Below are 144,179 nucleotides of genomic sequence, written 5' to 3'. Positions count from 1 at the left end.
TTGAGCTTTCACTCAGAAAAAGTTGGTGTACACAGACTCGCCAGATTATTAGCAAACCGATTAGATAAGAAGAGCAGGGAGTTCTGGCTTCACTCGCTCATTATCTTTGAATAGGTCATATGCTACCTTACTGGAGGTGGCTGACACAAAAAATATGAGGGAAAATTGTAATTAACAGTGATCTGTCAGCTATAACACATCTTATAGAAACAGATTAAGTGACTTCTAATAGGACACATCTGTCCCTTTCAGCACGTAGGAAGCCCCGAGAGCATCGGTTTGTCAGATGCAGTGTGGAGCAGTCCCTGCCACGTATTCCTCAGGCACACCATGATATTTAAGCAGAGTTGGGCTGTGATAAAAGACTGAAGCCATGCTGTGTTTTCTGGACTTGGTTGAATCTGTATTTTCCACCAACCATAGTCATATCTCGTCCCTCATTTCAACAGGGCCACAAGCCTCAACACTAGAGCTTTTCTGAGACAAACTCTGCTGACAAACATAGCCAGGAAAATTCAGATGGGGCCAAATTATGGGATCTTCACTCAACCTTAGCAATGACCGACACTGCTTATAGATTCACTGTTCTCAGAGGGAATACTGGTCAGCTGAGATATTGTCCAGCTGTTGCAATCTGTCCCACAGCAGAGGATTTACTTCAGTTTTACAGGATGGGCAACAGCTTTAGTCTTGCTCCCTCTTTTGCAAAGCAGGATGACATTGCTTTTATCAAGCCACGTGCTGCAGAAAGTTACTTGCACTCTACCTAGGACTCGGTGCTGCTGCTGCACGGTGTGTCTTACGCTCCCTCCCCACTCGCCCTTGGGCTGCAAGGGTGCAGACAGCGCTCACCACCCTGCCAGGGGCTTGGGGCTTCACATACCCCCGACAAAATGAGGATGGAAGAGCAGCGAGATGCCATGGGTCGGTGCTGGGCTACAGGGGATTTGTGCTAAAACTGCCTTAAGAAAAGAAGGCTAAAACTGCCTTAAGAAACGGTACCTGTGCTAAAAACTGCCTTAAGAAACGAAGGCACTGAGCACCGTTGATGGGTTGAGGTGTTGATGAGAGCAGTCGTGCTGCGGTCCACAGCCGGAGCATTGGCTTCAGCACGCCCAGACTCACAGAGTCTGGCTCCTAACTCAGTATAACACAGCAACCTGAGCACCAGTGCGAGAAAAAAAAGGAGCCAGATTTTATAGGCGTATGTTTAACTCTCTTTTTCCAGAAGGAGCAGAGGTCCAGCCCTTGCTTTCATCCCATCTCCCAGCCACGCAGCCTTCCCACCCCAGCACAGCATTGCCACCCTGGCTTTTCCTGCTGCTGCCCAACCTGGCAGACACCTCCACATGGTGACACCCCGCACCTCTCTGCTGGGGCCACGCAGCAGGGTCAGGCAGCAAACTCCCCCATTGCAGGTGAGTTGGGGCAGACCTTCCCCCTTGCTGCCGTTAAGCAAGAAACATCACCAGATGGGTAGCTTTTACATTTTAAGGTCAGGCTTAATTCAAAGCAGATGTAGCCAATTTTCTTTTACGAGCACATTATGTTCAAAGCTTCCAATGCATCTGCATAAAAAGCCCATGAAAACAACCTGATACTGAAATAGCAACTGTTTTGATGCGACATCATCCACAATAATAAAAATCTGTTAAAGTTCTTACCATTCAGTCCCTACATACTGTTCTCCCTAAAAACTGATTTAAGTCGTGGCAGTGAAACAATTAAAGGGAGGCATCATTAGTTACCGTACCAAAAAACAACAACAATGACACAATAAGCAGAGGTTTTAGCGCTCTGGTCCTGGTTTTGCTATCACAAGTTAAATTAAGGAAGGCAGTGATTGTGTTAGCTATAATTTAAACATGCTGAGCACTGGAGTTATGTGCGGGAGTGGCTGCTTGTTAAGATGGAAAAACAGATGGAAGGACATGTTTTGCACTCAGATCAGTGAAAATACTACTACAATAATATAAAATACTGCACAGTCACCTGAATAATGTTCATCTTTTAAAAAAGGGAAGACATATTTAAGAAACACTTCCTATCTCCTTCAAGATTAAAGAGATGAAGGACCTTCTCCAGTTCTTATTTGAGTCAGTAGAAGCTTTGCCACAGCACAACTGGGGCCTCGAACAGAGATTGTCACATCTTCTCGGCATTTTCTAGCTTTGGGGCCATAGCTGGATGAGCTTCTATTTCAGAGCATTGCTTGCACGTGATGTTACAGTAGGCAAAGCAATCTTCTTCTTTTAGCCACTGCTACAAGAAACCTTTCAGCCTAGCCGTTTAAACTCTGAAGTACATAACCTTTTCCTCTCCCCACGACAACTTTGGTTCCACTTATTTAAATATATATGGAAAGGAAAAAGAAAAGTAGGTCTTAACACAAATAAAAGCTCAGCACAGTCTCTGTGGGCTTTTCCCACAAGAGTGACCTGCTTCCCTGTTAGATTTGCTAGATGGTCCACAACAGGAAAGCGGAGGGATATATTCCACTTTATGCAAAATATCACTCAACATCCTCACCTACATGTATGAAATCACACAGCAGAGATCTCAGTTTTAAATATCTTTGCAGCTTGTTCTGAAGGTGAATTAATTTTTTCCAGACTAAGAAGTAGGAGCAAAGCCCCTTTGAATAACACACTGGCAGCAGCTCCTCTCTTCTAGCGCTGGAGGGCTAGATCAAAAAATCTCGGTTTCCCAAGCTACTGCAGTATGGCTGAGAGGGAACGAGAAACACAGAGGAAAAAAAGAAGTATTCCCAGGCAATAGTACTCAGTTTTGGATGGAGAAGCCCTCTAAGGCAGGAAGAGCTTTAACAACCTGCTTTTGCAGGAATAAAGACCCCTGGGATGTGGCTTGAGTGGTTATAGCTCTTACTCCTTTGCATATGGCAAGTTCTTCCATTTCTCTCTATAAGAAATGGACCTTGGAAACACCAAATCAATGCTGACCGTTCCTAGCTGAGATGCTCACAGGGAAGACAACATGAGCTAACGATGGGCTAAAAAATTCCTGTGAGTCAGATTAAAAATAAACTGTTCCCTGAACACAAACAGCAAAACAGATTCAGATACATCCTGCTCACAGTAAACAGCACATGGACTCATGACAAGGGAATCCCATCATCCTATCGCTCCCATTCCCCAGTCAAGTGAGGAAGTGAGGGGTGTTCAGTGGGGACCAGTCCCAGGCTGCTGAAGGCAACTGACAGTGTATTCTCAGCATTAAATCTCAGAAGAGTCAGTTGTTGTGCAATTCTGCCTGGACACGTGGGGTTATGTCATCATAATGAAAACATAAACAAAGCAAAAACAACAACAAAGAAGGAAAAGCCAAAATAAAATAAAATAAAAACCTCCAGAACCTGTCACGTGTAAACTCTGCCAAGACTCATTTCTGCAGCATCTTTCAGGCGGTGTCAATTTGTTTTTCCAAGATAGAAGCCTCAGCCTTTCCTATCAATAACTATGAAAATACATTTTCAGGCCACCTTGCTTAGAGGTCCCCATTATAGCTGTTAGATAACCATCTGCCTTGTAAGTGGCTATTGTTATTGTGAACTGTCTCTTTCATACCATTATCTTGGTGAAAAGCCTTTTCTGAAAGGAGTCCATTAGAGCAGGGGAAAAAAAAAACCTCTGAACACAGCCATGTAGCAGAATCAATGGCTCCCTTTGATCTGCAAGCTCAGTCAGTATTACAAATGTAAAAAGCAATTAGATTTTCCTTTGCTAAGCCAAGCCCGATAATTTGGCTCTTCTGCACTTACAGCATCTTACTGAAAACGCCATCCGTATCAGACATTTTGAAGACTTTGGTGCAACATTCGCTTAGCTTAGATAAATAATTCAGTAAGATTCATTAAAAAATCATCAGTGAATTAATTTTCATAGTGTCCATCTATGCATGTAGTTTTAAAAATTCTGTCCTCTACTGCCCTGAATGGCAGTGAGGATATTCACAGTGGATGAAGAAAATGCTGGTGATTGATGGAATAAGACTGAACATAGATTTTTCTTATTCTAGTCATGGAATTTCTTCTGAAATCTATTACATGTGTTTGAGTCTATTACTGGCAAGAGCAAAATGCGTACACACTAGAGGGAAAATAAGACCCTTTATGTCTATTGCAGGCCACACATATAGTACAGAAAACTTAACTCCTGTCATGACAGAAGAAGCCCGCAAAAACACCATTTCATGCTACCAAAAGGAAATCTTTTGTGCTGATATATAGGACAGGAATGTATACCACTGAAATCACTGTAGCTAGCTATAAAAATGCTACACAATATATAGAAATATCCTAAGAACTTACAAAATTTACCAGTAGTGACCTGAAAGTGCAAAGAGTACATATAACTAAATGCCAAGTCCTGATCTATAAAATCCTTTGTGAATGACATACAAGCTGATAATTACATAGCATTATTCAGACCACAAAATAACAAATAAAGAAAAGTATTCTTTAAGAAAATCAAAACGATGACAGCACTGGGAATGTTGTCTTTGGGACTCAGAACACCATTTCTACCTTGATATCTACCAAAGCCAAGGAAAATACATGCTCGAACAGGGTAACATAAATAAGAATGCAAACCATGACAGAATGCCTCAGGACTATTACCTCTGTATATCTCAGCCTTTAAATCCAGCAAGCCATTAACTGTTTGTTCTTAGGCATCTCACAGTATTTTACAGGGATCTTTCAGGAATTAAATATAGGTCTAAAGAAAGCCTCTGAACCTCCTTCCAATGATTGTTTTAGGCATTGTGTGGAGTTATACAAATATATGTCTATGAAAATCGAAAGCGCTAGTAAATATTAAATTTTCTATTACCTTCAGAAATAAAAAACATAGATGGCTTAAAGACAAAAGCAAGTTTTATAAATACAAAGTTAATTTGAGCATTAAATTGTATTTTTACTCTCACACACCCATTACCCTGAATCAACGTCAGTATGTCGCAATGATTCGAAATACTGACACCCTACTACAAGCTACTTTCCCATTTTCCTTTTAAGGATATGATTGTCCTTAAAATATGTACATAGCAAGCAGCCAAACGAACCGCCAAGAGATTTGCAAACCGTACTTACACTGGGTACGCGACAGAGAGCTCGAGAGCGCGACTGGGGAGCACCTGGCCTGGGCAGGCAGCGCGGCCGCCCTGCCACCCCGTGCCCGGCTGCCAGCCCAGGGCTCCCCGCTCCGCGCCCGGGGTTAGCACCGGGGAGGAAGCCGTCCGCCAGCATGCAGAGGACAGAGGAAAAATGGGGCAGAAAACAAAGGAGAGCGAGAAAAATGAAGGGAAGCCAAAGCACTTTAATGATGATTCATGTTAGTCGTTATGTGAGAGGGAGCTAGTCTAGTGTTCACTCTATTGGTCTCTAGATACAGACATGCCACAATGCAAACAAAACGCATATGATGAATAATTTGTCACACATAAGTCCTTTAGAGATGGCAGCTGATAATCTTCTAGTCGTTTTAAAGATGCACCACTCCTACTGTCTGTACTCAGTGCTTCCAATTTTTATGGTACTACCCCAAGCTCACCACATCCTCCCTCCCTCTCAACTTCCAGTACCCTATAGAATCTCTCTGCCCAATTTGTCTTTAAATCAAAATGGGGAATTACGATTTTTCTGCAGAGCTGTCATGCAAGGAAAGATGTGTCCCTTACAGTGAGAAGAAAACAGTGAGAAGAAAACAAAAGAACGGGAAAAGGAATGTTAGGTTTAGGGCCGAGGACCAGGATAATATTCCGTGTTCTGTACATTCATCCTTTTGAGGGTGTTTCAGCTTGAGCTTTCTAAAATGCACAAGCACAGTCAGGCCAAATGCAAATCCCTTTCTCACGCAAAGGAAATCACCGCCAGCGTGTCTGGAGACAGACCTACAGCACATCCCCTCAGCCTGCGCGCGGGAGCGTGCACGCGTGGCTGTGTTCACATGCGTGTGAGTGTGCACGCGTGCGAGCACGGGGAGGAGGTGCGTTCTGACTACACATGCATATGTACAACACATCTGTGTGAGTCGGCATGTAGAAAACCACACACATATACGTTAGAAAGAAAACATATAAAATAATCTTCTTTGAAGTGTATTAAGGTTCTTAGTCAAACCATGAAAACAGGGACTGACCAGGAAAACTTAACACTTTCTCCCTATTCACTGGGGTGTTGCAGTTTGGTATTAAATCCTGCAGTAATTTCAGAACTAGATGCCAATTTCACTCTTGTGACTATAAGGTCATTTCCCCAGTGAACTAGACATATACAGTTATATACAGTTCTTATTATTGTGTTTCCTGGCTTTTTATGGTTTATCTGTAACCTTAATATCCTTCAAATGTATATTCTGTATATTTATTTTCCTTTTTTTCTTTCCATTTAAGAGACAATAAAACCAACTGCTATGTAAGATCAGACCCATTCGCTTCAGTGATGTGAATTTAGGATTCTCTGCATAATATAGACATGTATCTTTTTAAAATGTATATTATTCTTCAGATACACTGGAGCATATATTTTATATTAACTGTGGTCTGGTGATTAAATATTTATATCAAAATATTTTGTAAATACATAACATTTACCTTTAGACTACAGTGATTTTTGGAGCTTTTTCAGTGTATCATAAAAATAGGTCCTCAGGCACATTAAAACCCTATTAAATTTCTTTGAAATGTTGTCAATGCCCATGTACAGTAGCCACTATTCAAAAATGTCCTGGCCATTAATACATTTCTCATAAGATCCAAGCTCATCAGACCATTTTATGTACCACTAGCTTACCATATTTCTTTTTCTCTCTTAAAGTAAAATTATTCTGACATTATTAAGAATGAAAATAAAAAGCAACGAGAACCCAAACTTTCTTTAAATAGTCAAAAACTAATTTTATATATTTTAAAAAATAATAATTAAAAAACAAGTTTCTTTCCTGGGTTCCTTCTCTGTAAGGTTTAAGCCCAGAGCAACTTTGTCTAAACCCCTGAAAATAGAGGTTTGCAGTGGCAGTGCTGTCAGAACCTCAGCTCTGACACACGGAATGTGCCACCGGAATAAAATCAGCACTTCAGACTTAATTATCTGGGGATGCGTGAGCCCATACAAAACAGAGTTTTGCTCTAATTTAGACAAAGTTCTATCATTTTAGAACTGTAAAATTATCTACCTATAAAAACTAACTCTTGCTTAAACTCTAGATAATACAGACGGGAGTTTTTTTTTAATAAAAAATCTGTAGCATTGAGTAAATCTGCTAAAATATGTATATATTTACACATGGCGAGCAAGTTATTGTATAAATGTGAACAGTGTGTATATATTGGCATTTAGTAAAACGTTTCCCTGAACCTGATTGTATGCATTATTGGACAAGTATTGATGTAAACATCTGAACCTACATCAGGTGTCTCTGTAACCCATTTATGTTAGACCAGATCAAAACCAACGAGACAGACAAAGAAAAAATACGATTTCCTGTTAGGCAAGTCCACCTAACTCCTTAGCTACTGCACACAAGTCAATCAAATCTGCTGCTGAGCAGTGCTCTCATTCCTACAGCAGGTAAAATACCTGTTAGGTTGGTTCTTTTTGCTTGGCATTTTTTCCAATACCTTGTAGAGCAAACACCTCCACTCCTTCCCCAGAAATGACTAAAAGATAAGTGTATTGGAGAACCTCTCGTGTCGCTCCTTTTGTAAGTCTGTTCCCTTGAAGAACTCATGGCACTGCTTCGCATGAGGAATGATGCTCATTTAGGTTCATAATCCAAGTCCTGCTTCCAAAAAGGCATGTAAAAATGAACCTCCCCAGTGCTTAGTGCTGCAGAAAAAAGATACAAATGTAAAAAAAAGTGCTCGAAAAGAAGTCGACTTTTTATATTCAGCCGTACAGTCTAGTAAGAAGGGATTCAGAAGTGCAGGCCCAGGGAGTACAGTGAAGTAAGCCGTTTAGGTGCCTTTCTTCAGGTGATGCAAAACTAATTCATTATCTGTGGTGTCTTACGCGGACCTTCACACACCGACCTTGCTGTCTGTCTTTCTCCACCTCTTAATCGACTACTTTTTGGCACTGTCCTGGTACGTGGCAGCTTTCACTGCTGTCCCTGCTAAGCCTCTGTTACTGACCCGGCGTACCAGTACTTTAGAGACAGGGATTTTTGTTCTGTGCATCTCGCTTTTGGCCAGGTGATGGTGTGCGACGTGATGGCTGTTACTGGCGTCTGCTCCATGGCTGGCAGGATGCGACGAAAGGTGTTTAATGCTGATGGGTATCTTGGAGTCCTTCACTGTGCTTGAGGGTGTTTTCAGTGAGCACGTGGTTGTTATTGGAGACACGGGCTTGGAGCGTGGCACACAGGTGACCTCTTCGTCCACAGGCCCCGCTGGTGGGTTCTCATCTGGCTCAGCATAGAGGTCATAGAGAGCATCCCCACTGTAGCTGTCCCTGGGAATGGTCTCCTTCTGGATGCTTGTGGAACCATCCTCCTCAGGACCAGGGGTGGTGGAATCCCAGTAGCCCTCGTCGCTGTTTGGGATGCATTCAGGTTGCTCCTTCTCCCTGCCCTTCTGTTCCTCTTTGTGGTTGAGGTGAATGGGGATCTGGTGGAGGCCACCACGTTTCACTGCCACCCTGTTCTGGGCCCCCTCGGTGCCTCGGCTCTCCTTCAACCCTTCAGGCTTCTTTGTCCCTCCTCCACCTCCTCCTCTTTCTGTCTGGGTCTCCTCTGTCTGCGACAGCATATCCCAGAACTCCTGCAGGTAGGTGTCATCCACCTGGTCCGGGCTGGCCATCTCCTCCCCTCCTCCCTGGTAGGCCACCATGGTGGGGTGCTTCTTGGAGGCACCCAGCTTGCCGGCCCCGGGGGTGCTCTTCTCGCAGCCGCCACTCCCGCCGCCCACATCCTCCTCATGGTCCGCAATAATATCTCCGCAGCCTGTAAGAGAGTCAAAGCTTTTCAGTGAAGTCACGTCAGCAAACATCAAACAAATACGATCAATCGATTGCTCTGAGGGTGGATCAACAGAGGAAGGGTCAGGGGCGGCTGCCGTCTCTTGACCGCTATCACAGTGAGGTTCAACAGGGGGGGTAGTCGTTATTGGAATGTCACCTGTTATGGCCGCATCCTTCGCAGTCCCAACCTCTGCAGCGCCCGGGTCCGGTGGCTCCTGGCAGAGCTCCTCGGGTCGACTTCCAGCGGCGGCGGGGCCCTGCCCGGGGCGGGGGCTGCCCTCCCGCGACTCCCCACCGCCCGCCCCGGGCTCCCGGGCCGCGGCGGGCGCCGGGTCACCGCGCCTCTCCCGCGGCGCTTCCAGCCCCGCGTCCCCTGCGCCGCTCGGAGCTTCAGACAAAGGTTTTGGCGTCTCCTCTTTGATGCACTCCAGGCTGGCAGTCAGGGACCCCGGCAAAATAAGACCGGCCTGGATCTCCGAGGTTTCCCCCCTCTCCTCCTTGCCGTTTTTGTCCTTTTTATGCCACCGCATGCTGCTGAAGATCCCTTTCAGCCCCTTCTTTTGTCTGCCGCCAGCCCGCTGATCGGCGCCCTCCGCCTTGCCGCTCTCCGGCCTGCCGTTCTTCCTCAGCAGGGAGAAGAAGCTGTGCGACTTGGCCACCGAGCTGCCGGGGGAGACGCCGAGGCTGCCGGCCGGCCGGCCCCGCGGCTCCTTGCTCCGCGGGTCGTCGCCTCCCGCTTCCTCCTTCTTGCTGCTCTCCAGCACGGCGTCGGCCAAGCCGTCGTGCGTCCGGCTCCGCACCATGCCCGCTTTGCCGGCGCCCTTCCCCTCCCCGCCTTTGCCCCTCACCCCGAAGATGCTCGGCACAGTGCCCCCGGATTTCCTCCTCTTGAACAGTTTGAAGGCGGTTTTGTTAATCTTCCCCGACGGCTGCTCGGCGGCCGGAGGCTCGGCACAGTCGCAGTGCGAGTCCATGTCTGCCGCCGCCGCCGCCGCCGCGGCCTCCCCTCCGCCGCCGCCCCGGTGCCCGGTGCGATCTCTCACTGACAGCCCCGCCGCCGCCGCCGCCCGCCCGTCTCCATGGCAACCCGGAGGCGGGGGGGGATAAGCCGCTTTTCCTCCGCCGCGGGCCTGCGCCAGGCCGCCGTCGCCCACTCCGAGCCAACCTGTGCCGCCGCAGCCCCGCCGGCAGCGCCCCAGCCTCCACCCTCCCCAAAAGGCCTTACATAACTTAACCCCTTTTCTCCTGCGGCTGCTCCCCGCGCGGCAGGGCGGCGGGTGGGCGCGCTGCCTGCTGCACGGCGCCGGGGGAGGCACCCCGCGTGGGGGGCGAAGGCGACGCCGTCCCGGGGCGGGGGCCGGTGGTGGCGGCAGCGAGCGAGCCCGCTCTCCTGGCCGGGCTGCCGCCCAGCCCAGAGCTGCCGCTTCGCGCCGCTTCTTCTTCCCCTCTCCCACCCAAAACCGGGCCCTCAGGTGCCCTGGGAGGGTGGCGCAGCTCCACACGCAGGCACCCAGGCAGGCAGAGCTCTGCTTTTATTTACAGGAGCCTTTTGCAGGGCTTCTGTGTCCTCCCGGCACGGTCACGCAGCGCTTTAGACCACGGACACTGCGTGACTAAAACCACGCGCTGTGAAGCGCAGCGAAGCACCAGCAGCGCCGAGAGACAGCGGGGGGCGGGACACGCATACACACACACCCCCCCCCCGTCTGCAGGTGACAACGCAGCGCACGGCAGGGACGGGCATGTGTAAACATGGGACACCCAGACCGAACCTGGGAGGTACGGACCGCCGGGGGCTGAGGCGCAGGACGCCGACGCTGCTCCCCTCCTTTGCTTCCCCCTCTCCCACCGCACCGGGACGACCTGCACCGTCCCCATGTCCCTGTATCTCCCCAGTGCCCGAGGCCCTATGTCCCCCTGCTGCTGGAGGGGTGCCGTGGCACAAACTGGGGCACGGCCCAGCCCTCACTCTGCTCGCATCCCCTGCCAGGGAGGGGGAGTGTGGCGGCAGACCCCCACTCAAGCCTTTTCCCAGACCTTGCATCCACGGGAGGCAGTCACGGCCCCCAGAATCATGCCCATGGCACACTGCCACCAGGGATGATGGCCAGCAGCACAGCCACGTTGGGGTGGCCAGTGGCACCCTATCCACAAACCCGCTCACTGTCTGCAGATCTGTCCTAGAGATAGGATAGGATAGGATAGGATAGAGTAGAGTAGAGTAGAATAGAATAGATAGACTATTTCAGTTGGAAAGGACCTACAATGATCATCGGGTCCAACTGCCTGACCACTTCAGGGCTGACCAAAACTTAAAGCATGTTATTAAGGGCATTATCCAAATGCCTCTTAAACACTGACAGCCTTGGGGCATCAATGACCTCTCTAGGAAGCCTGTTCCAGTGTCTGACCACCTCCTCAGTAAAGAAATGCTTCCTAATGTCCAGCCTGAACCTCCCCTGGCGCAGCTTTGAACCATTCCCATGCCTCCTATCACTGGATCCCTGGGAGAAGAGCTCAGCACCTCCCGCTCCACTTCCCCTCCTCAGGCAGCTGTAGAGAGCAATGAGGTCATCCCACAGCCTCCTTTTCTCCAAACTAGACAAACCTGGCCAAATTAACGTGCCCTGAGCTCCAACTCCTGACAACACCTTTACTTTGGCTCTCTCGAGGCTGGATTATTTCGGCTTGGGGCCAGTCCTCTGCACCACAGCTGCAAAGCAATCCTACTTTCGACCAGAGCTGTAATAATGCATGTGCCCTGGCAGCCTGACTCTGCTATAGAATCATAGAATCACAGAATAGTTTGGGTTGGAAGGGACCTTTAGAGGTCGATGACCAGGGACATCTTCAACAAGGGCAGGTTGCTCACAGCCTCGTCCAACCTGACCTTGAATGTTGCCAGGGATGGGGTATCTACCACCTCTCGGGGCAACCTGTGCCTGTGTTTCACCACCCTCATTGTAAAGAATTTCTTCCTTATATCCAGTCTAAATCTACCCTCATTTTGTTTAAAACCATTACCCCTTGTCCTATGGCAACAGGCTCTGATAAAAATTCTGTCCCCATCTTCCTTATAAGACCCCTTTAAGTACTGGCAGGCTGCAATAAGGTCTCCCTGGAATCTTCTCCAGGCTGAACAACCCCAACTCTCTCAGCCTGTCCTCATAGAAGAGGTGTTCCATCCCTCTGATTATTTTTGTGGCCTCCTCTGGACTCGCTCCAACAGGTCCAGGTCTTTCCTGAAGACATAATGCTATATGCAGCATTAGTCTGGGCTCCTTAAAGCAGAAACACTTGTCTGGCTTTTAGGTCTAAATGCAAGTGAGAATCACTGTAGAGAAGTCGTATGTGGGCCCTATGGCTTGGGGCTAGGCTCTGCTCCCTTTGAAGTCAGTAAAAGGTTTTGCCATTGACTTCACTGGTTGGAGGAATTAGTTGTGGGGATTTTTTTAACATAATCAGACATTCATTGCACTCTCCCACGAGAGCAGGTTGAATTATCTGTTGTGAATAATTTATCCAGTGAATTTAGTCTTTTTTCTGTTCATGTATAAAAAGTGCCATTTGCATTCCCAATTACAAGCGTTCAATAAGAGCAATATGAGCACATCATTCAACTTACAGGTCTCTCCTGCCTTCTGTAAGAGACAGAGGAAAGGACAGATGAGAGAGAAGACAAGATTTTGGCTGGAGGAGTGAGTTACATTTTACAGAACGCACTTCATAAACATGCCCAGCACCCAGAAGCCATGGAGCCAGGGAGTCAAACCAGGACCAGAACCTCAACCCATAGGCATAAGTTGTTCACCTTGACTGTGCCTCCATCAATTGTGCCATGTCATGAGTTCCCCCATCATTTGGTAATATTTCTGCTCTCTAGATAGATGAAGGAAACTTGATAAAAAAGAGAAAATACTAAATGCTCTTGTGCAAATGCAAATACACAGAGCCAGGCATCCTTTGGAAACTTGAAAGAACAAAACCTGTTCATGTATCTTGGGAAAAAATGGGCAAAAATGCTAATAAGTAAGACTTGGCCACATGGCTGGACTTACCGGTTTTTGCACTTTCATACTGGTGCTTTGCTACATTTCATCAATCTTTTATATTTCATCAATATTTCTTACAAGCATTGAGTCGAAAGGAAGGAGATACAGAGATACAAAAGGCAGAGGACACATGACAATGCTTCACAGCTCTATGGAACAGACAAGTTATTTTCTTGTATATATTCTTTCTTTTTGTGTGATTATCTGCAGTCATGACAGAAAGGGTGGACTTTCATCTTGTTTTTTTGTCAACTTAAAATCCAAGTGTTAATGGAGGAAAGTGACTTGAGGTCAACCTGAAATTACTGCTTTAGAAATGTTTTGATGGATTGAATTTTTTTTCTACACATTTGGCTTCAATCCTTTTTGCACGTTTTAAAATAGGATTTAAATAACCTTGAAGTACCTCTGGAAATGGATGGTCACTCTAAAATGAAAAATTAAAGCATTGAAGTTTGAAAGTGACAAATGAAATGTTCCCATTTTTCCTTTTTTTATTTTATTATTTTGTTTTAACCTGAGGACATCTATAGATTCAACATGAACTCATGACATGCTTTGGTCAACCTGCCCTTGCAGATCTCAACAGGAAAAGCTTTAGACAAAATGTTCACCAACTTCTAACTGAAGAAGAGTAATGCTGAAAGGTGGTTATATTGATGCAAAATAGCTCTTACATCTAGGGATGTTTGGACACCTGAGTACTGTATGATCAAGGAGGTTGGGAGAAAATGTTTTCTGTCACAACTGTTGTGCCCATGTCCTCATGTGCAACGGGAATTTCACACAGAGAGTTGAGTGGCGTTCTCTTGCCCTTTTGGTTCCCCCTGCTTTCGGCTGGGATTTCCCCTGGAAGCAAATGTCATGGTGTCATTTTTTGCAAAATTGTAAAGGGGTATGGGATCGGCTGTGTGAACGGCCTTCCAAGGTGACCAGGGGTGCTTTCTGGAAAAGGATGGTGAGGAGCTGGATGAAATGGAGCCAGATTTCATTCCAGGAAGCTTGCACAAAGCCCATGTAAGCAATACCTGTTACTTGCTTCTTTTCGCAGAGATTTAAAAGCCAATCCCCTGAAGTGCAGTAGGGATTTCTTTATGGCTTCTTTTCGCCTCTGAAATGGAAGTCTGCATCTGCCAGTGAAAAATGTCGTAACTCTTTCTTCCTGGCAAGGGGAAGGAAAGACTGACGGACACCTTGCAAAGTGAAAACAAATGAGGAGCTCTAATTTAAAAGCACAGAGAGACTCCACAGTCATCTGGGAGCTCCTGATGACCTGCAGACGAGGGTCAGCCGAGCAGCCGTGGTGGGAGAGCTGTTTCTAGCACATCCCCCCGACCTGGCTCAGCCCAAGGGGCATTTGCCACGGTGGGAGACATCCCATGCTGGCCTGCATGGCACAGCCACACCAGCGGGTTTATTCCAGCTGAAGGGGATATTGAAAGGGGTCTGTGGAAGAAATGTTTTTCAAGGTGGATTTCTTCCATCTTTACAATGAATATGAGTGAAAAAAACCAGACATGAGACACTATATAACAACATTATTCAGAAAAGGTACTTTAAAAAACATGTAGCATCTATAGGTATACATTCCTTCCCAGAAATTAAGGACTTTGAGATGAGGGCTATCCTCTGCTTTTTCCCTGAACATACCCTACAGCTTTTTTTGGCTGCTTGCTGAGAGTTAACAGCCACAGACTGCTGGGCCAGCTCCCACCCTTGGCTCCACCACTGACCAGTGCTGTGATCCTCAGGAAGCCGCTGCTTTGCTTCATTTCAGCCGAGGGTGCCTTCCCCAGGGACTCACAGGCACCACAGTCCTGTCCCAGCCTCAGTCCCTACAGAGTGCTGGAGCCACTGGGACACCGCTGCAGCTGGAGCCCTCAGGTGAAGCAGCAGCAGCAGCAAAAATTACAAAGCAGCAGGCAGAGCTTTGCCCTGCTTTCCCCCAGAGATCACACCAGGCAGACACTTTCGATTCCGTCGGAGACGGCAGTATATGGCACAGAATGAATACTGAATAAAATCCTAGGATTCGCTGAGTATGAATTAGTGATGCTAGTAAGGCATCTTGCCCCTTGTTTTGACAGAAAAAGTTTTGTGGTGTTTCGTGGTGTTTCGAGGCTGCCTTGTGCTGAGCGGGAGCACCGAGTGCAGGGTGACAGGACAGAGGTGTCTGAAAATCTTTGCAGGAATTTTTCACTTCATTCGTCATTTCTAAGTAGCTTCAGTGACTCCAGAGAGTCAGGGGCAGCCCCCTCAACATAGCACCCATGATATGCTCAGTTTCAAGCTCGAGTCTACGCATTTTCTGCTGAAGTTCTTCACCTTTTTTCTTTTTTTTTTTTTCCCTTTTGGTTAGCTTTCTGTACAGCTGTGTTTCTACCCTCACATATACTACAGTGTATCTATAATTCATGGGGCTCAAAGATGCTACATCAATTTAAAACTAGTAGGTCTTTCTAATGATAAGAAGTGAATCTAAATTGCGGGAAGTGGATTGTAAGTCTTCGCCCGGCACAGTGCCTGCACAGAGACCCAGGCTGGTGATGGGAGAAAGTCAGCAGGCTTTTATAAAGCCATAGATAATTATCACGCCAGGGTCTAGAATTTTAAGGATGAGTACCAGGAGGCCCAGAGCAATAACAGGTTCACAGGGAAAACGGGCCCACTGCTTGAAAAGTTACTCCAAACACTAAAGTTTCTTCTTACAGGTTTAGGTATGCTGCTGCGCAGATAAACTCTTCAATTCATTGCAGTATCAGGAAATGGAAGAGATACTGTTTGCTGGATTACAAAATCAATGGGCTCATTAAGGTAGACATAAGTAATGTCAAATCTCTGCTGATACCTTAAGATCTGCTTAGGGAACCACTGGGACTGAAAAAAGCAAACAGCTAAAAACATTTTAAAAAATCAGAAAAATAAATGGGGGATTAAAGAATCCCTCTTATTTTCCATATGAACCTTCTCGCTGTAATGTATCAGTGGGAAGTGTCTGCTCATACAGGTACAGGGGAAAAGCATCTGCATTTCTAACATTTGCCACTTGTCTGCATTCGCCTTCCAACAGATCCATGTCCTCTAATAGTGCATATTTCCTTCTTCTCTCTCCAGCCCAGGCCGCAGCACCCAGGACCTCCCAGGGCCACCACGTTGTTACGCCACCCTCCATTTTCCCCGATCAGATATCCTTTTCTGCAAACCAAACTCCCTCCAGCTGCAGAAGCATAAAGAGCATAAATGCACAGTTTGGCATGACCGGAGCCCGGCTGACCCTCACTCGCAGGCAGCTCGAGCTCGGGGATGTCTCAGGGAAAAGGTTCTTAAAGGAATCTAAAAAATGCGATATATGGAAGGAAGAATAAGGAGTGGCAAGTAGAAGATGAGGGATAAAGTGAGTTTCCTATACTCCCATCAGACTGTCATCTCTGCACAGGCTTCATGGTCACCTCCACCAGAAACTGCCTGATTAACACACGAAAAGCTGTCTCTGGGAAAATCTGTTATCAGTGCAATGTACAGATAGCAAAGATCGTCACGAAGGGGAGATGCACATGTCTCTGTAAAGTATATTTCCAATCTCCTGGGAGATAATAAACTGTCATTGCTTTGTTTTATTGACTGGGGAGCTGCAGTACTGGGAAGTGTATGCTGAGCAGAACAAGACCTGTTTCTCAAAATAGAGACCTAGATTCTATTTTCAGAAAGTTATGTCTGAAGCCCCCAAACTTACAGAATTTGGAAGTGCTGCAGAACCGTGCAATTTAAGTAACCAAAATGTCCTCTAAATCTCCAAGAAATCGCACCAAACAAGAGCTGAGATACAGATTCTTGAACAGGTGAATGATCATGTCCTTCTGCAGCATAAATGTGGAGGAAAGAAAAAACAGCCACTGACTTTTCATGTATTTAAACACTGGTCCAGTCTAACCAAAATGGGGAAAAGTCCCATTTCATGAACCTGGAAGACTGTGTACTAGACCAGAGACCTGCTACTGAGGACTTCACAAGGAGGAATACTTCTTGTTCTCACTGATAATATCCTTGCAGCAAAGGTCAACAACACCTTTGCACGTGAAAGGAATCCTGTGGCCGCTGTGAGGTTTTCTTTTATTACTGTCACTCAGTCCCAGCATTCCTTCCAGGTGCAGTTTTATGGGAAAAAAAAAGTTCAGCAAGAAATGGATGTTCAGGTTGAGCAAAACAATTGTGGGGTTTCTGAAATCAAGCAAAGAATCTGAGCTGAGAAAGAATGAAGTTATACTATTTTGTTCAAGATTTTTGTAGGGTTTTGTTGTTGTTGAAACAACTTTTCTGTATAAGGGGCTTATGTTTTGCTGCTTTTAAAGAGCAAAATATGAAAATAATGGTAACCCTCCCAAAATGAAGCAAAACACAAGTTCAACCCAAAATGAAATTATTGAATGTTTTCCAGTTCAGCCCACAGACTGAAAAAATTGATTGTCTGCATACGATCTCTGTGCTACCCAGCTGTTCTTCCCAGTGCAAAACAAAAGGATTACAGAGAAATAAGGAAGCAACTGAGAAACTGAAAGGGGGAAAATATCCATCATTTGTCTTAAAGCTAAATATGAATTTAAAATGCAGGCAGTGCCTGTAGTCCCCCAAGGGACAGATTTACTTCTAATTAATGATATGTTAGTGCCCTAGCTCTCTGCATTAAACAAAACAAAGCTCTAGATTAATCCTGCTGTAACATTGTAGCTAGAACCTCTAAGAATTAAACCAGCCCAATCCCAGATTTACTTGCACTGTAATTACTGGAAATGTGGAGAGTTTATTTTCTTCCATCTACTGAACGGAAAAGAGAAATGCTAAAAAAAAAAATCCCCTAAATATGTTTTTTTTTACATGGATATACAGCCATTCACCTTCTTCTCTGGATGTTTGCAATATCACAGACATAATAAAAACTTTTTCTAATTGTGCTTGTTAACTTTTTCTACTTCAAAAATAAATGAAAATAAAATCCTGGCTGTGCAGTCCCAGCAGACCTGACAGTACCACAGGAGGGATGGGTCTTGTCCATTACCTTTAATTAAAAGCCCAAACAAGGGTGTAAGCAGATTAGGGGCGCAGTGGGAAATAGTGGGTCAGAACGTGTTTTTTAAACAGATGCGAATGATTTTTGGAGGATGAGAACATTTTTAGTGAGAGGTAAGCATACAAAAAACTTTTCATCTCATTGGGGATGCCTGAGATTTTTCCACACCCTTGTACTATTTCAGACCTTTCCATTGACCTCAGCAGAAATACTTCTGATTAGTGTTAGCAGATGTAAAAGTCAGAGTGGGGCCCTTAAAGAGTCAACCTCCCTACATAGGATGCTTAGATAGATGTGATCATACTTCTTGTACTTTCTTTTAAGTAAGAAATACTTCTCAAATTCACCATCAGGGCTTTTGCTAGATTCAGCTGCTGCAGATTAAAAAAAAAAAAATCCTTTCGTTACAATCACTGATAGATACATGATGAGTTTGATTGCAGGAGTGCTTTCTCTCGCTTTCCTTCTTTCCCTTCATTTCACTGGGTTTAAAGTGACCAGCTCCCTGGGCAGAACATCAGGTGGAGCAGTTGGGTACCAGCACCATGGCTGCAGGGGGAAACCTTCGGGCAAAGGTAAAGGGACTCAGAGGCCAAATGTGAAAGAGGGAAGAGAAACCTGAGCACATGTGAAACACACAGGCTGAGAGGGAATTACTGAAAAGATTTGGAAGTAAATCTGGGCCTTGAAACATGGTGGAAGAGGAGAGAAATAATTATGATTTTCATTAGGACAAGTTTCAAAAACTAATGACAGAATTCACTGTACGGATTTTTTTTCAGGAGCCCTAAAACTGCAACTACTCTTACATGAGCCGCTCTTAAGCAGATAGATACTATATATTTTATAATTGGAATAGGGTACATCTCAGTAGCCCCCAAAAGGGTTGAATGTAAGATGCTATACAAAACCAGGCTATGCCTCGCAAACCTGTAGGAACCACTGGTTTCCATCTGTTTCAGACCAAAGGGTAGGTTTCATTTCCCTGTGCTTTAACCAGCAGCAGGATAAACAGCTACATCTCAGCTAGTTAGCTTAAATCCTCTTTCTCTAATGTGGCAAAAGACAGGTATTCTTAGGGTGGAGTTTATTTGCTCTGTTTTACATGTCAGCATGAGAGTGGATGCAGTAAATCTTATCCTAAAAGCTCCAAGCCCAAGTTCAGAGAAAACCACATAAATTTGCTCAGGTCAGCCCCTCTCCAAGTGTTTTAGCATTCATGGATTTTAAGTTATTTCCTCCTTTTCTCCAAAAATATCAGCCAACATTTTTCAGCTTTCAGTTTTTCCATTTGGAGAAAACATTGCTAAACAGAAATAAAACATTTTCCATCATCTCTAATGCAAGCATGTGCATTGCTGTTATGTTTGCACACGTGGCGATGCCTATTTCTTGCACCAGGGGAGCTACAAAGACGGTCAGGAGTTTGCAGGACAGGGACAGTTACACCATGGGAAAGGCTTGGTGCAGCGTGGATTTTGGCTCTATCAGTCCCTCAGAGCTGTGAGAGTTTCTAAAGAAATCTGACCTTGTTCTTTCTAAAAATGATGCCTTGATACACATCAGTGAACTTGTTAGTTGGAGACAGGCATAGGGATGCTGGTAGCTTGTAGAGAAGCACACGATTCATATCCCACACGGCACTTTCACTGATCTTTTTTTAATATCGGTCTCTGACACCCTGCTCTCACTAAAGAGCATTGTGTGATACACGCGATACGGATAACACCAGAGGTTTTTTTCCAGAGGGCTATTTCTGACAAGAGCCGTTGCTCTGACAGCAGATCGCTCAATCAATTCAAACAGAATGTCAGCTAAAGGACAGTTTTTCAGCTGTATCTTTTTCCTTTTTTTTTTTTTTTAATCACTAAGAAAAACGAAGCAGTCGGTGTTGATTTATGGCAGTTTTCCTAAAATATCTAGCGAGTACAGTTCAGTTTAAGAATAGATTAGTACAAAGAGGAATAACCACTGGGGCTTCCGCTCCTGGTCTTCTTGCTCGGACAAAACAGGTTTCTGGAGAAGCACCATTTGCTCAAGGAGCATGTAAGAAACATAGGATTAGGCCCTTTGAGTTGGCTGGTAGGATACTCAGGATGCAGAGCGAGCATCCCCCAGCCCCTTGGGAGCTGGAGGGCTCTCCTCAGTGGTCTCTCCACACACAATAGGTGGATTCGGCATCTACCAAGGACAACTGCAAAACTCCTGCCAACCTCCACGGTGCTGGACTGGGGCCAAGGGCGAGCAAACTGGAAACCAGCAGCACAGGTTTGCCTGGTGTCACCGGCTGGTTGGGGAAAGCCCATTTCGGTTGACTTCTGGCCAAGGTATATCATCCCCCGCTTCCAGCAAAACCCAATGGGAAAACCATGCACCAGTTCAAAAGATGTCATATTTATCAAATTGGGCAGTGAATATCATCCAGTCCTTTTTGTGGAGTTTTTCCGTAGAGCTTCACAAAAATAAGCTGACAGGTGGTTGCAGAGCTTTGCCTGAACTCATGGATTACCAGGCCAGAAGGAAGCATCCTGTGACTGTCAGATCTGCGGCTTTGGAAGACACAAGCTGGAGAAAATGACCTGTTTTTTTTTCAAAAACACCTATGCCTATGGCTGGCCTCTCTTTTCACTTTCACACTTCGTGACACACATGCACACACACCCCTACATATCTAAACACACAGGAGTCCTAAAGTATTTTTTTCAGAGAGATTCTTCTTCTTTTCACACTCTGGTCTTACTTAAACATGCCTAAGAGTAAACTCTCTCTCTCTCAAAATAACTTTCTATATTAGTTACTTGAAGTGCAATTGTATCTATGAAATAGTAGAGGGGATAAACGGACAACACTTCTCTCAGATCAATTGATAATCCCTTGTCAGGCTGATTGCTGTCAAAACCAGGACAAGCAAAGGCATTTTTCATTCCCACCATTGCAGCTGTTGTCTTTTTCTGTTAGCCCAATTAAGCAAAGCAAAAAGGAGTAGCACCATATCAGAGCCAGTTTGCCTTAGGATATAAATTGTCGTCTTGTATTTGTCCATAGCCAACACTGCAAGAATAACAAAGCGATGCCATAAAACCCAACCACTGTGCTGAAAACACAAAGAAACCATTTTTTTCCCTCCAACTCAACATGGCACCCAGCCATGATGCCCCATGACAGGCGCCGGCCCTCCCTCAGCCTGGTGGCTAGCAGGGCTGTGCACAGGCACCCTGTGCTGCCCGCGGCCAGCCCCATGCCTGCAGCACGGGGGTACAGGGCTCAGCCTGAGCCCAGCAGAATTGGACTCCTTCCCCCACCACCCTGGGGCTGAGAGATTTTGCTGGGTGCCGTCACGACGGCCATTTTCCCTCCTCCACCTCTCCTCCACAGATGGCAGGGGAGAGCCCTACACCTTTCAGCTTGGAAAACACGAGGGAATCGGCAATTTTCTCTGGCGCCGTTAGCCAAAGCCCTCCTGGAAATGAGCTGGTGCTATTATTGTAGAACTCTAGCTGACTTCTGGCAATAAACGCCAAAGAAGTGCATCGCCCTTGTGAATTGATGTCTACATGGCAGGACACCCCGTTGTGTGTTGGAGTGTCACATGTAATCTATGCAAATGCAGTCATTAGCTTTAGCAGATGTTTTTTATCGTGCTGCTTCAAAACTGAAAGGGGATCAGCAGGGATTTTTGTTTTCTTACTCAGATTTTGAGGAACGGAATAAATTGCAACACGCTCTCGTTAATGTGAACGCACCCTTCCTGGTACATACGGCTGTGCGCCTACTTCCACTCTATTTAAGGACGTCTTACTTACCACTTTTCAGCTTCTTGGTCTAAATTTTAACAAAAATCCTCGTAACAGCCTTAGGAAAGTAAGTTTGTGTTTTTTTGTCTGCCTGTGACACAGGGAGGCAAACAGGTAACTTCCTGAGGTATCAAAGAGGATAATCAACGTTAGGAGCAGTTTTAAGTTCTTCATGTCTGGTCTTTGCTACCAGGCAGTGCCCCTCATTACGGAATGCCCTTTTTGCTCTCCTTAGGCTAGCTGGCCTAGTTAGGTGGCTATGACAGATAGCAGAGCACCGGGCAAGGTAGTTTGGGTGCAGCCACTTGGCTTGGAGGGTGAGAGGATTTAATGCCATGGAGGTGGGCCATTTTGTGCCCGTTGGCTCACCACCAGGCACGACCCTGTGCAGAGGTCAGATGTAGCTGCAATGTCCCATACTTGAGCCGTGGTCGGGCCCACGAGAGCTCCGGGGGCACAACCACCGTCTGACCGTGAGAGCTCGCGATGGGAATTGAGACTGAAGCAGGGACCAAGGCAAGACCGACATCAAAGAGGCCAGAAAGAGGGTGAAGCTGAACTAAGAGGATTTGCTGGGGGCTGTGCCAGGAGCCCTGGGAGCAGCCATATGGCTGCAGGCGGTGCCGGCACCACCGGCCTCCGCTGCCCCTGTGACCGTACGAGCAGCTTCTTCTCAGCAGCATGGCCGCGGCCCCGCGGGGTGGCGGCGGGCTCCCCGCCTGCCTTCCCCACGCTCTGCAGCTGCTCGCCCGGGTCCGCTGAGCCTCAGCAAGGCGTGGGGAGCGGGCAGGGAGGGCTCGGGAGCGGCAGGCAAGGGGAGAAGGGAGCGGAGGGCTCGAGCAGCCCGGCAGAGCTCTGCACCCCACAGCCGGCCCCGCCGGCCCCTGAGCCAAGCCCACCAGCCGTGGGCGTGGAAGAGGCCATTAAGCTGCGCTACGGTAATTAAGTGGGGATCGTGCATGTGTCTCCTGGATGTTTAAATCTGAATCAGTTTAATTGAGTTTTAATTAAAGCTGCTCTGAATCAGCTTAAATCTGTGCTCCTTCAGTTCTCTAGGAAGATTTTAACTGCAGACGTAGGATGCTATCTCATGGAGGCAGGAGGATTTGAGCTGGTAAGTGAAAACGTAAATATGCTGACCCAAATGCAGCCCTTGAGAGGGCTCGATTCAGTGTCCTTGGAAATTAGAGAGCCCAGTTGCTCCGGGAGTGGAGTCCTGCAGGGACTGGAGATGTTCAGCCACACAACTCTCTCTCCCAAGTGCAAGGTACACTGTCTCTCCCCGTTTTCTCCAATGTAAATAGTTTTGTGTATCCTAAAGAAAACCAACCCTACCAAAATATTCCATGGCACAAATAAAAGGAAAAGGCTAAGAAAAAGACCAAACCACGTCAATTAGCCCCCTGTTGAACAATGGGAAAGCACCTGGACAGTGATCGGAATGCGTGTAACAACACAGAGCAGAACACAGCAGCACAGAGCGCTAACGTAAACGTGGTGTGGCTCCAGCATCTGACTTGCCTTTTGCACTGCAAATACGGTGAAGCGTTTTAAGGGAATGATGGTTTCCTATTAATCATGTATAGTATTGATAGGGTATTTCTTCTAAGAGTCTTTTTTTTGTGTGTGTGTGTACACTGAAGATTATGGATGCCCAATTATAATAAAGCATTGCAAAGTATCTGCTTCTAGCTAGGGAGAAAGATTTCCAGTGAAGTTTCTCTTAACATCAGAAGTCATTTACCCTAAGGAAATCCATTAACTTGCTACCAGTTAAGAGAATATAATATTCTTGAGAGGTTTCTGAAAATTTTAAGAATCTTAGCATCAGATGGTAAATAATTATCTTGTAATAAGGTGTTTGTGCATAGTTTGTTATGTTTCTTTTATACTTAATAAGAATTAGCGAGAACAGGAATGACACAGGATACTCTCAAAATGGCAGGAAACAATAATCACACACTTCCATCTGCCTTCATTTCGCACCGGTAACATGTTTTTCACTCTCCTTGTTTGAAGGAGAGAAGACTAGAGCGTGCCACTATGGTTCTGTTGCTCTTTACTGATGGTTTCCCGCTATAAGCCATAGCTGGACAATCACGCTAGTGGGCTAAATTACAAAAGCAGGGCTTTAAAATGTAATTGTTTTTATACCACATGTGTAACCCCAGGCTCGGGCAGAACCCTGGGGATCTGGTTGTGTAAGACAGTGGTATCAAAGATGTAGAAAGCTGCACTTGCCAGTAATTTACATTAACACATCTTCAAGTGAGAAGTACAGATCCAGACAATGTATAAACCATAACTTGAGTGCCTACATTTGCATTTAAGCATCTTAATAAGCAGCCTAGTGAAAGCACCAAAAATTAAAGCCACAATAAAAAAAAGTACCAGCTGATTTAACTTGGAGCTCAGCCAGGACCTCCAAAGCCTTGAGCCAAAGACCGGGCAGAGCAGCAAATCTACACATTCTGGTCTAGGGGTGCCCCGAGGGGGCAGCTGGCTGCACTGTGGCCAGCCCTCGGTCGACTCAGGAGATGGTTCTCAAAATCCTGGTTCCCTGCCACTCCCGTTCCCTTTGGCTGGAGGCTCCTGAGGAACACCAAGGAGATTCTGCTTACACAGAGTTGGGGAAATACAGGGTTGGAGGTGCCACGCAGAGACAGGAGAGGATTTCCCTTTCCTGTAGGTCTCATGAGGAATGCAAGAGAAGACAACGCCTCTAATCCCAGCCCCTCAGCCCTCTCCAAGGGGAGATAAGCATTTCCAGGAGAAGCAGCCAAGGGAAAAGGTGGACAACATGGAGGGAGATGCCAAATGCATCCTTCCTAGGAAGGCACGTTGTGCCCAAGTCAGGCACAACGCCTCCAGGAGCCTCCTGGGCCGTGTTTGATACACCTCAAACATACCAGTTTGGGGTCTTTGCCCCAGGCTGATGCTTTCTGTCAGTAGCAAAGAGGAAGAATGGGTTTACCTCATGTAAAAAAGATTGGATATTAGTGAATTACAGAAAATACTGGCGTCATATGTATCACATCATTTTTTCCCTTAATGTGTGTGAAGATGTCACTATTAGAGATATACAGGCTCCATATAGTAAACAGTGATTGTTGAAAAGGTGTTTTTCCTGTCCCTGTGCTCATTTAAGCAGTTTTCTGTGAAAATTCAACCGGGAATTTCCTAAAGAGACTAATACTGCCAGACCAGTTTAATCCCTGCTTGCTTTATCTGCAATTCTAAGTCTCAAAATTATTTAATTAGTAACCAGTGTTACAGCACATGTAGATTACTGTCCTATTAAGACAACAATTTTTGCAAAACTAAAGTTTGCAAAACTCCTTTGCCCTGGCCGAGTCCCCGGCTATTCAGGTGGACAAATAGGGGGTTGCGTGTTTGTGAAACAGTCTTATTTCTGAGCACATTTCTTGAGTTTTTGCACCAGGGAACTGCAGAGTTTTGAACATCAAGTGTATCATGAACCACTGCCATCAAAACAGGAATGGCTGGGGTTTGTTTCTTCCATAAATATATGATTAACTTTATTGAACACCAGGACAGAAGCAGTAATCTCTCCTGACTTCTTGCAAAGCACGAGGAGCTGGTGTATGCTGGGGTTAGTTCATGTGACTGAATACAGCCCCACACTCCCAGGGGCTCTGCAGGGACCATCTTTCCATCAACATATTAACTTTTGCAAATCTTAGTCACTAATTTTATTTGCAGAAAATGACACAAGACTTGGTCAATTCTGCTCTGGGGAAAAACAACTCTCACAGACATCTCTCGTATTGAGCGTGATACCTCTTTGATTTTCTCCACGTTCTCCTTGAAACATGAACAAAGCTGTAGATTTTAGCATGAAAGATAACCACAGTAGCTGTCCTCCCCATTTCAATAGCAGAACAGTCACTAGTCACCTTGGAATGGCTACTTGTACATCAAGGGCACAGGTTTATACCAGTCTTACTGGCATCGTTGCAAAGGAACATTTGTGCCTGATTCTGCAAAACTTTGCTATTGAAATAAAAAAAAAAAAAAAATCATAAACTCTGTTTAATTTGGAGGATATCTGGTTATTGGAATCATGGAAAGTGGGACCAGAGTGGTGTTGGCTTTGTAGTCCACTGAGGATAAACTGGAAAAGAAGCTGGAGATGGCAAAGGTGGTCCTGGGGAGACAGCTCAGTCAATGTCACTCATGAGACCTCTGTGGGCTCCAGTGCCTCTGCACCAAACTGAGATGGGAGACCAAAGAAAAGGTGGACTAAGAAATGAAGAATTTTTTAAAAAGCAGCAAAGGATGAGGACAGAAAAATTATAATACAGAAAATACAGTATGCAGAAGTAACACCTCGTCTTCTGTCTCTAACACAGACTTCAGATCAGCTGGGAAATACCCTGGGCTGCTGTAGCACAAGCTGACACAGAGGCTGACACATGCGCAAGCGATGCCCAGGAGGCTGGAGGCAGACCCTGCCCAAGCCCCAGCGCCTGCGGTTTTGTGATGGTGTCAGCGTACCACTTGTACCAAAAAGCAACCTGTTGCAAAGCAAAGTTGGAAACACGGCTGGAGCGCAGGCAACACAGGCTGGCAGAGCAGCCAGCAGCCCAAAATAATATTTTGAATGCAGGAACAGCCATGGGTGCTGCATCAGAAAGTTGTCCCCAATCCTGGCTGCTCCAGAGGTGTCTCACCAGCACTAACACCGGTGTGACCTGATGGGACCGACAAGGAGTGAACCCTTCTGGCTGCAAATACTGCCCATCCTCTGCTGCTTTCCAGACAGAGGTGGCACCTTGCTGCCATGGCTGGAGCAGGAGAGCATCCCTCAGGCTACTTTGTCCCATGAGATGTGACTGAGACCCTCACTCCACACCGGTTTCCATGTGTGGCTGAAAAGCAAGGAGATGAAATGTTCCTGAACTAGCAGGTAGATAAGATATCTTCCATGAAGGTAAGAGGAAGGAAAAAACCACCTTCTTTTTTGTCCTTTCCAGGCAAGAGCAAATGAATCCAGCCAGGATAGTTGGTTTATAACTGAATTAACCTTGAAAAAAATACTTACTCCTGCATGAACTAAGACTATTTGAGCTCTTTCTGACACCCAAAGGGCTTCTGGGTTTGCCTGCTGTGAGCCAAATTCCAGCTGGTGTCCTTATTGCCATGTCTGACCGCAAAGGCATCATTACTGGTGTGAGCTAGTGCAACTCAGTTGCACTCAGCTATGGATCTTCTGGCCCTTCCATATCTTTATCTTGTTGTTTGCTCTTGCTGTGAAAAGGTGACACCATCAAGAGAGGAATCGGGCAGCACAGGAAGTGTCTGAGCTTCACAAGAAGCCCTAGGTAAAACGCCTTCATCTGATTTCTGTTTCTGATCACTTCCTTATTTATGCTCATTTCTCATCCGTGTCCTTTAAAAATTCCTTAAGGGGAAAATATACCCTGTAAAATTAGAGTTATCCTTGATACTCCGCACAGGTTGAGTGTAAGACAGGTGATTTGTTCATTTCTTTTCTTCCCGGACATGCAGATGAGAGGCATTGTGTTCAACCATATTTTCAAACACAGATGCTTCATATTCTTGTCCTCAAAAGTAATGCACAACTTTACTTCTTCATTTCTCTGAGTCAGTAAAGAAAAAACAGGAAAGGACAAGGTTTTTTGAGGACCACCTCCAGGAGCAGAGGATAAAACGCAGTATCCAAAATGGGCCAGTTCTAAAAAAGGAACAAGAGCAAGAGAGAACCAGGAGTAACAAGCGAGGAGCAGGGGAGAACAATCCGGTGTACAACGGAAGTCTGACTAAGTCTGGGCCTGACGAAAGGTGCAGACATGAAACATGGGCTGGAAAACCAAGCAAAAGGCCAAAACGGCCGCACTGCAGTGCTGCATCCCGAGACGGTCCCGCACTAGCTGGGGAGACTCAAAGGAGAGGAGCAGGGACATCTGTACCCAAAGCCAGCAGCTTCTCCAGCTCCACTGATGGAAGAGTCATCACCACCATGCCAATGCAGCAAAGGCAGCCACCCCATTCCTCTCTGGAGCTGAAAAGGGCATGAGAAACATTTTGAAATTAAATAGTTAATGTGTAACACACACACATATGTGTGGATGTCCCTTGCTTGAGGATGTGATTGATTCAATGGCCACATGTGATCTGAGTAACTGCAGAATTCAGAGAGTCAAACTGATGTGTTTGAGACAGACAATTTGATTTAAAAATTAAAAAATACTGAATGACTAGTTTTTCTAAGTGGTGAAGACTTGGAGAAGCAACAAGGAATTCACAAGAGCTCAGTGAAAAACAAAAACTCAAACCCAAGAGCTACCAAAAGCAGCCTGGAATTATTTGTCTCAATTAGTTAAATTTGTTATTTCACTTCTCCCAGGATGTTTTTTTCTAAATCCTTAAATCTTGAGAGAACAGCTGAATGTCCACACTCTTAATTTATATTACTTTTTCTTTCACTGATTTTGTGGGACAACACAGGCACATCATTTCAGTACTCAGGTTTCTGTTTCTCCAGCTATTCAACAGATTAGTAATTAGTCAATTAATGTTTTTATGGTAATTTAGGTTCCTTAAATTGATGATGCTGTGCAAGTGGAAAAATAATTACTGTGACACCTCCTGGTACCCACAAAACTTACTGCAATTGTAGCTGTAGAAGGTCATTAGTTTTTCTTTACTATAGAATTTGTAGGTTAATGTATGGAGACCTTTTTTCTTGCTGTTATTGGTTTCACCTATGTGAGAGCTGTAAGAGGCTGTGGCTGTTTCTTGCTTTCCAAGTTGCAGAAATACAGTCTGTTCCAGCACAAGTTTTTATATTTGTTAGTTGATGTAAGGCTGTGCCTCTTTGCCCTTGATTATGTGTTTAATTAGCTCTACAATATTCCATAATTAATCTCTTAAACGAGATCTGAAATGAAGATTAGTTCTTGTTAGGATTCTCAGCTTGCTTATCTCTTTTTACTACATGAAAGAGCCAATGCATTTATCTCAGATACTCCATTAACTCTTTGTGCTGTTACTCTAGTCCAAATATTCCTCCAACACTTCCAATCAATGTGTACTAAAAAAGTTTGGCAATCAACATTTAAAAAAAGCAAGCAGCTAAGGCTTTCTGAGATGGGCTGGATTTTCTCTCTAGTGAGGCTCGTACCTATAAAATTTCTTCTGCCAGCAGGTCTCCTGCATGCCCTTCACTCCCATTGAAGCAAATGAAAAAACAGCCTGCATGAGCACTCTGCTGCGAATTTTCCCTCTTTCCACCCCAGCTCCCAGCCTGAATGTGCTTTGTCTGGGCTGCTGCTTTGATGTTGCATCAGGCAGCTTTGAAACAGTAACTTGAAGACAGCCTTAAAGCCAGCCAAGGGTAAAACATCCAGCTGCTACTGTGCAATTGTGCGGGTACATGCCACGGCTTCTCAGGGGAGCTGGGGATGGCCACATAAGTCCCCAAATGCGAGACCACGGGCTGCCTGGCTGCCTCTTGCAAGGAGCTCTGTGAAAGCTGGGCAGGAGCAAAGCTGCATCCTCCCGTTTTGAACCGTTCCCTACTTTGAGTGCAAAGAGGATGGATACAGCCCTGCCAGAGACGTCGTCAGATGTTGTTTGTGAACAATGGAGGATTGAGAGGGGGAAAAAACGTTGTTTGTGTGTGTGCATCTGTCAATAAGGGAGCTTAAGTTGGGGATGAGAGACAAGTGCTGGAGAGGTACTCGGGGAGATTAAGTGCAGCAGATTTATAGGTGAAATCTGGTTCGTGTTGAGGCAAAAGGGTGTGGGGGAGATTTTCAAAAGCACACGTGGGAGGAGACTGCTTGCATACTATTGATTTTCTATTTTGGTGCCTAGCTCTCATCGCTGTACGACGGTCTTGTGAAGCACTGGAGCTCCTGGAGACACTGGAAGATGCCCACGAAGCAAGCAGGTTGATGAATCAACACTGACACCATCATCCACTGCAGAAAGGGAGGGGGAAGGAACCATCAGCAGAGACCTCCGTTTTCCCCGTATTGCAAAGTGAATGCAGTGCATTGGTCCCTACGCCCCACACCTTCCCAGTAAGCGGTAGCTCAGGTGGAGGTCAAAGAGGAGCTATGTTGTTGGAGAGCTGTTGTGCAAGCAGGAGTCATCACTGCATCAGGGAGCACTAGCAGAGGGGACTGCAGTCCCTGAGTCTACTTTCCCTGCAATTAAGCCATCCTCATCCGCAGGCAATCCCTTCTTCTCTCTTTTGTCCAGACTGGGGTGATGGCACCTAGCACCACTGGCAGAGACAGGGCTGCAGCGAGAGCCCGTATGCATGGAGGGGGAGAGGGGGCTGTAAAAGCAGGAATGGCTTTAGCAAAGCTCTGAACAGGGACACTACTGCTCTCTGCTCGCTGTCAGGAAACAGCAGCTGCTGCTCCACCACGTGCACTTTGTTTTTTTTCTGAAGGCAGAAAAATAAAGTAGGTCACTATTTTATTTGCCAGAAGCAGAGATTAAGGATATTAGGAGAGGCTCGGCACAGTACAGTGTAAGCTGCTGATGAAAACATTGGAGATATAAACCCATGCAAGTTGTATATGACATGAATGAGAAACTCAGTTGCTGACATGAAAAACAGAGATAATGTTTAGATATTGCATGAAGAAGAGAGGTCAGGTGTGCTAGTAATAGAGGAAAGGATGCATTAATTAGAGGCTATTAAATTAAAAATGTAAGGATTCTGGCTCTTGAAAAAACAGTAGACAAAGTAGAAAAATATCAGCTGTCACATAGGTTGAAGAGTGCTAATCGAGTCCTTGTTTATTTTCCTTAAGAGGTCTCGGTTTCTAAAGCACTGCACACCCACAAAGCCTCTTCAAGTTGGTGAGAGCTCTGGGTAACCAACAGCATTTAAGTAGTGCAGGGAGCAGCAGGGCATCAGCTGTAGGACCACCACTACAAATCCATTGCCATTAGGCACACCAAGCATTGTCACATGCAAAGGCCATGGGTGTTTTGCCATTAAATCTCCACATACTGAGATGATAATTGTTCATGCTCCCCCTTCAGGCACGTCCCATCCAGCGAGAAACAGGGAACATTCTATCTAAGACAAGTCCAATTACAAACAATTGGCAAATTCTAGGAAAATGAGAGAACAGAAAGAACTTTTTTTTTCTTGTTAAAAAAAAAAAAAAAGACATTCACTGAGGAACGACAGATCATACACACAAATTATACAATGCAACAAGAATTTGTACACAATTCTCATAAGAGGGCTGCAAAAATAATTAGAGGGATGGAACACCTCTCCTGTGAGGACAGGCTGAGAGAGTTGGGGTTGTTCAGCCTGGAGAAGAGAAGGCTCCGGGGAGACCTTATTGCAGCCTTCCAGTACTTAAAGGGGGCCTATAAGAAAGATGGGGACAGACTTTAAGCAGGGTCTCTAGCGATAGGACAAGGGATAATGGTTTTAAACCAAAAGAGGGCAGATTTCAACTAGATCTAAGGAAGAAATTTTTCATAATGGGGGTGCTGAACCACTGGCACAGGTTGCCCAGGGAGGTGGTAGATGCCCCATCCCTAGCAACACTGAAGGTGAGCAGCCTGGTCTAGTTGAAGATGTCCCTGCTCACTACAGGGGATTGGACTAGGTGACCTTTAAAGGTTCCTTCCAACCCAGACTATTTTATGAGTCTGTGATTTCAGTGAAGTGCATAATTTGAGACTTTGAACTTCTCTTCCTTAGACTCCCATTTTTGCAACTGTCCACACAGAATTGTCCTTACACAAGCAAGGAGACAGTAGCGCTTGTTAAAAGCAGTGAAGGTGTTCAGAAAACACCTCACCAGCATTTCATTATTGGGACCTCTCCTGAACAAGCGTGTCAAAGAACCACCAAAGCTTTTGCAAGTGGTCAGAATGCTGCAAGACCACCACACCCATTTCCATTGGTGAAAAAGTAAGGACTTTAAGATTAGGCATTATTAAAATGTGTAATGCCTTGGAAACAGACAACACCCCAAAGGAAGTTAGGACAGAGACTGGGAAGATTTATCCATACATTTTTTCAGGGCTTTGTTCTGTGTTTGTTTTTTTTTTTTTTTAATTTCTAAATCCCCTTTCTTTTACTGTTTGAAGAAGTGCTCCTGGGAAACAGCTAGCACTGCCAGCTCAGCCCCGCAACCCCGTGCACATTTCTGCCTAAACCCTCCCGCTACAGGTACAGGCTTGTTTGCCATGTAGACCCAAACCAGGGCTTTCACTTTGCCCAGGGCCCACCTACACAGCAGTGAGGATCCAGGCCCAGTTCCCCAAAAGCTGAGAGCCCCCTTGCCCTTCCCACAAACACGCAGGGAGTCCCAGGGCACGGCAGTAGGGGCAAGGTTGGGGGGGTGCCCCTACTTTCACACAGGTGGCTGCAGGAAGAGGCAAGGCAGAAGAACGCACACACGGCCTTACTGAGGGGGCCGGTAGAGGCAGGCACCCACCGAAGACCCACCCTAGACATGGGCTTTGTGCCACCCCTGTTACAGCAGAAGAGCCTGGAGCTGGTTTAGCCTCCGGCAGACCAATAGTTTCACACTTGTTCTACAGAAGGGAAGAAAAGTTGTTTCAGGCATGATTCATCCTTCACAGTCAGCCAAGAGAAATCTGAAGTGAGGTAGGGGTCTAAAATAGGTTACATGGATGGCTACCTAGAAACATCTCTTTCTCTCCATTGTCTACAAGGGAATGCAGAGGACTCAAATGCTGTCGCCTAACATCCAGACAAAAGCCCTTAGACATATATTCCGCACCCTTGTCCCAGCTACCCTGTGCCCCAGGAGAGAGATGACCAAAGCCATGCTACAGATGGGCTACGCAAGCTGGGGGAAGGCGCTGCGGCAGGAGGCCAAGCCTGAGGACATTCAACATTACAACCCAGCAGAAGGAGCCGGCAGCTCCCATGAGCAAGATAGTCAGAGTTTTGGTAGCTGCTTCACCAAAGGCAGAGAAGTCAGGCTCCTTGATGTGATTTATGTGATTCTGAACAGCTTTGTGGAAAAGTGTGGGGGTTTTTTTATTATTCTCATCCTCATTAACTACTGCTTATTTTTGTACTCTCCAGTTTCTCCAAGGTCTCAATATAACAATTTTGATTCTTCTCTTTACAAAGGAAAGCTAACCCTTTAAAACTACGTATTGACCTTCCACTCACTTCAGAATTTTGTTTTATGTAAAGTTGTTCTTATTCTTCCTCAGTTTTGCCTCACAAGCTAATGGAAGAGAAAGATTTAATATCTTGATTTTCACTGGTACTTATCTTTAGCATTTTTTCTTACCCGATAGATCTGCTGGAACTGGTAGTAAGGGGAAATGCTACTGTGTATCTTCTGCAGAATTTTTTACCCTTAACAAGCTTTAAGACATAACAAATACCAGCCATCTTAGAGTAAGAAATAGCACTTTAGCATAAAATATTCAGATTGTGCCAACATTGGGGACCTTCATCTGCCAGCTCTATGCTGTTGTTCTAATCATCTAGATATAATAGTGCCATTCTGCAATTTGAGAGAAATTTTAAGCAGTTTGGGAGGTATTGTTTTTCATTGTGATTTTAGTACTTCTTCATGGATTAATTGTAGATATTTTCCAGATAGTACTATTAGAAAATAGAATTATCTCCAGATCAAGCTTCAGGGCCCTCAGTGAAATTGGTCCATATAAATGCTGTATAAAATAAGACTAAATCTTTGACCTGAATAGATTGTGATCTAAGCAAACCAAAGGGAGGGTTGATGAAAAGAGGATATTATCTCAGTTTTCCACAGGCAAACAGGAGTAACACAGATTAAGAGACTTATCTGCGGTCAGAGAGAGCCTGCCATCCAACTCACATCTCCCCAAGTTCCAGATTTAACTATGAAGCCATCTTCCTACTCTCATACAGTCATAAGAGATAATTTTAAAAAGCTAGAGAATCAACCCTCAGTTTATTATAGTCTGGAAATTATTACAATATCACTAAGAGAAACAAAGTATCTTTCTCAAATCATATATCTGTTAGTAATTTAACAGTTTTTCCAGAGAGCTTGGGTACAATAATTTTTTTTTTTGCTTGCTCTGCCTAAAGAATCTGGCATATAGGAATATTTACGAACTACTTGAGATGCTTTGGTGAAAGCAAGTTGCATAATTCACATAATTTGTTAGATTTGCCACATCTTGTGCCATATAAAAAGGAAATACTGCTTTCTGTTCCAATTGCTACATTATTCCACACTTACCTTGAAGTGAATCTCCTTCACAGAGACCGAAATTAATAGGTATTCGGTGTGTAGCACAATTGCTGGCCATCACACAGATGGCAATTCATATCTGTCCGTTTCAATCTCTGCATTTTGAGAGGAGGATTTCCTACATGCCCAGGGGAATAAAAGCCTTACCCGTACGCAGCACATGAGGCTTCATCACCAGTGAGGAGCCTCTCAATGTAGTCAGCACTCCAGACTCTGCTCTTCCACTTCCCAGTTCAATGCATTCAACTACAGGCACTGCTTCTTGCCCTCAGACCTCGGTATACCTATGGTATCGTGACACATCTGGAACATGCCTTGGAAATAATGAGGATCCAACACTGATATCGCTGAACCCTTTGGAAACACAGGTGTATGGGGGAGCAATATGGCCTTGAGGACATCATAGTTTAAGCATACAAAGCGCATCTTTTTTTAGCGCTGCAAAGCTCAGCAGAAACCTGCTCTTCAATTCTAGCTTGGCTTTCCCAGCAACATAGCCACAGCACAGACCACTTCATAAACACTCCCCTTTTCAGAACCAACTCATGCATCCATATAGCTTAGACTCCTCTGGCCCGTTAGGCTCAAATGTCTCTACCTGGGGTAAAGACTGTGGTTCAAAGGCTTCCCATTATCCAAGCTAGTCTCACTGCAGTCCCTAAGCCCCAGGCTGTGGTCAGAGCACTTGACTGGGAAGTTGAAGACCAGGAGTTTATGGTCGTCTTAGCCTAAGTACCCCTTTTATGCCCCTTTCCCTCTCTTTACTTCATGTATCTTGACTAGTTACCTGGAGGACAGCTTTGCTTCCTTGAGGGGATGGGAAGTACCATGGTGCTCCATGGCAAGCTTTAGTCATCACAGAGAGGCTCAAGGAGAGACTGAAGATGAGAGGGGGCTGCTTTCTCGTGCTTTCTGCTCCACTGCAACCCTGCTCAGCCCAGCAGGCAGCCTGAGTGCCAGGGCAGCTCTGCCAGAGAGGTGTCTGCCCAAACCCACCCAGATCTGGGAGGAAAATGAAATGGGGGCTCCCATTTCACATGCAACTCTTAACCAGTTCATTAATCGCTAAAAGGCAGGAGAGAAGAGGCAGGATTTGGCACCTGACCTCCTTGCCTCTTTCACCAGGCACCAGCATGTCTTGCTGGCAGTCTCTGACGAGCTCCCTGTGCTCAGCACACCAGTTTTTTGAATGCTCTTCCTCAGTTTCTCTTGCCAGCCAAGGAGATGGGCAAATCCATCTGTGGGCTGCAGCCCAAGCTCTGCTACCAGCAGGCCGAGACATCAGTCTCTGGTCGTCTATTAATACGAGTCCCCCAGCTCTCCATGAACAGCACAGTGCGTCCAGGTGCCTTGCAAGGCTGCCCAGTGCTGCTTTGGAGGCCACTGCCATGAAATGCTCCATCAAATAACCACTGCAATATTGAACATGTAGGCACCTTGCTCCTTCACCAGCCCTTCCTTTCCCAGGCATGTTTTTCAGCTACTCCAAATTCTAGACTTTTAACCTGTAAAAGCAGTGGGGACGTGACTCTCGGTGCCTGACTTCACACACGACTGAGTGGGTCACCCTAGGCTCCCACGCAGTCAAATGACAGAAACGGGCATTTTCACCATGTGGTTCATACGACCCATTTCAGACATGCACCCAAGCCTGCGGGCAGCCCTGCAGCAGAAGCAGCTGTTCATCTGTGCAAGGAGCCAAGGGTGACCAGCTCAGAGGTGATTACGTGCCCACTTCTGCACAGACAAGCTGGATATGTATCCCACCAGGTGCCACTGGGACCTGGGTACATGCCAGCAGCTTGCAATTCCTCCTACAGGTTTGCTGGAAAGAGTACTCACGGGTTTTAGTAATTTACATGGATACTGGCTCAAGTGGGCAGAGTAATTTCATCTCTCTTTGCATTGCTTTTCTATGATTTGCAGCTTTGACATGTATTTCTGTATTGCCTCTGTTTTATTAAACTAGTGCTAGGATCTCTTGAGACAACTTTAAAATACTTTGCAGAACTAACCTCACATTACTTGCTTGCTCAAGTTCTCATATGAAATTCACTTGTATTTCACACACCTCTTCTAGCCAGTACAAATCTATTATTCTGGAAATGACTGAGAATTTCAGGATCGATGAGCTGTTCAGTAACCTCATTATTATTCTGCAGGTTTTTCAGTCCTCTTTGTAGTCTTACAGGACTAGATTAAAAAAAAAATAATCAGTGAGCATCTTCACTAAGAAGTTATATAGATGGCCTTCCCTGCCATATTTGTGGCTTTCAGTTTTAAGTAAATTCTGTTTTTAAGAAATCAACTTATTCAACTAAATAAAGTCTGATAAAACATAACCAACTACATATTAAAGTCTACAAAAATGGCAGAAAGAAGGTAAGAGGGCAGTTGCTATTATCTTTGTACTACAGAAAGGAAAAAAGTAATTTGATTTATTGGTACTTTAAGCATTACAGCTGAAAATGATAATGTAACAGCAGCACAACTGCATTACGTAAATAGCCTCAGGTTCTTTCCATAGTTTTAACTCAGCCTAGATGGCACATGAAAGCTCATCCAACAAGGACAATAGCGAGCACATGCCTCCAATTACACTGCCTTTTGAATGGCAGTAAAAAAATGAACTAAACACAGTGTTGAGAGCTGCCTCCCAGACGCAGACAGTAGCTACTATTTCAGTTTCTAAGTCACCATAAAGACCAGTTCCAACTATTTTATGTTCTTGTAACAAGATATACTTAGCTTTGATAGAGTTTTTCTATAGAAGCTGTCTTCTCCCCCACCCACTCCCACTCTGCTTAGCTTTATGTCCAAGAGAGCCAGGGACCCTAAAAGAAGAGTAAGCAGCTGGATAAGTATGTCATTAATGCATTTCTGTGCTGAGCCCTTCGCCCTAAATGAAGGTTTAAAAGTAAAATGAGGCTTCGTTTAGTTTGTTAATACAAACCAGAGTATAAAGGTTTGACAGCTCCCTCTCCTAACCTCAGGACATTTGAAGACTTACACTCCAGAATGGGCAATTAAAGCATTGTGGATTACATTATTCGATGGCAATTAATAAAAATATTTAACAACGTAAAAAATAATTGGAAAAAGCAGGAGATTGTGAATACGTCACTACCTTCACCCAAAACAAGTCACTGCCTCTGGAGAGCATCCAGATAAGAACATCTCCAAGACAATGGATCATTTTGAAACAATCCTTGCATGCAGGAAACCATCCCGTTCCTAAGTAAGTAGCAAAACTTGAAGTCACAGTGTTCATTATATTGTCTTCAGAGAAGCATTACTTACACATTTCAGGGAGTGTAAGTCCACTATAATGAAAAGTGTTTTAGAAATTTACATCAAGTAGCCAGTATTATTTTCAGAATTAAGCCAAAAGTTGTCTTTATTGGTGTTTTTTTCTTTCTTAAAACTATATGGATCAAAGATGTTTTACACAAAGTGCTACCAGATTTAAATTGCTATATTTAATTCAAAAACTATCCAACAGACACAAGAACATCTTGGATTTTTTTTTTCCTCCTATAAAGCATATTGTAATTTGGAAACAAATACAGAGTATTTTTTATCCAAAGTGGAAAACTCAGTTTAGCCCAACCTCTACTGGAGAGCTGGGAGGGGAGTTTTTCCTTAATTTGGAAACTGGAATTAGCATGAAAAGTTATGGAAAAGGTAAACATGATTTTATAACGGGCCCAAAAGTCTTTCTGGAGCTGGTAGAGACTCACTCAGTGGTGTAGCTGTAGTTCTGTTTAATGGTCCAAACCCAACAAAGTTCCTTTAACCTTGTAGGACCTGAGATGCCTTAGTTCTTTCTAGACTGTGATTACCAGTTTCCGAAAACCTCCCCAGGGAAAGAGCATGTCCTCAACACACATGCTGCCTGTTTAGCTAACACTAAAGGCACCCCACTATCTGTTAAACTAACAAGGCTACAAAGCAACAGACTAAGCATGAGCAGCACGATTTCTGAATGCCTTTTAATTGCAGTAAATCAGAGGAGCTCTCCCTAATCCTCACGACAACAGAGCACCACACTCTACACATCCTCAAGTGGTGCTCAGAAGCGCTGCTCTTCCAGCACTTGCTTAATGGTCCTTTTCAGAACAGGGTCAGGTCATTAGCTCTTCTGCAGACCTGCCATAATGTACCAGTTCCCAAATTACTGCACTGCTCTGCAGCTCAGATCAAGCGTGGTATGCTGTTGCTAGAAATCCCAAACGGTGGTTTTCTACCTTGCTGACTTGGATAGCTCTTACCAAGACAAGCAGCTCAGTAGTAAACCACTGTCCCTTGGCTGACCTCTGCAGCTACATATAAGCAGCTCTTCTCAGACTCAGTTGCCTGGGAGTCTGACTGAACATAGGCAGATAAGAGAGAACAAGTAAGAAAATAACAGAAATGACCAGGAACTGAATAGCCACAAGAGCACTGACCACAACAGAGCATATAGGACTCAGTGCAAATCTGCAGATAAGAGCGCCGTCTTTGCCAAATTATGCTCTTTAAATAAACTTTGGGCAGGACTTTAGGATAGCAAAGTAGAATTTTACATATGGATTCTCATCTTTAAATAGAACAAGCTGAATTGAGACCCAGGAATTTGAATTTTTAGGGCTATATATAACTCAGTTATAGGGTTATATAAATAGCTCAATTCCTCCATACATTACAATATCTCCAACACCAATAAGTTTAAGTAGTTCTTATTGCTAAAGCTAATCCTTTCCCCACTGTTGAACTGCAGCCGACCAGCCTTTCTCCTACAACAGTATAAGTAGAAATTCATTCTTTTACAACCTCGTGACTCGCTCTAGGTATATGATTTCCTCCACATGATCTCTACTTGGGAAGCAGCTCCGCTTTTCTTTTCTTGGTTCGTATCAGCAAATACCCAGAAACCACTTATCTCTCTTCTCCCAGGCTGTCCTTTGGCACTGGACGGACCTGTGTGCTATGGGATATAAGCAGCAGCAAAAGAATTAGAGCACAGTTCAGCCTCAATTTTTTTGACAGCTACCAAAACCTCAGTGCTCTCCTCTGCACCGTATTTCACAAACTTTGTAGCAAAGGCTACATCCATTTGTGCTCCCTGTCCCCCTTTTATATTTTCCTGCCCCAAAATGCATTCACCATCCAAAGTCAACTCACCACAAATTGTTAAAAAGTACTAGATTATCGTTTATAAAGCTTTGTCTCAACACACATTATCACATGGTGATAAAGCACCACACCAGGCACTAAGAGTGCTTAGGCTTCTCTCTTGAGACACTAAGATGCTACTAACCATGCACTTCTATCATTGTAGCTGCATTCACACTAGGACTTAAGTCACTTGTGAAGTAGAGTTACAAAACAAACCCCTCCTTAAATGTAGATTTAACATATGCATAAGCATTCATCCTTTTTCTTCCCCTAATCATTCTTTTTCAGTATGCTTTGTAACAGCTCTCAGCAGTCTCCTTTGAAATTTCCTGCATCTACAATGTGCATTTAAAAGCCATTCAAATAAATTATATTATAGCAATTGGAACATTCTTCTTGCTCATGTGCTGTCCTTATCACATTCAAGAGAAAAAAGTAAATCAAAGTTGTTATCCTATCATGGTAGTCACACTTTAATCTCTCAACTATGTTGTTGACTAATGGAACACTTGCATGTTAGCAGGTAACCTAGAACACTAGAAAGGCAGAGCATGTGCGAAGTCCAGCAAGTGAGCAGAAAAGTAGGCATTTGGTTTATTAAGAATCATTTCTTCCATCAGCATACTACTAAAAACAAGGTTACTAAAAGCTTAAAGTGGGATTAGAAAATAAAGGTTCCAATCATTGAGAGTATTTCCCCCACTAAACCTTTCTCACGTGAATCTCAAACAGAGCGCTAAGCTACAGCAGAGCTCTCTTCTCCTGACACTTAATTCTTAAATTAAGCATAGAATAGTGTTTGTAATTAGTAGACCAACAGTCTAAAGTCAGTAACACAAAGCCAAGCCAGTCTCCCATATCTAAAAGTTAGAGGATTGTTCAAGAAACTAATACATAGGCCAAGTGATTTCTGTACTCTATAGTCTGTATCAGATAGGATTCATCCATAAAATGGAAATTTTATTGAAGATGTTTAATGTTCATACACTGCTATTATAAACAGATTATTTAATACCCAGTTAGATTGGCAATATTAAGATAATTTTATTTTAAGCTTTATGGATTTTCAAAACACGTACAAATAAAGTACTTATTACAAAATTCCATTTGCTAAAGTTTCTTCAGGAATATACATCAAGCATGATCCCAGCACACAGATAAATGACTTTTACAGAATGTGTTACAAAGCAATAAATGCTAGTGAAACACTCAGTCTTTCCAGGTACATTGCAATGAAAACAGTTTTCTTTCCCTTTGCCACATCCAACTTTTTTTTTTTTTTTTTTAAATAGCCAGGTCTGAAGTCAAAATGTGTAAGTAAACTGACTGTGGAAGTCAACAGGCACTCAGAAGCCCTGAAAGGGAGAATAAGCAATATTTTTCAAGTTCACTAGTTCAGGGGTAAAAATCCCTGAGAGGCAGAAAAAACAACAAACCCGTTTCCTTTGATAGAAAGATGTTTGTCAAGCGACATTGCCAACAGACAGCTGTAAAGATAAACTATAAGATGGAAGAGCAACAGTAAGACAGAGCAAGGAAACCAATCTGTAACGCTACGTAACAAGGAAAGCATTTGTGGGGCAGCATGGGACTTCACCAACACTGCCTACTTGCAAGAAAAGCACTCAGCAGAAATATATGCAGAGATACAAACCACAAAAGATATGTACAGGCTAACCTTGTCATTAAATGGCAAGGGCTTTTATAGTAAGTGTCAAAAACTATAATCCCACTTAATTATAAACAATATACAACTGACCTCAAAGTTAAACTATAAACAAGAATAAATGAAATATTGCACCCCGATTTCAAAGTCACCACCAGGACATTTGTTACTTGAAGCCAGCAGATGAAGAAACACAGATCCATATATATTTTCTGTCGCTTGATGCCAGTGCAGAATCGCTCAGCTACAAGTGTTTAACAGACCAGGTCATTGAGTTTTCTGGGACCTGGAAACCGATCTCAGAAGCAGCATGCTTCTGACCTTCCACCTCAAGTCCCCAGGCTGCTGCCAGACATCACAACAGTTCTACTGCTTCTACTTTTTATGAGTCATATCCCGGCAGGGTCCTGTTCCTTGCTACACACTGTGACAAAGGTCCTGACTACATCCTCTTGCTTAAGCCTATTGTGCATACAGAGGTTGCACCATTGAATTACGAAGCCGTGCTGATTTTCAATGCCATTTAACGTGTAGGCAGGTCAAGCTAGCTAGATCAAACATAAGCTCACCCATACTGTTCGCTAATCTGAGCCTTCAGAGTAGTGGAAGAAGACTGCAGTACTTCCAGGTTTTTGAAATATCCAAAGCATTAAGAAGCCTGTTACATCTGAAAGACAGATATCAAGCACCACAATAAGCAACACTGGGAGGAAAGTGTGGCATAAATGGTGAAAGCAAGTCAAAGCAGACTTCAGTCTAATCTAAAGATCTAATCCTAAAGGTTAATACAGGTTTCATGACTAGTATACCTTAGTCTATGATCAGCTACATGTTTAGAACTATTAGCAACTAACCAAGAGTTTTAAGAGCAACCTTTAGGTTCTGACCTAAAGATCTACAAATTACCACTGTGGAGGGATGATCTCGGTTGAAATCAAATTATCATCAAACTAACTAGAAAGCAATCGTCATGCTTATGCAAGGCCCTCATGCTAGCCACACTTGCTCAAGAGCAGGGCAGGACTCTGAGGAACAGATGTTGATAGCATGTGCCCTGTGCTATTTTAACATCAAATTTCTTTATATTACTTATGTCACTTCCTTAAGAGGATAGTAGTTAAGCCAGGCTACCCCAGCCCCACTTCAGCCTAACTGTGCATCCAGTTAACGTGCTTAGTTTACCAGAACAGGAGCAGTAAGTTCTCAGAGATTTGCTGATGTGTTACTTTATCAAGAGGCCTTAGGAAAACAGCAGCTACAGAGGAAGAACACATCACCTTTCCCAGCAAGGCATTCCCCAGTGTGCTTATCCCAAGCAAGAGACACATCTAACTGTCACAGCTTGATTTGTGACAGTTTTCCCTCCAAAAGAACATAACATTAGGGCATTTGTTCCACATACAGATGGGCGGCTTTATGGAAGGACTGCTGTTCCAATTCTCTAAATGGACTCTCCAGACTTCAGGCTTTTGCCCTAGATTTAGGTCACTAGTAATAGGACATGTGTGGAAAATGCACAGGCCCAGTTCAGTGTTGCTTAATTAATTTCTTAAGTCTGTTGATTTGGCAGTCATCTGACAAAACAGAACAGCTGGATATTTAAACTTGTATTGAAGAATACATTATGACAACAGCAAGCATCCCAAAAATGAGCCCAATGCTTTTAGTACTAGTGAAATAAGTATTTTAAATTGCCTGGAGTACAAAGGGAAATCAGTTTGGTTTTTTTTTTTAGTTGCTCAGGTGAGACTATCAGCTTGGTTAACTAAAAGGAATTATTTCTCTTTTACAGCATTCAGATTGGAAAAAAGATCAAGCAAGGCACAAAAACAAGAGAAACCCAAAGACTTTACTGAGACCTTGTCAAGATGAAGCACAGAATTGACAGGTGCCAAAGTCTTGCAACCAATGGAGTGGAATCAACAATAGCAACTTTCTATCTGGGACATTATATTCCCAAGCAACTGGTGAGTGCACCAACTACATGTTTATGTCGCAGCTTGAAAGAGTTGTGTGTGTTATTTTGAGCTGTACCAGGCACCTTTCAGTAATGTAACTGCTCTTGAAGCAGCATGTTCATAATAAAGAAAAGCTCATCCACTGAAATAAGAATTAAAATTCTTTCTGCTCCCAGAAGGCTTCTGCCAGTTTTTTAGTCAACTTGCTTGATGTTTTTTAAACCCTTCCTGAAGGACACGGAACAGCCCCACTGTGCTGAGTCCTGGCCATCCTGCCAAGCTTTCTGTTGGAGCTCACTTTGCCACCATCTATTTACTTCACCACAGGTCCCATGTGCTTTAGGTAGTTCTGGCTTAAGCCTAAACAGCAAATGAGAAGAGACAGCTGCCTCTCTGCAGGAACTTTTCTCACTGGTGAGCCTGGGGGCCGAGTTGGCAGAGCTATCTGGACTTTACAAGAAGGCTGCTCTACAAAACTGCCTTATAAAATTCTATTCACATATTAACTGGAGTAAAATATTTACTTCAGATCAGGAAGTATTGTATTTTTTCGATGAAGAACCAGGTTCTGTGCTTGAGCAGATAGTTTTGTGACATTTTAAATCTGACGTAACATGCCTACCTTGATTTAAAATAAAAAGGCATCCCTATTCCTTTTGCTAAGAAGCAAACTCTGCCAATAAAAAGGTCTGAAGACTGAAATAAACTCACTTTAACGGTACAGGAAGGGAACAGATATCTTTAAAAGTCTTGTATACAGGGGTACTCAGATGGTTGTTAAAGTAACAACAACATATAACAGTATTTGCAAAAAAGCTTAATATAATCTTTTGAGTCATAAACTCAAAACAATAAATATGAAGTGTACATGGCACACCAGAGTAGCTAAATATGAAAACAAGTACAAATTGATAACACTTACCTATATTGTCAGTGAGAAATTTGTCACTACTACAATACAACACAAGTTTAATATACAAGATGTTTTCCCAATGGAAAACCACAGAACCAAGTTGATATAGAAGGTGAGGGAGAAGGGGAGACGATAAACAACAAGGCACGAAAACCTCTTACTGCAACCCTGTAAGGCACCACTGTGCAAACATGAAACTATCAAAAACTGTAGTGGTGAAATCTGAATGTGTTTAAATGACTGGATAATATATTTTAAAGGTGACACTATGCTCATATTTGGGAATAAATATACTTAGGAACCTGTATTTATACTTATAGGCTTTTAACAAACCCACCAAATTAGTCAAGCAGGTGAATTAATATTCAAATACAGGAGCCACAGTTAATTTCTCCCAGATAGCTTCACAAGTGCAACCTGATCATGACCTACACTGGCCTTGTTAATATAACGAGTCCTGGATCCAATATGGTGGTATAGGGAAATGCTGCCAATTATGTCAAATTGTGTGTGGCACACCAGTAATCCCAACAAAACAGGCTTCAGGGATTAGGATGAGAATAAACTCATTTTCACTTGTTAGATTAATGCTACTGACCTTTTATCTCTGTATTTAAATCATTTTTGGTTACATCATACCTACAGATCTTAATACCCAAAGTTATAATTTATACCTCTGTTTAAGAGCTGGGCACTGGCATTTTTCTTCCCTGCTGTTACTTGCTCAGAAAATCCATCATGAGACAAACCAGCAAAACCTTCTCCCTTACTAGAACATCACAGATACATAATTAAGCTTACAGTTTGTAAGTTTCCCCCTTTTTTTCCCCTTATGTCCCATGATCTCTACTGCGCCCTGCTAGAATTTTGTTCTCTCTCCAATTACATAAAAATCTTCAGACTGTACTGAAATTATTTAAACTATGCACAGGTTGGACAAGTTTTTACAAGACAAGAAGGGGGGGTTCACTAAAAACAAAAATTTTCTTCTAATGAAAGATTTAGGAGGCACTCAGTTTCCCATCAGCTTCAGACACAAATGACTTTTTTTTGTACTTTGGAACAATGTCAGTAGACCATACTTCCAAAACTTCTGCTTCTATTCTTGCAACTTGAACAACTGCACAGCACACACAATTCAGTTATTGGCTAAGTTTTGTTTTCTTACATGACATGTTTTACTCTACACTTAAATACCTTGCCACAAATCAAAACATCTAAGGTCAAACACAACCTGTAGCTTGAATGATGCTCAGTCTACTGAGCTGCCAGAGAAGAAAATCAGGCCAATCTATTACATTTTAAAACAGAGGAACTGGAAGAAAGAACAGTCTTCAGTGATAAATTAACATTCATATAGCTATTTGCCAAAAGGCTGTGCCAGCTTAAGCATGGTTCATTCCTTATATTCAGTCCTGTTTCAAGGAAATAACAATTTGAGCAAATACAATGTAAACAGAGCCAGGTAAACTGCAATTGCAAAGGACAACAATATCATTGATCTGACAGGTTTAAGGCCAGCTATTTATGATTTGAAATATATGGTACTTATCCATGGCACTTACACTGAAAGTTAGTACTGGGTGACATTAAACAAGGGTATACATATTCATATCATATGTGATATACACGTAGCTTCAGTCTTAAAATAGAATGCTCGAGTTTTCTTGCCCAAATAAAATCAACCTGTGAAAGACAACCTGTGTTTTCCTATACTGAATAAAGAAATATTAGTTTGAATCAATTTAGTGCAAACTGACTTGAGTCCAAAGACATACCATTCCTTGATTTTTAGTCACTACTTATCAAATGCCCTATTTCTTTTAAAACACAACTACATCTTTTTTTCTTAAAGGAACAGCAAACACTTGACAACTAACATGCTGTTCTAGTCTTACGTTAACAAAACTTGCCAATATACAAATCATGTTTTGGTCATGCAGCACAGACCCAACCTCAAAATAATCCCTCTCGATGCAATCAGTCTGGAAGAGCAGCGCAGTGCTGGATTTTAATTAGCAGGTCATCCTGGCCACTCCGTACTCCAAGCTGACAACTGCAGGCTCAGCTTTCGAGAACTCTGACACAAATTCACTGTAGCGATTGTCTGCTGTGTTGCTGCCCTCTATAGTTCTTACAGCATCATTCACAGGGATCAGTGGCTGCTCTTTCTTGAAGCACGGAGCGGTCTTCAGTGTCACGGGTGCAGCATGAGCAGGCTGCTGATGCTCCTTCACAAGGACTGCATCTGACTGCCCATTTTTCCGCTTTATTTTCTGAAATATGGAGAACAGTTACTAAGAGTGAGTATAACTGCTTTACTGATAATATTCTGCTTTGAAAGGACGTGAATCTGCTTCTTTTGCTAGCCAACCCAGCATCTGCAGAACCCTTATTACACACCCTAGGTTAGATATGTAACAGTATTATGAAATGTTAGGCCACTGGATAAAGCATTTCCCCCCCCAGTTTACAGCAGATGCTACAAGCACTATACACTTAAAATTTACAGCTAAGTAGAATGCAGGAAGGTTGCCTGTCAATCGTCATAGAGAAGGAGAGGTTCTTCCAGGCTTGCCCCTTGTTTGGTTGCTATTAAGATGGGAATATTTTCTGGAGTACAGGCAGAAGAAAACAGGCCTTGGTACTATTAGCAAGCAGGGAGCTTGCAGTAGACCACGAGTCTCTTAAAGACAAAGAACAGTTTCATATCTAAGCCATTATGTCCTTCCTAAAAACCTGCTAAAAGACTCTTCCTTTAGATCTGAAAAATGCCTGTTTGTTCAAATGCAGGAATACACTAAAAGATGTCAACTAGAAAGCAGGGATGGAGGAAAAGACCTATCCTGCAAGCACTGAGCAAGAGAAGATGAAAGATCTGGATTAAGGATTTTTAATTTTTTTTTTTAGTTCAAACAATATCACCCAGTAACTGGGAGCTTGAACTAGTTAACTGAAGTGATTTTTTTTGTTCATGTGTTTGTACTCTATTAGAACTGTGACTGAGCCCAGAAGACTTTGGTGTCTCTTGACCTCAACTTTTTGAAGATTGAAACAGCAGTAGGAAAGTCTATACCAAGATTTCAAACAACTACATCTCTTCATCACTCAAGTAAGAAATGTGGGCTCAGGTGAAGTTAACACCTTGGAACAAGGTTCTAGAAAATTCAAAACTGAGACTTCACTTTACATCTTGCTTATTCTTCATCTTGAGTTTTCATGTTGCTGTTTCAATCATATAAAGACTTTTAAATATCCAATTAAGATTTGAAAGAGTTTAAGTGACCTGCATTCACTACATTACAGTAGGATCAGTTTAATAAAAATCTTTTCTCTTAGAAAAGTTGTACTTCCCAACATAACATACAGGAGTTGTTACCATTTCTAGCCACACAAAGAAGTAAAACTGAAAATTAGAAAAAGCTTTTGCATTTCTTAAAAGGTATTATTCTGAAGTTTCAGCACCTTCAATGACTATAATGGATTATCAATTAAAAGCCACTGATTAAGTCATACTAGAATAGAGTGAGATGCACTATTCAGTCTTTCCTGGCTGTTTACTGTAGCACCTAGAAGTCATTTATAGAAATGTGATCTCTGTATTTAGCCCTGTCTTCAAATAAACATTACAATGTATATGCCCCATAATTATGGTCACTTACAACAGCATGCCCCTGCATATGAAGTTAAAAGAAGGACAATACTTACTGCTTCCATTTCAGTAGCTATAATGGAAATAAAACATTTTCAGTCTCCTTGGTTTAGCAACACAGCTGTAGCTAGGATGGGTACCCTGTTACCTAAGATATGTTTCACATAAATTTAACCTACATTAAGCCATCTTCAGTAATGCTTGGATAGTAGGAGCACTTTTACATAATACAGTTCATCAGTGCAGCAAAATAAATTGTGTCTAAGAGCAAAACATTGGCTGCATGACCTAGCATTCAGCACGGAAGCATACAAAGTCAAAGTCAACATTACACAGAATAAGTACTAGGCAGTAGTGACATTCACGTGAAAGCTAGCAGCATTATTACGGACTATAAATGTGAATTTGAAGAACAAGTCACAAGTACACACACTGATTTTGCAATACTTACAGCTTCCAGTTCTTTAATGTCTTCCTCCAGTTGTTTATTTTGTTCACTCATGTTCATTATAAGATTGAACACAGACTGCCTGGGATGCATACTTCGATCAAATTGATGGTACATATTTCTCCAAAACCTGCATGAAGCAGACAGTTTTGACTACTCAGGACAAAGACAAAATTGAAGAAAAGATATTGTATATGACTTAAACTTACCTAAAATTGAATGATACTGTATTAGGCTCCAAAAGAGTTAGTTCTGGAGAAAAGTCTGGATTATACAGAGGATTCTGGTATTTCTTTCTTTCATCCAGAAGGAACGGCCACAAGGAATATGTCTTCTCTTTTAATCTTAAAGCAAGAAGAGATCAAGGTCAAGACACTGACTGCAAGCAAAAACCAGAAGCTGTTCAACTCAACATAATCAATCTTAACTTTAAAAAAAAGTTACTAGATATACTTATAAATCTTGAATTAAAAGCTCTTAGTAAAAATCAGCTTCTTCCCAGCATATGTTAATATTGGATAGAACTGTTCATTTTAGAAGTACTCCTGTTTATGCTGTGCAAGTTTTGCCTAGCTGCAATAAAATGCTTTTAAGACACAATTTGAGACAAAGAAGAACTGATGAAAACTTTACAGAAGTTTTTCAACTGAAAGCATTAGGAGACATCCTATTAATATTTCTAACTGACAGTCTCGAGCAGGCAAGAATTTTATTGTTACCTAAAAATAGATTGGGGGAGGAAACAAAGTGATACTCCTAAACTTAAGCTTACCTATTTTTAGGGGGGAGGGAAAGTGGGGGGAGAAAGCCGCCTTAACTTTCTCTATGAAAATGAACATGGGATTTTCTCCCAGAATTAGAGAGACTGTCTTCAGCATGCAAACGCACAAGAAGCACTGCTGTTACTTAATGCAGTTCAACATAATTTTCAGTACTACCAATCCTGTATTTATTTCTATTCAGAGCCTAAAATTAGGAAGATCATTCACAGGAGTTCTTAGTCTGCCAGAATAAACAAAAGACACATTACAGTATGTCTGCTTACTTTAGTTCTTCTCGCTCTTTTTGGCAGTTTCCAAGGAAGTTACCAAACTGGCATGAATGGACATGTTCATGGATCTGAAGGAGGAAAGCTTCATTGTACTCAAAGGCTTGTGGAAACTGCTCAGTCAGATTCCACACACTTTCTAAAAACTGGGTGAACACTGGTGAGATCTCTTTGGGATCACCATCCAGCTGACAACACCTGAAAGATTCCATAAATAGATTGAAACCAATTTAAGTTATAAATCAAAGAAAGTCTTAGCTGCACTTGCTTTTAAATGACAGCACATTAATTTGACACTAACTTTGGTTTGGAGACTAAGCACGTAACTTTGAGAACTGGGGCAATTTTTGAATAGAAGTAAGTCTATATTTAATGTATTTTTCAGACTTGTAAGTAATCACACATCTGTATTCAGTACAGAAGAGCTACATAAGACAGTTAAGTTCCTTTGTGTCTGTTACTTCCATAGTCGACATCTGGAGTATACCACCTAAAAACAAATTAATAAGCAGTAAATAGCAGCAAGGCTATTGTCTTAGCTGAAGATAGGCAGATCAAGGGAAAAAACAGAACTCTTAACATACAGGACTTCTAAAGGTAGGTGTGACTTCATCATTAAAAGTAAACATAAAATAATTTTTAAAGTTATCAGAACTAAGTGTTTTACATCACCTAAATGGCTGGGATGTAGCTGTAGACTTGTTTTGCAACTGTCTATGCATATGTGCAGACCTAGCTGCAGTCATCAACATCTTGAGTGAGGCACCAGTAGCACAAGAAATTTATGTCTATAGTATAAATCAATTATCCAATACGTATTTGAATAAATGGCAACAAAGTGCACTGTCTACTGAAGATAGCTTACTCATTGCAAAATTTCTAGAAACACTGCAGTAGTTTAATAGTCACAAGTTGTCTTTTGTTTTTAAGAATACTTAGCTCAGTTCACTGCATACATTTGGAAGAATGAACTACCTGTCAGAGAACTTGTGCCCAAAAGAGATCCAATCTTTCTCTATCAAGACCTAGAGGGTACAAAAAAAACCAAAATATCATGTAGAATGTTACTTAATCTTACATCTATACTATTAACCCCATAGGTTATCAATATATTTTATTTTAAATTTGAGTCAAATAAACTACAGTAGGAGCAACTGTTTGTCACTTTGTAGTTCCTTTATTTTCTTGGAAGTCTTTCACAAGAGATTCTCAAAGCATATATCTAAAACTAGTAAAAAAGTTTAGCAAGTTGACAATCAGATAACTGCTGTTAGGCTAGGCTCACTTTAAGCATACTAATGTTGTAGGACTTCACAAGTAGATTATCAACCAACTTGCAAAAAAATCGCAGGGTACAGGAAAAATTTAGTATTGCATTCCTGCTATCATAGTTTACATAAAATCACACAACATAATCTTTGTAATATTTTATAGCAGTAAGTTTGTTAGTATCAACACGAGCTTGTTTTATCACTTCAGTAACAGTATCAAGCACCAAAAAGAACACAGGACTGCCTGTCCATTGCAGAAATTTTCCTAGAAATTCATTTGACAGCGAGGACTAAAAAACAAGAAGATTAAATGACTTCCCTAAATATTACACACATTCTCACTACTCACAAGAAATGAATCCTCTTCTAATTCCTCCTTAACTTCACTTTTATTGCTTGTAATATTTGTGGCAATTAGTTCTAACCAATACATGGAACTAGTTCCATGTACTATCATTCAGGAGTTGCCGTAACACCTTGTATCGCCACTGAAAAACTCTATAGATTTTCCTACTCTAAAATTCGGAATAGTCATATCAAAATTATTCTCCTTCTCTAGATTGCTTAAATATTTTCAGATCTCTGTCACTGAGGGAGTTGTCATTTTTAGATTTTAACAATATTGATTTTGGGACAAGTGATAAAAGCATAGACCCGCTATAATTTAGTACATTTACTATCTCACATAAGCACTTTGGAATCCTTTTATGTCATAGATAAGGGGCTTTCTTGGATGCAAAAGGCAAGCATTGCAATATTTCTGCAGGGTGCCTAAAGCAATCCACTATTTGATTTTCAGTTTTTTAGATTCCATTTAAATGGTTCTTCCCAGTAGCAAAGTATTTCTAGAAGATTTATCAGTATACTGCAAATCTTACATTTTTAACTACAAAAAAGCATCAGTTGTTTACACTCCTCCCTGTCACACTCAAACATTTTACATCCTTTATTTATTAAGGAACAACTCAACAATGCAACAGCTTGCTTACCATGAATCCTTTGATTGTTCTGTAATAGGAATCTAGTAAGAGAGCTCCAAGAGAACAAACTTGGGAAGTCCTATCCCAGCCATCTGAGCAATGCACTAATACACTCGCGCTCTCGACCACTATTGCCTGCAAAACAGTTGTTTCTTAGTCAACGTCCTATTCTAGAAAGAAATCAAAATTCGTAAATAACTACAGCAGCTATTTATCCCAAACTCATAGCATAAACCATTTTATTTAGCAAAACCAGAAGAATGTGTATTATGAGGAAAGGACTTTATACTATCAGAGAGCTAGAAATTTCTCTCCATGGAAGTATAGAAAATTCCTTATAAAGAAAAGAAATTCCACTACCACCTTTGCATAAGGTAACAAGAACATCTACAGTGGTTCCCAGTTCTCTACCTCTTACAAAACTAAACTCACAAAAACCCCTTGCAATGCATACTAAGAAAGAAGTAGACTAACCTGTTTGGTGTGCAATGTGTGGGAAAAACCAAAACCAACATCATTACGGATACCCACTTGCTCATCATTATACTACACGAGAGTCAAGGACTAGAAAATATTTATTAGCTACAGCTAAGAATTCAAATCCTGTTAGCCCAGATATTTCTGAAGGTCATCTTTAGGAGAATCATCCTCTTAACTAAAGCAACTCCTTGTTATTTCACCTAATAAAAACAAAGATCCAGGTGGTCTGTTTTTTTTTTTTTCTTCCACCCAGCCCCTCCTAGGTCAAACCCTTGACTTCATGGGTGCCTGGCAAAGGCAATTGTTCCTCTGAATTCTTCACAAAGAGTCCCATTTCCTTGCCAAATGAAGTCAGCATAGCCAGTTTGCCTTCACTGCAATTAGTGTCCCAGGAGTTTTGTTTTTCAGGGTACACTAAATAATAGTTTGCTCCATCCACCTCCAAACTGTTTACACCTTTCATAAATACCTAGAAGAACCGGGGGCATAAGAATCCCTTCATCTTCCAATAAAGTGACCAAACAGCATTCAAAAAATCCCAAAACATTAGCTAGCACATTTAACATCTTCAATCATAAAGAAATGTGTAATACTTAAAACAGCGAATCAGATGTATCAGTGTAGCATCTACCTCCAAAAAGGTAAACTGCAGAATTTTAGACATTATATAATATTAAGTATAATTTTGCCTGATAGCAAGTCAGCTTCCCATCAAATAAAGCAGCAGCATGCAAGTTACCTTGACAAGGAAGACTGCAGCATCCAACACAGCTTTGATGTGACGGAGCCATCCAGAATTCTCCAAACCAGACAAAAAGTCATTGACAGACAAACCCTTCGTGCCACTGACTGAAAGAAAGCGAGAGTTAGAAAGTCTTAAGCAGCTGCAGCTACCTATACCCTGCAATGAAGAAAGAATAATAATTGTATATTATTTCTAATGCCCTATAAGTTCATTAGAAATCTTTCAGGAAACAAACACTCAAATGGTTAAGAGGGGTACTACAAAACATTGTCCACCCAAAATTCAACTCTGTAGAACTTCAGTAACCATGAATGACAAAAGTAAGATCTTTGTGTCTTTTTGACAAAATAACATTCAAAGTAAATACAATGGTTATCCCCAGCAGGGAGCCTCACCCTTGCCTTACTACAGAAGCCAACACAAATGCCAAAAGTTTACCAGAAATACTTAAAAATTACAACTACTAGTAGGAAGTAGCTGCATCCAGACAACACACACAGTTCAGAGTAAGTCAGACTGCCAAAGTTTCATCACCTTCTCCACTCTGCTTAGGAGAATAAAGTGAGCGCAGTACAAGGATATGGTGAGGAACTGAAAACCATCAAGACTTTGTCTACCTCCAGACTTGATATACTACAATTCTGACTGATCTCCACCATTCTTCCCTAGTATACTTTGATCCTGTAGCAACAATGCCAGCTGAGAGGGCAGGGAAGAACTCAAGTTAAAGGAAAAATGCCTTGCAGCATAGCAGCAAGAGGTGTAGATGTAGGCTGAAACTTTCTCACACACTTACCAATTCACAAATGAGATGGATAACCTGGTTCTTGTACAATTTTGAGTAGCAATTCACACAATTACATTACTGCCCAAGCATGACAAACTTTTGAGAAGAAAAGAAATATCTGCTGGCTTATATAGCTTCAGCTATGTGTGATTCTAACAGAAGATACCAGAGGTTGCTATCTACAAAAATACCTGCCCCTGCCACAGTAGAAGCCTACTTTCCACCAAGCTTAATGGTTGGACTTAGTGATCTTAAAGGTCTTTTCCAACCTAAATGATTCTATGATTCTAAGCTAGTGGGCCCAAGTGAAAATAAAGACTGTGTAACCAAAAGCTATCAGTGGGGATATTCATACAGCAGCTGCAAAATAATCTTTATCTGACTATGGGAGGAAATGAGTCAGTAGGGAAAGTACAGAACAAAATTCACCAAGTCATTCTGTGATGCAGTTTCATGTTCAGTTAAGTCCCCTGATGTAATGAAGGCTACAAACTCTTAAATCACTGCCTCATGGAGCTTTCCTCTTCTCCAGCTTTGCTGGAGCTGCACTACATGTTTCTCAGCTTTCAGCCATTCAAGTTTTGGTATACTCTCCATTGCTCAGGAAGACTCATAGTGCCAGTTGCTGCTGAATGCTATAACACACACAGGCTTCCAAGTAAGTATTGCAGCACCCTTTCTAAAGGCCATAGATCTCTGTCATCTACAAAACTATTTATCAAGCCATAGCACAATGAGGCAACAAAACATCAAGAAACCCCTAGATACAAGACTTACTTTTAAAGGTTAGTCTGCAAATATCAGTAGAAGCAGCCAAAGCTACGCTAGTTTTCCCTGGTCTTTGAAAGAGACAGCATCATCAGGCAAGAGTTCTGCTTCTGAAAGGTCTAGCATATGGAGGAAGTCAGCCAAGAACTACTTGATCCTTTCAGCTAGCTCACACTCTCTACACCAGTGGTTCCATACACCTGTTCAGTCACAACAGTACACAAACAGGTCCACCACTCTATGGTAAAGGAAAGAAACAAAAAATATTAAAATACCTGGAAATTCAAACATCTGCAGGGAAGGGATTGGACAGACAAGGCAACGTCTAGAGGCACTATTCATGGCTACTCACCCCTACATTCTGTAGCGTATGGTTTAAAAGCACAAGGTTTCAGCTAGAACAGGCTTCCAGCCCTCAGTTTGTTTTCACGCAGATACTGCTGTCAAAATCTGCTGTTGATCAAGATTTTCAGCTTGGTAGAAATATCTCACCACTAGTATTTCCCCTTTCTAGCTAGATTTCTACATTTTTTTAAACCAATGCAGAGATAAGAACACATATGTTGAGCTCAAAGAATTACTTTCCATGTCTGTGAATTAACACGGACATTTTTATACTATTTAGTGATGAAATAAAGAAATTGCATCGACACCGTTTTGCCACGTTTATGCTGAAAGAAAATAAATTCCAGTCCCTTACGGTCCCTAAAAGGGGTCAAAGATGATTTATGGTACCACTAAGGTGTTTAGCTACTATCTACTAGCTACTATCATTCAAGACAGTTTCGGCTATATGGATCCCATCATAAAAACACATGCTCCGCATGCATGTGAGCCCCAAAACCTTAGTGTTCCATTGTTTGATTGTCCTTATACACACTACTAGCAATGCCTCAGGCAGCAACTAAAGAAGTGACTAGAATCTGCAGACTGAAGCACAGCGGGTTGGGGGCAGAGGTTGTTTTTAACAAATAAAAAAAAAACAACCCCACAAAAACAACCAACCCCATCCACCATACAGACACTTCACATAACCCACAAAAAATCCCTCAGTTAACACACTTCCATCGTCAAAATATATGCAGCAGCCCACATCGGCTATTATTGAGCCTCTTCCTCAAATGTTTCCTGCAGAAATGCTGTTTCTTGACATATGCAAAACCTTTTTGCTTATCAGAGGTCAATCTTTTCTGACACCTAATACTACTTTTTTGAATATATAAAAACTGGACTTGATATTTAATAACACAGCCACAAATTTAGTCTATGTAAAGATTCTTACATTAGTGTTGTATAGATGGGCAGTCTGCCCACTGGGGAGAAGAGTCATCATATGATCACACTGAAGAATATTTTTGAAAAGTTTTGTTTCGCTGCATGCAAAATTTCTAAATAACAGCTGAATCCGAGATGAAGAATAGACTGCAAATCCCCCTAGCATACTTCATGGTTTAGTCCCATTACAAAAGGATGTTGTAAAGGATTCTGCTTGCAAATGGAATCGTTAGATTCTGAAGGAAATCAGGCAGATAGACAAAGAGCCTAGGAGCAGGACACATGTTGAAGAATAAATAACAGTTGTTTGTTATAAATAAAACGGAGGACAGTCCCAGTTTTATCGTCTGAGAGCAATAGCTACAGAGCAGTTACAATGGCTCTTGAACAAGCAGGGTCACTGGTATCATGTTCCTGATTTGAGAACATTCAGTTCAGCATGTCCAGGGGAAACTAGTATGCAGAAGTTAAATGGCATTTTCCTCATTTTAAGCTATAAGCCACTTTCATAGCATTTCCTTCCTGATCACCCCACTGATGGCACATTCCGACAGGGGTCTGAAGAATAAACTGTTGCATACCTCCTTAAATTTTAAGGGTATTCCTACCCCTAAAGATGCTTCTACTTCTAGACATTCAGCAAAACTCGTAGTGAATTATACAGACTGAACAGAAGTAGAACAACTGTGTTCATTTACCCTAAAACCTGATCTGGAGAACAACTATAGACATTATTCATGACTTGGTTTCAATGGAGTTTAAATAAACCAATCCTCCAGACAAGGAAAAATTACAACATATTACATCCTTAATGTAAGCTACAGAAAGACATTTGGTAAGTCCTGTTGGTAGGATGGTACGTCAAACAGAAGGAATATGAAGTCTGAAGCTCAACAGTGCAATGTACACACTTCTGCACCAGACTATTACATGGGAGCAGGCCTCTCAAAAAAAAAAAAAAAAAATTAAGACTTATTATCTAGCTTTCTGTAACTGAAGATAGTAACAAAAGAAAAAGGGATTATGCCAAACTTAAAAACCTGACATTCAGGCTCACGCTGCTCATCTTTCCCTTCAATAAAGTACATGCAGGAATAACCACAAAAATACATATTATCAAAGCTCAGTAGCATTCCATATGGAGTGCCTGAAGAATAGGTTAGCAGCAGATACAGGCTCAATGAGAGTGAAGTAAGACTACACCACTAGTCTGTAAGCTTTCTTGACCAATGTAGCCACATCTTCATCAAAATAGGCTTTCATACAAGTGTAAGCCTTCTAGAATTATGCAAATATTTCCAGTCATGGAGAAGGCAAGCACTTATATATGTATTGTTTGTCAGGTGTGGAAGCCTGACTTCTGCTGCTGTACTCCAATCTCAGTATTAATACTCCACAGAGTGTCTTAAATTGGTTTTCAGCTGTTTACCCAAATAAAATATTAACAGAACTATTTAATAGGCTTTCTGCCTCTCCATTTTCACCACCAGCTGGCAGGCAGCGGTATGGTGAAATGACTCGCTTTCCCCCCTTCCCACAAACACTTGAAGATGTACAGAAGTGTCTCACCAGGCCAAAGAGCTCAAGTTTTGTACAGACCATGAGCTTATTGTGAATTCTGTGGAACTAAGTGGCCCCTGAAGAATCAGTATTCTATATATGAAAATTATGTACAGACACACATCATTTTGTGTATTTATATTACACATGTGTGTACACACACATATACTTGGAAAACACAGAAGCCTTTCCCACCAGCCACTGACGTACTAATCAAGTTCACCCAAAATATGCACCACTCAGTTAATTTTCTTCAAAATAACTCCATTCATTGGATTTACAGTTTAAAGGTAAACATTTGAGGTAATTCATTACTACAGGGCAGAGCAAACTGGTACTAAACAGAGTTGGAATATAGTATCAAAATATCAATACAGTTTGTGTAAGCTATTATTAAACACTTCAGAAAAATATTTATCCTATTTTCATATACCATATTATAGTACAGTTAGAACATACCTTCCAGAAGTTTTTGTAAGCTCGATCTCATTACATGAATGTTTTCAATGCCAACAAACTGGAATCTAATGTTAGAGTAGTTGTCTTCATTCTCATAGCCCTTCCCAGCAGCTCTGTTTGCCATTGCATTAAGCTTAAAAGAGCAAAATAAAATACTGAAAACCAGTGCTTGAAATAAAAATCTCAAATTAAGAAACAGAAGTCATGCAATTACAAAGTAATACACTGGGAAAAGAAACCACACAAGAGCACATACCATAAACAGATTCTAATGAATTAACAGTTTGTGGCAAATCAGCTTGAAAGCATTCAAGTGTAAGAAAGCCATGGTACATAAAAAGCAACAGGCAGTCTGTATTTAGAGCTGACGTATCTGAATAATGCATTGTAATAATTTCCTCTTCTCTCCTCCATATTCCCACCAACAAGCCTTTACTTATCTCCAAACATTTCTGAGCAAAACCACTACAAAACAATTAACTTAAAAAGGAAAAAGCCCCAGACTTAACCATACATGTGCTTTCCAGGTGTTCTAAAAATGTCAGTTTAGGGTGTAAGAAGCTAATAAGTTGCTGCAGCTATAAAAGTTGCAACTATTAAAAAAACCACTGAACTTCAGGCTCACGCTGCTCATCTTTCCCTTCAATAAAGTAGATGCAGGAAAAACCACAAAAATACACATTATCAAAGCTCAGTAGCATTCCTATTCTGACAGTTTCAGTCTGTCAGACCGACCTACTGATGAACCCTGCTCGAAATAAGTGCAGATCTTACAATATAGGATTTTCACTTTACAACCTTGTTTTCCAGCTCCTGTGTTCGGAGATTTGCATGAAATGGATACCAATTTCAACGCAGATGGGCCTAAAGAATGAAAGTTACCCCACACATTCTGACACAGGTCAAAACACCAACATAATTAAATTTAATTAGACAGTGATGAAGTATGACCTCAAAATGCTACAACAGATTTTCCCCTACTTCCTGTAAGAGGCAGAGAGCAATAGCAGTTTTCACAGAACATTTACAAAGAACACAGTACTCCCTCCCATTCTAAAAGAAATACCAACACAGCTCACCATTTCATGAATTTAATTTCAAACAGTTACAATGACTTGGATCCCACTCAACTATTCACTCCTTAACTATGCTTTAAGTATATGCACCTCCCCAAAAGTTCACTAGCATATTCAGCAATTTCTAGCTGAGTCCTGAGAGGGGTTCAACTTCTTTAAGAAAGCAAGTAATTAAATACCTGAATAGAGAGGCTTAGCCTTACCTTTAAAGAACATTTTTGCCCATGATGGAGTCACATTTACCTCCAATTTTTCCAGAATTACACTATGTCCCTGTACTCTAAAGTTCAGGAAGAGAGCCTAGTCTGTAAAACCTGAAGTATGTACCTTCGGCCTGGTGTCCATGACATACATGTAGCGATTTGAAGGATTTGCTTTACTGATGGCTTGCAACATGTGTTCATCTTCCAGGCACCTGGCACTGAAACCTGATAGAGGTTGACTGCATCTGCAAATTGCAGCCTACCATAGAAAACAAAGAACAAATTAGCATCAGTTTAATACATGTCTTTCAAACACAGTACCTGCAACTTACATCTAAAGGTTTATCAAAACATTTTTTTCAGGCTCATCTACATGGGCAAGGTACCATTTTACATAATGGACTTCTCCAAGTATAAAAATTCCAAAAAAAGTATAGGCTGGAAAGAACACACTTTAGGAAAGCAAGTTACTTGCTTGGTATGAAATTAATTATGGTTGGTTTTACTACTGCAAGTACAATTTTATTATTGCAAGCACAACATGTTATCATTAAATGTAATTTTCATCATGTGATTTTCAATGACATTGTATTTCAGAATGTATCAGGTGCATCTTCCAAATAGTAAATTATTTTCAAATGCATCTAATAACTTAATACTCGTCCTTTGTAAATCCTTCAACTCAGCAAGGCAACAATCCTTCTCTCCCTTCAAAGATATCCCCTAGCAGACAGGCAGATGTTACTTCACACCACACCCTGCAAAATCTTATTTCTCATCCTCTAGTTCTTTTTATCTTGCAAATTCCTCAAAGAACCAGTTCTATTCTTTCGGTGTTTTGTTGTTTTGGGTGTTTTTAACGCCCATTTTGACCTAACAGATTTTATTCTTGATAAATTAAGGAAGACAGATCATTTGACAAAAAGCTATCTTCAGTTATATTAAGTTCATTTTCTAGCAACTTTAAGATATTCAACTGATTATCAACCGATTACTTAAGGTTTCTTTTGAACTAGCTTAGCTTAATTTAGCATCCTGTTTAGACACCAGTGACAGCTGTACTTAAGATTATAATGAGTTATACCATTCTCATACAAGTCACTGTACTTACCTCCCCACCTACTCTGAACTACAGCCAAGTGTTGAGAAATACTTCTCAGCACATTTGCATTACGAGGAAGATGTACTATACCTCTTTATTTTTATGATAATACGACAACACTGGGAATCTTCCTTTGCTTCTGAACTTGGAGCTACCAACAATTATGGGCTTGCTTGCAGTTCTGGGAACATAAAGTTCTCTAGGATAGGTTTCACAAATCTGAAAGACACATATACACAAGAAGAATTTTATCACAGAATCACTAAGGTTGGAAAGGACCTTCAAGACTATCAAGTCCAACCGTTAACCCAACGCCACCATGCCCCCTAAACCATGTCCCGAAGCGCCACATCCACACGTTTTTTTAATACTTCCAGTGACGGTGACTCCACCACCTCCCTGGGCAGCCTGTTCCAATGCTTGACCACTCTCTTAGTAAAGACATTTTTCCTAATATCCAATCTAAACCTCCCCCGGCACAACTTGAGGCCATTTCCTCTTGTCCCATCACTAGTTACTCGGGAGGAGAGACCAACACCCATGTCACAACCCCCTTTCAGGTAGTTATAGAGAGTGACAAGGTCTCCCCTCAGCCTCCTCCTCTCCAGACTGAACAAGCCCAGTTCCCTCAGCCCCTCCTCATAAGACTTGTGCTCCAGACCCCTCACCAGCTTTGTTGCCCTTCTCTGGACACGCGCCAGCACCTCAGCGTCCTTCTTGTAGGGAGGAGCCCAAAACTGAACACAGTATTCAAGGTGCAGCCTCACCAGTGCCGAGTACAGGGGCACAATCACTTTCCTACTCCTGCTGGCCACACTATTTCTGATATAGGCCAGGACGCTGTTGGCCTTCTTGGCCACCTGGGCACACTGCCAGCTCATGTTCAGCTGGCTGTTAACCAGCAGCCCCAGGTCCTTTTCCGCTGGGCAGCTCTCCAGCCACTCCTCCCCAAGCCTGTAGCTTGTAGTTGTGACCCAAGTGCAGGACCCTGCACTTGGCCTTATTAAACCTCATACAGTTGACCTCGGCCCATCGATCCAGCCTGTCCAGATCCCTCTGCAGAGCCCTCCTATCCTCCAGCAGATCAACACTCCCACCCAACTTGGTGTCATCTGCAAACTTACTGAGGGAGCACTCGATCCCCTCATCCAGATCATTGATAAAGAGATTGAACAAGACCGGCCCCAGAACCGAGCTCTGGGGAACACCACTTGTGACCGGCCACCAGCTGGATTTAACACCATTCACCACAACTCTCTGGGCTTGGCTGTGCAGCCAGTTCTTTACTCAGCGAAGAGTAAACCTGTCTAAGCCATGAGCCGCCAGTTTCTCCAGGAGAATGCTGTGGGAGACGCTGTCAAAGGCTTTACTAAAGTCCAGGTAGACAACATCCACAGCCTTTCCCTCATTCACCAGGTGGGTCACCTGGTCATAGAAGGAAATCAGGTTGGTCAAGCAGGATCTGCCTTTCATGAACCCATGCTGGCTGGGCCTGATCCCTTGGTTGTCCTGCACATGCCCTGTGAGCACTCTCAAGATGAACCGCTCCATGATCTTCCCCGGTACAGAGGTCAGGCTGACGGGCCTGTAGTTTCCAGGATCTTCCTTACAGCCTTTCTTGTAGATGGGCGTCACATTGGCAAGCTTCCAGTCTTCTGGGACCTCTCCTGTTAACCAGGACTGCTGATAAATGATGGAGAGTGGCTTGGCAAGCTCTTCCGCCAATTCTCTCAGTACTCTTGAGTGGATTCCATCAGGCCCCATAGACTTGTGGGTGTCCAGGTGGCTTAACAGGTCCTTAACTGTTTCCGGGTAGATTGAGGAGTTTATTGTGCTCTCCATCCCTGTCTTCCAGCTCAGGGGGCTGAATACGCTGCAGATACCTGGTCTGGCTATTAAAGACTGAGGCAAAGGCGGCATTAAGTACCTCAGCCTTGTCCTCACCCTTAGGAGACAATGTTCCCTGCCATATCCAGTAGGGGATGGAGATTCTCCTTGGCTCTCTTTGTTGTTAATATGTTTGAGAAGCATTTTTTGTTATCCTTTACAACTGTGGCCAGATAGAGCTCTTGATTGTGCCTTATGTACAAGGCACAAAGCCTATACTAGTTTTATCGCATCCAATTTGAGAGATGTTAAGAAATAAGAGACAAAGGAGAAATAGTAACATGTTTCTCTATATACACGTAAATAGCTCAGAGGAGGAGATAAGCCATGGATAAAGAAGTACAAATTGGTATCCAAGCGATACAACCAAGCACTGCTGGAAAGCACTGCTACACTAGTATTCACCTCTCAAGAATGTGACTCTTCAGTAGAAATGCTAAGAATGTGTTTCAAATAAAATATTCAAGTTCCCTCATTTTTTTCATATTTGCAGACTACAGTGCAAGATGGAATCTGATCTGGAAATCAGCTGCACCACCACAGCCATTGTCTCCCACAGCCAACATTGCAAATGCTAAAGTAGAATTCTTCTCAGTTAAGAGAGATGACAAAGCTGCAGAGCACCACAATTGCTGGGGCTGGGCTTCAAACAGGTAAGTACACTCTGGAAAGAATGCCAACACACACATGCATCCATGCACACATACTCTCTCAATGAGACCTTGGAAAAACCTTCAGTTAAAAAGTAGTGAGATTGCAGACTGACTATGGAGCTAACTCTCTCCACCTGCAAGTTTTTGCTTATGCTGCAAGCCAAGTGGTTTCATAGTATTAGACTGTTTTCTATAGGAGTAGAATCCAAGAATAAACCAGGAACAGATGCAGAGCAAAACGTGTTTCCATTACAATGCTTACCTTATAATCACGATTTGCATCGGACAACTGCCAGTTAGCATTTGGCACTCCCATTCTCTTATATTCTTCTGCTAGATCAATAAGCTGCCAGCCTTTGACTTGCTCAGATTCATTTTGTTTTGGATTATAGGAGAAGGCATACAGTTCTTCATATTTTGCTAAAAGGTAAAGAATAAGACTATGTAATGAGTTGTCCCCAAAAATGTCCGAATGGAGAAAGTGCAGTTGACAAGTCTTGAAATTGCTCAAATTGCAGAGAAAGTTTCAGACTTCAAGATTCTCAGAAGCAAGACTAAATAGATAGTTGACACTTGAAATATTTATTCTGCAACTATCATACTGTTAACTGACACAATTATAGATATTTAGTTAAAGGTAGGTTATGAGAGCTTTCTGGAGTGTGCTTGATCTACTTCAGCCAGGAGATTTCTAAAGCCACAAGAGCAAAGCATAAGTCACAAAACTAAAACTGACAAAATTAAACAAGACAAAAAAGCAGGATTACTATAAGACTTCACAAGAGCTAGAAGAACAAACAATTTTTGGAGGTAAGAATAGAAATTTACACCTACTGACCTTTAAAAACAGTAAGTTTTAAAGTTTCCTTTAGAGCAAAAAAGATTTCAAAATATTTTATGTTTTTCCTAATACACTATTCACATATCGGATAACATTTTACGTCGTTCTAAACACAAAGCACAAAATACAAAAGACCATACTAGGTGACAGAAGTCTCTTGTAAAGCTGAATTGATAGTGCTATTTTAGCATCAAAACTTCAGCTTTATTTTCAAAACTGCATGAAATCAGTAACAAGTTAGTATTTCCTTAGTAGGATTTTATCTAACATACCAATTAAGACAGACAATGTGCCTTTATATTCACAGTTTCAGGGACAACATTAGAAACGCAAAAAATACAGGAGTCTCACATTCTATTAGTGATCATCAGTGACCTAGAAAAGGCAGACAACATATCTTCTGAATTTGTATGCAGATTAATACTTAAATCATTAAATGGATTTGCTATGTAAAAGAATTTTAAAAGGCTTTTACATAATGCACACTTTAGAAAAAAAATTATAAGCCATGGATTTCCCCTCCCGCCTACCAACTTGTTATCCAGGCATATACTGCAAAGTCCTTCACAGTTTGAAGTATTACCTGTTCTTGAGAGCTGAAGCAAAGAGTTATAAATGTCATGACAATCTCTCTCTCTGGGAACAACAAAGTGAACTATCCTGAAGTTCTTGCACTGGATGACAAGGGGGCAGCCAGAAGTGGTCAAGGGAAGTTTTTCCACCGCAGCAATGTGATGATGTAGTATCTGTGGCATACAAAACTCACAGTGTAAGCACACTGACGAAAAATGAGAACAGCATACTATTTAAAAAAGCAGATATAAGACACATCAAGCAATGCTGAATATGGATTTTGACTAATTTTGTGAATCATTTAGTTATAGGAAGAAATAAAATTTAGGAGAAATCAAAGACTGGCATTTTGATCAGGGTTATCATACTTTGTCAAAATTTAATTATTCTCTTCCACCATATTTTGAGGTGTTACCAAATGTTTGTAAGGGGCAGTAAATATCCTTCTAAAAACAAACAAACAAAAAATAATCAAGAAGTAAAACTCCACTGGGGTTGTTCAGCCCTCTTCTATAACTTTGCTAACTGACATGCTGACAATCTAATTAGGCAGGGTCCAACTAGGCTATCAGGTTTTTGGTTTTTTAAAGGATCTACGGGACCATACTTCACAATTTTCAGGCAAAACAAAACAAATAAGGGAAAGCAACTCAATGTATGAGATACAGAATATGCAGAAGACTTTAGAATTCCAGTATTCAACACCTATAGAATGAACAGGAGATAAGAAAACATCTCTTATATTACCCATTACACTATGTAGACATGAAAGTCTCTTAGCTAAATGCCTTTCAACCACTCTAACAGAAGACTGTCACAGTAATGGATATACAAAAGCCCTCCGTAGATTTACCTGTGTGGCAAATCTACACAAAATTTAAGGAAATACATAGGAACGTTAACAGCTGTTCAACCATGGGAAGCAAGCCACAGATATGTTACCTCAACTGAACAAGATGTTCTTAATAGCATTTCAATTACCTCACTGAAGCAATCATCTCCTCTTAAATATTGATCAGAATTAGACAGGCATCTGAAAACTATGCTGCTAAATATGCATTTGCAAAGAGACTCTATCTTGGAGACATTATCATAATTATACTTGCATTATCATCACAGAAAGGCAATACTCTTGAGTATATATTCAATTCCCCAAAATGAAACCTTTTAACTCAGTGTACAGGGAGATGCAAGTAAAGCTTCTAAATCATGTTCTCCCCAATAACCCATTTTGTATGAAAGGATAACAGTTTGGTTTGTACATGGTATCCAAGACCAAATCACAGAAAAATAGCTCTTCCTGAAAGCACCGTGAGGCATCTAGTCAGATAACCAGGATACACGATTAAGGGTAATCCAGAAAAATACACCTACAGGAAAAAAAAATTAACCACACCCAGGGAAATGAGATCTAATCCAGAAGGATGATAGACTTAAGGCACTGAACTCAGTCAGGTAGCTGCGCTACAGTGGAAGCCAGAACTTGATGTCCACAGCACTGAGCAGAAAAATTCATGGGATTTACTGTACAATCAGCTTTGTTTGTACAACATTGGCATTGGTCACCAAGAAGATGGAGGCCCTTCTTAATTCTTTTCTTCCAGAGAGGAATATTTGGAAGAAACGGTAACTTACCATTAAAAAATGGCATGGGATCTTCAATATTTCACCAAAGCCTAGATCTCTGGATTGTGCTGTCTCATTTAACCTAGGCAGGATCTATGTACAAGGTAAGTAAACGCAGAAGTTTTAAACCTGCTGCTTAAACTATCTACCAGTCTCCCACTCCTGCCTCTGAATTGTGGTGCAAGTCAGTTGTTTAAAAGAAAACCACCACACATTCATTCATGAATAGAAGTGAAGGCTAAAGAAGAAATTATAGCAGTTTGAAGAGGAGTAAACATTTTCAACACTACCTGATTTCAACTGCAGCACTGTCATGCAAGAGTACAATCTGCAAATACAGGTATGATACCATGAACAGGAGAGCGTGGGGAATAACTTGTAACTTAAATGAACATTTTAGTAAACAAATTTGACCTTAGATCAGAAAGAACAAATGCATCTGGAGAACCTATGTTTTTGAGCTGCAAGCATTCGTTATCCTTACCCACGTCTCTCTCTGGCTTGAATCTATGAATAACAGATGAGTTGCTGTAAGGTATAGAGTTCCCGTCAGTGACTTATTGCTCGTGCTGAACCTATCTAGTAATTTCACTTGCTCTACCTGCAAGAAAAAAAAGAGGGGAAAGGGAGCAAAACTTAATTTTTGCAGAAAGCAAAATCCTAACTTTGCAAAAGCTCCGTCAGCTTGTGCAATAATTTTGAAAATGGTAGAATGCATAACACAACATACATAAAGGTATTTGGTACAAACTATTAAGAACACAGCAGTGGTCACAAACTTTGAGAAGACTGACTAGTTAAAATATTCTGTTTCAATACAGAAGCGCATAGTGAAGGCATCTGAATACTTACTCCATATACATAACTGCTATGGTTATTTACTAGTAAAAGAAACCAGGATACCAATCTTTTTTAAAAATAATTAAGAACAATTAATTACTAAGGTTTTGGACTACTTCACCAAAGTAGAGCAAGCGCACACCAACAATTTCCTGTTACTGAGATGCCAGCACTGAATTAACAGCTGATCTCAGCAACATGCTTTGTTGGCTGTCTGCAAACTCAAAGCCATAAAGATTATGTCCCCGACTTTAATTTTAGGTATCTACTGGTTTGTTTTGTTTTTTTTTTTTTTTTTTTTTTACATCATCCGCAACTTGAAAAGTCTAGATAATCATAACCTTGCCTCATGGTTAAAATAAATTCTAGTGAAATGTAAGCATAATACTAATAATTATAACAATCTCCTAGAAATTCAAGGACTGTGCTGGCATTTGAAGAAGGTATTTCAAGCCCGAGTCTTGCAAAGGCAAATTTCTCCTCCTGGTATTCAATCAACATTGTTATCTCAATCCTATGGAGAACATTTCAAAAGAAAATGATTTCTAGACAGCCTGCATTTTATCTGCTGCTCATAACTTCACAGGATCCAGAGTTTGCTTTATTTGAAGCAAACATTACATGATTCTTTGTTTGCAACAGGAAAGGAGTGTGGCGAATGGCTTATCTCCACACATTCCTCTATTTCTTGGCAGCACTGTCTCATTAATGCCAAGTTAAAGCTCTTATGCTTGAGGTTTGCTCCTACTGCCATTAAATGCATGGCAGTACTCCAAAAACTTCCACACCAACAAGACTACCAGCCAGATGAGGTGACTAAGAGAGCCCAGATCTACTGTGTTGATGTTAAGCCATTTTTAATTCATACATACAAATTTATTTATCTACTAAAAGCACATATAAAACACTAAAAAATTGCCTTTTCAATTCAGGTATTTCTTATAATCTAACAAAGACTAATTTTGTGCTTGAAAGTTGGAAAAGCAGTTTAATGCATACAAAACAGAATGGAGGAAATATAAACATTTACTAAAAGCTAACACTACTATGATATTCTAGATTTTTTTTCCTTTCTAAACTGAAATTGGAAGCTACATGCATCAGTACCTCAAAATATATCATGCTGTAACCAGCAAGGTATCAGTGCTCAGATACAGAACAGCATAAATCAATATAGCACAGCCAAAATGCAGACTTCATTTTGGGCAGTTCCACAGCAGCAACTGCTCAGGTACCTGGCACTGCACCTTCCCAGCAAATCGAGAAGTGCCCAGAAACTGCTCCAGTTCTGTTCCAGTAACACAGCCCACAAAATCCTGGTATGCGAAGTTCCATTCTCCTCCATGTAAGACGACAGTTATTCTCAAGGCTGACGAGGACAGGCATTAGTGCTCCACCTTCCTCTACATAGGTGAAGTCTTCAAGAATTCTGAAAGCTAAGTTCTAGGTATACTTTTCTTAAAGATAGCTGAAATGTAATTTAGATTCAGCCTTCATAGATGACATGTTCATTTAAACTTGGCCCAAGACAGCTCTAATGGATACTCAGCTATATAGACACTTTTTTTTTTGCTTTTTTAATTGTAAATTGTGACAAGTTCCTAGCTATGAAAAACAAGTCAGTCGTCATTTTTGAAGAGAATGGATTCACAAGACTAAGAGATTGAAGACTGCTATTGACTTTTAGCACATCTGTAAACAAAGATCATTTAAAATAGTCAGAAGTGATATTCTGACAGTAGCTGGCACTAACAAATTAATGAGTTCTTACACCAATAAGAATTTGAACAGCTACCTCAATAATATAGAGTATTTACAGTGAAAGAGTCACCAAACAATTTATTTGGATTAGGAGTTACAGATTAAAGGCAAAAAAAAGAGAGCAATGAAGTGTTTCAATACAGGAGACAAGTTGGAACAGACAGGAAGGCTGAAATTACACCTCTGAAAACTTGTATTAAAAGAGCTGAAGGATTAAATTAGAACAGTTAATGCAAGACCAAGACAATTACAGTATATCATTCCAAGATTCTTTTATTACAACTTTGTACACCATTCACTGAAATTAAAAGGAGCTTTCCCTTCCCCATTTAAGTCTCAGGCTTGCAAACATAAGTTTTGGATTTAGCAGTCAAGCTAAGCAAAACTTTCCATCTTTTCCAGTCTTTTCTATGTTTTGCCTTAAAATATTTTAAGGGGCTCTTTACTTTTAAAGCTGCATTGCAAAACCACAATATTCTTAGTTGTAACTTTACCAGTACCACCACTTGTTGACATTGTGAACTGGTTTTCTTCATTTGTTGCTACTTAACTATATATTCTCAGACCAAAGTGATTTTTAAGTTGACCTCACTTCTTTAATCAACATAAAATCTGTTGGACAGTTTAATTTCACAAAAAGCTAAACTTTATTTCAGGTAGCGGTGCTGACAGTTCCAAGACAATTTTAACTTCAGTATTTCCAGCAAACTGAAGTTTGAGGAGGAATAAAACCTATTTCATCACCTCCCCTAAGGATAGCAGCTTCCCTGCACAGCAGTTTGTTTGTGCAAGACCGCACTGTTATTTCAAGCTTATTTCTCTATTACTTGAATAAAACAAATTGAAAAATTGTGAAGTGCTGTCAGATTAGAAAAAGTAGATGCATCTCAGAACAGTTAGAATGAGATTCAACTTGAGCCTACACATGCACTGAACTTTTAAGGCCCACAGTGCAGGCTATACTTTAGTTTTCTTTCTTCCTATAACTGTAATACTCATAATTATTACCATCTAGCATATAAGCATTTTAATCCACCTGGATTTTCAATAAACGAACAGCTTACAAAAAGCTAAGCAAGCATCACAATTATAACCAAAAAAATCGCACTATTTCCAACCATGAAATTGATATTTTAAGAATGAATAATTTTTTATATGAATTATAAAAATAACTGCTTCAAGTAGTAATTCTAGTATCTTATATAAGTTGTTGTTCAGAGCTTGTTTCTCCCTTTAGTTATATTGCTACATGAAGCATTTTTTCCCCAGTAAGGGCCCAAAAATATACAGAAACACAATCACTTGCAAAAGCAAAGAAGTCAGTGACCTGTCACCTTTCAAGTCTCAATTTCAGGTTTGAAACGTAAACAGCTACTCAGATCATCAAGAGATTTTGGTTTTCCTCTAGTTTTTATTTTGAAATCAGCTATTCACTATAATGATACAGTATTAAGTTCCCAAACAAAGAGTTTCAGGTTTGTAAGTAAACAGGCTGATAAAGAAACTTTATCTCCAACCTGTCAGCTTGGTGCAAGATTATTCCATCCAGTAAACTAAAGTGTCAGTAAGAGTAGCTTCATCAGAGGCCTTCCCCTGGTTTCATATATACACATACATACATATATATGACAAATAAAACTAGTTATTAATATTTTATATAAAATTTATATAAGCTGTTACTCAATAAAATTAACATCTTGTTCCTTTATATAATTATTGGTTATAACCCTACTATTTGGAGATGAAATATGACCACTCCTTTTCTCCACACATCTATAAGCATAGTTTAAAGTCATACTGCCAGGTTAGTGAACTGATCACTTAACAATTTCCAGGACCCAGTGGAGAGGGGCAGTCTTTTCAGCAACCCTTGCAGTCAGGGATGATGAGAAAGAAGAGAAAAATGCTGTTAGAAATTTAATCCTATAAAACCTATGACTTTAAAACTTCCTTAAAAATTACTTACAAAAATAAAAAAGACTTTTTTTTTTACATCTTAATTACAGTGGAAAGACAAACTAAAACTAGAAAAAATTCATAAAATTCTAAAGTGTCAACTGCATCTTAGCTAATTTTTTAATAGCCTAACACACTGCACATACATTGATAACTTATGTTGCTAACAACACACACAGAGTCTTTAAAAAGAAAAAAAAAAAAATCACAACTGATTTGCCAAAGATACAAAAAGCTGCATGGAACCACATCCCAAGTACAAAAAACAACTGCAAACTTCTCCCAGCCCGCCGTTTCTGTTCCCCACCCTCCATCACAGCCCCTGCCACACCAGGAAAATTTTTACCTTGTTCCCCTTATTAACGAGACGGTTCATTCCAGCAGGGCCCCACTGGTGCAGCACACACCGAGCCACCCACAGCAGCTCTTACCCCTTCCAGCCCCTCGGCTCGGAGGGAACCCAGCCGAGAAGCCTCCGAGAAGGGCAGTGCCCGCTGGGGTGGGCCCCACGCCCCCGGCTGGGCGCCCCGCGGCGGCAGAGCCCGGGGGGAAGTACCCGGGCCAGGCACCCCGCTGCCGGCAGACCCCGCCGGAGCCCAGGAACACTCTCAGCGGCAGGGACCTCCCCAAGCCCCCCGCGGGAAGGCACCAGCCACAAAATGGGAGGACGAGGACAACGCCCTCACCCATCCCTGACAGCGGCGGGGCAGGGACTCACTGGAACGAACAGGCCCTCCCCGCCCCACAGTTACCGGTGGGGTACTGGCGGCACTGTCGCTCCCCCGCCGACACCCACACACACAACACCCCTCTCCCTTCCAATCACCACCCCACCCGCCAGCGGAAGGCCGGGGTACCTTGGTGGTACGTATGTGCTCCATAGCGGCACCCGTTCAGCTGCGGCCGCCGCCTGCCGCAGTGCTGCCGGGCCGGGCCAGGGCGGCCGTCACCTAGAAACGCTTCCGGGACGGGGCGGGACCTCCGCTAGGGCGGGGCAAAGCCGGAGCTGGCTCCCTGCAGCGTCCCCTCGCGGCGGGCAGGGAACACTGCGTCTCCGTCCCACGGCGGACACCGCTCTCGCGGTGAGGCGGCGCCGTGCCCGGAGCGGGGATGGCCGAGGGGAGACGTGAAGTGTCGGTCTGCGGCGCTGGGGACCGCCAGGCAGGGTACGGACTGGGCTACGCTGCGTCCCGCAGTGCCCCTGGCAGTCTCTGTGAGATTCGGGGCGGGGGAAGGAAGAGGCTGTGATTGCCGTGCTGGGAGCCACGGAGCGCAGTGCTGGTGGTGAAACGTCGCCTGGCAGCCATCCCTGAGGAGAGAGCGGTCCTGGGCCCCGCTGTGGGGTGGCAGTAGCTGTGTGGAAAACAAGAGCCATTCCGTGGTTACCCAGGCCTCTATGCATGGAACAGAGAGCGTCAGTCTTTCGAGAATGGGGAATTCCTGGAAGATGGTCCTTTTTGTTGTAGTAGCACAGAATCGCAGAGGGGTTGAGGCAGGAAGGAACCTGTGGAGGCATTTGGTCCAACCCCTCTACTCAAGCAGAGCCAGTTGCCCAGGAGTATGTCCAGGTGCCTTTTGAATATTGCCAAGTATGGAGACTCTACCACCACCTGTCTGGGCAACTTGTGCCAGTGCTCGGTCACTCTTAACAGTAAAAAAGTGTTTCCTGATGTTCAGACGGAGCCTCCCGTGTTTCAGTTTGTGCCCATTGCTCCTTGTCCTGTCACTGGGCATCACTGGGAAGATTCTGGCTCCATCCCCTTTGACCCTCCCTTCAGGTATTTATATATATTGATAAGATCCCCCTGAGCCTTCTCGTCTCTGGGCTGAACAGTCGCCTTTCCTCATAGGAGAGGTGCTCCAATCAAATATGCAAAGGTGTGGCCTCACCAGTGCTGAATAGAGGGGAAGGATCACCTCCCTCAGCCTGCTGGCAGTATTTCATCTAATGCAGCCCAGGATACCATTCATCTGCTTTGCAGCAAGGGCCCACTGCTGGTTCATGTTCAACATCACGTCCACCAGGATCCCCAGATCCTTTTTTGACAAGCTGCTTTCTTGCTGGGTGGGCCCCAACATAAACTGGTGCCTAGGGTTGTTCCTCCCCAGGTGCAAGACTCTGTACTTCTCCTTGTTGAACTTCGTGAGGTTCCTGTCAGCCCATTTCTCCAGCCTGTCAAGGTCCCTCTGGATGACAGCACGACCTTCTGGCATATAAGCCACTCCTCACGGTTTGGTGTCATCTGCAAACATGCTGAGGGTACAGTCTGCCCCATCATTCACATCATTAATGAAGATGTTAAACAGGACTGGAGGCAGTATTGACCCCTGGGTCACTACTGGCCTCCAACTGGACTTTGTGCCACTGATCACATCCCATGGGCTCAGCCATTCGGACAGGTTTCAATCCACCTCACTGCTCATCCATCCTGTACATCAACAGCTTCTCCTTGAGGATCTTACGGAAGACAGTGTCAAAGGCCTTGCTAAAGAAAGAACTTGCTGGTAAAAATGTGTTGGGGAGTTTAGAGTTTTAGGCTGTACAAGAACAAAGTAATAAGCTGCACAGTGCAGTGACTCATCCATGTCATAGTTGTGTGGGTGCCAGTGCACAAAAATCTTGCATGTGCTGCACAGTAGTTAAGAGACGAGATAAAACTTAGCTTAAAGGTTGCAGAATGGGCTATAGAAGCCTTGCTGTTTTCATAATTATTATCTAAATTAGAAACGGTTCAGTTGGACAGTTTTTATCCAAAATTAACCTCTTTTACTAACATACAGACTTCATGGTCTTGAACTTAAAGTTTTCGAGTGGTGACATTCATAGACCATCATGAGTTATTAAAATCATACTGAAAAGGCATTGCTTTTACTTGACAAGTGTAAAGTATGTAAAGAACAGTCCTGTCACCTATAAATAATTGCAAAGATCTTTTCAGAAAATAATATCTTTTCAGTAAATAATATCCATATTATTCAGCAGTCACAGCACTGAGCAGCAGAACATAGATGTATTTGCACTGTTTGGGATGCTTTGAGAAACTCTGGAGGTAATCATATAAAACCTTTCATAGCACTAGACTATCTAGACTATTTGAAAGGTAGATTTGAAAGAAAAGTCTAGTAATGCCTTTTCCTGAGCAAATGTGTAGGATATTCTGAGAAACTCCCCTGCATTTCAGCAGTGGCTTCTTAGAGTTCCCCAGCTTTATATGAAAGATGCCATCATGATCCAGCAACCAGACGAGGCAGGGATGGAACCATTTACGCAGCTCACACAGTGCCATGTGGCACAGGTGTGTAAAGTACAGCCGGGTAGGGAAAGCATGAGCAGTAATTTGTGCAGTAAATGTGGGCAGTAATTAGTAATTAGTTTGTGACATTCTGGTGCTGCAGTTTGTACAACAGTGTTAAAAAACAATGGGTCCTTGGAGAGGCACATGAGAGCCATGTGCCACTGTGCTGGCTGTGAGCCCAGGTTTCCTGCTTCCTGGCTGGTCACCTGGAGGTAACATTTAAGGTATCCCAGCCTGTCCTGTCTGCCTGCCAAGAGCCGTGGGGAGCCCCCACAGCAGCGAAGCAGGTTTCGGGACCAACAGGGTGGCTATCACAAAACCTTCAGAAAGGGTGCCGGGTCGATACCCGACCAGATGCAGGGCATCGGGGGGACGCTGGCTCCTGCCGGGTGTCTTGCCGAGGAACACGCTCCTTTATCTTCGCCTCTTTTGCGAGGACTGTGCGCAGGCCCACAACCCCCTCTGGCCTTCCCGACTGCCAGCAGGCCTGACACCTGGCAAGGGCGCAATCTGAAAAGCTACCCAGCATTGTGTGCCCATAGGGACTGTGGCCACCCCTGCTCTTCAGCTGCTTGGCGCGTCCATCTTTCAAACCGAGGCTGTGGGGTAACTGGGCCGCTGCAGAGCGGGACACCCTCGGCCATTTGGCACCAACAGCCTAGGCCGGGGCCCGCAGCCCCTGCTGCCCAGCACGTTACTGTCGCTTTAAGGGCCGGCGGGCGGGGCGGTGGCGGCGCTGTCCCGTGGTGCATCGCGGCGGGCGCGCGTAGGGAGTGTGGCTGGTGGCCGCGCGCTCGCTGCTGCCGCTCGGTTCGAAGTTGGCGCCGGGCGTGATGCGGCGCTGAGGAGGCCGCCGCCGCTCACCCCGCAGAGGCCGCCGCCACCGCCGCCCTCCCCGGCCCGCGCCGCTGGGGCCCGCTGCCGTCTCCCAGCCCCGCTCTCCGGCCGTTGCCGCCGCTGCCGCCATGTCTGCGGGCTTCTCCTTCGGCGCGGGGACCCTGGGCTCCGCAGCGGCCGCCGCCGCCGGAGCGGGAGGAGGAGGCGGGGGCGGGGGCTTTTCCTTCGGAGCCGCCACGCCGAGGTAATGCGGCGCCCCCCGCTCCGGTTTGGCCCGGCCTGGCGCTGCCCGCGGGCCCCCGCCCCCGACCCCCGCGGCCCGGCCCGCCACCGAAGCCGCCGTCGCTCCGCGGGCCTGGCGTGGGCCAGGGCGGCCGCGGCGGGCCAGGCCCGGGCGGCACGCGTGTTCGTGTGTGAATGAATGCTGGTGGGGAGGACGCGCAGACCCCGAGCAGCATGCCTGTGCGCCTCTGCTGTTGTCCCGGAGGGGCCGGAGCTCCGGCACTCTTGGCCAAAAGGGCCCTTGGTACGCGGATGCCCGCCGCGCACCATGTCTGCCCCGGCGCGCAGGGGGTGGGGGTGCCCTTCCTGCCTCATCTGCTTCACGGCCTGCTTCGTAAATATAGACGTAGGGATCAGTCTGTTCGGCAGCTAATAACAAAGGGAGGTGCCCTTCTAATTTTGCTTTACTTTGGCCTTGTCGGAGCAGAGTGTCTCCCTTCACGGTTACCTCTAACGTTCTGAACGTGGAATGTGAATCATGCGTCTGCGGCAGGGAGCTCGTTGGTGTCAGAGCCCAAATGTTTGGTGTTCAAACGTAGAATTCCTTTTTTTTTTTTTTTTTTTAGTTTGGGTGCAACCTTATCTTTTCTGACACAGATAACCTTGCATTTGGTGTGTACTGTCTTGGAGTAGAAAGAGAACTTTGCTGTGCTTTGTTGTGTGTGTGGCACACTGCAGGCTCTGTACCAAAAACATTATTAGTATTTAGGTTTCTTAGAATAATACATGTTTGTTGTTGCTGGGTGTTTTTTTTCACTTTTTTGTTTCTTTGCACACAACTGGACTAGCAGAGATTGTTTTTTCTGACCTGGTTGTTATTACGCCTCTGAATATGAGGGCTGTTGTAGTGGAGCTCTGCATCAGAGTTTTTCCCAAATCTAATCAGGCTAAATTGATCACTGTAATGTAAACTAAATGGGCAGGATGGAGGAACTCGAGGGAACTTCACCTGAAGCAGATATATTTGAAAATATTTATCTGTCAGAATTGTCAGAAATTAGCAGTCTGAGGGGAAGGGAACAGAGCTGGATCTGAAAGAATATCTCTGGATTAAATCGCAGTATTGCTTTTTGCAAGCCCATTTGAAAGCGAACAAGTTTTCTGAGTTTCTTCTAATACTCTTAATTTTGTGGTCATGACAAATTGATGACATTCTCATGTTACCTGTGCTTGGGTGTTTTTGTTTCTGATTTTTGGGTGTTTGGTTTTTTTTAACTCCTACAGTGAGGCTTATATGGAGTTGGTAAAGAACTTCAGTTTCTTTTGCTTCATGTCTGTTTCATGCAGGTTTCCTGTGATTAAAATGAGCAAATTAAAATAATATTTGTTTATTCAAAAACATTCTTCTTTAATGTACTGCCTGAAATGAGGAAAACTTTTGTCTTGCTGATCTGCACTTGTTAAAAACAGCCTATTGAACTTAAATATCTTTTTTGGGGGGTTTTGCTGTTCTAACTGGCTTTTTAATCTCTTAAAAATAATAAGTAAAAGTTTTAATGGGTGCTAATTAATAGGATATGGTATTTGCATTTTAGTTAGGTATTTATTCTTATAAACAGGATGAGTCTTCAGGGACTAGCTATTGATCAAGTATCACAGAGGAAGAGGCCTTTTTACTGCCTGGTGATTGGTGAAAGAATCTTGAGAATCCCTATGAGATGGTTTGCTTGAGAACATGTTTGAGACTATAAGAAGCAGCAGCTGTTCTTCTGAGCTGGGTCTAAGACAACATTGCCAGGTGTGGTGAGAAAAGGGGCTTTATTGTGTAGACCAAGCATAAGTATTATTCATCAGTGTGACCAATCAAAGATTATATTCTGGTGGCCCAAAGCCTGCTTAATTCCTGCATTGCACCAATAGCTGTTCAGGTACTTACGCTCATTCTTTTTGTTAATTGATGTTCTCTATACTATGCTTTAGCCAGGTGCCGTGCTTTGTTCTAAAATTATAGTTAAGACCTGACTTCAGTGACCAGAGCTCTCTTCCTTCTATCTGTGGGGAGTAGATAGTCTTTCTGGCATATGCTTTCTCCTGCTAGTGAGAAAGCTGCCATTGCTTTATTTCTACATTTTGTTTTCTTTCTACCTTAAAAAAACCAAACAAAATACCACTTCATTATATTTGGGGTTTTTTTGTCCTATACTGCTGAATTGCTTATTTTGTACCTTAGCTTTCTTCTACTGGAATGCTGAAACAAGGAGGATTTTCACAGATGAATCATCTTCATACTGGAAAAAGATGGGAAGTGTAAACCCTTGACTAGTGAGAGAAGCACCATGTTGTATGTTTAACTTTAGAAACAGTTAGGTCATGGTGCTATAGTTTGGTACGTTGAAATTTTGGAAGCAAAGCAAGCTGAAATGCTTTTGCTCCTGTGGATTTGGACAGTTAGTGGGTCTGTGTCCTTCTAAACTTCTTGGCCACTCTGCTTCTTGAATTACTTTAAGAGTCTTGCACCTAGATTTTGAACTTGCAGCCAACTTTTGCTGGGCTTGCCACGATCAGTTTTGTAGATATTTTGAAAACTTAAAATCATAGAATAGTTTGGGTTGGAAGGAACCTTTAAAGGTCATCTAGTGTGAAAACTAATTACAGGGTTTTTTTAAGGATTTACTTTTGTGTTTAATTTATTACGCCTAGGAGCTGCCTTCACAGAAATAGAGAGGAAATAAGGGAACAATGAGAGAATACTGTACACCTGAAATATAAAATACTTCTTGACAACTGAGGTCAAAATTGCATTTCGTTTCAGTGCTGCCGTTGTACTTAACACAAAATGTTGTTTAACATAGAGAAAACTTAGTTTCTAAAAAGGCTTACAAATGGGAGCAGGAAGTTGCTACAAATAAATTATTCACCTCATCTTTCCTCAATTTAAGAACAAAATTTTTTAAATTGTGGAATCATCTGGCTGCTATTACCTGTAATTACATTGTTTAGATAATAATGATTATTGTATTCCCCGTATTTTGTACAGTAACTTAGTGCATTCTCGGCTAAACATGAAGCCTGTTCTCCATTTGTCATGAAACTTTTTAAATTTATTTTGGGTAGTTACAGATTTTAAAAGCTTAATTTTCCTGGTGATGACTTATCTCTGGTTCTCTCTTTCTTCTTTCTTCCCCTTCATCTGTAAAAATAGCTCTGGAAGTTTATCTCTAACTTTTGGATGTATACAGTCAGAAAAGAAAGTGTTGCAGGTATGCATCCTCTATGGTTTGCACCTGTGGGGAAGGATAGTATTTTGGTTAGAAAATGAATTAATGCATCAGAGTGCGTTGGTGGTAAGAGGGCAAAGTTGTGCTGTTGATATGAACGCTTGTGTGTCTCTGCTTATCACTTTAGAATGAAATAAAGCAACACTGGTTGAGGTTTCTGGTCAGAGGTATCTAACTGGACTTGTAACCTGCTCTGAAAATATGTTCTTGCAGGTTTGTTGTCATCTTTGTGCTGCCTCTAGCATTTGTTCTGCCATTTCAGTAGTTCATGGAGAATAATTAGAACTAACAAGATGATCTACCAGAGAAGTTCAAATTTCTTGTAAGATGTATCAGCTCAGCAAGGAGTTGAACAAATACTGGAGTCAGTGTCAGGGAAGCAGTAGGAGTTATGGAGCTGTAGAAGGAAAGAGGGAGATAGGCTTCGTCTTCTGTTTGGTGTCAGTGAGCTTGGACTCTGTCTTGTCCAGCTGCACTGTGTATGGTTCGGGGAAAATGAATGATGGCATGAGAAAGAAACTGAAATAAGGGGTGCTGGTGGATTTTTTTATTTTGAAAAATAATTATTGCTAATAGTCTAATTTTGTAATAGCTCAACAGGAGGACTTAATTTTGGAACTCTGGGCTCTTCCACTGCTACAGCAACTACATCAGCTCCTTCAGTGGGATTTGGGAGTGGACTTTTTGGATCAAAACCAACCACTGGCTTTACACTAGGAGGCACCAGTACAGGTAGAAAAAAATTTCTTGTACAGCAGAAATTTGAATCCACAGTGAAGTATATCATGTACACAAAAAAAAGGTCATCATAATGTGCCTACTTCTTTCTACAGAAGTTCTGTAGCTCAGAATATTACTTACATAGTTTTGTGAAAGTCTTCATTGGACAGTTTAAAAAGGTCATTCACTGCAAATTATGCAGTACCAATGCTGCAGAAACAAATGCAGTTATTAGAAAACTGTGCCTGGGCCTATGTGTAAATTGTTCCATAATTTGAATCCTGATGTTTTCTAGAAATCCAGCTCTTCATCCAGGATGCTCAAAATTATGATTTAAGATTGAGGTATATTTTGATCTGAAATGTATTTAAAAGCCTTGTGAGATTGTTAGTATATTTGTAATGTGATATTTGTAATCCTGCAATAGTAAACATGTCTGGGTTTGTTTGGGGTTTTTTAATGGTAGCAATGTGCATGAAGAAATTTATCAATAATTTTCTTAGGTCTCTAATTCAGCCTATGAACATACAGATTCTTATAGGAGTTTTGGAGTGCAAAATAGTAAGACTTTTCTGACTGGAGGCATTTTTTTTTTTTTCAGCCATCATGCAGATACAACTTAATGAATTTTACTTTGGCTCCAGTATTGCTGGACAAAATGGTCTTTTTTTTTTCTTGTACATTTGTATGAGTAGGTAGGGGAAGTTCTAAGAACCAATCTACTAGATACAAATTCAACAGTAGACTGAAAGCCTGTATTACTGTGTCTACATTGGGGTGATTTCTTTTAGCTCTCAATGATTCTTACCTTCTAATCAGATGTTATTTAAAATGTGAAATGGCATAGCACTGTGTTCAAAATAATATCTTTAAATTACCATTGGGGCAGAAACCCTAAACCAAAATGCAGGATTTTACAAAGACTTTGGACTCCATAATCCTCTTCATTATACTGTAAATCTGCTTTTACGTACTAATGTTATATACTGCTATATGGCTGGAAAAAATACTTGATAGAATTACTAGTTTCCCTATTTTTGTTTACCTTCATTTGTTTGAAATTTCAAACAATTTGCTATACTGCTATGTTAACATCAGCTTCACTGTTGGCAGATTATTATAAAGAAAAATGATGGGTTTTGAAGTCAGTTATGCTTTGATTTGTTCTGCTGGTGCTTACAAATACTGTTTTCTCTGTTTATATTTTGCTTTCAACATATTAAAGAAAAAACTTGTATAATAGTCTACATATTGTCTCGCAATGTTGCGTTATGTCAGTGGTTTTTTTTCATGTTTCTTACTGTCATAACTGCTCTGTGGTCTTCAATTAGTATTCTTATTCTGTTTGTTTTCATTCTTAAAGCAGGAACAGCAACAACTATTGCTACAGGACTGACACTAGGTAAGGACTGAATTTGGACTTTGATGTTACACAGAAAAAACCACAGATCTTTCTTGTAATGTAGAAAGTTAGTGGTCATATGTGAGCTTTTTTCCTGTTACTAATTGCAGTCTGCTTTGCAGCCCAAATGTTAAGGCTCCAAACCAGACTGGAGCCCTGCAGTTCTGGGTGCTGTTACTTGTTGTTAAAGGATTATTGCATTCCTGTACAACAGTGACAGTGGCCATAGGCCGTAGTGAAAAGTTAGACTCTGTATTTCTGTCCCCCTAACGAGTTTCATCCTTCAGCAGAGGGGAGGTGGAATATGTTGTCAAAGAATTCTTCATACAGTTTCCTGCTCTAAGAAACTTTGTGTGAACAGGTCTGGAAATTACCTCTTTTAGAAGAATAAAGAGGGTTGAACTGTGAATGGACCTTGGGAATTTTTTAGTTTTGTTTCTCTGATGCATCTTTAGTGACTATTTTTCAACTGTCATTAGAAATACAGGAATATGTGTGTAGTTGTGGTTTGTTTTTTTTTCCCCTTTTTTAAACACCGGCAACTGAGGTCTGAGGAGCAACTGAGCTTGAGTATCACAAATGCTGGGGGGTGGTGCTGCAGGACAGACTGCAGTCCAAGAATGTAGGAAGCCATACTGTGAATAAATAGGAAAAAATAGTGTCGGATGAAGAAGCAAAGGAAATAGGCAGAAGAAGAGAGGAGCAGCAGCTAACCCAGAACAGACTGTGTAATGCATAATCATATGTGGCAGTCGGTACTATGCAGGTCAACTTTAATTCTTTTCAATAGCTGAATGAAATTATTTCATCCAAAACAGACACACAGCAGTTACTGAGAATACCAAATATGTGTTTCTTATGCATGCCATTGAGGTTTGTGTATGTATATGCACACTCCTCCTTTACTTCAGCATATGGAATCTAGAATGTAAAATGTATTCTTACCATGAAAACAGCAGGAAGTGGAAACTTTATTTGCTTTACTTCAGAGTGTTCAAAAGCAAAGTTTGAGCGTCCTGTTTACAAATTAAGAGGATATGTGTGTTCATTTTGGTATGCACATCCAACTGAGAATTTTTAGTCTGTATTTTGGGCGGTGTTGTTTATAGCTCCATTTACCAATATTTGGCTCACCTATTAGATGCTCGTGGTAGAAGCGCTTTTTTTAAACCTTTTTTTTTGCTTTACCACTAAATGTAATTGCTAGCCCATGATTAAAGCCCATTGGATCACTATGAATTATGGAGAAAAAATGTCTGTGCAATTAATGTAAGCCTTTGGAATTTATCTGAATGTGCTATGGGAATATTTTACTTGATGCAAGTGATCTTGCATGCTGTAGTGCTCACGATGGTTAAATGACAATAGTTCAGGAGAGAAGGTGAATTGACCATTCTCAGACAGAATGTTCTAAGAGTCATAATTGTGTTTGGGTTTCTTTTAGGCACGCCTGTCACCACATCAGCAGCTACCACAGGCTTTAGTTTAGGTTTCAACAAACCTGCAGGTTCAGCCACGCCATTTGCTTTACCTGTTACTTCTACCTCAGCGGGTGGCCTATCATTGTCATCTGCTCTTACATCAACTCCCGCAGCAGGTAGGAAAATGTTTAGGGGGTTTGGGGTTTGTTTGGGGTTTTTGTTTGTTTTTGTTTAACAATAAAACTTTAAAAACAGTTCTACACTCTATATTTTTCTAGTATTTACATAGTTTTAAGGCACTTTAATAAGAAGGTTCACTGCACTTCACTAGTTCTAAATCTGGGTACATTAATACAGATAGATTTATGGGCACTATACCATGTGATACAGGCAGCATATAATATAAGTCATTAGAAATGTAGCAAGAGCTGATTCATCATGTGAAATCACTATTTTTGTTGTTGTTAACCCCACTGAAGGTTGAAAGCTTCCTACGTGGGCAGTTGAAAAGTTTGGAAAATGTCTACCTTCTGTAGATCGCCTGAAGTGATTAAGTAGTGGAAACAAGATTTTTCCAGTGTAGTTCTCATAGATACCTGCCATCATATTTAACTCAGCTAAACTGCACTATGCATGATGATGATTGACTGGAGTTCATTTTTCTTAACCTTAGGAGTCTGCATTTGAGCTCAGCTATTTGTGCTCTGTGCGTTGTCTCTTTGTGCCTATGTTTTTTCTCAATTCTTCCCAATTCTACCAAAAGCTGGGGTGCTTATTTCCAGAAGAAGGCTTAAACTGCCAAGGAAATGTCCTTGTATCATCTGTCTTATGTAAATGATTTTAAAGTTTAACATAAAACATTGACATTTCAGCATTTTAATATAAAGAGTCAATAGTGCTCATTATATCCATTATGCTGTAAAATGAGTTCTGTTCCAGGTGTTAGATTCTCTAGTGTTCTGGGGGACTCCCAAAAATTTTACATAGTTGCAGGTAAATACGGACTAATCAGAATTATGACATTATAGGACAAAATAACATGTAATTCAAAAGTCTCTATGGCTTTGTTTGGAAAATCTGCAGGAAATAAAAACAACAATGGACTTTATTATCCAATTATGATAAAGATGGTGTTCAGATCTTTCAGTTATTTCAGATTGTCTATGATGTATCTGAATACAGTGTCTGCATGAAGCTGCCTTGCTTTCTTTGCAGGAACTACTGGCTTTACATTAAATTTGGGTGGCACAACTGCTCCGACTACAACTGCTTCCACAGGCCTTTCCTTAGGAGGAGCCTTAGCAGGTTTAGGAGGTTCACTCTTCCAGAATACAAGCACAGCAGCAACAGGTGAAAGTTATTTTAGTTTTTTCTCCTTCTGTCTCAAAATATTGAAACTTAATGTCTGTTTGTATAAATTCATAATGTAAGATTTAGTTTATATAAAATCTTAACACTGTGAAAGTGTAATTTTTAACAGTTACAGTTAAGAACAGTGTTGCTAAGCATGGACAGTAAAAATGAAATCTGAAATCATTGGCTGCTTTCTCGTTCTTAAATGCACTTGTACTTTTTTTTTTAAATGAAAACAGAAGGAAATCTTTGTCATCACCATAATTGACTCAAGGAAGTTGACCATAAATGGGAGAGGGCAATGATGTACAAGTATCTCCTTTAGCTGTGGAGAAGTTGAATGCTTCTTATTTTGGTGGCTTTTGGTCTGAATTAAATCTTTTAATTGTTAGTGTTGTTCTTTCACAGCTTCTTTCAGCTCTAGGGGAAAAATTTGTTGTGCTGTGTTGTAGTCTTGGTAACACTGCTCTTAAACTCTAAATGAAACAGAAAGATACTTAAGATGCTGATAAGTTAGCTGTCTAATTAGTTACCTAGTAATGTGAAGAAATTACATTAAAAAGTTGCATACAGTTGTATGAAACTCCATGCAATCTGCTTTCTTCTGTGTTTTACATATTTTTAAATCCAAATGTAGTAACTGGACACTGAAACTGCAAGCAAGATTATATGTGCTTTTAGTTTAAAATCAGTGTTAATTATCAACACTAAAGTGCAGAAATTCCATTTGGGTATCTTGTAGGACTTGGACAGAATGCTTTGAGTTTGACTCTGGGGACAACTGCGGCTCCTTCAACTACTGCCAATGAAGGTCTTGGTGGCATTGATTTTAGTAGCTCTTCAGACAAAAAAAGTAAGTTTTGTTTTAAAACTAATAATTTTTTTATTGAGAAAATTATCAGAGCACTATAGCAATGATAATATTTCGTTGTGTTAGGAGCATGGAATTAAAGCGGACAACTTCAACTCCCCCTGCCCCCCCTCTTCAGTTATTTCATTCTTTGGTATTGTGCTTGTATAGAAGAATAAGATTTTGGTTGAAAATGTAATGTAAATTTATTTAAAATAAGTATAAGCCAATTTCATACCTGAGAACCAGTATCTAAACCCTTTAGCTTTTCAGGGGTGAAGACTCATACAACCGTTTGCTGGAAAGCCATGGCAGATTTTTGGCCAGCTATGTCAAATAGCCACTAGAGGGAGGAGCAGAGCTATGTTTAAGTAATGCATTGCAAATACGAAGAGTACTCGTTTGAAACCAGCGCTCTCCAGCTGTAACAAATCTTAGACTTGGTTTCCTTTTTCGAAAGGCTGCACAATAAAAATATCTTATTTTTAGCTCTCTTTCTTCCAAGCTGTATTTCTGGTGGTGCGTAGTTTGATCTGATACATTCTATCAGGTTGTCAAAACCAGTTAGAAAAATTTTACGTTGTGGTAGCTTTAAATTACTTAAGTAAGGGAATATTGAGCATTGAGATATGGATACTTATTAATTTGTCTTGTTTTTATACTTCTAAAGTAAGCTTAACTGAAGCTGGTTGTAAAATGTGCATTTTCTCTGGGGAATCAATACTGCTAATTTAATCTTTTGACTCCATTCAGGAGACAAATTTTAAATTAGGTATACCAATAGCTAAAGAGAAGGAACTATAGAAACTGTATGAAACTATCTTTACAGAGTAACATAAGTTGTGGAGACATAGTTCTTCATACTCGTAGAAGAGATGGCATACTGACTGTCCAAACTGGAGTGCTCTTCATGATATTGATTGGTTTTGGAGTTTATTACTGGAACTGGGAGTGATGAAAAAACCCTCCAGTTTCTAGGTTCTTACGGGATTTCCATTACTATAATATTAGGAGATCACAACGCTTCCATCATATACAAGTATCTTAAAATGAGGACCAGAGAACCACAGGCTCAGTCTACTTCAGTCTGACATCTCTCACCATTGTTTTACCCAGCTCTTAGGGTGGAAACTTGAATGAGTACTTGAATTCCCCCCGTGTTGCATAGTGGAACTGCGGGAGTTGTACTATCGCTGTCAGGATGATAAGCAGAGATCCCTTACATAAGCAATGTGAGGTGTCGAAGACAACTGTTTTTTGAGTTTTCTTAATTTAGGTTTTAATTTAGGAGTGTTTCCTGTAATGGATAGTGCTAGCTTAAGCGACCCAGACAAATCTGTGTCCTGCTACTCAGTTCTGTCAGTACAATTGTTTATACTGCTATATGAGGAACTCTGTTAAGGTTTGATGGTGGTGGGTTTATGGTTTTGAGGTTTTTATTTCTTTTGCTTCCTGAAGAAAATGAAGGAGATGTGGCTACCAAAGAAAAGTGCCCAAGGAATCCCAGGACAGATGGGGTCTAGCACCTGTGTTCTCTTCTCTGGAATTGGTTATAAAAGCTTTTCCTTCTGGAGACTGGAGACTGAAGACTGATTGTCTAATTAATTTCTTTAAAATATGGCTGCAGGAAAAGAAGCTGTTCTAAGAATACATATTTTCCTCATGTATTACTAAAAAAAAGTAAATAATGTGAAAACCGGAGCACTCACTTGCCCAGAAAGTTGCAAAATCTGATTTCAAATCTGTATCTTTACTTTGTAAGTATTGTTCTGACATACAGCAAAAAAAAAAAGGTGGCTGGAGAGAAAAAGTAAAGTATGCTCAGTTTTCTGCCTAATTTTTAGGTTAGCAGCAGAGAAAGGAGTCCTAAATTCTGGGGTTTATCCCCTTTTCCATTTTTTCCCTCTTGATTTTATGTAGATCCCCACCCCCCTAACAAAAGTCATAAGGAATGGTTGTGAGACTCCAGGCTTTCTAATGTACTGGATGAGAGAGTCTGCACGCAATTTAAGTAGATGTTGCTTCTAAAAGTAGTAGCTTCTTCTGGCAGGAGCACTGGTTTATGCAGCTTGAAATGTTTGTGGCACTAGCATTACCTGCATAGCTACCTTGTGTCTTGGTGGCATGGAGAGGGAAGTGAGGATGTGAAATGTATCCAGCCGAAGAAGATGAATCCCACTTCTTAGGCTTTCTGAGTGAGTGCTGTTCTTAGACTGCTCTGGTATGGGATGTGATTACTACCCCTATTTCTAGTCATGGCCTGTGTTATGCATGATATTGTTTTCACTGTTACTTAGAGGCATTTGACATCTTGATCCATATTTATGTAGTTTGGAGTGTGTAGATGGTAGGTAAACAATAACATCTTCAATTCTGTAAACCCTCATTCATTACTGGATTTAATGCAATAGCAGAATTCTTAAGGAAGTTCAATGGGCAAACCTTCATTACCTTTGTATTTGAGAGGAGACTGCTATTGCTGAATTTAAACACTTGAATGTTCTGTGGGCACAAGTCTGAGTTGTGGTTGCATAAGCAGGAACAGATTTCTTATGCAACTGCAGTGTTTATGCATTTGTAGTGACTTGTATAGTGACACAAGATGTTTTGACAATACTCTCTGTGCCAAGAAATTAGCACCTCAACTGTTGAACCATTGTTCTTGAAAAGATACTCATCTGTGAAGAGGGAGTAAATTAAACGCTTTTCTCTTATGGCTAGCCTAGTCTGTTCCTCTTATCAAGAGAAATCAAGCAGATTGCAGTCATTAGTTCTTCCCTAAAATGTGATTAAGATTGTCTTGTTTGTTCTTCAAAGCTTTATTTCTGACTTACAGTTTTTATTTTCTAGATGACAAAACAGGAACAAGGCCAGAGTAAGTGTCAAATTTTCTTTGTGTTCCATGTCTTATTAGAAAACAGCTAAACTAAATATATTGGCTTTCCTACTACTTCAGTCTTGAAAAAGGTATAAATGTAAATAACCAACTTTTGCAATATGGCCAATTTAGTAATGATGGTTCATAATTTTAAACACTGCAATTTTCCCATCAAATGCAATACTTACAGCTTATCTGGCATCTGCTATAGACTGATTATGTGGTCTGAAAAATGGTTTCTGCAAATGTGTACAATGCTTACACCACAGGCTTGGACCCTGACATAGTGTCTGTATGCCTTAATCCAAATCATTCCTAGTTGCGGCATATATGCAATGAGTGCAAAGCTGTGTAGTCAGTCACTTGAGCATTTTCATGATATTTAATAGTCCTACAAAAATGTTTGGCAGTATTAAAGCACCATCTAAACATCCTTTGTCTCTTGTAGAGATAGCAAAGCACTAAAGGATGAAAATTTACCTCCAGTAATCTGTCAAGATGTAGAAAATCTACAGTAAGTAGTGTTTTTTATTTATGATAGTTGATTAACTGAAGTATTGTATGCTGTTGATGGTCTGTGACAAAAACACCCTATTGCAGACTGCACGCAGGATAACTTACTAGCCCAAGGCCTTTTGACAGGTTAACCTTGGGAACAGAGTAGATGGATAGTTTAGTAGATGCAGCCTTAGGTTGATTTTTTTTCAGCTGCACTTTTCCGTGCTTTTACACAAGTGGGCATGCCCAACAAATATGCTCTTAGAATCTGATCCATCTATCCCAGAGAGTATTAAGCCTGTTGCACATACACAGTAAGCACTGAACCTTATGTTCATATTGCTATGTATTGTGGGACTCTGTGGAATAGAGAACTGCAAAAGAGCCTTCCCTCAGGCAGGAAGGAGGCAGGTTGTAGACAAGTCAAAGAGGCTGTATGTCACTGTATTTGTGAGTTCAAAGTAGTAATCATGTTTACATAGATACTATATATTACTTTATATATGAAATAATTTATATATATCTTCGTTTGTCAGGGGTTGGCATTACATGTTTAAACACTTGCTATTGAATTTGGGGGAGGTTTGTTTTTTTTTTTTTACAGTATTAACATGCTAGGACTTAAGGCTATGCTATACAGTAGTTTTACTGTTCAGTACTTGATTTTGGAAAAATTAATAGTTAATTAAATAATGTGACTGAGAGGTAAACAGTTGCCTACTTCAGGTTCAATATGTTTCTTTCCTCCCACCCTCTTTTTCCCTTCCTCAGGAAATTTGTGAAAGAACAAAAACAAGTTCAGGAAGAAATTAGTAGAATGTCCTCTAAAGCAATGCTTAAAGTACAAGAAGACATTAAAGCTTTGAAACAACTTCTGTCTGTAGTTGCCAGTGGATTACAGAGAAACACTCTTAATATTGACAAGCTGAAAGTGGAAACTGCACAGGTATAACTGAATATAAGTTTTGTTACGTAGAGTTTGTATGTTGATTATTTCATACAGGGTAACTAGCCTTCTTTATCAGTTAACATGTGTCCAAACTAAAACAGTTGTAAACAAAGTGGAAAAATTTAATCCTTTCTAATCTATTTGAAATTACTGCGGGAGACTGAAACCTGTGATGTCAGTATTTTCAGAAGAGTACAGGAGCAATAAAATGACCTTTATTCAGGAACGCACTCCTGTATAGGAAGGGCAACAGAAGGGAATGTGTGTCCCCTTTAGTTCAGTTTCAGTTATATATTCAGCTGCTAGTGAAGACATATTGGTAACAACATGCTGGACTCTGCATGAAATGCGAGTATGTTTTCTTCTGATGTCATGGGTGATTTTTTTTTTAACAGTCATTTCGGGGACCAAAATATCTTAACTAGCAGTAGTATTCATTTAGTGAACTTGGGTCACAACTCTGTCAACCGGTCTACATCTTAACTGGGCAACCAGTTTGAGCTCAAGTTTCAATGCAAGTGCTTTTCAAGTTAAGTTCTGTACCACTTTTTATTTCATCTGGCATATCAAGGCTGCTTGCTATGTAAGTAAGTGTATTTTATTCTAAAGTAAAAACGTTGATTTTTTTCTGTATCTTGTGACACCAAAAGGAAATACTCTACAGCGGTGCCTTGCCAACAGTTTTCTGTGAAAACAAAAACTTGTTTCTGTTATTCTTATATTTCTGTAATTGATGCAGTTGAGAATAATCACAGAACCAGGCACTGAGAAATTCTTAATGGTGGAGTTATTAGAAAGTATTAAACAGAAGTGTATGCTGTAATTATCATGCATAAAAAGATCATTTCCATAGAAAGAGAGACTTTTTTTTTGAACTAGTTAATATTTTTTTTAAAGGCAAAATCATCCTTCTTGTTCTATTTCTTCACTTCTAGGTGTGTTACTTCCTTGCACTTGACTGCTTTTTTTCCCCTAGTCCTCAATAATGTAACAGGATTTATGAAGTACAATAGAAGTTAGATCTCACTTTTGACAGTTTAGTGCAATATTTTCTCAACTTTTGAGATCTCAATGTGCTTTCAGTATGTGCTGCTGTTTGTTCCTTCCCCAAACTTCTGTGGGTATTTGCAGTTCGCCAACTTTCTGGCAGTCTATTCTTTGAAGAATTTCTGGTCAGATTCTACCGCAGTATTAATTTAAATATATGAAGAAAATATTTTTATGTGAATGAAGGTAGAGTTGTAGCTATTTTTCTTTTTGAACACTTCATACAGAGCCTTATCTTTTATTAATTTTCCCTATCTCTTTAGGAGCTAAAGAATGCAGAAATAGCATTACGAACACAGAAAACTCCTCCTGGTCTCCAGCATGAAAATACAGCCCCAGCAGAGTGAGTTACTGTTATTCATAAAAAATAGTCAATAATATAACTTCGAGAAAAGAATATTCCAGGGAGACCTTATTGAAACCTTCCAGTACTTAGAGGGAGCTTATAAGAAGGATGGGGACAGAATTTTTAGCAGGGCCTGTTGCCATAGGACAAGGGGTAACAGTTTTAAACTAAAAGAGGGTAGATTTAGATTAGATAGAAGGAAGAAATTTTTCACAGTGAGGGTGGTGAGACATTGGCATAGGTTGCCCAGAGAGGCGGTAGGTGCCCCAACCCTGGCAACATTCAAGGTCAGATTGGACAGGGCTCTGAGCAACCTGCTCTAGCTGAAGATGTCCCTGCTCATTGCAGGGGGGGTGGACTAGATGACCTCTAAAGGTCCTTCCAACTCAAACCATTTTGTGATTCTATGAACTTCATATTACAATTTTCTGCTTCTTGCAACATTTGTACTGAATGCTTCATAGAATCAGTGTTTTATTTCTACACTTAATTTATCTTTCTCTCATAGACATGAGAAATACAGTCTTTACTCTCTTTCCACTAGTAGAGGGATGTCAAGAATGTTAAAAATAACTGTTGCAATTAATTAAATGAAAATTGTCAGCTAATACAGATCAGATTAAAAAATAGTGGCAAACTAGTGATGTTCTATAATATAGTTTCATTGTTTTACTCATCTAGCTACTTCAGAATCTTGGTTGAGCAGTTTGAAGTACAGCTGCAGCAATACAGGCAACAAATAGAAGAACTGGAAAATCATCTTGCTACTCAAGCAAATAATTCACACATAACTCCACAAGGTAAATGTTTTAATTTTCATGTTTCTTACATAAAAGTTAAGAAATCTTATACCTATAAGAAAAACTTAGTAATTAATCTCCTCTTTTGTTACTGTTGGCTTTTCGTATTTAATGTACAGAAATAAGTGTTCAGATAGATTCTGCAGTTGTTCAATTTAAAGATTTTTGAATTAAAGGTTAAATTCATAAGGGTTCTTGAGCTTTTTAAGATGGATCCAATTCCTGAGGTACAATTTGTAAGCCTAGTTTGTTTCAACATCCACTGTATCCATCTCCCTTCCTTCAGCATCTAGCTGTTATAAGGCTGATGTCTGACATCTTCTGTCTTGGATTGGGCTGTCTGACCAGACAAATATGAGTGTCTGCTCTGCCAGCTCCAGATCAAAATGGGAATTTTTGCTTAGTTTGGAGCCTGTTGGTATTACCTTCAGCTCTGAATGACTGAGAAAATTCAGTCTTGTTTGCTGCCACATCATTCAATCTTGGAAAAAATCTCTCTGGTCAGTGAATACTGAGGACAGTAGTCTTCTGGTTGGTTACCATTCCTGTGATCACAGACATTTTTGTCTTTTGGACCATTTTGGTACAGGTCCTGCAATAAGCAGTGATTTGAAGTTTATGTCTTTTTATGCCAAAATATACTTGAACATCTTGCCATCACAGGATGGTACCTAGGCTCTGAAGCTTGTATGTCAAAAGCAAGAGAACTGTTTAGACCCTGCTTCCAGAATGAAAGATGTGCTGAATCATGAGGGTCCTGTATCCTTTCCATGTGATCTTCTTGTCTGCCCAGAGTATAAGGGGGATGCCTTCACAGATGTTCCTCAGGCTTTTCCAGCAGTTTCTGCTATAATCTAAAGGTTCCTTGCTTGTGTGGGCAAGGCTCAGTCTGTTGTGCCAGCATGCTCAGACTGTCAGCAGATGATCTAGTGATCTAGTCAACACTGACTATGGTAGAGGCATATGTAGCCTTTACCATACAGGAAAAACTTCCTTTACTATATGGGAAACCATGACCCAGAATGTCTTAAAAATTTGAAACCTCTACTATTAAGTATCAATAAATTGCCTCCAGAGCCTTTGGAAACTTGTGGCCAGTCTTCCTAGATGCCACTGCCTCAGTAACCCTGCAGGTTGGCATGAGATTTATTTCCCAGCTTTTCTTTCCAGAAAGAAATGCAAATTATAATGGATAAATTCCCCTATGGAGAGGCAGACCTTTTCAGTTCAAGAATCATTGTTAGACCTACACATCTTCAAGAACTTGATAGCTACTATTTGCTTTTCAGTAGGTTATATGCATCCTTCAGAGGAAATGCAAAAGCTGATGTTTTGACAGTGAAAGACCACTTCAGCACTTATGTCCTCAATTTTGGTGCATTGTTTCAGTGCTTCTTTCAGAAAAGCATTTTTTGTCAATAGATGCCTAGTTTTCCCAAAACCTTTGCGATTTCCCCTTTAATCCTGAAGTTTTGTATTAGTTGGGTCAGTGCACTGAAAATATTTTCCTATCTGTGTGGGAAATAGGATATTTGAAGTCTAAGACTTTATGTAGGCAAGAAGGTCCCCATTGTGTTTCTCTGTTTATGATATGCTTGTGGGTAGAGCTAGAGTTCCTGTGATGCTTGTTAATCATGTCTTTAAAACGTAAGTAAAGCTTCCATTCTACTGTGCTCTCTTTGGCAAAATCAGTTGAACACTTAACTGTGCTTTAAGTCAGAAAGAGTGGGAAATATATGCAAAAGTAAGAAAATCTGATTTAACTATATTTATGTAAAAATCAGTGAGGTAAAATGTTCCTGTGTAATTAGATTAAGTTAAATAATATTTTTAGCTTTGCTAAATGATAGAATCGTAGGAAACAAATTACCATGTATATAAAAATAAATCTGAGAAAAGAGTACTTTTCAAAATAAAGTTTGAAGCCCATTCAAAAAGTAGTCCATGGGTGACTTGTGTCACTCAATTGCTCCCAAATTCTGTATGTATTATAGACATTAACTTGTTCTCATGCAATTGTTTTTGTGCTTTGTGTTGTATGCATTTTGGGTGGGCTTCTTGCTGCAGTATAAACACTAAATCTTTTCGCCTGGTAGTAAGATCATTGCTTACCAATGTTTTATATGCCTCTTACAGATTTGTCTATGGCTATGCAGAAAATCTATCAAACATTTGTAGCTTTAGCTGCACAACTTCAATCAATACATGAAAATGTAAAGGTATGTTGTATTGATGTGTTACTGTGTATTTAGTGAAAGAACTACAGAGAGTCACTTTTAAAAAACTTATTTCTTCAGGTATTCTTTTTTGTCCTTCTGTTAAATTAACTGCTTTTAAAAATTTTCAAACTGTCCTGGAGAAGTGCTTTGACTAAAAAAGTAACTTTTGTTCAGCTGAAGTTTAATTTGAATTACTTACGGTGATGATAGCAACTGACCATAATCATTTAGGTTACAAAATGTTTTTCCTTCAATGCTTTTTCCTTTTCAATTGTTGATGAATTTTTGAAATGTCTTTTTTTGAGCTCATGGTTGTGTGTTTTGCTTTTTGCCCAATGACCTCTTGGTCTCAAGCAAAGATGATCTAAACCTGCTCTTAACTCGGGTAACAGGAGAAAAAGTAAGCTCTTTCAGCATTTCAAAGAATTTCGGTGAAAATTGTCCTCTGGCTTGCTTAATTTTTTTTCAACCTGGTTTTCATGGAAAGTCATATGTATACGACAAAAAAAAGACCTACTGTGATTAAAAAAAAAAAACTGTGAAAAAATGCTAGTGTAGCAAAGATCCTAGTTAGGCTTGTTTTTTCCATCATGGACTCCAGCTTGAATTTACCATTTACAGTTCTGGACATATTGACAAAATGTCAATGTTCTACAGTCCATAATTTTTCTTGTGATGCTCAGAACCCTTGTTGGTTAGAAAAAAAAGCCTTGGAGAAGAGTACAAGTGTTTGGGTTTGTTTCTAAGTGACTTCCTTAATTGGAATAGCTCTAGTAAATCTTCTGCTTTTTTCCTTCTTAAAGCTTCTTCTGCACAGTATGGCTAGTTCTCTAAACATCTGAAACGTTTTACTTTTCTCAAATAAAATTCAGAAATACTGAGGATCTTGTATGAACTAGATTCCTTGCATTGCAGTCCTTCTGTCAGCATGGATATTCACTGGTTTACAGCTACCTGCCATCAGATACTTGTGCTGCTCTTAACTCCGTTTTGGTACCAGATATATTCTATATCTGCTTTTCCATAATTTTAGCAGCATTACACAAAAAAGTTCCCAAATGTGTTCTGGGCTCTTCACTTCCAAGATCTGAGCGTAGCCTGAACTCATGCAGTGGTCTTTGATGGTACATTTTTGTTGTTCTTCAATGTGAAGAGCTGGATTAGTATGCAGGTATAAGCAATAGTATCTTCAGTACCTTGTCAAGCATGACTGAAAAGGAAAGACTTCAGTTGTTCTTAGGAAATACTACGTTGACTGAAACTAAGGGGTTGGTTTGAGGATTTTTCTTTCTTTTGGGGAATTTTTTTGAGATTTAATCTAGTGGGTGGACATGAAGGCTGATATTTTTGGAAGACACAATCATAAATAAAGCTTCAAAAATCAGAAAAATGAATGTACTGCTTAAGTGGCTCTGTCATTCTGACCATCTGCTTTAGTTTATCAGCTAGCAGAGGAGAGTAAGTTTGAAACTGCTGTCTCTGCCTTATTTGATGGTTGTGATATGGTTTGTGAAGGCAGAGCTGTGACCGCAGTTCGTTCCTTTGGCTGAAATAGGCTTTCTGGTTTGCACATACTTTGATTCAATGGTCCAAAGTTGTAGATAAATATGGCCTGAAACATCTTTGTACAGGGCTAGTTGTTAAATATTTATATCATATATGAACATACAGATACATTCTGTAGCCAAGGACAGTGAAGAGCAAAATGTGCTTGGGCACAATTCAGATGGAGAATGTCCTTAAATCATTCTGCATAGATTAGCCTTAAGAACTACTCTACAATGTCTAGTGGAGTTTGTCAGCTGCTATGGCAGTCAGTATGGCATTGTGTTAAATCTCATCAGAGTTCTACAAATGTCTTCTCTCGCCAAAGATGGCACTCCTGGTGTGATAATGAGGCCATTCTTTCTGTGTGTTTTCCTGCTGTTGCTTATAGACTTAGGACTACAGCTGTTAAAATCCCGATTCAGAATTTTTGGGCTGTAAGCTCCTCTTCTCGGAAACAAGCGTATCCTTAGCCAGGAAGACAGGACATAGTATGCTCTCAGTAAAATTCAATTGAACCTACTATTCTTTGATTTTAATAAATCTATTACATTTAAAGATTTTGACAGAATATGGCAGTCATTCTATCAGTTTTTTAACTGAAGCCATTTATTCTTTTTATGTTACCCAAGATACCTGTAGTTCCCTCATCTGAAACAGATAGAAATGGCTCATGATGAACAGGCCAAGCCAGGTGTTGCTATGGAAGGTGGGGTTTTGAGGGGGAAAGGGGCATAGGCAAGGGGAGGCGGGACATGACACAACAGATTTGGGCTACTTGTTAGTCTAAAGCAGAATGATCTATTGCATTTGCACTGCATTACATTGTTGATGAAATGCCCCAGAAACAAGAGTGAATTCTAAAATTCCCATAGCTTTTTTAGGTTTGTGCTAAGAAAGAAATGCAAATATGAAAGGAAGGAAAGATATACAGGTGAAGGTATATATATATATACAGGAGGAAGAGCATAGTCAATACAGAAAGGGTAGCACTGAAGAATAGTATGTTATTTTATGTTATAAGCTCATAATGTGACACTATTTTGCCTCTTGAGTCAGCTAGTACAGTGATACAAATTTAATTGTGCTGATGTGCACCAACTTTGAAAGATTTTGATACCATTCAGTATGTTATGTTTGACTGCTTTGCAGAATTTAAGGAATCTGTTCTGGCTGTAGCTGATGCAAAACAATTCTTTCCAGCTCATAGCCTTACTAGATCCTTTCAGGTTGTGGGGTGGGGTTTTTTTGGTTTTTTAGGAAAATGTTATTTATAACTCAGTGTTACAACTCTTCTAACTCTTCCCTTATTAAGTTAAGGTTTTATGTCAAATACACTGAACTAAAATGGCTTCCCCCCACCCCCTTCAGATGCTCAAAGACCAATACCTTGGCTACAGGAAAACCTTTCTGGGAGATGCCATGGATGTGTTTGAGGCAAGACGAACAGAAGCTAAGAAGTGGCAGAGCGCGCCACGTGTTACCACTGGACCAACCCCTTTCAGCAACATACCAAATGCAGCAGCCGTTGCGATGGCTGCAACACTTACTCAGCAGCAACAGCCTGCTACAGGTCTGAGTGCATTCAAGTTATAGATTATTAGTGTTACAACAATAGTAAATTTGTGTAAAATTTTCTATGAAGTCTTCCTTTGTGTTCGACTAAAAATCTAAACGTTGTGATGAGCAAAGTTACTGATACATAGCCAATAGAAAAAAGCAGGGTAGACTTAGCAATAATTATACAACAGATACTTAATCTTGTGAATTTACTTGTATTAGTGATATTTACTGTATTGTTCTAACTTACCCCTTGGAATGTGAGTCTTCACTCTTAACTCTGAATACACGTAGTATAGCCTCTTTCCAGCGTTGTATGGTTATAGTAAATTATTTCAAATCTGTGAGGAGAGAATATCTAAATGCATATTACCTTTTTCTTATGTAAAATTAATAATACATTTTTATATAGCACTTTGGACCTGTAAAATGAAAAATGCTGTAGAAAAGGAAGGAATGTGGAGCAAACATCTGTAGAATAGGAAGATGGATGCCTGGCTGCTTATTTTATAGCCAACTCCTTTGTCAGGGTGATGTTGGAGCAGTTTTTGCTCGCCATTCTGCTGTTGCAAATAAATATTAGAGAAAGTAGAGTGGATCAGTGGTTCTGTGTGTGTATGTGTGTAAGAGGAAGACCAAAACAGAGGAAATGCATGACCCACTGCTAATGAAGAATTGATACCCATGGCAAAGGAGGTAATTTAAGGCACCTTAGTTGACATTGTTATACTAACCAACACTTCTCAGAGCAGGATTCTTGAATGTAGAGCATTTAATTAATATTTAATCATTTAACAGGAATAAGAGAAATTCCATTTAATTTTACTTGAAAGTGGATATGTCTATGTCAACAAATTATGAAAAGCATAGGTAACTTCATTCTACCATTTATTTCCTAAAATGTTGTTTATCATAGGTGTATTGAAAGTCATATTGGCACCTTTTCCTTCTCTTGTCTTATAACAGCAGTTGTATTTTGAGTGGTTTTTATTAGAAACCTATGCAGCAACCACCCTAAGTTTGACAAATTATTAGACTGTCCTTGCCTCCTCCATAAGAGGAAAGTACAATGTACTTCCAGCCCTGGCCCTTATAAATAGCAAGGAGATGGGTTTAAAAGACAAATATGCCAAAATATTTTGAACACAACAAAAAAATGAAGTCTTTATGAAATATTTCTCCTCTAAATTTCCATCATAGACCACAGTCTTCCTGTTACTGCTGTGTTAATCCATGGAAACTTTGTTGAAGTGACATTTGCAAAAGAGTCTGGTTTTAAACAAAATGTGAGATAATCTAATGTTACCTTCAGGGGGTTTAATACAGATAGAAGTGTGGCTTGTGCAGCCTAATGTTGCCAGAGGAGTTCCTTCTCCCTTCATCTTTCTCCTTGTCTCATTTTTTTTAAAATACTCTCCACGGGCATTACAAGATTAGTTGTGTATGAAAATCATATACTTGGGATGTCACATTTAAAGTTATACCTGCATTTTCACAAATTGGGGTGAGAGATTTGAACTTCCTTTCCCTAGTCCAGATTCAATCTAATAACTTCAGTAAATTGATGCCACTTATGGCATGACTTCGTGAATATTCTCTTAGGAGTAGGAGTGAAGGGGGTGGTGTGGAGGCAGAATTGACCTGTACCAACACACCTGAGGCTAGGTGACTTTATACCTTGAGGTATTCTGTAACATTTTGTAGTGAAAGGAGCAAATGTGAATGTATGGTTGGTTTGGGGTGTTTTTGTTGGTTGTTTTGGTGGAGTATTTCAAAAGCTAAAAAAGTGCCAACTACATGAGTGATGCAGATAGAGCGAAGCCATTAACTTACATTAAACATGCCAACAAAAGTAGACATAAATTTTTTTACTACTTAGTTGAAATACTGTTCCCCTCCATGCAACTCACTTGAGGACCTGGAGAAATAGAGGTAGATTGGTGTTTTGAGTGGCTCTTCAAGAGTATTTAACCCTATTTTCTAAGAGTTTTGGGTGGAACTTGAAGTCATCTTTTCTGTTCCTCTAGTTCAAAAGCAGGATTAGTCAGGCCTGAACTATTTCAGAGATACCTTAAAGTCTTAAAAGCTTGCTAGAAAGGACAATTTCACAGCTTTCCTAAATAACTGATTTCAGTGCTTGATTTTTTCACAACAACTTACCTGAAGCTTCTTAGCTTCAGATTAAGGCTGCCACGTTTTGTCTTACCCTTAGTGGAAAAGGGGAAGAATCTATTCTTTTAGTTTTGCAGGAATCTTTAAATATTTAAAGACTGCCTCCTCTTCATTTCCATTTTCTGATGGACATTTGCTGCAGTAAAACTGCAAATGTTTGCATGTTTTAACTTTGTGTTTTGTTATAAATTTTATAAACTATCTGCTAGAAGTTAAAATCACACATATTCCTTTGCAAGATCTGGATCCTGAAGAGAGGATAGATGAGGGATGGTAAAAGATTATGAGAGAAAAGACTATGAAATGAGGTGTATGTAAAGGGGGGAAAAAGGGCGTGTATGTAATACCTGACCTGCTGTTGCTGTTACTGAAGATAAGAATAAAACAAGAGAATTAATCTGGGCTTTAAACTGTTTAACTAAAATCTAATATACGGTACTCTAGTCTTGAGGGATCAGAATGGTTTGTCTCTTTCTAAAAAATATTTTATGTTTACATGGTTAAGTCTATTTCATAAGATTAATTTAGAGTTAGTTGCTGTTCTTTCTCTGAAGAAGATAAATAATGTAATTTAAATTTGTGTTCAGAAGTCAAAAGTTTAGTAGCTACATCTAAGCTGTGGGATCAGGGAATGTTTACCCAGTTCCTGGGTGTAGATACACACCCTATTCATGTTCTCTCTGTATGCCAAGACATGTCTGGCTTCTGCTGAAATAAAGCCAGTGGATCCTGGCCATATGGAAGAAAGGGAGCAAAGATGCACTCCACTGGTCTCCTGGGATGGATAATCAGGACACCAGGACTGTGGTGTGTACACTGAAGCACAATTTTTGTGCAGTTTTTTGAAGCTAGAGTTACTAAAATTATGCTTAAGCTTTGTCTGCACACAACCTTTCTCCCTAGTTTAGCACTTTTGCTCTGAGCACAGCTTTATTGGTAGCAGTGAGGCTGGTCATCCTTTTGTGCAGCAGCAGCTAGAGTTTTAACCACTGCCTCAGCTGCATCTTCCCTGAGCAATCTTGAACAGCATGGAAGTTAAAATGATGGTGGCTAGTCTACCTATTATTATTGATACTACTAAAGTAAAAGATTTTGAAGGAAATTAAAGCCTAGCAAACTAAGAGCTGTAAATGCATGAGGCTGAAACTGATGTTTTTCTGGTAAGACTAAGTTGTCTTAAAGAAATGCTTTTCTTCAAGATCCTCTAAAAATAAATAAATAAAGTACCTCCCCAACAACTTAGTTACTCTCTCCTTAACTGGTGAAGTGCAGGGTTAGTCAAAGCATTATCAAGCTATTAGCACATTTTGTTACATTTTGACTTGGCTCAGTATGAGATTGAAGTGCTAATGGGAAAAGATACTGAAATCTTTATAGCACTTAAATTTTTATTGCATAATTTGGTATTAACCGTGGTTAAAATTACTCAGTGTATTACTTTGTCAGAATCAGATCTAAGTTGTGACACTAAATTTGTTCACTGTTAGGACCAGCTGTGATTTTAAAAATTGCAGACTGTCACTTTAGGAAATCTGGCTGATCTGTCTGGACTCTTTGTAGTGGGTCCTGTTCATTGAACTGAACTGCTCTACAGGGCAAATATATCAAGTTTTAAAATGTTAAAATACTTGTTATAAAGAATTTGTCTCATACCTATAATAGCCAGAAGTGCCAATTTTTTGCTAGTACTTTTGGCATCGAAGAATCTTTAGTACTAGTTTTTTGCTATTGAAAATTATGCTTACTTATAAGAACTATAAGTAGTGATGATGCCTTCAGAACATTATGGTACAAAATCAAGAAATATCACATGCTGTTGCTCAATGAAAAACTTGTTAGCCTAAGGCATAAAATCCTGTTTTATATAATCTGAGGTGTTTTAGAATGTTTTTTACTGGCTCTAAAAAGCATGTTGTATTTGGTAAAAAGCTTGTGCTGGAGGACTGTAGTGTTTTGTTTTAAGGTCTTCCACTAATAGTGCCTCCTACTGAGATAGAAACCTGTGCACTTGAGTAGGAACTGGATATGTGGTTTCGGATTCTTCTTGCAGTTTATTAGATGACTGACTTGTGTAGGGCTTTCTGTTTCTTTTTATTGATAAGAATTTTCTTTTATTTTTAAAGAGCTGCTAGGTAGATGTATCAGTATTTAAACTGGATGTAAACAAGTTTAGTTTGAAAGTCATGTGAAAATCTGTAATTGCAACATCTGATACACTTTTTTTAGTTGAAAAAATATCTTGGGTTTCCCAGCTATTCCCTGCTAAGCAGAGACTGAAAGCTAACAACTTTAGTTGCCCTTAAATTTTAGCTTAACACTACTTTTGAGTATACAGATGTCATTCAGCTTGGATCACATAAGAATTTTGTGTTCCTAGCAAAAATGTTACTTTTCAATATACAGTGCCTTTCACTTGATTCAGAATGATTTTCCATTTAAATCTTCAAATACTGAAATGATTTTAAAAGCTTGAAATATTTACATTTTAAAATGCTAGATAAATATTAGCGACAGGAAGCTTTGTAGTATGAAGGAAGAAATTTGAATTAAAATAAGCCCAAATGTGATAACGGTTTAAGAAAAAGACTGAAATAATATGAGCTTTATAGTAATATTTGAATAAATCATCACTTTCACAGATACAGGACATAAAGTATGTTCAAAGATGGAGAAGGCTATCTTGAGGAAAGGTGTGAATGTCTGTGGATTAAGAGTTTGGCACTGTATTTTATCTTCGATGGTTAAACTTTTTAAATAGTGCACTGAAAACTGTTTGAAAAAGACAGGAATATAAGATTGTACTGTGAAAACTGTCAAAATTTATTAATTATTTATCAGAATTATTATTTTAAAATGTGTTAGTAATGGGCTAGCAAGTTGATTCTTTATTCCCCAAGGGTAAGGAAAAAATAAAAAGGAGCTGAGGCTGTAAATTTCATCTTGGCAGACTGAGAATTTTTTTTGACAGTCCTGCATCTTAGTGTGAATATGCAGGGAAGGTACTGTCAACTTTTTTTAACTATGGGACAAACTCTGACTCTGAAATTTTGAATGTATCTAATTCATTAAGGTACGCAGAACTGTGCCTTTTGTAAATGTTTATTTAAACAGGTGGTTTGACTAGTTTACCTTATTGAATGGTGTTATGTAGCAGAGCTTAACAGAACTCCAGTTATCACTTGTGTGGAAAAGAATTGAATTGTCATGTTACTGTGTAATTGACTTGCTTAAAAATGAACAATAAATTTAATAAAATAAAGTCATTGTCTTGTTTTTTATCTTAGTGTTCTATTTAAATTTGGACAGAATACTTGAGTAGTCTTGAAGATTCCTATTTATTAAATAAATTAACTTGGCAGTATAGTTTTAGTTACATTAGTGTCAGTTCCTATGTTTTTAATTTGAAGGTTTTCCCTTATACTGATTCCATTAAGATGGGTGGCAAAATGTTGTTACCTATGAGTTCTCTCAAGGTTTTGGTTAAAGTTTTAAAGTTTAAGGTGAGAATGGATAACTTTTAAAAGTACTAAATTATGTTATCATGTTATTTAGCTTGGACTAGTTTCACCTTACTACAATCAGTGTTTTCTTAGATTTTTACCACGTGGACGTAGAGGCAGACAGTTAAGTGAGGAATTTTGTTTGGGATCTTAGTAGGATTTGTTGAAAGCAATGATGTTCACATTATCAAATACTTGCATAAATAAAGGACCTCTTTACTGTGAAAGAGTAAGGCAAGTTTGTTCTCATTTTTTTTTATACCAGGGCCACAGCCATCTCTGGGAGTTAGTTTTGGAACGCCATTCGGCTCAGGTATTGGCACTGGCTTGCAATCAAGTGGCTTAGGTTCTTCAAGCCTTGGAGGTACACTTTAACTTTTCTAATCTTTCATTGAATTATTATACCGCACATCTGAATCTCTTGCAAACCTTTAACTCCACTAAGAGGATGATCTGTTTCAGGGAAGGACCTTACAATTTGGCAGTCTGTGCTTTCCAAACTTTTTCATGCCTTGCAGAAGGGATTGCTAAGGCTAGTACTAAGGCTAATAAGCCATTGTCGTGAAATCTCAGGATGAATGGGATGAAGTAATCACATAGAAGTTCTGTTCTTAGAGCTAGGGAAGTACATCAAGGACATCGTTTTATAACAACTTGACTTAATTTTACATATATGGAAGATAGGCACCTGAGACATTGGATCATGCTGTAGTGAATCCATAGAAGTTTTTCACCTGTATGTACAACTGTTAAATACAGGAACTCATTTCTGCTTGGATTAAGATAAGAATAAATGCTAAAAAAATACTACAGTTCTGGGATCCTGCTTGCTGCAACTTACTTGCTTTAGCTGTCAGTCTGTCTGAGCTTTAGCTTTTGTCTGTGGGAAAAAAAAAACCGAAACCCTCCTCAAGCTGAAAAAGCAACATTTGAAAGTGAGGGGAAAAATACTTACCAAAGTGTTAATAGTGCTGGTGGGGAATATATTCCAAGGGGACACATAACTGAAAGAGTAGGTGCTAATAAAATTACAAAATTCATGTAGACCTTTTCATTTAAATGTAATGAATTCTCAGTGGTAGAACTGCAAGTAGCATCTAAGTGATTAGTAGAATCTAATCTGCATGTAAATTTTCTGTCTATAAAGGTCAGGGGTTCCTACAGTGCAAGTCAAAAGACTTTAGTGTCCTCTGAAGCTTTTGTATGATACCTGCAAAGAAAACTGTTACATCTGCTGAGCACAGACAGTGTGTTGTGTTTTTTCTCGTTAAGTGCTCTCTTCTCTGCAGCCTCAGCCTGCATCCCTACGTTTTGCCTCTTTGAGCTGAACCTCTGAATCGGTGTTGTACTGTATTTAAAATAATTAAGCATCACTCGGTATTGGAAAGATGATGTAACTTGAATGTTACATCAGTTGTGCCTTAAATGATCATGCTGAAATTATCTTTAAATCTGCCAATGTCCTTTCACATCAGATTTTAAGTCTATACACCTAAACAGGGAAAATAACAAAGAATAGTGGACTAAGAGGAAAGTACTTCTAAATTACCAGGTTGTTCCCACAATGTTTTAAATGCCTTGGGGGGGGCGGAAAACCACCATAATTTTTCCTTTTCAACCAAAGAGAAAGATTGGTTGGACTAAATCCAACTAAAGACTAAAGATTGCTTATATATGTTCACTAATCTTGCCAATGTAAATTAGAGGACATTTTCTTTTAAGTTGATGCACAACAGTTTTGTTTTAGAGGCCTAACTTGTATTCTTTTTCCGCTAGTTCTCTGCTTAGGAAGGCATTTGCTTGTATTTCATCTATTTGTATTAATTTGTGAAATTTTCATCTTTTGACAAATCAAGACTATCTGATAGAAGCAAGTGTAGAAGAATAAAGGAATACATGCAAAATATCCTGCAGATGTGCTCTTGGAAACTAATTAGTGGAATATGAATACTTAAGTTTTTTTTTTTAAATCTTAGGGAGTTTTTTGAACAGGACAATTTTTAATGTATACTTTTGAAACATCATTTTAATTGGGGAAACTTGCTTTCTTTCCATGATAAACATTCAGTGAATTTTGTCAGTGATAAACATAGAGGCTTTTGCATTTATGTATATAAGATATGTAGCGTATAGCTCCTATGCTTCATTAAACATTTGCAGACACCTTGCTTGACCATTAGTAATTAATTTCAAACTAGATAGGACAAGAGAGTGTATATTTTAAATAAACTGGCTTGCATTCAAATGATACTTGCCTAATATATATATTATATACCCTTAAAACTTACTTAAAAATTGCAGAAGACTAGACAACACTGCTTCAGATAGTATGTTCGATCCTTACTAGTTTTAAAATCTAAGAATCATTCCTGTAAAGGAATGGTAAAGACTCAATTTGCAGTAAAATACAAGTATTTTCCCTGACACTTGAAAATTAAGGTGGGGGCATAAGTTCCTCAAATACAAATACTGTTCTCTTTTTGAAAACCTCTTGAGACAGCCAAAATCAGAGAATATATTTCTCTTACTGTTCCTTTTGTCTGGCCTTTATCTCCAACTGCAGATATTGACTTACTTTTCCTTTGTAAGTGATCTGATATTAACAGCACAGTTTGAAATCTTGAAATATTTATATTATGAAATTATAAATGTAAATTACAAAATTAACAGAATGAGTTTTATTACAGCTATATGTTTATGGCTGCCCTTTGTATGATGATTTATCCCATTAAGTATTGTGAAGTTCTGTTTCTATTCTGTATTTAACCTATTTTGTGGTTTCCTAGATAAAGCTGATGCCAAATAACGGGGGGGGAGCAGGGGGGAACGACACTCTAAAATACGCCAAATGTAAACTCCATAAAATGTTTATTCTGTTTTAAGTGTAGAGAATTTTTCTTTTAGAATTGTGGATGAAGACTATGGCTTTCTGTAATAGAAGTCATATAGCTTGTGTCTGAATTTTCTTAGTTTTGGCCCATTTAATTACCATTTTCTTGCCAATTTAGCAATAATTCAATAGAAATTTCATAAACTCTAGTAGTTTACTTCAGCTGGTCTTACAGCTTTTCCTTTACTCAGTTTTGCATTTTGAAGGAAGTATTTTTTTCTCCAATGCTTTCCTGTTTGCGCTGTTTTCTTAATGCAATGTTGTGTTGCGAATAAAGTCCTCCTGAGGCAATAATCCTAGGAATGTTTGTTTACCAAATAATGCTTAGAATTATGTTTGGTTTTACAATACCCCACCCAAAACCTATGTGTCTTTAATTGCTGTGTCTGTAATTTTTTTGTTGTATGTCTTTACTATTATTCTACTAGGATTTGGAAGTAGCTCTGCCTTTGGAAGTAGTGCCACAGGAGCATCATCATTTGGGTTTGGAACTACAAGTAAGCCATCAGGAAGTCTAAGTGCAGGTTGGTTTGTTTCTCTTGAATTCAAGTTTATCTTAAAGCCAAAGTATTATAATCAAACTGCTGCACTCAGTCTAAGTAAGCTACTGAAACATATATGCTTAAAGTTGCATGTGTATATAACCATTAAAATAAATACTTGCTAAATACACATTTCTGAGAAGTTCTTAGGTTCTGTTAAAGGTCTCCTAGGTAGACGGTATTTAGTGAGTGTTAATGTTTTGTGTTTGGTGTCTTGTCTAATTAGGAGTGGGAAGCAGGAGATCAGATGTATCAGATTGGATCAGATGCAGTCTGAGGCACAGAAATGCAGTTACTACTTGAATGCATAGGCTATGCAGTTCCTGAGCTATTGAAATTAGTCTATAAATTTGTGACAAATATACCAGTAATTTGACTTCTGTGTTTACAAGTAAAGTTAAAGTTATTTTTTAGAAGCCCAGAAGGCTTCCCTAAAACTGTTTTATCTCTTATCCTTTGTATTTGAATGGTAAGTTATAATTATTCTTTCTCTGTATATATCCATAATTCATTGTGTTAACTACTTTGAAAATATTTCTGTGTCAATTGCACTACTCGGTACTCATTTCACTTTTTTTGGTTTAATTTTGTTGGTGGTGAGAAAATGAAAATAGGGAGGCAATTGCTTCATAACTCAGATGTCTGAAATCTTGTTCGCTTCTATAGCTTGCATCTCTTTAATTTTTAAATAGGAGTTTGTTTCTGAGGCAAATAGCTTACTATAGTATGTCTTACAGTCTTTCTTCAATGACAGATTGAAGAAGTATTATGTCTGCTGGGACTGGCTTTTGGTAGCGTGTTTCGTTTTTAAAAGCAAAATGTTCCTTTAACTGCTATTAATGAAAACATAGCAAGTGGTTGGTATGTATTAGTAAGTGCCCAATATATTAGCTTGGACCAGTGTCTAGTTAGTTACTGTGTGTTTTGTTTTGCCTTTTCCTTGGTTAGTGATGGGTTATGCTGTCAAATTAGGCCTGTAAAGTACCTTAAACTTTGTACTGCAAGGAGGAAATAGCTCACTAAGCTGGCTGTGTAACACGCCAGTAAGTTTTTAATAGAACATCTCTGATTTTGCAATATGCATTGTTTAAGCACCAACCTTCTTTTGTTTAGTTAGTTTTTAATAACAGAAGCAAGTGGAAAACTTAACACTGCTGACATTTTTATCTTGTAGTTTATTTTTCCTAAGCCTATATTAAATTGCCTATTATTAATATTTATATAAGTAGTATTGCAGCATTTCAAGCTGCTAAGTTACAAAATATGTAAATTAGGTTTTAGTACATTAAAAAATATAATTAGAAAACTAGTTGTGTGGGTCAGTTATCCACCACTAATGAGATATCAAACCAAAGTAAATAGCAAGTCCGTCTTAGTTGGTGGTGTGCAGAGACAATTTAGATGTCATTTCACTGTGTTCTTCAAACCAGGCTTTGTCATGGTGGCAGTGCCCCCAGTCTCTCTTCAGCAGTGAGGAAGTTGGACCCAATAAAATGAAGATTGTTTTCAGTTATCTCAAGAGTCTTAGTTATAGAAGGTGGTAACCAGTCATATAAAAGATTAAATGTAATTCCTGTAATTTTGTTCTTATAAAATAAAGTGGTCATGAAAGCTTGATCTAGAATAGAAAGCTCCATAAAACTTTGGTAACCAGAAGCACATTAACTTATATACAAAATCTTATGTTGTATAGCTTCTGGATTGTGTATGATCTTCAATTTAATTTCATTGAGGGTGTATAAATGGGTTTGGATGATGCCTGAGGCTAGCCAGGTTATATTTTTTTTTTATTTATTTCAATGTGTCCTGTTTCGTAAATAACATTTTGAGGATCCTGAAACAATATTCTGGTTTATATTACCGTATGATAGTTGTATCTTGTTTCTGAATCTTCTTCTTTTGAAAAAGCTAGGAAAATTGAGTGAATATGGGTTATGGGATATACTGTTGTTACTACTTGTGTTTAGATGTGAGTGGTTAAGTATTTTCCCAAACTAATGTCTATGAAATGTTCAGTCACCCTGTCCTTCTAGGCTGCTTAGATAATGCCCCAAGTCCCCTCCATATGTTTTCCATCAGTTTGTTCTTATTTTAGAATGAAAATTATAGATCCCCAAATTGCCTTTGTCAAATCTTTGTAAGTTATGAGTTAGATTTAATTGCTTTAAAAGGTTTGAAAATGTCTTCTCGATTTCAGCTGGTATGTTTGAAGAGAAAATTGAGTCTTATGAAAGTACTTGAGCATCTTCTAATAGTAAATTGGGCTTAGTTGAGGAGGAGTCATTGTGTCCACTGTGTCAGTAGATGAAAAGCAGAGCAACTGTGGTCTTCTCTCAATTCCTTTAGTGCACACAATTGCAAGATGGAACAAGACACTGGGAAGCTGACTCCAAGTTCCAATTAATTCCTACTGTTATTCATTTGATGGCAACTGAAAAGGCTGATGTGAGTGGGATGTCATAAAGAGCATTAAGACTCCCAAAGTGATGGGAAAAGGGAAAAAAATCACCACTGAATGATATAATGTTAAGGGCGGGGGGGGCCTGTACACATACGCTGGTTTTGTGGAAACTGATGTGCTAAATACGCTTTGAAGAGCTGAGTTGAGAATTTGTGTTGGAGAACTATTTTTATTGAAGAATAGCAGCTTCAGTACAAGGGATAAGAGATAATCAAAGTGGGGTTTTGGCTGGAAATACTCATACTGCTGAAAAATGGATCTGAATATAATCCATGTGTAACTATGAGCAGCTTTTAGATACAGAGGCTATAGTAAATCAGTCAAAGCTGTGCTGGAAATCCTTTTTGATCTAGAGCACCCATTGTGGTGTGGGGGATGAGGAATAGATTGTCTTTGAGATCTGCTGGACTGCTGTTTATCCCTGTAGTGCTAAAATTAAAAAAATACTGTTATGGGGAGGTGTGTACCTTGTGTTTGGCTTACCTGTCTAAAGGGCTGACTGAAGCAGGGATGCAAAACCCAATGAATAAGTGTACTCTAAGGTCCTTCAGGGAGATGCTAATTCTATGCCCTCGAAGGGCAGGTTGTCGCTTATGTTCTGAAAATAATTGTTTACACATAAGTAATACTAATTTCAACAAAGAAATCATCAATCACATTGTAACTGTGGTTCAAGACTTTGTGACTCTTCCCTCTAGAACTGAGCTGGTTCCATGACTGATTCTCTTTCCTTGCAACAGGAATAAGACTGAATGTATATCTTGTTCAACGTTTTTTTTTCCTGAAGATTTTTTCATTTGAGTATTCTGCTTTAGGGTTTGGTTTACTTTTAAGAAAATAACTTAATACCATGGCCTTGTTATGCTGCCGTGCCAGGACAAAACCATTTAGCTGAATTTCCCTTCTGCCTTTCTACACTTCCATGGCTGCCCTAAATGGCACTTCTAATGTAACAGCTATTACTTTCGGAGTTATATCTAAATTAACAAACATGTTTTCAATCTTCTATCACACAGTTGATGCATCTCTTTCTTATTCTAACATTACTGAAATAAAGCTCAGGCTGCCTTCCCTGCATGCTTCAAACTAATCCCTATATCTAAAAGCAGCTAGGTGGAGGTAATTCATGAACACTTTACCCTTGCCTACTGAACTCCTGACATGATAGATCACATACAGCTTTATTAGGAGTGGCATTCATGGTATTTTCTATAGGAGGCAAGTGCTTACTTGTTATCTCGGGTACATACTTGAAGTAAAAAGGCAACTTACCAAGAACAGTTTTTGTTATTAGAGATTTTTTTCATTTGTGAGACTCCCTGATAAAGAACAAGTTTATTATTCTAAAAAAAAAAATCTTATTTGGGATTCAGAATTAGCAGGAAAATGGAGGAATAGTTGCATCAACTTCACCCCTTACATCCTAGGATGAGAGACAAATTAGTCCAGAAAATTTAGACAAGACCCAAATGAACAATATCATTAGTCACACTCCAGATCTGCACACATTATATTGACAGTGAGTTCTGCACAGGCAACTGCGTGTTGAAGGACTGCAATTACTAGTTACTGGAATGTGGATAATGGGGGATTTTCTTGACAAGATGATGTGGTGTGTAACCCAGGTCCGGACACTGCAGGAGGAACAGTTTCATGCTATGTTTTGAAGTAGTTCTTCATGCAAAGCATCAGTAACAAGTGAGAGAACAGAAGACATCAGGCTTGTGAGAGCCACTTTGAGATTCTGACGAGACAACCAGTTGAGTTTTTGTGCTTTAAAAATAATTAGGCATTAAGTTGAAGATACAGATGTGACCAAAGGATTGCTTTAACTGTCTACTAGAGAACTAACAAAACTATATTAAGTAATGTGTATTAAGAAGATACCCTTTTTTGATTGTGAACCAGTCCCATTTTTTCTTAATATTTTAATTGTTTACAAGTTTCCATATTCAACTTCTATGAAACTATTTGTTAAGATTTTAACTTGCTCATGTGATACTTGTTATTTTGTATGATTGGTTACCTTATTCAGTTTCTTGAGAGGACAAAAAGCAGAGTTCTTGTTAACTCATATTTGAGATTTCTAACATTCTGTAGTAGTTTTGATTATTATCCAAGTTGGTTGTGCATAACTAATATAAATTCACAAAAAACCAACACATAAAATTAGTTGGTATTGCTGTTGCTGAAAACTGTAGGCAGATTTTCGTCAACTGATCTTATTTTATAGCTGAACCAAGTGTTCAATTTGTTTATCTTGACAGAAGAGAGTGGAGGAGTTAAAATAGCACAGTTTGCTCACCTAGTCATTAATTTTTTCCAAAGCTTTGTTTTCGGTGCTGCTTTTTGGTTTAAGTCATAAAGGGTGTTCTTAAATACCAAGAATTTGGCAAGGATTTTGAGCCTTTTCTGCCTCTCACTTAAGGCGTGGTCTGTGCCACGTACATTATAAAGGCAGGCAAAGGTATCCTAGTCAGTAGGGCACAAGTCTGGGAGCTCTGACTCCAGCTTTGCCGTTTACCTGTTGTGAGTGAAGTGAGCGGGCTATGGTCCGCTTGTACTTCTGCCTTCCCTTCCACCCTATGCATCATTATGTATTTAGACCAACAACTTGAGGAGTTCTGCTTCCTCTATTCTACAAGTTCAGTGGGACTTCTGGGTGCTACTGTTGTATGGATAATGGTATAATAGACTTGTGAGTTATGATTGTTTACAATCACTGAGGTAGACTGTGTTAGTGCTCTAATATCCAAGTTGTTATAGCAGATCCAAGTTGTTATAGCAGGTCCAAGTGTGTTAGCAATGTGGCATACTGTTGTAGATCCGTGTTAGTATAAAGTATTACAAATATTGGTAATGAAGTGGCTGGTGTTCATAACTCCAAGAACAAACTTGCAATCCTGATATAACTTCTGTTTTAAAATATCTTTCCCTCCCTCATAAGGCTTTGGCAGCTCGACTACATCTGGGTTTAACTTCAGCAATCCCGGCATCACAGCATCAGCTGGCCTGACGTTCGGGGTGTCTAATCCTGCATCTGCAGGCTTTGGGACAGGAGGGCAACTTCTTCAGCTGAAGAAACCTCCAGCTGGAAACAAGCGAGGGAAAAGATAGACACCCCTTTTAGCAAAGGGGAAGTGAACCAACTTTGTTCATCTGAAAAGTCTATTTTTCTAGATTGATGCATTAATTAAATTGCATCCCAGGAGATTTATAAAAATTTTGCTACTTTTCCCTAGTCTGAAATACAAAATGAAATCATATTGAACAGCTATTTTCTTGTGAATAGAAACCCATTTATGTATTTTTATTTTTGGCCCTAGTTTTAGAAATGTTCTATACTGCATTATTATTAAAGAATCTTGTAAAACCATCTATTTAACCTAATGTTAGTAGCAGACTATTTTTTGTTAATAAGCTTTATACCATATGAATATATGCATATTTGTTTTTTTGTACAGATAAAATATATTCTAGTACAAATGCTAGAGTTCATATCTTCAGTTCCTGGATATGGCCTTTAAATCTACTTCAGGGTGTTTTTGTGTATATGGATGTAAATATATACAGTACAGTGCACACGCCTGTGTGTATGTATGTGTATATACATGTATAAAATACAGATGTGCAAACCTTGCCCCATAGCCAGGTCTCCCTTTCTTTGTGTGTTCTGTTTCTCCATGTTGCCCTGTGGACCCATATCTTGATGTTCCTTAGGAGTTTCAAATAGTGGGTCCCCGGCTATGTCATCATTGCTGCCTGTATTTTGTTGTTTAAGACCAGCTGAAATACAATGTTTACTATTTCATAAAGTTTGGTATATAGTGAATAGTAGCTGTATTTTTTTAAACCTTTTCTTGACCCATTTAGCAGCCAACTCTAAAGAAGAATCTGAGATTTTGACACAGACATTTCATAGGTAATGTTCCCAAAGTGTTTGGTTTTGTTTTTTCTTCTGAGCTGAACAGTAGAGCGTTGCAGGATTTCAGCTGAAAGCTCAGGGTGCCACAAGGTCTGTGTGCAAGCAGAGAGTGGTCGGGCTGGATGAGCTTTTCCCTGCAATTGGGGGAGATAGGATATGCTATTCTAATGAAAACCCAAATTAGCTGTTAGAAAACAGAGTTGATTCACTAGCTTCTTGTCAGGGCTACTAGCATTGACTTAAAAGCAGTTGCATATCTGCTTTCAATACGAGGTATAGTACGATAAGTTGCTGCTAAAGAATGGAGGAGGAAAATGATGTAATTTGAAGGGTAAAGCTATTGCAACAGTAGTTTATGAATCTCACATATTACAAAATCATAGCTTCTGCTGCATCTCCAATTTGGTGTGCACTAGAAATATCTGGGAAAACATCTTAAGGAGGAAATAATAGATCAATTTAATCTTTGCAAGTAAAGATACAGGCTGAAGTGTGAACATGGAACCTTGGAGCTGAGTTGCTTTTTATGTAGATGATGTTTTGTATATAACATGCATCAAATGAATATTCACAATCATTTTCACAAAAGCACCTTTTTTTCCTAAAACAGTTACAGTGCATAAGATTTTTCTAGTACCAGGTCATTTGCTTTCTATTGTTAAAGTGTTATTACCATTTTGTATGTTTGGGAAATGATGTCTGCATTCAGCAGTGATTGCTCTTTGACAAATGTTCAGTTAGTCACTTGATCTGATAAAATTAAGGGAAACTGAGCACAGAATTCTTTACTTTTGTACCTGTATGTTATTGCATCTTTGTGAGCAGTCTCTTAGGAAGGGATATAATGTGTTTTTTTATGTCTTGGAAAAATAAAGCTTACAGTTTATTTTTATTTCGACTTTTTTTAAACTTTTATTGGGCTGCAGTCAAAACCGTAATGTTTGTACTCCTTTGTTATTGCTTTTTTTAATAGTTAATATGTTAAACCACTGGACTCTCTTGTAATGTATTAATTTGTGAAAATAATTTTAAATGTGTACTGTTTGTCCATATGTGCAACTTACCATTGTGCAAACAATAAAACAATAATGCTGTGATCCTTGTAATACATATTTGCCTATTGGAAAGATCATTTCCTGCTGTTCTCCTGTGTTACAGGAGAAACAAAAACGTCATCAGCTAACATGTAGAATTGTTTTTCCTAGAATTTATATGGTGCAAAATTGTTCTTGCTGAAGTTGGGGCTGCCTTGATCTCTGGATTGAAAGGAGGGGGGTGAAGGATGGTATTGTGTTGTGGGTTTGTCTAGAATCTCTTCACAGTAAAACCTGGATCGTGCTGTAATGGAACACAGCACTAGGTATGGCTTTGTAAATTCGAAAGAAGTCTGAGCCTCCTGGGTACCTGTGGTCTGTTTCTTTTCACATTTCACATTAAGGCAATTGTTATGTCTTTAATTTAGCCTAAGTGAAAAAGTGATTATGTAATAGAATAATGACATGCTGGAGTACAAACTAAAGTCAAAATAGGATTTGAAATAATTATGTTTCCAGAATATTACTTGGGTGGTTGAATTTAGCCATGATTTTCAGGGATCATCATTGTATACACAGCTTCAATTTTTTTTTTTCCAATTTAAAGATATGTAATATAATTAGAGTGCAAACTACAAATACGTTCAAAGTGTGGCTTCTACAGGGCATATTTAGAAGCTGACCTGTACTTAAGCACCATGAAACTAAATCAAGTCTAGATTATTTTCTCTGTTAAAGAAAGAAAAATATATGCTGGAGGAAGGCTGAAGTCACATATGAAGGATTTGTCTCTGTCCTGACAAGTTGGCCAGCTAGATATTGCTTTCTCGCAGACGGGGAAGGAGGGGGTTGAAATAAGGTGGAGTTTGGTAGAATTTGTGCATCTTCCTCACCACAGGCCTCTGAAATCCAAATCCAGCTATACCCCTTCCACCTACATACTCATACCATAACTGCATTTTGAACCTTGATTGCTTTTACAGCATCATTTTTTTAAATGAAAATAAAATTCAGGAATAGAGATTTAGTGGCCTTTTGTTCCCTTTTTGACATCAGTGGTAATTCTTTGCTTTTTTTTCCCCAGTCCTATACTCATGTTAATAGTAGAAATAATCCAGGAAAAAAAAAAAAATCCAGAAATAATCCAATAAACAGGCTCTTGCCTGTTACTGGTTCTAATACCTGGAATGTCTCAGCAGAAGATATGAAGAAAGCACCTTGTAGGTTCTTGGTGAGAAATTAAGGGTAACTGCATAGAAAAATTCATCTGTACTGTAGAACATAAATGTCTTATGCTCTATAAAAGTTTGTTTCCCCAAAATTCTTATTCAAGTTTATACCAACAAAGAACTGGCTACGCACAAAAATTTCCAGCAAATTATATAGGTTTTGGACTAATTGCTGGGATTGTGCTGTCAGGCTGTTTCCCTCATCAGTCTCATTAAGTACCTCTCGACACTGTGGCTGGCATTTCCAGCCACTGATGGACGGTTAAAGCATGACAGTAGTGGATTTGTACAATTTCTCATGAAAATCAGCAGCTGGGCTTGGGGAGGGGAGCGACACTGCTCTGGGAGGCTGGGGTTACCCGCTGCCCCAGTGCCCGTGGAGCTGCAACCCAGCTGTAACACACAGTCTCCCACCCAACCAGACAGGCAGGTTGCTTAAATGGAGGATCATCCTGGTTTTGGCTGGGATAGAGTTAATTTTCTTCCTAGGAGCTGGTATAGTGCTGTGTTTTGGATGTGGGATGAAAATAATGTGCCTGTTTGGGGGGTTGGAGCAGCCACAGTGCCTGTTGTGGGGTTTGGAGTAGCTGCAATGCCTGTTGGTGTGTTTTCCCCTCTCTTCTCCCTGAGGGTGCGGCATAATACCAAGCAATGCTTGGTAGATTGGCCAGGGCCCAGCACAGCGTGGTAAGTTGTGCCTCTCTGGAATAGCCACAGCATTTTTTTTTTTTTCAGACATTCTATCACTTCATTAGGGTTCTGTAGTTGTTCTCGAGTAGAGTTCCAGACCATTGGAGGTGAGAACTTCTCTAGATACCTGTGCATATTCTCCCATGTCATGCCACCCGTGACTATCCTGCCTCGGGGCAGATGTCTGGCTGGTATTGTTAAACGGTTCTTTAACCTTAAACAAGTACAAGACCAGAAACACATGCTGGTTTGAGCATCCCAAGGGTATTCAAAATTCCCAAGAGTTATTGTAACTAACCTGGAGAAGAAAGGGAAGATGAAGGAAGGTGTCTCCTCCATACACTGGCTCTCTGAGGAGAAAAGGTAAAAAGTGTAATTATTAATAGTTTCTGATAGGTAGCTCCTGAAGGTGACGGCCATGCTGAATACAGATACCAAATTAGTCTCATGGCCAGTGTTTCATAAATATGAAAACAACTCTGAGAAGCAGCACAACAACTTTGAGCAAGTACCACAAGATTCTGACTAGCAATGATTAAACTGGTAAAATGAATGCTTATAATGAATTTGTTTTAACATGCTCTGGTCCAATCTGTCATTATCTCAACCCAAAGGGTGCCAAAAAGGACTGTTGTGGTTTAACCCAGCAAGTAGCCGTTTGCTCATCCCCCATCCTCCAGTGGGATGGGGGAGAGAATAAAAAAAAAAAAACACAACACCAAAGTTGTGGGTTGAGATAAAGACACTTTAATAGGACAGAAAAAAAAATTCAAAAAAACAATAATGATCATATACAACACAAGTGATGCACAGCACAATCGCTCACCACCCGCTGACTGATGCCCAGCCAGTTCCCGAGCCGTGGTGCCTCCCCGGCCAATTCCACCAAAACCTGGCAGGCCAGCGTGAGAAGCTGAACCGTCCTTGGCTGCTTATCAACAACTGAAAACATCAGTTACCAACGTTATTTTCATCCCAAATCCAAAACGGCACTGTACCAGCTAGTAGCAAGAGAGTTAACTCTGTCCCAGACGAAACCAGGACAAGGATGGAGGTGGTGAGGCGGGGGAGAGATAAGGGGATGTAGAGCACAAGGCTTCCTGCTGTGAACAGGACAGCTTGCTTCAATTCTGCTTGGCATCATTTCTTCTCAACTCAGTGTTGAATATTTATATGCTGGTATTTTTGTAGTCCCAGATCAACTGAATTTGTAATGTGATTTTTTTTGTATTGCTTGTATGTTCTGGTTAGTAAGTAGAAATAAGTGATGGCAGCAGTTTAATTTTCTAGGTGGGTGACATTTTTTACTCATGGGGGAAAAAATTATAAATTAACTCCATAACCAAAGGAATTAAAAAATAATTTTAAAAAAAAAGAAGGGATTCCTGTCAGGATTCCAACACCTCTGTTGGAGAATGCTGCTTTCGCCGGGTAGCAGGAGGCTGCCAGTTTCATGCTGCCACTACAAAGCCCTTGCAGCCATAGTTGCCATATGGTACGTCACCTTTTCTTTCCAGGTCATTCACATTTTCTTATACTTTTTTTTAAGGTAGTAGGATTTCGCTAAACTTCACCAATATTTGAATAATCCTTCTGACCCATTTGACTCCTGTTGTTAGGAGGTTTGTTACTTAACGCTTTTTTTACTCAGCTTCAAGAATTTAATCTTTATAAGCCATTGCTGCAGTTGAAGCACCACAATGAGGAGGTGAGTATGCTACATGTTAACTTTAGCTTTAACTTTTCCAAAGAACGGTTTGCTTTTTGGTTTTTTCCCCCTCTTAGAAGTAGGGCAGTTTTAGCTTATTATGAACAGGATATGATTATGTTTAGAAATTTCTGCAAAATTCTAGAAAAGCTTCTGTGTTGATTTTGGGGTATAAGATCTACCCCTACCAGGATATCAGGTTAATTCTGCTGAACACTGGCATGGAAAACGTGGAATACATACTCCTGTCCTAAACAGGTCAATAGCCAAGCAGCTGAAAGATATTTTGTTTGTTCAACTAATGTCTCTCAAACTGATGGATTTCCCTCTTTTTCTTTTTCCCCCTCTTTAATGCAGGTGTCACTCTACGGCATGTGTTTGGGCAACAGCAGAAGAGCAGCTTTCTAGAACGTCATGTAATTGCTTCCAAAATCCGATTCTGATTAGAGTCTGGTATATACCTCTCAGGCAAGAAATTGCTTGCTGGCTCTGTGTATTTAATGTGGCACGTTGTGGTAATAGGATATGCTTCAGAGGTGATGATCCCAGTCACAAAAGCAAGCTAGGATGGTGAGGTTTTGATTAGACGCTACGGTGTAGTAAAAAAGGAAAGAAACACAGACTTGACAAATATTCAAAATCAAACTATTTATTATATGAAACTTAAAATTCTGAAAAATACCACGTACTCTTAATAAGAGAAGTGGTGGGTAAGTTCTCATGGGGGGGAAAAAATGTGACTGGCAGCTTGAGTATGCTTTCAGTTGGGTGAAACCTTGGGAGGGAAAAATATGCACAAACTATGTACAGTTGAGTTGCTAAAGCTCACCTATTAAATCCATGGTTAGGTATCTAAGTAGGAGCTACTCTAAACTGAAAAAACCCCACCAAAACCCTTTAATCCTGTTAACAGTGCTGGTGTTTCTTGGCTGTTTGGACCACCTTTATTTCTTTACCGACATACACATAAAGAAATTGAACTTTGGGCATAAACACTTTTGCTGCTGTTGTATCCAGGTAAGGTACATGTGATAGAGGAGTCCTTACTGAAAGTCCTTTGAGAGTCCACCTTTCAAAAAAAGGCTTGGAATGGGTGCAAGGGCAGTGAGCAGTTAAGCCAGCACTGCCTGTCCTTAGTAGCATGGGGACATCTCCCCATCTCTGCTGGAGATGGGTGGAGGAGTGATGGTGAGCACGCCTGTATCTCACCAGCGTGTGCTGCCTTTGCTCTTTCACGCAGCTGGGCTTGGCACAGCTCTCCGGCGCGTTGCCTCCTTTACCCGTAGCAGCAGCGCCGATGGCAGCTACGGTGGTTCTGATTTAGCATCGGGTCAGGCAAAGTGAACCGACAGAAGCGATGGCAAGAGGAACGCGCTAGCCTTCATGCCGGGGAAATGAGTCTTACCAATGCACATGCCAGTTTCACATAGGAATTTTTTTTTTTTACCTTTTATTTTGCCTGCTGACTAAGGGAACTGGTGGCCCTCTGAAGGAGCTCACTGCAGCTAGCGTTGCCATTGCTTACCCCCACGGTAGCAGCGCAATGCTTAAACTACAAGCACAGCTTTCAGCGAGCAGCCAGGTGTTCACATACACCTCCAGCAGCCAAACCAGAGGCAAGCCTTAACCCTGGGGAGGGCAGGACCTGCGCTGGCCGTTCCTAAGCTTATGCAGTACAGACCCACAAGGGCGAAGCTCCTACTTGATCCCGCAGTAGCAAAGTGAAGTTGATGTTGAGCTCTGCTCTGAGAGTAAAGAGGGAAAGCTTTTAATGTTGTTTATGTTGGCTTTGGGCATGGTAATGTGCTGTCAGTGCCAAGAGCAACCTCCTATGTGCGTCCGAGGTGGGCAGAAGTGGCTGGAACCGCGGGGAGACGGTGGCAGCTCGTGCAGGTTGCCCTGCGCAGAGCAAGAATCGCTGTGATGAAGGTATAGACCTAACGCAAATGCCTATTAGCTTAAACGTATACTTTATTAGTAACTATATTTAGCTAGACATGCTTTTCTGAGTAATTTGTCACTTTACACTCGAGAAGCGTCACCTTCCTCATCGCCTCCCTGTGCATTTTATTTCTAGCGCCGCAGCAGCCGGTACAACTGTTACTTGGTCACGGTGATACCCGCGCTGTACGGTAATGGGGTTTGCCAGACTTCAGAGCTGCCGAGAAGTACCAGGGCAAAAAGGGGTACTTGGGTAAGATCATGGGCTCAGGCAGATGGATGGTGATAGCATTCCAGCAGCGACAGAAATAGTAATGTTAAAAACCAGACACCATTGCGGGGTGGTGGATGTATCGTTTAAAGTTGGCCCTGAGATTGGGTGGGGGGGCAGTGGAAAACCAAAGCCTCATCGCTAGATTAATATAATCTTGAAGGTAAGTTGTATTTGATCTATATTGTTGATGACAAGTAAAATCTCAATGATGCAAGCAGATACAGTCGTCTTTGCTTCTTTTGTAAGTACTATAAAAAAGTCCCTATCTAGAAAACACTCTCATATTGTTAATTTTCTGCACCAAGTTGCTGCTGCTTCATCTGCACTAATACGTATGTAAAATCCAAACCTGCAAATTACTTTGTAGTTTAAGTTCCGTTGAACCATACCAACAGGAGGAGCACTCTTTTCCTGTCTGGAGCTCATTAATCTTACAGTACAGGCAGCAAACTGGGCCACAGCTGCATAGCGATGCTGCTTTCACTATATTGTGCCTAAATCCTTGTCTTGCGCTATGGCATTAGGAGGTAAGCAGCACTGAAATTCTGTTTTGAAATTATCCTTTGTTCTCTTCCTGCATTTGATAAAATGCTCGTGTTTTATGCTCTGCGTGGCATAAACTGGAATGTGAATGTGGAAAATTCCTATACTTTGGAGTTTTTATTTTTTTAATTGAAATAACTTTATAATAATGATGCCTTGTCAAATTGGCCTGTCTCACTGGGAAGGCATGTGGGAAGATCGATTTAGTCCACAAGAAGTAATTCTTCCTCTCTTTTTGTCTGAGAGGAGGGAAAAAAATCGCTAAAATTCTTTCCTTTTTGCTAGTGGCTGGAGTGGTTGGTTAGAACAGAAATAATAATTCAGTTAGGAAATGACACCCCTTTCAATTTGAAGATGTACACATCTGCTTTGTGTCCAAGCTTTTATATATTGTAGCAGCAATCTGTTGTGTCTGCAGTCAGGTGGGAGCTCCAAAAATCAATGTACTAAGACTCGTGGGAGAAGAGCATGACAGCTGTCTTGATCACGGCCGAGCAGTCGGACAGTGCTAACAAACTCCCTAAAGCCCCGGTCCGACGGGGCTCAGTGTTGAAACTGGGGAATAGTTTCTGAGAAACAGCCCTCGTGAATTCGGAGGGAGATGCCCCCCAGCACTAACGGATACTCTTACCCGGTCACCTCCCTTCAGCCCGCACCCCGGAAGCCCGTTATCGAGGCAGCGGTGCATTTTGGAGCCCGACGCGCGGTCCGGGAGGCGTCTGCATTGGCCGTGATAATGCGGTGCCGGCGCCGATGCCTGCGTCACTGCTGCGTACGCCGAGGCAGCGAGCGCTGGCAGCGGGAGCCGAGCTTCGCGTATCGATGTGCTTAGTGCCGGTGCAGCCGCTGCAGATTCACAGCCCAGCCCTTCAGGAGTGACTTCGTATCATTTCATTCAAAGTTATTTTTACAGTCCTTGGATTCTTTCTGTGAGTTGTTGTGGATTTTTTTTTTCCCCTTGGGTCATCTTGTTCTAATTATTTTCCAGGAAATGAGAGCCAATAAAAGAAAGCCTTTCTGTTATGAATACACGTGTATTTTAAAATGTAGATATTAAATATGTTAAATGTAGATGTTAAATGTGAAATAAAAACCAGTCCACCTTACGCACGTAATACCACAATCGGAGTAGCAGTTTGGGCTTTGAAATATACGGATGTTGTTTAAATAATACTTACCATAGCTACAGCTACACTAGTGTAAAAGATAGCTGATAACCAGGGCAGGAAGAAAAGGAAACCCCACTAAGTTAAGCTCATATATTCTGGTAACTAACCTCACTTTGGCAATTACAGTAGTACGACCCGTCAGGAAGAACTGCACTCTTGCTTGCAACAGTTCTCCGTATAAAAACCGTAGCGTGTTTAAACGATGGCGTTTTAGCAACGCTGCCCTTCCCACTAACTTCACACGGGGGCAGCACGGCATTGCTTTATCAGCAGGGAAATGCGCTTTTACCTGGGAAGCGACTTTGCCAAGGTAAACGGACAAGAGGCGGGGATTTCTGACTCCAAGGTGATTTGTTTATAGGTTTAAAAAAACCCAAACAACAAAACAAACAGTTATTTAAATAACTAAACCCCTACATACCCGGCTTGGTTTTCAGATAGGAGTTGATTCCATTATTTTATATTACCAGGAAGAGGAATCTCTACCGATGAAGTGTTAAGCTGCAATATGTAAGTGTACAAACTGCAATAAAACCCGCCTCTTGCGGTGAGCATGGCCTGGCTTTTACACGCCGAGTGATCTAAATGATAGTGCTGTGATGATGAATTCTAGCTTTTCGCTGGGAAAAGGAGGGAGAAGACTTCAGTTATGAGTTCTAACTTGCAATCCTGATTTACAATGTTGTGGACACAACTGCAGAGCCAAAGTAATTCCTGAATCCAGATTTTTCAGGTTTCTGGTGGGGTTTCAAAATTGTTTAAAAGTAATGATGTAATGGTAGATACACTAGCTAAATATAATAAGAAAGGCACATAAATGCCTGCTTGGCATCCAGGGCTGGGCAATGAAAAGCAGGTAATCTCACTTGTACCCAAGTAGATAAAATCCATTTGCTGTTGACTAGGCTACCACGAAGGAAGCCGAATATCCCAAAGGCAAAGAGAAGACAGCATCCATCCACCATCTAAAGTTTATCTCCAATGGGTCGAGAGGAAAAAGAGGCAGGAGTTGCTTTCAGTTTTGTGGCTCTCTTACCGTCAATGGAACGTGGCAAGTTGCAGAGCATGGGTTGGAAATAAGATAGGGAAAGCAAAGCATCCGTTAACGGCAAGGGACGTTACACACCCACAGAAGCCCACGGCAGCTGGGAGAATCGCATCGTGGGGTTTTCCTTTTCCTAGCTCTAAAGAGGGTCCAGCCAGAACAGATACAGAATAGGGTGACGGGTCTGTGTTCCTGCTTTATCTTGGAGAATTTGTAAGATGGACACCCAAAGGGGAGGGAGAGGGACTGTTGTTTCTTACTTACTATTCTTCCAGTTTCCTCTAATTTGCCCTCTCTCTTCTTTTCTTCCTGTCCAACGCACGCTGGCACAGCCAGCCCTGACAAATGTTTGTGGTACCTGACCGTGACCAGTCCAGCAGCTCAGACTCCAGGTGAGGTGTCCTTGGTTGAACTGGGAGTTACTAAGGATGAAAGACATGCTTTTGTGTTGTCCCTCTTTTCATGCCTTTCCTATTTCTGATGTCGTTTTTTGTAGTAGCACCATTTGTATTTGCAAGGAGCTTTAGCAAATGAGGCCTGCAAACCTAAGGAAAGCAAAGCACCATGCTGAAGGCACACAAATACTTTTGAAAAATTCCCATCTGTAGAGGAACTGTAGTAGTAGAACAGCAAAAATGCCGTTGTTATAATAAGGAGAACATCTCTCAATGCAGCGACTGAATGAATTTACAAGGTAAGATGATACCGGTCTTACACAGTCATTTACGCATACAGTGGCGATTATCCCGCAGCAGCTTTGCCTGCAAGGATCAGCATCCTGGTCCAGCACCAGGAGCTGTGTCACAGCTCCGTGCCTGGGCACGCAGGTGTGCGGGTATCGCTCTCGCACGGCCGGTGCGACGGCTGGATGCTGGGTCCTATAAGAACTGTAATGTGCTGTAAATGTACTTATCCCCTCCGCCGCTGCACAGGCAGTTTGCTTTTCAGAGTGTTAAAAATTATATGGAAAATGCACTTTATCAGTTTCAGACAACTAACAAAAGTAATTTTAAATCTTATTGTCCCTGCTCAAAGTGAGAAGATTTTTCAGGAATCACAGAACAGCATATGAGTTGAGTTCTTCAAATGACTGAAATAAAGCATTTTGCTTGCTTTCCTGCGATCATGCATTGGCTTGAGAAGGGCAAAGAACACTTCTACTGACCCAAAAGCCTCAGAAAACTACACCTGGTAGTAGTAGTAGTAAAAATTCAGAAACTTCTAGGGAAAAAAAAAAATAAACCAAAGTTGAAGCAGATAGATAGTAGAGATTTATAGGCTATGTGATCATTACTGAATATCTTTGGGTTTTAAAAATCTTTGCCCACTCTAACATATATACGATGTTTCATTTATGTTTAAAACCTACAAGATGTTCAGCTGGATGGGACCCACTGAGTGTGGTGTCCTATGGGATCTGGGGCCTTAGTGATGGGTTTAGTTTGCTTTGCAATCGATTGAGCCAATGTTATGAGATTGCTGGACACTAGAAAAGTGAGAGAGAAAGCTGCAAAGTAGAAAAAACTGTTGCTATACTTATGTCTTTTTGCATTATGTATTTTGGTTTTGGGGTTTTTGTGTGCTTTAAACTTTAAGTCACACGAATATTACCTGATCAGCTTGTCAAGACAGCTAGAAAAAAAAATCTGTGCTAATTAGTCTATTGCTAAATATGTTGTAAAGAACTTTGCAAAGTGCCAAATGTTTTAAGTTTTACAAAAGCATAATGAGGTGTGCTATTATCTCTGGTTTTACCCAGACAAGTTGAGACAAATTCTGAGCTTGAATATATAAAGTACCTGTTACAGACAATCTCTGCAAGGGATCTGGTGCTGGTGTTTTACTGTGATCAAGGCTCCTTAGTAGGAATACATATGGGCTAGATAGGGAAAAAGTAGACTATCTGCTAGTAGTCTGTAATTGCTCTTGAAAGAGATCCACCTGACTGAGCGTCAGTGGAACCGCCAACTCGAAGGATGGGGCTGGGAGAATATTTTGCTTGCCACGTATAAAAGAATCAAGAAGCTGCTTTTCTTATTATGAAAATGTCCAATCCTGATTTAAGGAAAATGGTCTTGTAGGAAGAGTCTGTGAATGTAGGCATTTAACAGCTGCCGTGCTGTCACTCGGGGCTGACAGATGCCCCGACAGGTCAGTGATGGAGCTCATGGTTTTAAATCCTTCCTCAGATGATCCCCTTCCTTCGCTGTGCCTCGACGCTGACCCACAGCACAGTGTTCTCTTGGGACATGGGTGCTCTGGGCGAGGTGGGCCGATTGTATGAAATCCGTCGTCGGTCACGACCGTCCATGGGGTGCTCCTCACCCCAAACCGAACATGCTAGAGCTGACAGCTCTGGGAAGCTGCTAATCAGGTTTTGAGATGGAGCATCTCAAACTCCACCAGTCAAATCCCTGCAAGTTTCTTCTCGTTCATCCAGCTGGGTTGATACGGATGATGCAGAACCTGTTGCGCTGCAATCCCACTTTTCATCTTGATAACTACTAGCTTTTCCACAGGTTGGCTGCTCCTGGTTACTAATCCTTTCCGAGGTAAGGCGGGAGATGTGTGGGAACCACCTCTGCACCCTGCCCTTGCAGTGGCGCGGCTCTGGCTGAGCTTCCAGAGGGACGTGGCTGGGAAATAACTCGCTGGGAGCAGCAGCAGCAGCGAAGCCGAGGGGACAAAATGCAATTACCTGGGCTGTAACTTGACCAGAATCTGCTGGCCCAGACTAATACCTCTGTGAAAGCCTGCAGCTGTCTAAGGGCGGCTGAAAAGAGAACAAAAGAGGGTGATGAAAATGGAGAGGGAAGGTCGAGTGTGTTAGGAAGAAAAGCTTGAAGAATGAGAGAAATAAACGTTACTTTGCAGTCGCCTTCCTTGCAGGGAAAGGGCTTGGCAGCAGGATTTCAAAACAGGGCCAGTTACCAGAGCTACCCTGTCGCTGCCTTTTTATGAAAAGAAGCATTTTTCACTTGATCGGACGCGTTGTTAGGCAGATGTTTTGGTTGGTAAGACGTAAGCCGACTTTTAGGGAGAAAGGGCAGAAACACGCTTTCCCGACCGTTCAGCAGCTCGGACGTGCTGGAGGGAGCGTCCTCGCGCCTGGCCCGGCGCTGCCGCTGCCTTTTAGCCGGTTGGGAGGCGAACGCGGCAGCTTTGCCGGCGGCGGAGGACCGGCTCCGCTGGCGGCGGGGAGCACGCCCGCCTCCGACGGTCACGGCGGGCTCCGGTGCAGACCCCCCCACCGTCCCCGGCGGCAGGCAGTAGGCGCGGGCCGCCCCGTCGGGCGGGGGCGGGGCGGGCGCATGCGCGCGGGGCGCACCCGCGGCCTATAAGGGCGGGGCGCGACGACCCCCCACCCACCCACCCTTCCAGTGGCGGTGCCGGGCGCGGCGCTGGACGGGGCGCACCGCGGCGGCGGCGGGTCGGCGACCCCCGGGCGGGCGGAGGGTTGCAGCCGCACCCGCCTACCTTCGCCTATGGGTGCGGCGCCGGGCGCGGGCCGGGCTGTCGCGGCGCGGCGGCGGGGCGGGAGTAGCGAGTAGCGGCGCCGCCCGGCCGGTCCTTCCCGGCGGCGGCGGCTCCGCACCCCGCGGGCCGGCCCCGGGCATGCGGCGGCGGCAGGACCCGCGGAGAGACTCCCCGCAGCGCGGCGGCTGCATGCCCCGGGGGGCCGGGCGGCGCTGCCCCGGCGCGGGGGGGCTCTGACCGACCGGCCGCCCGCCCGCCGCCCCCTCGGCGGCGCCATGCCGGGCGGGCGGTGCTGGCTGCTGCTGGCGGCGCTGGGCTGGCTGCTGCCGGCGGGGGCCGCAGCCAGCGGCGAGTACTGCCACGGCTGGCTGGACGGGCAGGGCGGCTGGCGGGACGGCTTCCAGTGCCCCGAGCGCTTCGATGGCGGCGACGCCACCATCTGCTGCGGCAGCTGCGCCCTCCGGTACTGCTGCTCCAGCGCCGAGGCCCGCCTCGACCAGGGTGCCTGCGACAACGACCGGCGGCAGGGCGGCGGCGAGCCGGGCCGCCCCGGCAAGGACGGCCCCGACGGCGCGGCAGGTGAGAAGGCCCCGGCCCGGCCCCGGCGGTCCCCCGCGGCTCGGTGGCTCCGGGGGAGCCGCCGCGGGTTTTGCGGCGAACTTCTTACCCGCTCCTTCCCCTTGTCGCCGGTTCCCTCCACCGACCGATTGTGGGGCCAGCCAAGGCCTTCTGCAGCTGTTAAAAGGGGAAAAGGACCCAGGCGTAGATACTTCTTTTTTTACTCCTTGTTACTTGAAAGTCCAGCCCTCTCTTCTTTAACAGTAGGTGACACCGCTTTCCGACAGCTTTGGACACGCAGTCTGTGTGCACGGCTCTGCCACCGCTCCGAGTTTGGCTCCTCAGCCCCGTTTGTGCTCCCAGTGAAAAAGGGAAGGAGGGAAAAAAAAAAAAAAGCAGCCCATACGAGCGGAACAAAAAAAGTAACAAGACATTTCAGAATGACTCTGGCCGGTCCCTGCTCTAACTGTACACGTTCTTCCAGCTCAGATACCCCTGCTTAGAACTGGTTTTTACAAGATTGAATGTCAAGGATAAACTCGAGTCTTTCTACTGCTGCTTAAAAAAAAGCCTCGGTGGCTTCCCAGCACCCTTGCTGCCATCCCCACATGCTGAACGCACCAGAAGTAGCCTGAAGTGGTGTTATAATTAGGATGGATTTACTCTGCGAAAACTCGCGGGTTACAGTCTGTAGCAAGTGCATGCACCTGCTCAAGAGCTACCACGCGCAGAAGCAGAGACAATTTTTTTGCAAGCCTTTCATTTAAAAAGGTCAGAAACCATGGAAGAAATAGGAGAAATGTGGCCTTTTGTTTATAACTTTCTCCATGTAATCAGCTGTCCAAGGAGGTATCCGGACTGGAGCGGGCAGATAACCCCCTTTTGTGGTTCTGAGAGCAAGATGGGTTTCTTTAACAGTTAATTTTCTTAATTAATATTTATAGCTCAGTAGGTTTGGGAGCTGTGGCCCTGCACTGGCACTGGTTAACTTGCAGGAGGGGCAGCTGCTGTGCCAGGGCACGTCGGTGGCAGCAGCTGTGTTAGTGCGGGTCAGGCAGGGCTCCACGTCTGCCCTGCCTGCATCTTGGGGCTGCTGCGTTTTGGTGGAAATGATGAAGCCAGGTGTGTTGTTGGGAACGTTCACGAGTGCTGAAGGGAGACACCTTCCCCGTGTTATTCACAGATACATCCGTGCAGATTTGTTACCAAGGCAGAGAAAATGGCTTTTTCCCCGGGAGTGCGGAGCATCCGGAGCCCAGGTCCTTCCAAGGATGGTGTTCGCCATCTGCCTTGTTGGGCTCCCGACCCCACCGCTGAAGCATCACCCATACTTTCTGCTCCCACGCCTCGCCCACCCTCACTCCTCCTGCCCTGATGACCCTTCCTGAAGCCTTTCAAAGGGTGATGCTGCCCCTCTGCTGGTAGTGAAGTTTTGGAGCATGGTCCTGTTGCCTCACCGCCTGCCCCATGCCTTCTCCCTAAAGACAGAGCTGAAGCGCAGAGCATCTGGACACTCATCCTGGGGGCTGTGGGGTGGCAGAGCCCCTGCATCTGCTGCCCGAGTGCTGCCTTCCTGTCCCCCTGCCCCAGGGGCGGCAGCAGCTGGAGAGGGGTGGCGATGGGGAGGGGTGCGATGCAGCGCCGGGGTTTGACCACCCCCTGCTCCCGAGCCCTGAGCAGGGCTCCTGCCCCCAGCGTGTCTCCCTACGGCACTGTTCAAAGCCAGCATTCTCTCGCCTGATTTTTCTAGCTGGGTGTATTGGAGACAAGATATGATGAGATGTGGAGCGGTGGTTGATGTGGACTAGACAATGGGAGCGAGCTGTTCTCCTTCAAGGTGTGAGCTGTGGGCTTGCCTCCCTGCTAATAACTTAAAGATGCTTTTGAAAATTCCGGCCATGGGTTCTCACAGCCCTTTTCATCTTCCCTGTGTAAAATGCTCGGCTGCACACGCAGCTTTTAGTGCTCACCCTGCGTTGACCTGTGCTGGGGGGGAGGTGAGCTCAGCTGGGGTGAGGGAGGACCTTCTGCCAGAGCTGTTGAGGTTTGTCCATCGCCCCCAGTGATGATGTTTTCCTTGCTGTTGCAGTGCCCATCTACGTGCCATTCCTTATCGTTGGATCTGTATTTGTCGCCTTCATCATCTTGGGGTCGCTGGTGGCGGCTTGCTGCTGCAGATGCCTGCGTCCCAAGCAGGAGCCCCAGCAGAGCAGAGCCCCCGGGGGCACCCGCCTGATGGAGACGATCCCCATGATCCCAAGTGCCAGCACCTCCCGGGGCTCCTCCTCCCGCCAGTCGAGCACTGCTGCCAGCTCCAGCTCCAGCGCCAACTCGGGGGCCAGACCCCCCCCGACCAGGTCCCAGACCAACTGCTGTTTGCCAGAAGGGACCATGAATAACGTTTATGTCAACATGCCGACGAACTTCTCGGTGCTGAACTGCCAGCAGGCTACCCAGATCGTGCCGCACCAGGGGCAGTACCTGCACCCCCAGTACGTGGGCTACACTGTGCAGCACGACTCGATGCCGCTGACCCCGGTGCCCCCCTTCCTCGACGGTCTGCAGAGCGGCTACAGGCAGATCCAGTCTCCCTACCCGCACGCCAACAGCGAACAGAAGATGTACCCAGCTGTGACTGTCTAGTGCTGACGCCTTCCTCCCCCTCCCACCCCGGCAGATTTTAATATCTAAACTGAACAGAGGAGGAATACTTCATCGGAATGAAGCTCCCAGAACATCACTTGTAAATAATTTTGAAAGGCTCATGCATGTCAGACAGTGTTTATAAACCATTTATTTTCATCGGGGTCCGTTGCCAGAAACTGTAGGATGATACCTCTGAATTAACGTTGCCAGATACGCTCTCATTCCAGCGCATGATTTACAGCGGCAAAGGATTACGCTGCAAATGCATATGCATTTCAGATCACTGTACTTGAGAGATAAATGCCGGAGCCATTAAGTTCCCTTCAGGTATGACATGGTCAGAAGTATTTGCCTAATTAATTTGTAGAAAGAGTTTTGTTACACTGTACAAGACCGCAGTACTTAAGAAACCTCTTTTCTCCTCTCCCAGCTCCTTAATGACATTTCCCGTTGCTTTACAGACAATCACAAGTGAGCGCCGAACAGTGCAATCCCTGCGTGCTGGGTGCTGGTACCAGCCCCCGTGGTTTCTTATGCGCCCCTGGTTCGGGGTGAAATGCCACGAAAGGCTTACGTCTTGCAAAGACCAATATTCTCTGTCCCTGGTATTTATGTAGGAATTAGAAGAGTGGGAAGTATTCGGCTCTTCCTTCCAGTGCACTTGAAACCCTTCTCGATTTGGTTTTGCCTCAAGATCAGGACCCAGTAGTGGTTTGCACAGACTTTGTTTATCTTTGTGAACTTTTTACTAAAAACAGGGTACAAGGTACTTGCTGTTCCTGATGCTCAGCAAAGCTTTTGCTACAGCTAGCAGCATCTGAGCTGAAACTGCCTTTGCAGAGAAAGGTCGGACTGTGACCCCAAACACGCCTGGTTTAACCTCACTTCCCATGAAACAGTAAACCCCTGTGAATGCGTGTGAAGTTGTCAGACCCAAACCCTGCTTGCGATCAAGTCTGACCGTAGGAAAACGGGCTTCGTCCCCCTGCCAGCCTGCGCCGAGTCCCCAGCCCTGCTCCCTGGGGGTCACGCGAAGCCAGATTGGGGCATGGCGGGGCTGGTGGCGCTTTGAAACCCATCCCCTTTTCTTCTTTGCCCGTGCGGCGAAGGAGTAGGAAGGCCCAGCTGCGTTTCAAGACAAGGCAAAAGGCCCAACCAAAGGATGAAGGTGCTTGCAGCTCCCTGAGAAGCCACGGGGGCCGGGGAGGAGGCGTGACGCGGAGGGGGGACATTTGCACCGGAGCTGCTGGTTCTGTCTTGCTTTGCTTCGTCGGGGGCAAAGTACCTCTCCGGGCTGAGGAGGCAAAACTGGGAATAATCAGACCGTGCTAATTGTGATGTATCACCCTGGATGCAACAAACCAAACTTTAATTTTGTCTTTTAAAAAAACATAGTCTCTGCATTTCCATCCATTTATTCTTCAGCTGAAATACCACAACGGAGGACTGAGGGTATGTGCCAAAACAGAGCAATTACTGTACCCAGACCAGAGCCCGTAACAGGTTTCTTATTGCCTGATACTGCATCAGTATGTAGCAATAACTGTTTTTTCTACGGCTATTTTTAAATTACGCCTATGTGTGGAAGCGTTGCCGAACGCCATGGTTTACTCGTGAATGTGCCACACAAGTGGTCTGCAGCGGGCAGAAATGGATTGACCGCTGGCATACGAAAACGAAGAGGTGATTTATCCCAGATCTGCTGTTCCTGGCTGCCATCAACCCCTTTCAGTGCGTAGGACCTGGACAGAAGGATTGGCTTACGAGACCCATCTTTCCTGCTGGGCTGGGCGGCTTCGGCAGCGAGCGGCTGCTGGAGATGTTGGGTGGCTGCCCTGCCCTGCCCTGCCCTGCCCGCACAGCTCGGTGCTCGGGGGGGATCTTCAAAGGCGGTCGGTGCACCAGAGCTGGGTGCTGCCAGGCTTTTGAAGGACGCAGCGTGTGCTCGGGTCTCAGGGGGCTTTAGGATTCTACCTGCCCAGGTTGCAGCTTGGTCACGCTGACCTTCCAAAGCTGAGCTGGCGTCAGGCTCGGGGGCTCGATGCCTTCAGCTGCTGGTGGCTTCGGCAGGAACTGGAAGTGCTTAGCCCCAGGTGAGACCCAGCCCGTTACTGCGTGGCCAGAACCCAAGCCCGTCGATGCCTTCGTGGTCTTTCTCAGCTGTGAACCAAGCCAGCTCTCGCCCCCCGCCAGCACACACTGCCTGCCTTGCATGTGCCCTGGCGAGGACACCTCCTCTGGCCTATGACATTCAGGTGAATCTCTTTGTATATTGTTTACTTGTTTAAAAAAAAAAAGAATAAGTTAAAATTAAGTCTGTAGAAAATTAATTTACAACTGAGGGTGGAGAAACCCAAGTTGTAATAAAAGGACGTTTGTGAGATGTGGTGAGGTTTTTTTTATGTCATGTACAATAATGTAAAACCAATGTTACCATTTGATATAGCTTTTAAATCTCTGAAAGGGCACTTGCTTTAAAGTGTTTCTTACAAATGAAGAAAAAAATCCCCCTTTGTTTCTTAATAAATACTTTATGGTGTGACTTTGTTTTTATTTGCTTTGTTACACTTTTTTTTTCTTCAGTTATCGCTTTACTTTCCTTGGTCTGCAAGAGCACACCTGACCAGCCCAGTTCTCCAGCCCCTGGCAAAAAGCAAAGTTAGGTTTTTGGCTGTGATTTTTAAAGAATAACAGTAGAAACAACAACTTGCATGGCCGAATGCTGTGCCCTGGTGGGGAATATTTGAAGGAGTGAAGTGGGAACAGGGAGAGGGCAACTGAGCATTAGGTGAGCTGGGGACACCTCATGTCCTGGTGGCTGCAGGGATGGTTTGGGAGCAGCAGTGGGAGCGGGATGGGCAGAGCCCATGGCTCCATCAGGCTCCCCCTTTCCAAATAATGACAAATACTCTGCAGTAAATGGTGTTTTCAGAGCATTTTGGTTTCAGCTGGGTTCATGGTTACCAGCTAAGCATTTTGAGCATGTAACTCCTGATAAGTGGCCGTGCTGTTCCCACCTCCCTCCACACGGGCACCCTTTGCACTGGAGCAAACTCCATTCTCTAAGTGAGACAAAAAACAACCTCCCCGTTGTGCCAGGGGACATAACTCAGTCTGGGACGAGGCCACTTCGCTTTCCTGGTGTTTGCTCTCTCCTGCCGCTGGTGATGCCGGCACTGGCGCTGCCGCCGCTGTGCTGAAGGCCAAGGAGGTGGGTGACTGGGGGAGCAAAAAGGGCAGGGGTAGAGGCCCTTGTCGGATCCACGTGTCTATGACTCGGATAAATAGGAAAGAACAGTCTGGGAAAAACGTAGCTGTGGTCAGTCTGTACATAGCGCGGCCTAAAGAGCCAGGACTTCCTGGCATCCAGGAGAGGCGAAGGAGCAGGGCTGCAAGTAGAGAGCTGGCAGGGAAGAGGGAGGTCAGCCATGACTTACAGCAGATGTGCTGAGGTGATGAGCACTTCACAGCAGGAGAGGCCAACAATGTGTGTCAAAACTTTTTTTCGTATTTTTATATTATTTATTTTTCCTTTCCCTTTGCAGTTTTTTTCCACTGGTCGTGAGGGGTAGGGTTTTTCATGCTGCACGTGGCGACTACGGCTGGCATGGAGAAAGAGAGCGTGGAAACTGTTGCTGATAAACTGCGCAAGCATAAGTGGTGCCTAGGAAAGATGCATTTATTTACTTTTTATAAGTTACAGTGCTAGTTGAGACCAGGGTCTATTTGGTTGCAACTCAGAAGGAATAGTCCCAGGTGTAATACAGTAACTGGAAAACCCCGGCGCAGTGCCGCTGCGTAGCACCACGCCATGGCAGCCCAGGGATGGGCTCGGACCACAGACCAGAGTGGGCACCATGGATCTCGGGTCCTACCGATGAACGTGCGTCTGTTCCATAGGAGAGCCGGTCTTCCCCTCTTCTTTACAATGCAAGAGCCTAAAATCTGAGGATTAAAAAACCACAGCCACACTTCCAAACCTGCTGCGTGACCCGTAAACACATTTTTAGCCTCATACGGCTGTAAGAAGCGATGGAAACACTCCTGCAGTCGCTTCAGCCACCCCGCAGCCCTGGCCGCGAGCTCCCTGTGGGCTGGCCCTGGTGGGTCAGGCAGCCCGGTGTGGGGCGACTCACGGCTCAGGAAACGCGCCCCGCGAGGCCGTACGCCTTTTCGCTTGCTCAGGTTCATCCCGTTACTCAGTCCCGTCTTCCCAGACTGCCCTAAACAATTCCTCTTTTTTTCCTGCTGTTTGCACCCCTTAAATTTATGTTCTCGCTCATGTGCAGTTTAAAGTGCTCGGCCTGCTTTTTCGGTACCTGTTTCTGAACGCGCCGCTACCTGCTTAAGGCACCGCAGCGTTCAGGACCGAGCCGTGCCCGAGATGCTGTGCACAGTAAGCGGTCGCCATGGTGGGGGGAAGCCAGCTATGGTCCGGCCCAAGGCACACAGCGACGCGCTGCCGGTGTCCTCGCAGGGGGAACCCTGGGCACGGTGGTGGCCCCAGACAGGCGTGGGCAATCCCGCCGGGCTCCGGCAGCGCTGGCCCAAGGCCGTGCAAGATGGGGGCCTGGCCCACCCACGGTGCCCAAACCACTGAACGGCACGACAGCATCACCAGCGACACGACCCCCTCACAACACGCCCGTGGAGAACCACTTTGAAGTGGTTCTTGCCTATTAGCCGGGCACGACCAGAGGACAAAGCCCGATCCTCCCCATTAGCGCGGGGTTTGCGTGCGCCCTTGCAGCTGTTACCAGCCGCCGCCATGTTTATTAGGGCAAGTGGAGCTTGCTGCAATTAGAGGCCGCTGCTGAACTGCGGCCTGTAATGCCCACAGGAGCGTGAGCCCGGGTTCGGGTCCCAGCTCAGCACATTGACCTCAGCACTCATTGACCTTCCAAAATACCTGATTTGCTGTTCACTTATAGTCTTACCAGACCTCTTCTCTCCCCTCCAGATTTTCTGCTTTCCCATTCTTTTCCTCCCACTGAAGTTGTTACTAAATATTATTCCCCACAGGTATTCCCTTATATTTTTCCAAGCTGAATCTCATTTTATTGTTTCCTGCTAATATTTCTTGCTTCTCTGTAGGTCCCTTTGTATTACTTCTCTGTCCCCAGTGAGGTTTGCAACATTTTCCTGCCCAGGATCACTTGCAAATGGACTGAACAAGTCACTTAAGCCTGTGCTATCCTTTCTCCCCTTCCCCATCTGTAATGAATGGAGCTACTTCAGTAGGACCCTGCCCTCCCTGGGGGCTCACAGCGTCCCGGGTCCCATAGCGGAGTTGTCCCCATGACGCCATTTCTGTGCAACGTGGATGGCCAAATAAGAGCAGTCACTGGTGCTGTAACAGCCTCCTGTGCCTCAGCAGTGGGGAGGTGCCCACTGCGCTGGAACCACGTGGCATAAAATATCAGCTGATATATATTAGCAGACACTTACCGGTCTTGTAACGTGCTCACAGAAACGCTGTCATGTTTGCTTGGCTTAATTTGTTCTTTATATCTGGAAAATTTCAGCACACTGACCCCGGGGTTTTTTCACCTGGCTCGTGACCCTGCACCTCTCACCTTCTCCAGCTCCTCCACGCTGGCTCATTCACAACGTTTTCTCTGGGCCTCGTGTCTTCTCCACCCCTTGCTTGCCCCAACATATCGCGCTGCGGCGGCTGCCGAGCCCGACCCGTCGGGGGGGCAGCTGCACTGGGTGGGGGCATCTGGTTAGTGGGTGGAGGCACAGCTTCATTAGGAGACTCTGTACCCATTTAAACCAGGTGATGCCTTCCTGATTTTCCAAATACTGAGAGCAAGGCAGCAAACGTTTCACCCAACACAGCTGAGAAGTGGGTAGGTGTGTCCGGGGCTCAGCACCCACTTACTCTTCCCTAGAAGAGGGGGGAGAAACCTCTCTGGAGCATAACGTGAGTCACAGCTCTCAGACTGCAAGTGCCTCCAGCATTGTACTGGCTGCTGGCTTTGGCAAAAGAAGGTTAACTTAATTTACATTTTCTTAATATTTATCAGTTTTGGTGGTTATTTACGATGAGATGAAACCACACAGATAACATCTCAAGCTGCGCTGGGCAAGGCCTGGTGGGTACATGCAGCTCGTGAAGGAGAGATGTTGTTTCCTTCTCGTTTGCGTTGTAGACAGCATCTCAGGAAAGCTGAAAGAAACTTAAACTTCCCTTAAACTTTGAAAAGAGAATCTTCTCTGCCACTGCAGGCTCTTTTCACCCACTTAGCAGGGTTATTAGAGCAAAAGTGGAATTCAAATATTCAACAAAAAGTAGAAATAACATCCTTTCTCCTAAATGGGATAATCCTTCACTTTCAGGTAAGCAATCCCTTATTCGCTGTTACCAGTCCTTCAGAAAACCTCCAGCAAAATCAAGGCAAACAATGATACATCAAGCTGAAAAATGTAGTTCAAAAGATGAGTTGCTTTCCAACAAAGCCTTCCTCATGTTTAAGGCTGAAGCAGCTCAGGGCATAGCCCAAACCGGTTTGTCTTTGTAGGTTAACTTGAAAACAAAACAGTAGGAAGGCACCACTTTGGGTGCTATCAATCCTGTTAAGCCTGGGCAAATGATCATCATGGCAGACAGCAGTAATAAAATAAAATTACTTACCTATCTCCCTTCCAAGATATTGAGCAACTTCCTTCAATCAGGTTTGGAAAGTACTTTGAAAGCTGACAGGGACAGGCTGGCAGAGCCTTTGATGCTGCTGGGCACAGAGCCGAGCTTCGCTGGGCCACAAACGTCCCTGAGCTCGACAGCACTGCGGCCACTCACACCAGGGCAAGCCTGACCCTTGCAGGACAGTGCTCCTCCGAGATGAGGACACCAGCGTGTTGTGCAGTCTTTGCTATGATTTATTACCAGAATGGTAAATACTGGCTTATGCAGCTGCTAATTCCCTCAGTGTTTGCTTTTGAGAGAAAGAATCCTATTGACTTCACACACCAGACAGTCTGCGCATGCCCGTAAATGGGGGAAAAAAGTGTTTCTCTGTTTACATCTGTACAAACCAAAAGCAACTGCTGTCAACCTCCTGTGCAGACAGAATCAGGTTGTCAGTTTAAAAGCTAAAATGCTACCTTCACTACATACAGGTAAATATGTATAGTCACATAGGATTTAATTAACACGCATGATATAGGTACGCAGTTCAAGCTCTGTTACCAGGCACATCCCAGTGAACTGACACTAGGACCAAATTACATTTTTTCCAGACAAAATCCTGTATTAGTGTGCTTGGAGGCAGCTCCTTCCGCAACTGGCAACATGGAGAAAGGAAGGAGGGAGATGGACCGGCAGTTACAAATCCAGTGCATTATACAAACCCAGCCCAATGGTCCCTTTCTTCCTGTCTTCTTTCTCCTGAGGGACTGGCAGGCATTCCTGCTGCCTGTACTGGTTACCGGCAAGAACCACCAGCTCCACGGCATCCGTCAAAACCAACAAACTTTTCCCCCACCTTGGACACAGCCCACTTGCTGTCTGCCCAGGAGCTTCCTCCTCAGCATGGATGGCCAAGAAATCACAGCAGCTTTCAGCGATGTTTCCAAGCCTCCTTTCTCCACAGCCCCAAGAGGAAACCTGCTGCTCCATCCAACTTTCTGAGAACTTGCTGCGCCCCAAACACTGTGGGAGCTTGAAGAGGCACGGGGCTGCGGTGGAGGGAGGGCCAGTGCTACGAGGCTGGGCACTGCCACAGCGGCAGGGATTACGTTTCTGAAATCATCTTGCTTAACATTCCTCAACCAGACCTTTCTCAGTTACACTTTTATTTTTTAATGCTCCCTTTTCAGATCTGACCATTAATCTATGGGTTTAGGGACTTTGATTCTCCTTTGGTCTGGTATGAGGCACGGAAGACTGCTGGCAACGGACTTAACAGCTGCTCCGGCAAATATTTGGCTCTGGGACACGAGCATGAGACGCTTTCACAGCCTTGCCTGTCAAACTGTTAGAGGGAAAGTCTCTGAGGTGATTAGTCAACTAATATATCTAATAACGGGTTTAAGCAGCAATCCATTATATTTAACAATTCTGAGAATCATTTCACTTTCAGTGCGCTGTACAAGAGATGACGGTGCAGGGAGCAGTCAGTTAAACATCGAGTTCTCCACCAGTGGAATAAAGCTTATTCAAGTTTTATCATCAATTACTTGGGCATAATTGATTGCCCAGATGTGTGAGAAGTCTTAGCATACAGCGGAGTTCCTGCTGCTACATGTTTGCGGGCTGGACTGCTGCTACGGAGGCCCAGGGAAGGAGCAGGCGTTGACCACAGCACAACGGGATACGCAAGGAGTTCGTCACTGGCTTTTTTATTTCTCTGCAAAGGAAAAGCAGGTACTAGGTCTGGCTTCTGGGATAAAAGTCTTTTGAAATGTGCTCAAGCAATGACTCGTAAAGGGAAGAGGGGAAATTTGGCTTACATCTCCTTTTTGTTTCCTAATTTAAAAAAAATCCAGAAGTAATTAGTTGTTTTAAAGAACTCTCTCTATGCTCTTAAAAGTGGTTCTGTCGGCAATCTATAAGGAAGAAAACATTCACCAAGTTATAGTACCCTAAGGAGGAAAAGTTTTAGCCAGACTGTATGTAAATATGCATTTTGTTCCTGATAAAATCTGTTTAATTCCAATATCTAATAATATCTGTACAGAAAGATCTCTTTGTTAAAGCTCATACACTTTTACTTTCTATAGGGATCTAATAATGCATCTTCCTCATGGTCACTAAAAATCAAGTAAGGCCAATCTTTTCTGCAAATCTAACTTCAGCCGTGAACTTCAGCATCACTCCTGACTCAGTGCATGATGTTTTCTTCACAAAGGAGGATGCTGTTGCCTTGAGTTGGCTGTGCCCCGTGGTCTTACAGCCCAGGCTCGCCCAGCTGAGCTGCTGAGGCTCTCTGGTGCGCCGCCACCCCCAGCTTCCCAGCAGAGCCAGCATGGGGGATGAGGTGGTTCACAGCTCACTATGAAAAAGTATTTGTTAAGTGGGAAGAACATATTGGAGCAGAGAGGATCGCAGCACATGTCCCCCAGAGCATACAGATGGAGAGCTACTGGTGACACGAGAGCCTTTGTGTGGTGCTTCATGCTGTCAGTCTTGCTTGAGGCAAGTGAGTTTGAGAGGTACTTCTCCAGGCAAGGCGACGCAAGCGAGCTCAGCAGTGCCAGCCCAGTACCTTCAGCGGAGAGCGGACGTGATACTCCCGATCAGGCAGAAGCAGGAGAGATCCTGCCCCTGTGCTCAGGGTGGTTTGGAGAAAGGCATCTCATGGTCTTGCATCACCTCACATCTCCGTACATCATCAGACTGCTCTCCCCCGCGCAAACACAAGAGCACGCAGGCTCAGTGTTACACGAGCCTCTTGCAAATTTAGCTGCAAGAAGGGAGCAAAGGAGATTTTAGGGCTTAGTTTTCCCCTGCTGTGTCTACGTGACTTAGCTGAGACAAAAGCTTTCCAAGGTTTATTTTGGTGAAGCCTTGGTGAGATCAAATGTATCATTTGTAGGAGATATCTGTCCATCTAGTTTATATAAAAAGATTTTTTTTCCCCCTGGAGACACTATTCAAACATCAGGTACCTGCTGTAAGCCTGCCAGTACCATTCTTATTTTGCCATGAGTCTTATGTCTGGGGCCTGATTCGGGACTCACTAACAGAACCAAAGCCTTGTCCTTGGCACTAACAGAAGCAGGACCTTAAAACACACCCAAAAGGTCACAGAAAAAAAAAAAATAATCCACTCACCACCTTTGCAGGCTAAATCTCAAGTGCATTTAACATTGAACTCTTGCTGCAAGACTTGCGGCGGTAGAGGGGATAAAACAAACAAGCCTTGGTCTGTTGGATTGCTTTAATAAAAGGTTTATTTGAAACATTTTTGTGCAGACATACAACAGTCAACAATGCTGTTCAAAGCTACAAATTTTCTAAGTTTCCTGAACTTTCTAAAAATACAAGTAAATGACCTTCATTTGAATTTAGTCTGGGAGGGAAACAAACTCGACTGTAATGTGATGCTGTATTTAAACTACCAGAGGACATTAATAGGACGTGAAAATGGTAACGGTTCTAGAGGAAAAAACCCACACACCACTGCTGCTCTGCTGGGAGCCAATTAAACATTCCCCCCCAGCATTACTCCTCTCTGCATACCCAGATTAAAAACCTCCCCATCTGAAACAATATTTAAGCAATTCGAGTACAGTTATGACAGACAAGCGGGCACATGACTTGGCTCGCTGATGAAAAAGATGCTGTTAAAGATGCCATCACTCAAGCTGCTGAATATTTGACCTGCCAGAGCAAGGGGCTGCACTTCGGGGGCAGGAGAAGGGACGGGGGAAGGTTTTCAAGTCGGATGACTCGTCCAACACACACATGCACACACAGTCCCAGAGGGCTTGGCTGCCTCATGGCTTTGTATCTGGAGCCCTTTTTTTTTTTTTAATTAAAAAAAAAAAAGTTGAGAAACAACTTGAGCAACTTTCCACTCTACAAGCTCTTGACAGTAGGAACAGCAAGTGCCTGCATTCCCTTCCCGAGTTAAAATATCAACCAGGAGGGCAAAGGAGAGCACATGTACTGTCTGTTAAATTCCATGTTTTCTAAGAAACCCTGCAGATGTTTTGAAATTGATTAATTTATGCCAAGACAACATCTGGAACATCTTCGCAGGGAAGCCACCCAGTAAGGTGGTCAGAATTTAAAACAATCACATCTTTCTGTTAATGTTGGCTTTTTCCCTTGGCTTCATCACTCCATAATTGCAAGGGTGCTGACCTCCCGGCTATGCACAGTGACAGTTTGGCAATACATTAGTTTTTCCTTCATCATTAGACTTCTGTCTGACTGCCCAGAGCTGTCATTGCCCACACAGAATTTGTCATTTACCCCCTTCTGTTTCCCTTTAGTAGCTACAGAGATGCTGACGGAGAATGATCCCCTCATGGCAGACTTTAGGGGAGCTTGTCTCACCTTCCTCACCCACAAAGGCAGGCTTCGGAGAAGCACCAGCACTCCGCTGTTTTACCTTCTATCCACACCACAAATGAGCAGGCCACAAATCCAAATGAACCAACCCTTAGGTTTCACACTCTAGCACAAAAAGACCCAGGTCCCCAGATTAACGAGCCCCTTCCACTGGCCCGGGGGACAGGAACCTGCCCAGGAGCAACACCTAAGGAGAAGTCCCATTAACGCTCCATGAAAGATACTCCTTGTCAGGACTGAAATAATATCAGCGCTCAGTTCCTGTGGGTCCATGAAGCAGAGAGCAGCCAGTAAACAATTTGGCAATCTGTCATAACCCAGAAAACAGCCTGCTAGAGCCAAGGGACGCTAAGCAGGGGGGCTTCCGGCAGGGACATGTTCCCTTTCTCCAAGCCCAGGACTCAGCTTGGCGCCAAAGAAAGCTCAGCTTTAGGAAGTAATGGAGCTTTGCAAGCTCACAACACAACTCTCTCCCTGCCCTCCCAGTCTCGCAGGAAGGAACCGGAGAAGTAAGCTTTATCACAGCTCTTCAGAGAAGCCCGAGGAATCCCTCCCCTCCCTTGCCTCTAACAGCAGCAGTGGTCTTAGCCAAGCTATTTTGTTTCCCGTTCCCTTCACCTCTCCAGACAGCCCATCCGAGAGCACATTCCTGGCCAGATAAACCCAGCCAGGCTGTCTGGGCTTTCTGCAGGTCACCGAGAAGCGATCACCTTTGGGATTCACTTGTGTGGCCAAGCAGCACAGGGCACTTTCTGGTTTTCATTTGCCAACGAGGCTCAGAGCCTCCATTAATCTTGCTGCTAGGTATGGAAAAGGTATGGAAAGAGTTATTCTCTGTACTCATATGGATTTATTCTGTTGTCATCCATTGTACTGACCTGTCCTGTGGCCTTGTCCAGACACACAGCTCTGGCCACAAGTGCTGAAGGGTAGTGGAGGCTCTCTTGGGTGTCTGGAGGATAATGAGGCTTTGAGGTAAGAGGATCTGAGCTCTTTCCCTCCTGGAGCTATTCAGGTCTGAGAAGTCAGTGTAGGCAGTATTACAAAACTAGTGAACATAAAATGGGAACGGGGCTGTGTTAACTGTGTAATCATACCAAAGAGACTTGCCCCAACATTATACAGGAGAAAGCTCTAAGAAAAAAAAAAATTCAATGCATATGGTTTCACCAAACACAGCACCAAGCCTTTCACATATGGTACAGAAAACAGGTAAAAGCATGTTTCACTCTATTCTAACAGGAACAGCTTGCAGTCAAGCCAGAAAGCTCAGAACCAGGAAGAATACGCTCCAGAAAGAAACTACCTGTCTGAAAGCTCAGGTCATGTCAAAGGTCCAACCTCATCAGCACTAACAGGTCATTTCCAAAGAAGCAGGGGCTGTGCTCCTGGAGCAGCTTTTTCTACCCCTGCTGCTGCTGGCAGAGTCCCACCGGCCACCATCTACAATTCAAAGACAACCACACCACCGTGTTGTGGAACAGGCAGCTCCTTGGGGCTGCCCCTTTCAGCCTGGCTGGAGAGCTGCCCTTCAGAGCAGGATCTGGGACAGAGCTCCTGCAGCACGGAGCTTCTGAGGAAGAGTGGCATGGCTGCAAATAAGCAACAGGCTGAAGAGAAGTGTCATTGCCTGCTCACTCACTTGCCAAGTGACACAGTTACTCACACAGGGCCTGGCTGGTGGGATGGGAATGGGCCTTGTACAAGTCCAGTCATCAGATTCGTGACCTGCTGAGTCTGTATCTCTTGTATACCTCTATACACTGTCTGCAGTGACAATTATGAGTTGTGGCTAGGAACAACACTGGATTTGAAGTCAAAACTCTCCCCATTTGATAGGCACTTTGGCTGTGCCTCTAACAGCTGCTTGCAGGACAGCCTCGGGGCTGTGCCCAGGGGACCCCGCAGGTACAAGGTAGGGAGGAGGGTCTGGATCTGCTTGGTGCTCAGCATCCTTGAGGAGGCATGGAGCTGCAGCATAGACTCCAGAAGAGTTGAGTACAAGGATCCTTCCTGATAGGCAAGGAGGAGCCCAACTGTGTGGAGACCAAGGAACATGTGTGGTCAGTGCCACATTTCAGAAGCAAACTGCTACCCAGATGCATTTGGTATAACACACACACAGCCAAATTCTCCTCCAACCCAACAGATATTTCATATCATCACTGTTTGTTAGACTCAACAAGTCACAGAGAGCTCTCCCTGCAAACTGACTGAGGTTTAAGGCATTGATACCATGTGATTACCCAAAACTAAGGTAGCATATCCTCAGTGCCTTAAAACTAGGGAGAAATCTGACAAATCCAAAGTGCTTCTCAGGGGTGAACACCCGCTCAAGGGCTGCTCTGCTTCAAACTTGAGCTGTGAGGCATAACAGCAAAAGTACAGTTCTCAGAGTACTGAAAAATGAAATTAAGTCATTATTTATAATACCAAGGGAGAATGTAAATAGGACATCACTAGTCTGCACTGATGACTGGAGGCAATGCAAAACAGCAGACTTGGTGAGTTAGCCCAAAAGGGCAAAATAAGCCTGCAGGACAGGGACAGTGTAAGGAGCATGCACCTCTCAAGCTCTTGGGGTTGTCTACTGAGGGCTGAGCTGCACCCAGTTATGGCCAGTGACCGTGTCATAGTCCCTGCATTTCACTTATTCTGGTCCACCTCAGCTTTCTCTTCTTTATTTATGAGCATTAACCATCTCCCGGCAAACACACTCCAGTACATGCTGCAAAAATAATGTAATCTTGGTAACAGGAGACTTCCCTGCAGCATCTGCTATTAGCTGCTGGCTCAGGCAGGGGAAGAGACTGCACGTTTTTGGCATGCACCAAGAGGCATGTGGTCTAGTGAAGTGCAGATTAGGGAGACTTGACTGTTATCTTAATTTACAGCCCATACAGTTCATGTTAACTCCACACACATTTTTGGAGACATTAGCAGCTTAGTTTGACTCAGATACTTTTACTGGTTATTCACCATTTCTCCTTGACAAGTTATTACTGACTTCCCATGCTAGCTCCCTACAGCAAGACCTGAAGCCCTGTCAAGGAAAGGAAAATGTCAACAGACTTCTCAGCAGTGCTCCGCTCAGGCTCCTGCTTGCCGGCTTTAGTTTGCTACTAGGCAATCGTTAAAGGAACAGCAGCTTCTACACAAGCAGTGATATCCAGGTTTAATTCAGGGAAATCACCACTTACCTTCTGAATATTCACACCCTCCACACACACTTTGGTCAGTGCAGAGAGCTGCCCAAGAAACTCCTTTCTGATCAACCCTAGGTAGTTAAATCTGGACAGCCAAGCAGAAATCTCCCATTCCTTCTGCTCCGATACCTTGTCTAGTTGATAAGACTTTCACATAGTGCTTTCGAAGGTCACTGTTATTGCTGCATGTGTTTGTGTTAATGCATGAGGAATTCTGTCGATGCAGAGCAGCCGCCCTTCTTTTGCTATCACAGCACCGGAATACACCTCATCATTGTTCACTAAGATGAGAAACTCCAACAGCCAGGCTACAGCATATTACAATATGCTAATTCCTGTAATGACTCCAAAGAACAAGAAGAATGCCAGGTCTTGACCTGGGTGGGCTCTACAGGATTAACTCAGCTAGAGATTAAGGCCTTACAGTGATGATAAAGTCTGACCCGCTAGCCCCAGTGTCACATACTGTATGGCCCAGTGACAAACCCCATGTGTAATTCCCATTGAGCTGACATCCAACACACACACCTCAATCTAAGCCACTACTCACTCTAGGGAGGGTTTGTGTTTGTGACACACACTGACCTCAATTTACAGAGAGGTCAAAATGATACAGCCCATAGTCTGCACTAATAAAATAAATCACATTAGATGACAGCTGCTCCTCCCCAGCATCTCTCATTATGTTCTGTAAAACTTTGTTGCACTAAGTTAAGAACAGTAAAGGCTCCAGGATCCTTTCCATTCGCTGCTCAACACACTTATCCTTCTTCATTATTCTGAGGTTTTAAGAATTTTTTTTTCAGTATCCTCATGAAAAGCCTCCAAATTGTTTACATACCAATGTTTAGTGTGTGGCTTAGAGTACAAAGACTAAGCTGATCTTTCTTTGTCTCAGTGGGAAGTTAATTTTCCTTGTGTTCTTACAAAAGGAAGAAACAGTTAGCAGTTTTGAGGACAGGCTTACACCATACACTTCCTAAACAGATTTTGTTTTTAAATAAAAGAAAGTGTTTAACAGGTTAGATCAGCATTAAGATTTAAAAGCTCCTGGGATCAGGTTTAGCCTCCCCTTATTTATTCTCTCCTCTAGTATTCATGCCTTTCAACAAAATTCATCTCCCAGAAAACATATACACCCACACTTGGCCCCTTGACATTCATGCCTATGGCAAAATTACTTGCACGTTCCCCTCATTGCATAATTGTCTCATTAACACTGCAGAAAGAAGGTGATGACTCTTCCCTCTGTGCCATCAGCCTAATCCAAGAGGAATCCTGCCTGGTGGTGCAGGAGCAAAAGCTGCTTTATAACATGGAAAGGGACTCCGAGCCTCTGAGGTGGCACTGGGAATTGAACTGCGACACTTGAGTGCTGGCATTTACTCACAACCCTTAAGGAAGATTAGCTGGTGGCCAGGCTGACGTTTTCGTTTTCCTTGCTAAACATAAATATTCATCATCAAATTGCTTTCGGATATATTTAAATCAACAAAAAGTTCTGGATGATGGTCAATAGGGCAAAAAACAGTGCCAACTTTTCAAATGCACACATGTAGTATATACATTAACCACAAAACCTGACTAAAACACAGCAGTATTTACTTTATGCTATTCAGAAATGTGGCTTGGCAACTAAAATTAATAGAACTTGTCTGGAAGACAGCATAAACTTTCTAAGAGCTCTTTCAGCTCTAACTTATGCCCCAGTTTTTGCTTTTTTTCAGAATTCCAATTTATGCAGCAGCACGCCTGTCCCACTGGCACAGCGAGGCCATGGAGCCAGCATTCCTTGTAGGGCTAACGGGTCCGAGTGTGTCGGGGCAGCCTGTTGATGGATCAGATCTGGAAGAGGGGCTGGTTTGGCTGAACCAAACAGGAGGTCTTCTCTTCACAATGACCAGCTCTGTGTGTGTGTACATGTGTGTGCACGCACATGTGTAAACCCTTCCTAACTTTCCTTTGCAAGCCTATCCTACCTGGTCAGGGGAATGCTTCTTTAGGGTTACAGTATCAGCCTCCTGTGCAAATGCGTATCTTCTTTCTCAACATCTGACATGCTTGTACCTTTTAAGTTCTCACTGTCTTGTCCCATTGTTAAAGTGGGAATGGGATCATGGAGGGAAATCCCAAGCTACAGTTGAAGTGCATGTCCAAATACCATCTGCAGAGTTACCAGGAGACACCGACTTGAGTTCATCTTTATGCACAGTGCCATGCACTCAAGACAGCTGCCCTGCCGAGCTCCCCAACTTCCACATCCTGGCTTTGTGAGTAAGCTATTATTTCGGTCTTAGAAAGCTAAGATAGAGCCCTAATAAATCCTGTAAGAGGGCAAGAAATATTCTAAGTAATTCATTGCTTGTGTAATTCTGTCATAAGAAGGCAAAGAAGCATTTTTAGCTACTGTGTTGCAATCAAAAATTTTATGCCAAATTGTCCGTTAAAATTTCAGCCAGATTAGTAAACAGTGAATATCAGAGGGAGTAAGGTCTGCATGCAGCCGTGTGCACTTGGTCTGCGTGTAACAAAACAGGAAATCTCAGCACCCCATTCCAATTAAGCAAAAGCTGATTTCTCATGGAACATAAATTTTCTACTTTTCTCCCAGAACAACCTTATGCTGATGTTTTAAATAGTGGTAAAACATTGTTTTTAATTTCACACCTCACATACCACAGTCAAATGCTTCATAACAACATAAACAAAACATTAGGCAGAGCTTTGCAACTGAATTCAAACAATGATTTCCCCCCACAATATGTACTCAAGGTTTGCAGGGAGAATACAGAAACTTATTGGCTAAGGCCACAGAAATGAGTTCTCTGGTGTTTTGGCTGCCGCTGCCAACCCTAGTCAAAAATGTGTTAACAGTGGATGCATTGATCCAAATCCCATTATTCCCACCACCCATCAAGTAAAGAACCATTTATTCTATTTCTGCTCTCCTTTTGGTTGTATCGTAGGATCGAACAACTTGCGACTGGGAAACAACACCGTGTTCTTCTTGAGAAAACGCATACCCATCTGAAAAAGCAAAGGAAGAAAAAAATAAATCACTGGAGTTCAGCTTAAGGGCACAGCCCGTT

The 144,179-nt window shown here is 42.2% G+C and overlaps 4 protein-coding genes across 9 annotated transcripts; 2 read left to right on the top strand and 2 right to left on the bottom strand.

The window, feature by feature from the left end:
- Positions 1-8,082: 8,082 nt before the first annotated feature.
- On the bottom strand, positions 8,083-9,951 carry AMER2 (APC membrane recruitment protein 2; the record flags this gene model as incomplete). The annotated part of the gene is made up of 2 exons (XM_082014215.1): positions 8,083-8,960; positions 9,135-9,951. The coding sequence occupies 2 exons, from the start codon at positions 9,949-9,951 to the stop codon at positions 8,083-8,085; spliced, it is 1,695 nt and encodes a 564-aa protein (XP_081870341.1).
- Positions 9,952-45,860: 35,909 nt separating this feature from the next.
- On the bottom strand, positions 45,861-70,717 carry MTMR6 (myotubularin related protein 6; the record flags this gene model as incomplete). 6 transcript variants are annotated; one of them, XM_082004190.1, is made up of 14 exons in its annotated part: positions 45,861-46,121; positions 47,949-48,075; positions 48,155-48,289; positions 48,991-49,191; positions 49,969-50,018; positions 51,254-51,379; positions 52,464-52,573; positions 57,319-57,451; positions 58,722-58,856; positions 59,790-59,918; positions 62,502-62,659; positions 63,664-63,826; positions 65,764-65,880; positions 70,694-70,717. In XM_082004190.1, 14 exons carry the CDS (start codon positions 70,715-70,717, stop codon positions 45,861-45,863), a joined length of 1,869 nt encoding a protein of 622 aa, XP_081860316.1. The 6 variants fall into 6 exon arrangements, with proteins under 6 accessions (XP_081860316.1, XP_081860317.1, XP_081860321.1 ...); XM_082004191.1 differs by having other exon boundaries at positions 62,502-62,599; XM_082004195.1 differs by lacking the exon at positions 49,969-50,018 and having other exon boundaries at positions 48,991-49,064.
- Positions 70,718-73,750: 3,033 nt separating this feature from the next.
- NUP58 (nucleoporin 58) lies at positions 73,751-109,739 on the top strand (the record flags this gene model as incomplete). The annotated part of the gene is made up of 16 exons (XM_082014377.1): positions 73,751-74,213; positions 78,062-78,201; positions 79,556-79,591; positions 81,036-81,188; positions 82,228-82,362; positions 83,108-83,218; positions 86,066-86,090; positions 86,542-86,607; positions 87,363-87,537; positions 88,851-88,930; positions 89,615-89,733; positions 91,870-91,952; positions 94,869-95,070; positions 100,995-101,093; positions 104,048-104,143; positions 109,570-109,739. The coding sequence occupies exons 1-16, from the start codon at positions 74,098-74,100 to the stop codon at positions 109,737-109,739; spliced, it is 1,806 nt and encodes a 601-aa protein (XP_081870503.1). The 5' UTR covers positions 73,751-74,097.
- Positions 109,740-123,787: 14,048 nt separating this feature from the next.
- On the top strand, positions 123,788-126,858 carry SHISA2 (shisa family member 2; the record flags this gene model as incomplete). The annotated part of the gene is made up of 2 exons (XM_082002820.1): positions 123,788-124,236; positions 126,305-126,858. Exons 1-2 carry the CDS (start codon positions 123,933-123,935, stop codon positions 126,856-126,858), a joined length of 858 nt encoding a protein of 285 aa, XP_081858946.1. The 5' UTR covers positions 123,788-123,932.
- Between the last annotated feature and the right edge of the window lie 17,321 nt (positions 126,859-144,179).

The sequence above is a fragment of the Phaethon aethereus genome (genome assembly GCF_964289735.1).
Source record: "Phaethon aethereus genome assembly, chromosome: 1".
NCBI lineage: Eukaryota > Metazoa > Chordata > Aves > Phaethontiformes > Phaethontidae > Phaethon > Phaethon aethereus.
This window is presented reverse-complemented; position numbering and strand designations above follow the sequence as displayed.